Source organism: Sus scrofa, chromosome 10, assembly GCF_000003025.6.
Source record: "Sus scrofa isolate TJ Tabasco breed Duroc chromosome 10, Sscrofa11.1, whole genome shotgun sequence".
NCBI classification, from domain to species: domain Eukaryota; kingdom Metazoa; phylum Chordata; class Mammalia; order Artiodactyla; family Suidae; genus Sus; species Sus scrofa.
In genome coordinates, this window is record NC_010452.4 from 22,548,025 (window position 1) to 22,669,920 (window position 121,896).

At 43.4% G+C, this 121,896-nt stretch overlaps 1 long non-coding RNA gene across 9 annotated transcripts; it reads right to left on the bottom strand.

Annotated features, from left to right (window-relative positions):
- Positions 31,560-121,368, bottom strand: LOC110255655. 9 transcript variants are annotated; one of them, XR_002336262.1, is made up of 8 exons: positions 120,767-121,368; positions 101,351-101,453; positions 81,589-81,725; positions 80,930-81,399; positions 40,114-40,255; positions 39,702-39,975; positions 33,325-33,457; positions 31,560-33,154 (listed from the first exon to the last, which is right to left on the bottom strand). It is a non-coding gene; the product is annotated as an uncharacterized LOC110255655 (long non-coding RNA). The 9 variants fall into 9 exon arrangements; XR_002336263.1 differs by having other exon boundaries at positions 31,560-32,540; positions 33,055-33,154; positions 39,702-40,255; XR_002336264.1 differs by having other exon boundaries at positions 32,979-33,457; positions 80,930-81,222; positions 81,315-81,399.

Here is a 121,896-nt window from a genome sequence, read left to right on the forward strand (position 1 = left end):
TCACTTTGTCTCTCACTGAATTCCTTCAGGCGTAAAGCACCTGAACTTCAGTGAGTCCAGACCCTGGATGAGTGATCTAGTTTAAAACTGTGGGTTTAAGTCCCAATCTGGGTTTGGGCTGGGTTCAAGTCCTCGCTCGTAGGTTCAAGTCCCAGTCTGGGTTTAGGCTGGGTTCTGGCTAGGTTCAGGCCATTAATTCTGTCGATTTCAGAAGGTTGCAGCACGTGGTGTAGGTTGTGGGCAGAAGAGAGTCCCCAGCATCCTAGAATGTGCCTTCTTACCCCTCTTGCATTGGTTCACCTTAAAGAAAAAGGATTTTTCCCTCCAGTTTACAAAATCAGGTGTATTCACCTTACAAGGTGCTCCTACGTTTCAACACAGGTGTCTTTAAGAAGCTAAAGCACAGTCCTGGGCCTTTGAGGGTTTGCTGGAGCGCTTATTAGAGCCATTACATCACACACATTTGATCCAATATGGCACGGGGAGAGTCCACCATCCAAACGGTGTGTGGGATATACTGTGACTCCGATAGTACAGTGCAGCCTGGCCCAGTGCCCGCCGCCGGCTGCCTTTCAGCAGAGGTGCTTAGCTGCTGAAACCAGCTTTGAGAGATAGACAGGGCTCAAGATGGGGTAGCACCTGGGCACAGGTTCAGAAATGCCTCCCCAATTCTAGTATCATTTGCCATAAACATTCCCCTTTTAAAATCCCAATATTCCTTGAGAAGGAATTCCTTGGACCACCTCAATTTCTGGCTTGGTTTAGATGGGTCTCAAACTCAGGGAAGTTTTGCTAGGGGACCAGTGAGAGGGAATGGATCATTGGGCCCTGAGTCATTCTGAGCCCATGACACCTGAGGGCTATAATGCAATCGGGATGGTAGTAGCCAAGGTCTGGAGGAGAGGGGGACCAGGCTGGGGAAGGGGGCTCAAGCCCTGGGAGATGGACTTTAACAACCTGGCAGTACTTTCTAGCACAGCTGGCCAAGAGCCAGTGAGCACCCAGCCTTCAATGCTTGGGTCCCCAGGTGCGAGGATGCTGACTCCTGTAGAATGAGTCCTCTTTGTTCTGTCTGCCTCTTCTGAAGCCTCCAGGGAGGTAGGAGGATTTAAATATGCTTCCACCTCTCTGACTGGGGTGTTTTGAGAACTAATGATTGAATTGTTTTGTGAACCAAATTTGGTGCCTGGAGGAAGCCGGGAGGGTGGGATGGATGGGGAGTTTGGGGCTGGTAGATGCAAACTATTCCATTTAGAATGGATAAGCAATGAGGTCCTGCCATACAGCACAGGGACTATATACCCAATCTCCTGGGAAAGACCTTGATGGAAGACAATATCTTTTTTAAAAAATGTATATATACAAGAGTTCCCGTCGTGGCGCAGTGGTTACCGAATCCGACTAGGAACCATGAGGTTGCGGGTTCGATCCCTGGCCTCGCTCAGTGGGTTAAAGATCTGGCGTTGCAGTGAGCTGTGGTGTGGGTCACAGACACAGCTCAGATCCCGCGTTGCTGTGGCTCTGGCGTAGGCCGGTGGCTACAGCTCCGATTCGACCCCTAGCCTGGGAACCTCCGTATGCCGCGGGAGCAGCCCAAGAAATGGCAAAAAGACAAAAAAAAAAAAAAAAAAAAAAAAAAAGTAGATATACATATGACTGAGTCACTTTGCTGTGCAGCAGAAATTGGCACAACATTGTAAATCAACTATAATTTTCAAAAAAGGAAAAAACAAGGATGCCCAAATCTGAACAATGTTAGAAATTTAAAAGTGAAAACCCCACAGGTGAGTGAGGCTTTCGTTAACCTCTTCGGTCTAGTAAGAGTGAGCTACGGATGCGTTCTGTTGTAAGAAATGAGTCCAGTGACTAGAAATGTAATATTCTTGGACAAATGTAGTTGTCCTCTGCAGAATAAAAATGCAAATTGAGTTCAGTAGAGAGCTAGACCCTTTCTTGAAGGGAGAAGGGAGAAGTACAGGAGCACTGATGACCCGCAGCCAGGCAGACCCCTAGGATAACACGCATCATCTCATGTTATCTCCACAGCAGCCTGTGAGTTTGCTCTCAGTACATCTATTTTGTAGATTTGGAAGCTGAAGCATGAACAATAAATGCAGGAGGTACACAGCCAGTACCTGCCGAAGTCAGAATTCAAATCCAAGCAGTGGGAATTGAAAGCCCACCCTTTGAAGCAGAGGTTGGCAGACTTTTTCAATAAAGGGCTGGAGAGTAAATATTTTCCACACTGCACGGAGTGCAGGCTGACTCATAACTATTCAACTCTTCAATGGCAGTGGGAAGGCAGCCCCAGAAGATATAGGAACAAATAAGCAGGTCAGTAGCCATGTCAATAAAGCTTTATTGACAAAAACAGGCAGGCAGACGACTAGATTTGGTCCATGGGCTCTGGAAGGGCACCCCCTGCTCATTGCCATTATCATATCATACTACTTCTCAGTATATTTAATTTCATTCTGAAAAACGGAAATTATTTGTTGTTTCTGTACCTTGTTTGCTATTTGGCACTCACTGAAGAAGTTGTTATTCTGTTAAGTAGCGCAGGATACACTGAAAATGTATAGATCCCTTTTATAAAAACTGAGGTTGTGGAGTTCCTGTTGCAGCTTGGCAGGTTAAGAACCTGACTAGTATCCATGAGGATGCGGGTTCAATCCCTGGCCTCACTCAATGGGTTAAGGATCCAGCATTGCTGGAAGCTCTGGCGTAGGCCGGCAACTGCAGCTCCAAGTCAACCCCTAGCCCGGAAAATTCCATATGCCTCAGGTGTGGCCCTAAAAAGAAATGTTTAAAAAGAAAAAATTCAGGTTCTATGGAGTTCCCGCTGTGGCACAGTGGGTTAAGGATCAGGTAGCTGCTGAGGCACAAGTTCGATCCCTGGCCCAAGAACTTCCATATGCTGCAAGTGCAGCCAAAACCAACATTCAGATCTTAACAGTTACTTCCATTTGAAGTATGTGTTGGGATAGCCCATAACTTACCTTCCTGAAAGAGGCACACAGGGGCTCTAGTTTGAAGCTGTGCAGGCCTCCAGGATGCCTGATCAGCAAGAAAACACACTGTTGATTCGCAAGCCCACCCTGGGTAGAGCATCCAGCTTGGTCGTCAAGAGTGTTTGTTTCCAAAGATGAAGTGACAGGTTAATGCAGCCTGATGATCCAGGACAGATGTGGGGATAAAGTTGAAGCTGAACGTATTCCTGGGGAACTTAACTAAAATCAGAGGCATTTCCACCAGGCATGTGGCAAAGAGGCGTCTGGAACACATGCTCTGCTTTGGACCATTTCCACGTTCCGCTTTGACGCTCACAGCTGCCCGGGGAGGAGGTCAGATTTATAAGTGGTGCTGACCCTGTTGTCAAGGGAAGCCGAGTCGACTTGGTCACACTCTTTATCCCTTAACCAGACAGAAGGGCAAGGGCTTCTGCCAGAAACTGTGGAGCCGACCCCACTGTACCTCCTGCAATTCAGTGTTGTGTATTTATACCTCTCTGTTCTCTGCTACCTCTGCGGTGAAGATAGCTGCATTCACTTTGTTCCGGTCCTGGAGAAACCAGGTATTGACAATAAACTGTTCATACTGACAAACTAGCTAAGATGTTGGCCAATCTACCTCCCGCTTCATTAGTTCTTAAATCACAATGTTCGTATTGAAGCGCTGCATCTAGGGTTGAGGTTTTCTTCCCCTATTCATATTCTATTTCTCTCTCCCATCCTCTCTCCCGGTTTCTCTCTTATTCACCTGGTTACCTTGTTTCTATAGCTACTAATAGCAGAGCTACTCTTGGAACTATAATGGAGTTTGCCTCTCTCATTCCTATTTTAAAGAAAATAGAAAATTGAGTCCTTTAAAACTTAGTGAATTCCTGCTTTTTAATTGCTCTGCCTCTGATGGAAAATCCACTTTACCATACCTGATTTTATATCATTGGAAATGGGGTGGCCATCAGATGCACATTTAGATGATGGGACAGATAAAGTTATCGTTTCTTGAACTGAATTCTGGAGAATAAACAATTATCCTCATTTCCAGTAGGAAGTGGTAGATAATAAATCCCACCTGTATGGGCACAATCTTTTAGATATCGCTCTGAATTAAGAGAAAAACCTGTTATCTTCACTTGGGCAATTTCAAATTTCCATTAAATGTTCTTTTTTTTTTTTTTTAAAGAAAAGTGCTACTCTCTGTATTAACAAATAAAAATGGCCCTGGTTTTGCCTGGAAGGCAGAAAATAGTTCGGCAAATTTATGGGAAAGCAAATTTTTTTCTATCGATCAATCCCTAGAGGGGCACTAACCTCTCTCAAGGGAGCTTGTTGCAGAAGATGGCATAACTGATGTTCACAAAGGCAGAGGAAGAATGCTGAGAAGTGGAGGAGGAAATGGAACACTTGAACATTACACCCTGGTCGTGCCAAGGTCCATTGACCCTGTATTCATTCCAGGTAATTAATTTATAACACATTAAACCTCGATGTGAAGAAGGCTGTTATGCGTCAAAGGTGGAGGAATAAAAAGTGTTATTGATTTAGGATTTCTACAGCATCATGTGCTGACAGAAACAACCACCACCCCTGCATGACATCTCAGAGATGGAACAAACCTTTGCTGAAGGACAAACTGCCAAGTACGTGCGCTCCTGAAGACACAAAGCAGGAGCGACATGGCCTGAAAGGGATTCTGCAGGGTGCATCGGGAGGCATAATTAGGACCACCCAAGGCATCTAATAAATATTGATAAATAAGCACTCTGGAAATCAGATTTGGGGATGTGATAATGATTCTCTTTACAGGAAAGGGCTAAAATAGCCCCCTGCCCTCTGCCAAAGCCAACCATTAATATTTATTAAATAAAATATGAGTGTACCATTAATTTTAAACAACTTGACATAAATCGAAGGGCCCTTTCTTTTGAAGCATAGAAATGATAAGGGTGAGGCCATGCAAGCTTGAAGCCATGATGATCTGAAGAGACAGAAAGGACCAGTTCCAACTTTAAAAATTAAGTGGCTTCATTAACTAGGAGAATTAGCATATGAGGAAAAAATAGACGATGATTATTCAGGGCCTTTTGTTTTCCATATCAATTTACATTTTTGTTTTTGTTCTGTGAAAAATGCCATTGTAAATTGAAAGGGATTGATTGCATTGAGTCTGTCAATTGCCTTAGGTAGTATGGTCATTTTAACCATATTGATTCTTCCAATCCAAGAACACGGTATATCTCTCCATCTGTTTGTGTTGTCTTCAATTTCTTTTATCAGTGTCTTATAGTTTTTGGAGTAAGGCCTTTTGCCTTCTTGGGTAGGTTTACTCCTAGGTATTTTATTTTTTTGATGCAACAGTAAATGGTACTATTTACTTAATTTCTCTTTCTAATAATTTGTTGTTAGTCTATAAAAATGTAACAGATTTCTGTGTATTAATTTTGTATCCTGCAACTTTACTAAAGTCATTAGTGAACTCTAGTAGTTTTCTATGTGTAGTAAATCAAATATACTTGAATTCAAAAATGGACAATGAGTAAAACTGTTTGGCTTCAACCCTTCAGTGACCAAAGGCAAGTCACTGAGCATCTCTGAGGCCACAATATTTGCATCTTAATACAGCAAAAATAATACCTACTCCACTTGACTCATGGTGCTAATGACAGGAATAAACAAGATAATATGTATGAATGCCATTGAAAAATTTTTTTTTTGTCTTTTTGCTTTTTCTAGGGCTGTTCCTATGGCATTTGGAGGTTCCCAAGCTATGGATCGAATCAGAGCTGTAGTTGCCAGCCTACGCCAGAGCCACAACAACACGTCTGCAACCTACACCACAGCTCATGGCAATGCCAGATCCTTAACTCATTGAGCAAGGCCAGGGATCAAACCTGCAACCTCATGGTTCCTAGTCGGATTCGTTAACCACTGCGCCACGACAGGAACTCCCTGTGATTGAGAATATTATTCAATCCTATTTAAATATGTTATTGAAATTATTTTACTATTTTTTAAAGAAAATCCAATAAGGATTTTTTTTTAAGGTGAAACATTCTAAACAGGGCTGTCTAGTACGTCACAAATTCTCTCCATTTCTTTCCTAAGCACTTTATGGTAACTTTATTTAGTTTGAAAGGAACTTATTTTAGGTATAAAAAGGAGGCCAGGATGGAGGTATACATAACAGAAGCAAAGTAATAAAGCTGCAGAAAATGTGACTTAAAATTTTGGATGCCCATTACTCCCTGGGTCAAAGTTATATGACGTGAGTCATTTCATTAATTCAGGTATTATAGAAATTATTATATCTATAGGTATTAAAGAAATTCAGCACATGTAATTTCCAAAATATCTTTTCTTGTTTCACACACTGCTTTGCCAAATGCCCTTTCTGCATGCAGGGCCATCAGTAGGTAATTATATCAGCAGGTAATTACAAGTCTTCCTAGATTAAAGATAGGATTGCTATAGAAACGCATTCCAATATGATGGCCACTAACCACATGTGGATATTTACATTTATAGTCATTAAATTTATATGATGAAAAATTCAGTTCCTCAGTCACCCATATTTCAAGCGCTCAGCAGCCATATGTGGCTGGTTGGTGGCCACAGTAGTAATGGAGCAGATATGACATATCTGTCCTCACAGAACATTCTGGTGGACAGACAGCACTGCTGTAGAGGGTCTTTCATGTCATCGCCCCAGCTCAGCATCTCTGGGTACACAGCCTCACCCATTTCCATGGCAGTAAGCTCTTTTCTCTCTTCTCTAAGGAATCCTGTGATGCCCTCTCTTTCAGCTTCCAGGGTATGAAACAATTAAATTGTTGTGTATTGTGTTGTTTTGTTTTGTTTTCTTTTGGTTTGCTCCTAGTTATAGCACCTGGTTGGAGGTCCATGGTTATGAGGATAGGAGCATTTGTGCAATGAGAACAAAATTAGAAATAAAAAAAGGAAAATTGAGTAGATAAGAGGATTCACCTAGGTTTTCTGGGTTCCACCTTTTAAATGGAGTCCTAAAACTTAGAGGACTTTTTTCAGCACTAGAGAGACTTCTCTGAGTGGGTAAATAGCCATGTCCACAGAGAAACAGACTCAGGGGCATCACAGAAAAAGGGTAAAATTTACATAGAGTTAAGAGTCAGTATAAGATAAAAGTAGCTGAAAGGAGGTACTCATTAAAGTATATACCAGCCCAGAGTTCCCCTCGTGGCTCAGCAGAAACAAATTTGACTAGTATCCATGAGGATGCAGGTTCAATCCCTGGCCTCACTCAGTGGGTTAAGGATCTGGCATTGCTGTGAGCTGTGGTATAGGTTGCAGATGCAGCTTGGATCCTGAGTTGCTGTTGCTGTGGCTGTGTTGTAGGCCAGCAGCTACAGCTCTGATTCTACCACTAGCCTGGGAAATCACAGGTGCAGCCCTAAAAAGCCAGAAAAAAAAAGTACATACCAGCCGATGAAACCAATGAAAGCATGGCTACTGGCATAACCAGAGTCAGCAATTTCAGCAGGAGCAGAAGAGAACTAACATCTACTAAACATAGAGTATGTATTCACAGAAACTCCATGAACTGAGTGCAATAAATCCCATTAGCAGAATAGAGAAATGATATTTTCAGTAAAATTTTCTCAAAGTCAAATTTTCTCAAATGTATATATCATTTAAATCTATACTTATCCAGCTTCAGAGCTCTTTTTTTTTTCCACAGTGCTTTGAAGACTTCCAAAGAGAATAATGTTGTCAGTCAAATCTGGGATTCCTGCCTTCTCAGCATGGGTAAAATCAAGACCTAAGACTTTCTTCAGAGAGCAGTTGGTCAAGAACAAAATGTACCATAAGGTGAAAATTTAAGGGCAATCAAATCTAGTATGCAGATATGGTTTACAAAAATGTAGGGCTTTAAAAAGCAGGATACTTCAGGAGCAAAGAGCTTTCATAATAAAAGTTGCAAGTTTTGAGCAGTTATCCTCAGATCCCCAACAAAGGCAGAGGGGAAATTTTATTGAAGTAAAAAGTGAGGATCAATGAAGAATTCAAAAAAAAAAATCTAATAAGGAAAAAGGGGTAGGAGATAAGGAGTTGGGATGAGCTTCTGCTTCCAGATGCTTATGGACAGACCATGCAGTCCCTAGTAAATGGATACAGAAATAAATAAGAAAAAAGCAATCATTTATATGCCTAAAGTGTCTCTTTAAAATGCAGATTAACCAAAGCAGTTTGAGGATCTTCTCAAGGAATTTATATTTTCCAAATTGAAAACTCATTTCTGCTTCAAGTCGTAATGGAGTGATTGGAACAAGATTTGCCCTCCCACTGTAAAAGCTAGTAAGTTGGGCAAAATACAGGAAACAACCACTTTCAGGCATTGGACATGGGAAGAACAGGACTGTGTCTCTGAGAGAAGGGAAACAAACAAGGGAACCCTATGGCTATCCTAGCTGTTTCTCTAGAGGTTCTTTTTAGATTTCAGTGCAGGGAGGGGGAACTCAGTTATAGTGGTTGCTGAATTGAAAAGCTAGAAAAGGGAGCTAGAAAAGGGAGGGGGAGGTGCCCAGAGTCTGAGGGGCACAGAATGAGAAAGCAAAATGATCAAACTGAACTGCAACAACCTGTAGGACCAAATTCAACATTCTCCGAAGGAAGACACAAAATCAAATACTCAATAAACTAACATTTACAATAAATTGGATATACTTTGGGTAATGACAGTGATCCAATAAAAATTATTATATAGGCAATGATGCAGGAAAATGAAATCCATAACCAGAAGAAAAGTCAACCAATTAAAACAGAACTTAAGATGACAGAAATGATGGAATCAGTGGATAGAGGACATTATAAGAACTATTATATGGGAGTTCCCATTGTGGCTCAGTGGGTTACAAACCCAACCAGTATCCATGAGGATATGGATTCAATCCCTGGCTTTTCTCAGTGAGTTAAGGATCCAGCATTGCTATGAGCTGTGGTGTAGGTTGCAGATGCAGCTCAGATTCCCTGTTGCTGTGGCTGTGGTGTAAGGTGGCAGCTGCAGTTCCAATTTGACCCCAGCCTGAGAATTTCCATATGCCACAGGTGTGGCCATAAAAAGCAAAAAGAAAAAAAAATATGCTTAAAGATTTAAAAGAAAATATGAACATAATTAGGAGAGAAATAGAAAGTATAAAAGAAAACCAAATGGACCTCAAAGAGCTGAAAACTACAATATCTGAATTGAAATATTCAGTAGGTAAACCAAACAGCAAATTAGATATTGCAGAAGAAAAAATTAGTGAATTTGAAGACATAACTATAGATTCTATCCACCCAAACTGAACTACAGAAAGAAAAAAAAATCTGCAGGAAAAAAAAGCTTAACAAAACCTCAATAACTTGTAGAATAATATTAAGTGGTCCAACAAATATATAATTGGAGTTATAGAGAAAGGAAGAAGGATAAAAAAAAAATTTGATGTGTGGAAAATTTGTTTTCAAATTTGGTTAACACTGCAAATCCACAAACCAAAGAATTTCAAAGAATATGATAAACAGAAAGAAAGCATACCAAGTTAGAAGATAATCAATTTGCTAAAAACCAGTGATTAGAGAATATCTTAAAAGCAGACATAGAAAAAAAAGACATACACAGGAGACCAAAGAAAATAATAATCTCACTTTTCTCATCAGAAATAATGCAAGCTAGGGTACCACGAACAACACATTTAAAATACTGAATTTTTTAAAAGCAACCTTAGTACTCTATCTCAAGAAGAAAAATCACCTTCAAAAATGAAGGATATGGGAAAATTTTATGACATTAAGTTTGGCAATGATTTCATGAATATGACACCAAAAGCACAGGCAACAAAACAGAAAATAGATCAACTGAACTTCATCAAAATTAAAAACATTTACATTGATTTGATAGGAAATCCTATCAAGAAACAATCTGCTGAATGGGGGGAAAAAGACAATCTATCGAATGGGAGAAAATATTTGTAAGTCTGATAAGAGGTTAATATTTATATATAAAGAAATCCCAAAACTCAACAACAAAATGCAAAACAACTCAATTGAAAAACAGGGAAAGAACTTAACTATGTCCAGTCACTTGTGATGGGACATGATGGAGGATAATGTGAGAAAAAGCATGTATATAAATATGTGTGTTTGTGTGTGTGTGTGTGTGTGTGTGTGTGTGTGTGTGTGTGTGTGTGTGTGTGTGTGACTGGGTCACTTTGCTGTGCAGCAGAAATTAACAGAGTTAATCTTACAGCACAGTGGGAAATACGAACAGGCAATGGGTAAAACACCAGGAGGAAAATGCAGTACCTTAAATATGAAGTAACATAGCAACAATCCTTAACTCAACCTGGAGCGAGAGAGGAGGAGCCTAGGCAGAAGAATCCACGTAGGAGCTGGGTTTGAAACATCAGTAGGAGTTTGCTCATTGGATGAATGGGAAGAACAACCAGGAAGAGGAAATCAAATGTGCAGAGGCTGAGCGGTATCAGCTGCCCCTGGAAGTCATTCTGGGATGAAGGAATTTGCCTGGTCCCCTCGGTACCTGGCCTCAAAGCAGACCCACAGTCCAGAAAAGACTAGCATCCATGCAGCATCAGTAAGCACCCTTTTCATCTAGAATCGACTTCAACAGAGGCAAAATTCCCTGGCCTTAGAATTTGCTCATACTCTAAAACCAAGCAGGTGCTGACTCACAGACATTGAAAAACTTATGGTCTCCAGAGGAGACAGTTTGAGGGGTGGGAGGATATGCTTGGGCTGTGGGATGGAAATCCTGTGAAATCCGATTGTTATGATCATTATAAAACTACAGATGTGATAAAGTCATTTGAGTAATAAAAATAAAAATTAAAAAAATAATAATCATTAAAAAGTAAAACCAAGCAGGGGTTAAGGCACAAGAAGGACCAATTTCATTTCAAAACAGAGTCAGAGCAGAAAATAGAATGTATCATTTACGTTAAAACACAAAGCCTTTCCTTTCCTTCCACTTCACCCTCAGTCTGTACTGGAATTATCCAGGCAAACGTTTCAGCTCTTCCCCGCTCTCCTGTTGTGGGAAGACAGCTTCAGCCAGTTGTGCATCTTAGCAAAGCCTCGATGGAGGTGACAGACCACGCTTGGGGATGCATCCATTCAACACTCCTGAGAAATGTTTGCTTAGGGAGGAGCCAGAGTGCAGGCAACACAATGGCTTAGCCACCCAATTCTTCGTATGGACACTGGTCCTCTCGGGGTGTGGTCTGAGGTCATTTGGGGGCCATCAGAGAGGATGGATGCATGGCTGATTTTATGAGGGCTGCCGAGAGATAAGGAGCAGCTGCAGCTTAACTGTGACAAGGTCAAATTCTTGACCAAAAGTGAAAACAAAAAATGAAGTTAGCCAAACGTTGCAAACCACAGAAAAAGAAAGAGAGGAACTCTTGAAAGAATATAATGAAAAAAGATGTCCTGGAAAAAAAAAATCGTCTTAAGGTCACTTTATGAATCTTAGTGTGGTTCCTATTCCTCCTTTTTTATGATCATTTCAAGTAACTAAGTACATATGGCATGTTTGTAAGTAACGCAGTCGACGAAGTTGGTTACACCTCTGCATTTATGACCATGCCCCTGAGTATTATTAACTTTTACACTCCCCATAAAATATAATTTATCACTTAAATAATTTGCTTTGTGTCAGGGTTCAGTGTGCTCCAGTGCTTTCCCGCTCATTAAATGAGATATTTTTACTTAATGAGCCAAGGATGTCCTTTGTATGTAACATTTGAATTGATTTCTAACACTTCATTTTTATAATCGTTTGGGGTGTCAGTCCCAAAAAACGCGGGGTTCATTTCACCATGGCAAAGGACAGCCATTCCGAAAACTGTGAACGTGAACGTGTGGCGGTTCAAGTGATAAAACGGTGTTATCCTTAACGAACCATCAAGATTGAGCATACAAAAATCATGAGAGTATGCAATCATAAAATAATTATTTCTTTACATAAGCAAATGATGGGACTTGAGAACTGAAGTATGTATTGATTGTTCCAAGCTCTAAGGCCCTCTGGAAAAAAAAAAAAAAATCTGATGGGAAATAGAAAGTCTTTTAAGTCAGACCTGCTCTGGTTTACTGAGTACCTGGCATTGTTTTCTTTCTTTCTTTCTTTCTTTCTTTCTTTCTTTCTTTCTTTCTTTCTTTCTTTCTTTCTTTCTTTCTTTCTTTCCTTCCTTCCTTCCTTCCTTCTTTCTTTCTTTCTTTCTTTCTTTTTAAGGGCCATACACGTGGCTAGGGGTCCAATTGGAGCTATAGCCACTGGCCTACACCCCAGGCACAACAACAGGGGATCCAAGCCGCATCTGCGACTTACACCACAGCTCACGGCAACACTGGATCCTTAACCCACTGAGCGAGACCAGGGATCGAACCTGCAACCTCATGGTTCCTAGTTGGATTCGTTTCCGCTGCGCCACAACGGGAACTCCTGGGAGTGTTTTCAATGTGAACACAACTGCGTTCTGATTCAGGACTGCCCGCGTCACGAAGCAAAACGACTGGCTGCCGGGACCTGGCCATTTAACACACCAAAGATGGAGGGTTGACATCCCATGTTCCCTCAATCATTTTCCAAGCCCTTAGTGTTCTCAACCACTGAGGACACTCTTATGTCACCCTGTCAGGGGAGAGGGAAAAAGTTCTTGACTCTGAGCCCTGCAATCTCCAGCGCTCCATTCATCCAAATTACTTACAATTCACACTACCCATCTGTATATATCTCTCAAGGTAAAACTTCACTTTTGGATAATAGCACACAGGAGTTACTGTGTCTTTTTTTTAATTTTAATTTTTATTTATTTATTTATTTATTGTCTTTTTAGGACCACATCTGTGGCTTACGGAGGTTCCCAGGCTAGGAGTCGAACTGGAGCTGTAGCCGCTGGCCTACACCACAGCCACAGTAACACAGGATCTGAGCCTCATCTGTGATGTGCACCACGGCTCACGGCAACGCCAGATCCTTAACCCACTGAGTGAGACCAGGGATCGAACCGGCGTCCTCATGGATGCTAGTCAGATTCGTTTCCGCTGAGCCACGATGGGAACTCCTGGATTGATCCTTTATTAAGCATCTATTATTATCCTTTAAATTGATACAGGTGAGAATACCATTACTGCAGAGTGCAGAATCAATCAGGAAAGCAGGACTTAAAAGATGTGAGACTAAAACAGCCCCATGCCCGTTGTCATGTTATAGTTTAGAGGACTTGAGTGCTTCCCTGGTTCCTTGCTCGGAATTCTCCCCCTTTTGCATGCTGGCATATGTTTAAGAAGTAATACCTGTCTTCATCCTCATTTATAGACTCACAATGCAATTTAGCGTTCTCAAAATCTGTCAGAGATTCTACAAAGGAAATATGTGTTTCTCCCAGAGTTTCTCTGACTTACTAGATTACAGAAACTTTTGGTCCAAAAACACCTCTGAACCTCACTTTGAAGTAGCATCTCCTATAAAGACTTTGGGAAAGGTTAAAAGTTAAATTAGGAGTTGCTGCTGTGGCTCAGTGGGTTAAGAATCTGACTACAGAGGCTTGGGTTGCAGCAGAGGCTCAGGTTCAATCCCTGGCTCTGGTGCAGTACGTTAAAGAATCCGGTGTTGGAGTTCCCCTTGTGGCTCAGTAGAAATGATCCCGACTAGTATCCATGAGGATGTGGGTTTGATCTCTGGCCCCCCTCGGTGGGCTAAGGATCCAGCGTTGCCGTGAGCTGTGGTGTAGGTAGCAAACACGGCTTGAATCTGGCATGGCTGTGGCTGTGGCTGTGGCTTAGGCCAGGCAGCTGCTCTGATGCAACCCTTCACCTGGGACATACGATGCGCCTGCAGCCCTTAAAAAGAAAAGGAGGGGTTCCTGTTGTGGCGCAGCAGAAACGAATCCGGCTAGGAACCATGAGGTTGTGGGTTCGATCCCTGGCCTTGCTCAGTGGGTTAAGGATCTGGCGTTGCCATGAGCTGTGGTGTAGGTCGCAGACACAGCTTGGATCCCGTGTTGCTGTGGCTCTGGTGTAGGCCGGTGGCTACAGCTCCGATTAGACCCCTAGCCTGGGAACCTCCATATGCCACGGGAGCAGCCCTAGAAAAGGCAAAAAGACAAAAAAAAAAAAAATTGAAGCCCATCTAATACCCTTTACTGACTCTTGATTTTCTTGATGAGCACCCGGAAGCCTCCAATAACACCATCTATGGCTGCTTACATGAAAGCCAACATACTCATATTCTCGGAACTGAAATTATCCATGAACTTGTTTGGGGGAGTATAACCAAGTTAGCCTCTTGCAGAAGAAGGCCTATAAAGCAGAATACATCTCCCAGTCTTTCTCCATTATCGAGTTTCTTCCTTTCTAAAGATGCCCCGTTCCCAAAGCCTCAGCAGAAGCAGTACTGGGTGCAGAAGCCAGGTTTGCAAACTCGGCCATGGTATCTTTCCATAAGCCCTTATTTTAGTGAATGCAAAAGGGGGGATATTCTTAGCTATCATCAATCATCAAAGGCCTCCTATTAAAATTAGTGCTTTGATATTGCCAGATATTTCCTCTGGTGTTTCATAAAAAAGGAAATACTGAGTCCCTATGGGACCTCTCATTTATATATAGAAGATGTAATTTGCAGTTTGCCCAGCCCCACAGCTGGGACAGGATTAGGGCATTTTATTATATCAGAGCAAATGTTCAATGTAAAAAGCAGGTGGAATAAACTTCTACTTTCAACCACCAGCAAGTTCTCACCTTCTAGCTGCACCTGGCTTTCAGGTGAAAGTGCACTGATGGACGTGGATGAGGCTGGTCCTTCTAGCTTTCAGGCGAAGATGCACTGATGCAGGTGGATGAGGCTGGTCCTTCTAGCTTTCAGGCGAAGATGGACTGATGGACGTGGATGAGCCTAGTCCTTCTAGCTTTCAGGCGAAGATGCACTGATGGACGTGGATGAGGCTGGTCCTTCTAGCTTTCAGGTGAAGATGCACTGATGCAGGTGGGTGAGGCTGGTCCTTGTATTGCACTCTCCACACATCATAACTTGCATGCTGTTGCCTTTGGTGAAAAAGCTTGACGTAAAACCATAGTTCTTCCAGTATATGTGGCCATACCTTGGCAGAACTATTTACAAGAGAAGCGGTGACATATCACCAAGGAAAAGCTAGATAATATTGCACCAGCAAACTGCTCATTTATTCCCCAAAATGCAGGAGTTCTGTACTCTGCAGGAATAGTGGTTGTTAAATATGTGTTGGAGGGCAGTTAGAAAAGTATATACTCCAGATCTCACAGAACCTTCCAGTCCTTCACTCGAAACGTATTCAAAAGTCAAGTGTATGATGCCCCCAAATGAAATCTAGAAATCAAACAGAATTTTGCCAAACAAATCTGCATTTTTGCTCACAATAGTCCATCTTGTGATGTCATTAACAAAAGCGATATGCTAGTTCAAATCAGCTATTTTGTATCATTAAAACCTCCACAAGGAAATTTGTTTGACATAATAGTTGAGTAATCCTGCAGAGAGTGCCAGCCCAAGGGAACAGGACGTGAAAATATAGTCTTAGCAGCATGATTTAAATTAATTAAACAAGCATTAATACCTCCAAGCAGTTGCACACTATTGCTTCAGTCTTTGGTGGGGACAAAAACGCTATCATTTACATGTTCCATCATTTTAATATTTTCTCTGAATTGGATATCTACAGTAGCTGCGTTAGCTGATGTTTAAACAAAGGACACAGTTGAAAACACATGCTATAATAATTAAAATGTTATTATGCTGACACCATCTTTCTTCTAGGATCCTGTAACATCTGTATTGACCGTGATAAGCATTGATTATCTGGAGTGATGTAAATATTTGGGAAGTTAATAACAATGAGGAATTCAGTGCATGCTGAGACACCCAAGATAAATCACAGGAAATTCAGATCAAAGCAGGTTTGTGAATAAGCTTGTTTTTATAGTTAATGACTAACCATAAAGTGCACATACACATGTCTTTTCTCCGATGAAACGCACAAGGAAATGTCATAAAGAAACATCCCCGCTCTGCATGGCAGTTCTGTACATCTGTCGAATTTCCATATGTAGAGAGGAGGATGTTAACACAGAGGTACTTCAACTACAAAGACGGAATTGATCCAATCCATCAAGTACTTAACATGCACTTTTCAAATCATTAAAAAGTTCTTTGAATTATTAAGACCTTTTTTCAAAAGAAAAAAAAAAGCCCACAACTTATAAATCTTGCATTTCCTGAGAGGTTAATTTAAGGATGCTGGGGTCAGCAGTTATCCAGTTCCAGCAACGGTTCTGAAATTTCCCCTCCAAGTATGGTCCCAATAATGAAGTTGTTGGTTTTCTTTCTTTTTTTTTTTTTTTAAAGAGAATCTCATGCAGCCTCACCAATTGGACATTATACTCATAGAAGCCCCATTTGGAAGAGTGAACGCATGCTTAAGGCACCAAACTGGGACCCTTCACAGTTGGTAAAAATTAGCACAGAAATAACTGGTGGTTTATGACCCACTCCTCCTATGTACACGGGTTAAGTACATAGAAGCTTTGCAGCATATCAGTAACTAAAATTCATCTAAAAACCCACCATGGGTGTTCCCGTCGTGGTGCAGTAGTTAACGAATCCGACTAGGAACCATGGGGTTGCAGGTTCGATCCCTGGCCTTGCTCAGTGGGTTAAGGATCCAGCGTTGCCTTGAGCTGTGGTGTAGGTTGCAGACTCGGCTCGGATCCTGCGTTTTTGTGACTCTGGCATATCCCAGTGGCTATAGCTTCGATTCGACCCCTAGCGTGGGACCCTCCATATGCCGAGGGAGTGGCCCTAGAAAAGGCAAAAGGAATAAAAATAAATAAATAAATAAAAACCCACCACGATCTATCTCCTGCCTTCTCTCTAGCCTCACCTATGACCACTGAGCTTCTTTCAAAGCCAGTTACAATCTCCCACCAACACCTCACCAGGAGCCCCTCTGCCTGCAACACAACCCTCTAAAATGTTGCCCTTTACCAGCTCCTGGATTCGTCATGACGTAACTTCACCTTCACATCCTCAGGCTGGGCCAAGTGCATTTTCAAGGTACAAGGGCACAGCACCCTGACTGTATTTACCCCATGGCATTGAAACAGCCACTTGTCCTGTTCATCTGTCCATAAGCCTATGCGCTCTTTGAAGAAGGGACCAAGCTTTATTCATCTTCGTGTTTGCAGAGCAGAGCAGAGAGCATCCACTCAGTGATGCTCTGGGGGAAAATAGCCAATGACACATCCATCCTCAAGATGTAACTTGACCCTGAGAAAGACACTACCTGAGGTGTCCTGCATCCTGAATTGAATGCAGATTTCTTCCAAGCAAATTTCAGGGATCCGGCGTGTCCTGGCTGGCCCTGGCCCCGGCCCTTTAGAGAAGGTCTAGATCCTTGTGAATTCTCCATGCAAAGTGAGAAGGAGCCATGAGAAAAATTAATATCGGTCCAGATTTGCTCCCTAGAACAAAACTTGGTAGGTAATCCATATCAATACGATAACCAAAATGTTCCAAAATAACATGAGCCAGTAAAATGCTTCCCAAATCTGGTTGATGCCACTCTCGAGTGTTGACTCCGGAGCGGGGGTTGGAAGGGGTGGGGAGAGGCAGGAAATATATGCACAAGAAGACACATACGCGAATGTTTACAGCAACTTTATTAATAATAGCCAGGAACTGGAAACCTCCCAAGTGTACCTCAAGAGACCGCCTAAACCTTCTGCAGTATCTTCATAGCATGAAATGCCACTCAGCAATAAAAAGGAACAAAATACTGGCACATCCAAAAGCAGAAATATAGCGCAAAATACCATGCTGAGTGAAAGAAGCCTTACCCCAAAAAATGCATATGGTATGATTCTATTTTTTTTTTTGATGTTCTAGAAGAGACAAAACTAATTTATGTTTGACAAAGAAAACCAAAAGAGTAGTGACCTCTTTGGGATTCGTCATGAGGAGATTTTCTAAAGAGGTGATAATGTTTTCTGTCTTAGACGTCAGCGGTGTTACCTGCAGGTGACAAAGGTGTATACATTTGTCAAAATATACCAAGGGGTACACTTAAGAGTTGTGCATTTCATTCTATGTGATTTTAACCTAAAAAGTCATAAACAAATAAGTTCTACTTGATGCTGTACCTGCCGAAATGTTTAGGAGCGAAGGGCACTAATAGTTATTGACTTTGAAATGCATCAAAGATGGGTTGATGAGTGGATAGAGGGACAAAAGGATGAATTATACAGCAAAATGTTCATGGCAGACTCTTAGCCATAAGTGTGTGGGTAGGTACTCTAGGATTCTTTCAACTTGGCTGTATGCGAAATTTTTTATAATTCAGCATTAGGAGGTAAAGTACATATTCTGGGTCTTCCATCCCAGAGTTACTGGGGTGGAGATGGGGGACCGAGGTGTAAACCTTCCATTTATCTATCTCTTGCTTTGTTTGCCAGGTGACTTTCCTGCATTTCATAGCCATCAGCTACAAGTTCATAGGATTAATATTTAGGACCTACTTGCAATTTGGCCCCATAATATTTTTTCTTGTTTTATTTTCCCACTGTACAGCAAGGGGATCAAGTTATATACATTACATTTTTTTCCTCACCCTTTGTTCTGTTGCAACATGAGTATCTAGACATAGTTTCAATGCCACTCAGCAGGATCTCCTTGTAAATCTATTCTAAGTTGTGTCTGACATTTTTTTCCATAATATTATTAATATTTTGAGAACCCACATCCCCAGCCTCACATTTTTTTTCTCCCATCTCTCACAAACTGGTGCCTAAAACTTTACCAATATAGATTTACTCCATGCGGGAAAAGTAAATAAGCCAGTAAATCAATAATCTACCCACAGTGGCAAAATAATGTCATAAAGTCATGGTTATCAGAATATATATTTTTTCTTTTTCTTTCTTCCTTTCTTTCTCTCTTTCTTTCTTCTTTCTTTCTTTCTTTCTTTCTTTCTTTCTTTCTTTCTTTCTTTCTTTCTTTTCTTTTCTTTTCTTTTCTTTCGTTGCTTTTTAGGCCTGCACCTGTGGCATATGAAGGGTCTCAGGCTATGGGTCCAGTTGGAGCTGCAACTGCCAGCCTACACCACAGCCACAGCAACACAGGATCTGAGCCGCATTTGCAAACTACACCACAGCTCACAGCAACTCCGGATCCTTAACCCACTGAGCGAGGCCAGGGATGGAACCCACATCTTTATGGATACTAGTCGGGTTCATTATCACTGAGCCACAATGGGAACTCCCTTACTATACATATTTTCATGGCAAATATGGCAGACCTAAAATGGAAAAATCAGAGAAAATGCCCATGACAACTTTGTCTCCTCTGTTCTCACTCCTACAAGAGGACATCGGTAAAATAGCCAAGCCCAGCAATCACTGGAATATCAAAGAAAAGCTATTTTACCCCTCCGGGACCCCATTACTCTGGCTGTGAAAGAGACGATCTTTTGTAACTGTTATCCATCATGATTCCAAGATGGGGTCCCTGGATAAAATACAGGATGTTTGGTTAAATTTGAATTTGCACAAAGTGAATATTTTTAGTGTAATTATATCCCGACTATTTTTTTTTTTTTTTTTTTTGCCTTTTCTAGGGCATATGGAGGTTCCCAGGCTAGGGGTCGAATCAGAGCTGTAGCTGCCAGCCTTCGCCAGAGCCACAGCAACGCAGGATCCAAGCCGCATCTGCAACCTACATCACAGCTCATGGCAATGCTGGATCCTTAACCCACTGAGCAAGGCCAGGGATCGAACCCACAACCTCATGGTTCCTAGTTGGATTCCTTAGCCACTGAGCCATGACAGGAACTCCATATCCCAACTATTAATGGCATATACTTAACACACACACACACGCAAATATATATATCATGATTTACCAGGTTTTTGAATTTAACTGGGCATCCTGTTTTGAATTTAACTGCACATCCAGTTTTGTAACTACTATTTGTCCTTTAGGACATCTGGCAACTGAGTTTGGAGGGAGGCAAACGTTAGAGCCATAGCCCAGAATCACTGGCATCTTGGTGAAAAATGCCTTTTGACTAAGGAGCCAAAGACTCACTTTGAAAAACGGGATGATGATGTGTGCAGAGAAGTTCAGTGCGTGTTGCAGGTAGTATTTCAAGCCACCTGAGTAGGTCCCTCAGATGGTGCCTCCAGGTTCTCTGAAGACCAAGGCTGGGTCCTCAGAGGCTGTACTGTGCTCAACCAAAAAGCAACCAGGATGCTTCTCTGCAGCTGGGTGAGCAAAGATGTGCCCCAGGTGATGGGGTGAAACTTGGCATGTGACTGCTGGGCATGAGGGGCAGTTCTTAACTTGAACCAGTACATCTATTTCATGCACCTCAGGGAAGGATTTCCATAACTGAGCCCAGCTCCAACCGAGCGCCTTTACTCCAAGTGAACGTAGGAGCAAGAAGATACGTCTTGACTGTCGGAAGTCACCGTGAGTGCAAATGACAGCTGACTGTAAATACTCACCTGGCAGCTGGAAGAGGTCACTTGAGGTTGATGGGATCTTTCCACTGCTGGATTTGCAAATCCTATGTGAAATGGTAACTGCACGGAGTTGGTCCACACAGAGTGAAAAGGTGAGGTTTTTCTAACACACTGACAGAGTCTATTTGGGGTGGATGGGGTGGGAAGCAGAGACAGCTGAAATCTCTCCGCCTGGTCATTCAGCAGCAGAGTGGGGAAGCTGACCATTTCATATTTAAAAGTTGAGACGGGAGTTCCCATCGTGGCTCAGGGGTTAATGAGCCCAACTTGGATCCATGAGGATGCGGGTTTGATCCCCAGTCTCGCTCAGTGTGTCAAGGATGTGGCGTTGCTGTGAGCTGTGGTGTAGGTCGCAGATGCAGCTCTGATCTGGTGTTGCTGTGGTTGTGGCTAGGCAGACGGCTGTAGCTCTGATTCGACCCCTAGCCTGGGAGTCTCCATATGCTGCAGATGCAGCCCTAGAAAGCAAAAAATAATAATAAAAATAAAAAATAAATAAAAGTTGAGACCAAATTTCCCAAATCAGGTCCCCAATTTAGAGGCTTCTGGGGTAGGAGTAGACCACAAGCACCTTTTTATGATTTATTTTCATAAATACAAGTCATTGCGAAAGAAGTTGTAAAAGAGTTGACAGTGATAGAAGCTGCTACGAGGTAAAAGCTGATCATCAGAGGTTATGCCAGCAATTTCCTCCTGGGTCCTGGCCACTTCACTAGGTGGGCAGGAATTTGGAGTCAGGAGTGGGTGATGTGTTGCTGGGGCTTTTGAAATCCTGCCTACACACCAACTGAGGTCTCTCCTAAAGAAACAAAAGTGTTGGAGTTCCCTGGTGACTCAGTGGATTAAGGACCTAGCATTGCCACTGCTGTGGCTCAGGTTCGATCCTTGGCCCGGGAACTTCTGCATGCCGCAGGTGCAGACAAAAAAAAAAAAAAAAGAAATAGAAAGAGATAAAGTGTTTTCTTTTAGGAAGCTAAAACTTCCTAAATGTCATCTCCTCTTCACATATACATCAACACACATTTTATTTCATACATCCTACACACGTTTTAAATTCCTTTTCCCATCTTGATAATACAACGTGTTGTCTTGCGCTATTTAAATTTCTCAGGTATTCTTCATTCCACCGACACGCTCGACATCTAAGCTGTCTTTTTTTCTAAGACTATGCATTACCTTCTCTTTCTATAACCTCTGTGCAGCTTTTTCTTTGCGTGTGCTGTAACAGTTTGTACTATGCCGAGGCACCAGGATTAATTGTGTCTCCAGCCATTATCTTGTCCTTGTGTTTTTTCAGACTTGAGGCCTCTGAAATTTTTCAAAACAGCTCACGGCCTAAAAAGACATCATCTTCACAGTAGCATAAACGAATGCGCTGTAGACCCAACAATGGATGTTTATTGCACCTTGCAAAACTACTTTAATTACCTTCAGATTACCGGTTGTATTCAGATAGATTCATTCTCATCTGAGGACGCCTGTGGACGTTTACAACAAAGTCTTTCCAAAGCAGCGCTCTATGAAGAATGACTTTCATAGTCTCCCATGCTCCTGGTTTTACACAATGAAAGCTGGAAATGGATTGGTAATAAATTAAAAAAAAAAAAAAAGCTTTAGGTAATAATGTAACAGAGGCTTTATCACTGTATAGAATGTGAGTTGAAAGCCTGGTACCTTAAGACGTCATTTTGTCTCCCGTGGGTCCTGGCCTTGTTCCCAACAGCGACGACAGCATTATAATCAGGTTGGCACGTATCAGTGCATGGAGCTTAACCAAGATGCCCGTTTATGCTGACCCATGGATTTAGACATAATATAATGTATATGCATGTCTTTACCCTTGGTAATTAAGATAAGAGTTTGTGTCTCTCCACCCTCCCCCCATGACTTGTGCATGCACCCCACAGCAAAAAAAAAAGAAGCAATTTGTTTCAAGTTCTTATTTTATAAAGAAAAACAGTGTAGCTAATGTGCACTCAATGCCGAGTATGTCAGACACTTAACACTCAGTTTGTGCTACACGCTTCCTTTGCTATATGTCATTTAACCTTGACAGCGTCTCCAGGTAAGGAACCTGAGACCAAAGTCTAAAGTCCAAAGCAAGGGGCATAACTGGTATTCATACCCAGGACTCCAAAGTCTGTTGTGCCCTCAATCATCTTTTAATTTAATTTTGAACGCATATATTCAGTTGTATTAATGATCAAATAGTCAATTTGTAGGTTGGCGACTATCTGATGTTAATTTGACAACTGCATATTTCTTTCTACTGTATGTAAAGAAGAAATTTGTTTTGAAGATGTTAAATTTTATTTGTGATCATGTAAAATCCCTTTCCACAAACATGTCCAAAAGAGAAAGGTCATTAATATCGGTAAGGATAAAAACCAGCAGGAATAGCACAATGAGAAGTAATAGGATATTAATGTTTGATCTGATAATCCAATAACATAGATAAATATTTGATGATACATGATGACAGGCGTGTCTGAAATGGCATGAAGGAATCCAAAGCCACTCGCAGAAAATGTGAAAATACAAGCAGATATCACCTAAAATTCTAACTCTGCCTTGGCCTTGCCCACATTCCCAAAGGCAGACATAAAGAAATACTGATGATGCTAAAAGAGATCTAACTTTTCTTACAGCTCTAAATTCCTGTGATTTTAATCCTCTAGGTTAAAAGTGAATTTGTGTGTGACCCAGATCACGTAAAAGAATCTCTAGAGGGAGTTCCCGTCGTGGCGCAGTGGTTAACGAATCCGACTAGATTGCGAATTTGATCCCTTGTCTCGCTCAGTGGGTTAAGGTCACAGATGCAGCTCGGATCCTGAGTTGCTGTGACTGTGGTGTAGGCCATCGGCGACAGCTCCAATTAGACCCCTAGCCTGGGACCCTCCATATGCCTCGGGTATGGCCCTAGAAGAGACAAAAAGACAAAAAAAAAAAGACTAAATACCAACATAGGCTTAGCATTTGAGTACGAGCTTGTCTTCAAAGCAATACCTGTGTGTGCATATGCCATGTGACATGGCTTTTTCATAGAACCAATAAAAATAATTGGGACACATGACAATATGCCCCTCAGAGGAAAACCACTGCCAACCGTTGTCAACTTGCATGGATATTGCTACCTTTGAAAAGGTGGCAGGTCAGTGGAGATAGAAAACTCTTCAATTCAGTTTAAATGGTCAAACTGGTTTTGTCTCTAAACACAATCCACACAGTCCCCTTTCAGAGGTTCCGTTATAGGACGTGAGAAATTCAAGATGTCCTAAATCTATGAAAATATAGGAGTTCCCGTCATGGCGCAGTGGTTAACCTATCCAACTAGGAACCATGAGGTTGCAGGTTCGATCCCTGGCCTTGCTCAGTGGGTTAACGATCCGGCGTTGCCATGAGCTGTGGTGTAGGTTGCAGACGTGGCTCGGATCCCGCGTTGCTGTGGCTGTGGTGTAGGCTGGTGGCTACAGCTCCAATTCAACCCCTAGCCTGGGAACCTCCATATGCTGGGGGAGCGGCCCTAGAAAAGGCAAAAAGACAAAATAAATAAATAAATAAATAAATAAATCTGTGAAAATATAAAACTGTTCAAGTGTGTTGACCTAAGAGCTTCACTGAAATTAGTTTTCAGATATCTAGAGTCATGTCCAAAATTTCCTGCCTGCACTGCCCACCTTGATAGAAATTTGACTCTAACACTTAGGCTCTCTAATTTATAATGAAGAGTTTCACAGTTTGAGGCAAAATCCTGAAGTCAGATTGCTTTGTGTTTGGCCTCTGCAATGTTGTGAAGTTATAAGAAATACATATTTGGTCATCCTCTTTTGTCTTTGGTCTTTGCTCATAGTTCCTAGCTCAAAGCTTGGAATTTTGTAATGAGGAAAGCCATAAAGGTGTGGTGTCTTTATTATGTAAATAAGCTGGCTTTGGGGCCCAGGGTAGGGATGGGAGCTGGTTGTCATGGGAACCAAATTTTAGACCCTCTCCTCTTCCTGGAGGTCAGAGGGGAGGGACTAGAAGTTGAATCGGTGGCCAGTGGCCAATGGTTTAATCAGTTGTGCCTATGTAATGAAACCTCCGTAAAACCCCGAAGGACAGGGCTCAAAGAAGCTTCCAGGTTGGTGAAACACAGGGAAATTTGGGGAGTGTGGTGCCTTCAGAAAGGGCAGGGGAGCCCTATGACATTTCTTTATATCTGACCCCTACATCTCTTCCTTCTGGCTGTTCCTAAATGATATCCTTTCATAATAAACCAGTAAATCTGGGAAGTAAAATGTTTTTCTGGGTTCTGTGAGCCACTCTAGCCAATGGTCCAACTCAAGGAGGAGGTCATGGAAACCCAGATTTATAGTCAATCAAAGCACAGGTATTCCAGTGGCATCTGAGTTGGGGAGGGAGTGCTGGGGGCAGTCTAGTAGGACTGAACGCTGAGCTTGTGGAATGTGTTTTCTTTGGGTAGATAGTGTCAGAATTGAGTTTGGATGCTTGGACACACTGCTGGTGTCTGAAAGTTGCTTGGTACTGTGTAGGGAACACCCCTGGTAGGGAGCACATCCTGTAGGGAGCACACCCTGTAGGGAGCACACCCCAGTCAGGAGCACCCCCAGTCAGAAGCACCCTCATAGGGAGCATCCCTAGTAGGGAGCAAACCCCCATAGGGAGCACACCCTGGTAGGGAGCACACCCTGTGGGGAGCACCCTCATAGAGAGCACCCCCAGTAGGGAGCAACGCCCCATAGGGAGCACCCCCTGCAGGAAGCATCCCTCTGGGGAGCACCCCCATAGGGAGCACTCCCCCACACACAAACACACACCACATTGGAAACGGCCTCAGAAACCAGAAGAGTATCCCTCCATTCTTAAAGAGTTTTGGCTACATCTTCTTTAAACATCTATCTTCCCTCAGTTCTCCCTTCACAACCAGCTCTCTGGAGCTCCTCTACCCTATCACTCCATTGGTTGAGAAAAGCAACAGCAAGATTACTAATCTAAGGCAATGTAGCCTTTGGAGGAGACTTTTAGGCAGGAAGGCTCTGAATAGGGAGGCAATTGGGATTAAGAGAGTCTCAGATCAAGACGGTGGCTACCAACCTCTTGTGTTATGCCTGCCAGCACTGGTCTACTGATAAATGGCTTGAGTCGGTTTCTGCCTCCCTCCCTTAGAGTCGTGAAAGAGGAAAAAAAATCCTTTAATATTTCAAATAGAAATCAAAGTCAAGGGAATTTGCAAAAAGTAGAAGTAGTCCTTGGTTGGCCTTCGTGCTCATGTAAGAAATCCACCAAAACTAAAAGGAAAATTAACGAGTCCCATTGCAATGTTTGGCAGCTTTAAAGCAGCTGTCCAGAGAACCAAATGTCTCACTAGGTATAACTCTCCGTACCACCGTTGAACTTCGAAGCCATAGATCTTCAAACAGGAGGCCAGGTAATCCCCAATAGTAGGCACTTTAATTGCACAGTGATTAGTAAAAAGCTTTTAAGTGTAAAGGATAACATATGAATTCAAATGAGAAAATAAGTGATACATTTCAATGGTAAAAGAAGAGCTTTGCCATGTAGTTTTTAAAATGGATGATAATAAGTAGCAAATTGCTCTGCTATTTTTGTTTGTTTGTTTGCTTGTTTGTATGGTCACACCTGTGTCATGGAACTTCCCAGGCTAGAGGTGGAATCAGAGCCACAGCTGGGGCCTGCACCACAACCACAGCAACACTGGATCTGAGTTGCATCTGCAATCTCCGCCATAGCTTGGGGCAATGCTGGATCTCTCAATCCATTGAACGAGGTCAGGGATGGAATAGAGACAACATCAGGTCCTTAACCTGCTGAGCCACAAAGGCAACTTCTGCTCTGATATTTGGATTCCATGGGGTATATTTAGAAGAATGAGGTGCCAACTGTATTCTCCTAAATGACATTCTCAAGAGCAAGTCAAGGTCAGGGATCAGACCCACTCTCCTTTTCTGCCTTCCTTGAACAATTGCCCTTCTGAACTTTATTTTGGTGCATCGCCCCACAAGCCATGAATTCTCCTCCGAGGCAGCAAAGGGACAATAGGAAATGTGTGTGTCCTAAGCGTCTGTGGATCAAGACATGGGTCAGCTTCAAGCTGAATATTTTGCACTTTATTATTTTCAAATCATTTGATCTCTCTATTTTTCTCTGAGTATTACTGTGCAGCCCCTTAGTGATAACAAGCATTCTTATTTTTTATGTTTTTAAGTGCTCATTGTGATTTTAACTTTCTCCTTTGCCAAATAGCATTTAGAATATATGTAAAATATCCCATTGGGATACTTTATAATATATATATACTTTATAATATAATACCATGATTATATTTTTCATTTTTTTCCTTTTTCTCTTATTTTACTTTACTTATTTTTGCTTTTTAAGGCCGCACCCGAGGCATATGGAGGTTCCCAGGCTAGGGGTCTAATTGGAGCTACAGCTGCCGGCCTACACCACAGCCACAGCAACACGGGATGTGAGCCATGTCTATGGTCTACACCACAGCTTACGGCAATGCCAGATCCTTAACCCACTGAGGCCAGCGATGGAACCCAAAACCTCGTGGTTACTAGTTGGATTCATTTCTGCTGAGCTACAATAGGAACACTTTCTTATTTCACTTTATGTCTGCTTGATTTGTCCAAAGCTAAGAAAAAAAAATCTCCAAAGATTATTTGTTTTTTATGTTCAATTTTTCTTATAGTTTGAGCCTAAAAATATTTCATAATTTTATTTTACTACTAAATACTAATCTTTGTCCAATTCCATTCTATTTGTCTTGTATTTTAGGAAATCCAGAGTTGTCATTGCCACCTTCTTCTTTCTTTCTTTCTTTCAACCCCCTTTTGTTAATGAATGTTTCTCATCATTTCATTAAAACCTTTTGTAAGAATTATAAGTAATAGTACATATGCACGCATATTGGATTTTGGTTTGGAACTTTGAGAAATGCTGCCATTTAATTTCAAATTTTGACTCGTCTCTTTTTGATGACTGAAATGTTTGCCTTTACATTCATACTTACTCTTCCCGGACTTAAAATTTTTTTTAAATTTTTATTTTTTTACCAAAGTATAATGATTTACAATATTGTACATGGACCATATTGATTCAGTTTTATATAAGTAAAAGATAATCAGATATAATACATAATTATTTTATAGATAAGCATATATATCATTTCTACAAAAATAATATATACATTCTTTTATATATCATTTTTATATATAATTTATTGTTGCATTTTATTCTTTTTATATATAATTAATTTTTTTTTTTTTGGTCTTCTGTCTTTTCAGGGACACACCTGCAGCATATGGAGGTTCCCAGGCTAGGGGTCAAATCAGAGCTGCAGTTGCTGGCCTATGCTACAGCCACAGCAATGCGGGATCCAAGGCACATCTGCAACCTCCACCACAGCTCATGGCCATGTCAGAGCCCTAATCCACTAAGTGAGGCCAGGGATTGAACCCGAGTCCTCATAGATCCTAGTCGGGTTCGATAACCACTGAGCCACAACGGGAACTCCTATAATTAAATATAATATATCTATATTCTGTTTCAGGTTCTTTTCCATTACAGGCTCGTGCAACCTGATTTCTTCTTGCTCTTGCAGCATGACTTGAGCTTTGCTGGCCTCTGTCTATTGCATTCCTCCCACAAAAGTCTCCTATGTGCTTTTTTTACTCTCAGGCTCTTTTCCTCCCTGCTCATCTCGCCTTCTCCCCCAGTTCCCAGGTTATTATGTAAAATAATTGTTCTATTTTATAGCTTTCCTTTTAAAAGGTGTCTTTGTATTGGCTGTGAACTTTTTCTCAAACATCTACCAATATTTATTCTCAATTCTGTATCTAAATGTTTCTGCAACTCACTGCCACTGCTTCTATAGCATAAAATCTCCATCCTTGAACTCAGTTCTGCCTCTTCTACCTGGTGACAGATGTAAGCAATTTTTTTTCCCAAGATAGAAAAACGAATCATACCATTTGGAGCACTCATATATGAATTATGTGTCTGGGTATAAAATTTTGGAGTCAGTCTTTTTGCCTCAAAACTAGATGCTGTCTCACTGTCTTCTGATCTTTGATACGATAGGAAATACGAATGAAAGCACTTTAGTTTTTTTTCTTTTTCTCCTTGTATTCATATAAAGTATTTTTTATTTAACTTTTTCTTTTCTTTTCTTTTTAAGGCTGCTCCCTTGGCATGTGGAGGTTCCCAGGCTAGCGGTCGAATCCGAGCTATAGCTGCCAGCCTACACCACAACGCCAGCCACAGCCACACCAGATCCGAGCCATGTCTGCAACCTATACCACAGCTCACAACAATACCAGAACCTTAACCCACTAAGCGAGGCCAGGGATCTAACCCACCTCCTCCTGGATACTAGATAGGCTTGTTAACCACTGAGCCATGATTGGAATTCCCAAAAAGGCAACTTTTAAATGACTTGACAGAATAACTACACATAAAAGAAGAAGGGGAGTCATTCTTTACATGTCTAAACCCAGAAGGACAGGAACTGTCAGTAGTGGCAGAACACCTACCATTTAACAAGCCGCTTGCTCTACACCCAACACCCCGCTAAGAATCTCTAGAAACGCTCCTATTGCCCAGCAAGGTATGTGTCATCTCCAATCTACGGACAAAGAAATGATGTCTCAGAAAGTGTTGGACTCAGGATCACCCAGGCAGTAAGGTGTAGACGGGGCTTCCAATCCAGCTGTGCTCATCTCCAGAACCAACATCCTTCCTAAGGTCTGATCACCTCTTCTTGCCAATGAGGGACTTGGGACCACAAATGCAAGTGGGACTTTTTTTCCTAATCCCATTGTGGTATATATTTTTTAAATATTCATGGCTGTCCGACGTTGAGCATAACATCAGATGTGAAATGACAGGCATCATTATGTCGCTATGGACCAGTGTGACGGATGGAGGGCTCCGGGTCCTCCTCGTGCTTTATACTCCACAAAGACAACTGCAGACCAAACAAGGTCTCGGCACATCCAGCCGAAGGAATTCTTAAGGTCCTGGCTTGTGCTGATGCTTTCCGTCATTTGAAAATGGCTCGTCTAATTGCCCAAATGTCTGCATGCATTTGTTTCTAAATCACCGAAAGATTGTGAAGGAAGTTAAATAGAAAATGAAGACAAGAGGCCAAACACAAGAGCCTCTATACTGTCGACCTTGATTCAGAACAAATTATGTAGCAGTGAGCAAGCATCAGTTCCAGCGCGGTTTTTCTTTGTTTGGCGCCCTCTGCTCTGCTCTAACAAAGGGAAATTGGCAAGAAGATAATTAGATCTTTTTAAAAATGACCGAGCCATAGCCTCTTTAAAAACCACCTGCATCTTTTCAGCAAATGAAATTATACATAAATATAAATGTTTCATGCTGCTATCAAACATTGATAATAAAGCTTTTAATATTTATTGTTACCTTTGGCCAAAGCCTGACTTCCGTCTTTGGCGGGAGAGACAGAGAGGTGAGGTTTGCCTTTGGGTACCACTGATTGGGATGGTGCTGGTATTAGACTGTCCCAGTGGAAAAGGGGGCTTGGGCACGACCCTCTTAATCCTCTTAACATCCCCTTCTGTGCAGCCCTCTGTAATCAGCTTTCTCTCAAATTGTAATAGATTCTTCTTCTTCTTTTTTAATAGAAGGCTCTGTGCTGCTTCTCTATCGGAGATATTTAAATGATCCTAGACCCTTCTGTAGTCCACAGAAGGGGTTTTCCTGGCTGCACCCTGGAGATTTCATTGTCATGCCAAAGGACTCCAGGCAAAATGTTTTTCTAGGAACATCAAAGTATTTTGAGCAGTTACCCAGATACCTTATGAATGTGCGGCTGAGGTTTTGCCCTCTGCATCTCTCCTCCACCGTAGCTAATTGGAGCGAGGTCCGGGCAGAGAGTCCCGGCCAAAATTAGATGGAGCATAGATCTTGCAGTTCGATACAGAGGCGTATACCTTGGACCGGGCCGAGTGGCACCCTGGAAGATTTGCTTGGCAAGCCCAACAAGCTTCTGAGGTGGGCAGCCCTCATTATGCCCAATTTAGAGATGGCACAACTGAGGCATGGCGCCATTAGGAAACCTGCTCAAAGGTCACAAAACTCCTAAGCAAGGACTGGAACCCAAGCGGTCAGGTGGCAGGACCAGAGCCCTCAGGCCGGAGAGAGAGGAAGCCAGACTTTAGGGTAAAATCCACTCACATCTACTGACTGCAATATTTTTTTTAATTGTATGGTTTGTTTATTTATTTATTGTTTTTTTGCCTTTTCTAGGGCTGCTCCCATGGCATATGGAGGTTCCCAGGCTAGGGGTTGAATCGGAGCTGTAGCTGCCGGCCTACACCAGAGCCACAGCAACGCGGGATCAGAGCCGCTTCTGCAACCTACACCACAGCTCACAGCAACGCCGGATCCTTAACCCACTGAGTGAGGCCAGGGATCGAACCGGCAACTTCATGGTTCCTAGTTGGATTCGTTAACCACTGCGCCACGACGGGAAGTCCAAATTTTTGAATATATCGTTGATTTAGCTTCAGGTGTACAACAGAGTGAATCAGTGGTACATCCACAGGTATCCAGTCTTCTTTCCCATGTCAGTTATTACAGAACAGTGAGCAGACAGTTGCCGTACAGCACACCTGAGCTGCACCTGCTGCTGCAGACCCTCCGCCCCAAATCCAAGTCACCAAAGTGAACCCTTCTCTTCCTCCCCGCCAACCACCCCCCCCCCACCCCAGCAAGTCGTACTCACATCCTGTATTCTCTCTCCTCTCCCACTTCAGACCATCCCAGTTGTTCAGGCTCTTTTGTCAAGTCATTTATATTAACCTCTGTTTATAACCCACCACCCCCACCCACCCACCCACCAGGCGCCCTCCTCATTGGGGAAGCCCTCCCATCCCCTGCCAGCCCCAGGCTCCCCCCTCCCCCTCTGTGGTCCCTGCCAACTGCATCTTCAGTCTCCACCCTCCACTTCTTGTCTTCTATGAGAACGACTGTGGTCCACACCCTACTAGCTGGTAAGCAGGGAAGGAACGTGCTTTTCCTTCCTTGTCCTTCCCAGAGCACCTTCCTTTTGCCTTTTCCTTCGCTGCCAAGCTCAATAACCCCGGAAGAAAAAAAGGAAAGGACATTTCTTCCAGCCACAGACCGGGAACTACCTTTCCAGCCATATTTTGTGCTACAGAATTCACCTTTTTGAAATACTGCCTCAATTTATTTCCAAAAAACATTTTCCTCCAAAGTCATGCTTATTGTTCTTTGACACGGGTGGAATTGCAAAGGATGATGTGGTGTCGTCAGAGCTTCTGGTCTACCCTGATGGGCTTTGATTTACAGACACTATCACGGTAGGAAAAAGATCTGTCACCGTGACATCGATCCGCGCTTTGACTGGGGAGGTTAAACTGCGGAGAGGTGCGGAGAGGAGGGAGGAGGAAAGGCAGCTCCTGGAGGCTCCAACCAGAGGATGTACTTGATAGCGTCTAGCCTGGAGAGCCCTTCCAGGCAGATGCCTGTAAATAAAAACAAAAGCGTTCCGCGTTCATTGAAATCGCGCTCTTCGGCGCCCCATCAGACATCCTCCAGCGTCATATGACTCGGTTCCCTCCTAGCGGCGGTATTTCCCATCCTCTTTCCCCCACTGAACTAGCACGTTCTGGACTCATTGACAGATCAAGTTTTTCCAAAACAACTGAAGCCACTGTGTGCGTGACAATCACAGTTATTCAGGAGCCTCCAGTTTGGTGCGATGTTTTGTCTTCAAATGTCTTGTTTCACTAGCAAGGAGATACTAAAGTCTCTTTCTTTGCGCACTGATGGGGCCCACAGGGAAAAGGAAGAAAATTCAATTTAGTCAAAAGTCATCACCTCCAGAGACTGTCAAGACGTTGAAGAGATCTTAGAAACCATTTAGCACAGCACCTAATTTGGAAAATGGAGAAAATGAACTTCAGAGTAAGGAGCCGTTCCCAAAACACGTATCTCTTTTGGGATAAAACGGATTAATAATTCTGGAAACCAGTTTCCACAAACAGTATTTTCTTGTAGACACAAAACGATACTTATGAGAAGTTCTTCTTAATAATTACAGTAGAAGATTTTTAAAAATCCAAAGTGAGGATGGAAGGTCTTCCTTTTCTATGTGACTCTGAACTCACCATTTTTTTTTTAATTTTTTTTTACTTTTGTCCTTTTAGGGCTGCACCCGTGGCATATGGAGATTCCCAGGCTAGGGGTCAATTTGGACCTGTTGCTGCAAGCCTACACCACAGCCACAGCAAGTCGGGATCCAAACTGTGTCTTCGACCTACACCACAGCTCACGGCAATGCCGGATCCTTAACCCACTGAGCAAGGACAGGGATCAAACCCACAACCTCATGGTTCCTAGTCGGATTCGTTGACCACTGCGCCACGATGGGAACTCCTGAACTCACCATGTGACACAATCATGGCAAATATCAGTCAGATAGCTTTTCTGGAGTGGTGTCAACCAGTGTTTTCCTTTGTTCTCCTTTCTCTTTTTCTCTTCGGAGCCTAGAAATTACGTGTGTGAAATGAAATAGGCTGTAAATAGTATCTTTTTGATTTCTGAAATCTCCCCCTCAGCCCTGACCTATCAGGGAGAGGAATTTTAAAGGAATAAAATGAAGGTAAGGGGCTCAGAGCCCCTACACCTTGTAAATGCAGAATGTACAACTCCAAACCTTGTTATCGTCTCCTCTCCGGCCAGGAAATTCACCCTGGATACTCGGTCCATTCCCTGCCTTTGCACCATCAGGACCACCCATCGTAACTCAGCATCCTTCTTCCCTTGGGCTTCTCCAGCCTGTGGACCACCTGCGGACAGACAGCACTTTGAGGTCTGCAGGCACAGACAAAACAATCAGCTGCAGGACTGATTTGGTCACTTTTAAAACTACGGGTGGCATTTTCTAGGTGCACAGCAAGAACTGTCATGCCTGATCCTCATCTCCCTGTCGGCAGCAAGGAGAGCGTCATAGGCTGTGGAAAGGAAAAGTGCGGAAGAACGAAGGCGATGTGTCATAATAAATGACGGCTTCGGGTATCTCCGTGAACACACAGATAACTCTGTTAGTCACATCTAAAATTACTCAGAGATTTTCCCACAAATATATTGGGTTACGCACCTCCCTGGTGGGCCAGTCAACACCACAGAGGCTGCGTGAGAGACCCTCCCTCCCCCTCTGCCCTTGGGATTTCATCAAAGCGGCCCCCATCTGCGATGTGAGACTCCTCCGTCACTGACCACCATCAGCTTCTCTTACCCAGCCTCGCAAGATCCCCGCCCTCCCCTGCTGCTGCCCTCTTACAGATGCTGGCGTTTCTTGATGCACAAAAAACACAAATAGCATAAAATACATTAGTTAATCCTGCACTCTTGCTGCCTTTGATCCACAGTTTAAAAGAATATACGAACAAAACCATGGCAGTGTCCTACAGAGAGGGGTTTTTTGTTTGTCTGTGTTGGACAGGATATAAGAGCTATTTACTTTTATCTTTTTTTTTTTTTTTTTCATTTCTTGAAGGGAACCATTCTGTTTTACTGTAAACCTGCTAAAGATTCAAGTGTGTTTAAAGTTCTTGCGTTTTCCAAAGTAATATTAAGGGAGCAAACTTAAAACTGTCATTGAATTTCCACCGTTCTGATTATCTTAGACGCTCCTTCTTTGTAAAAATGCATTTTAAATATATATTAAGAAATTGTATTTTTTAAGATGACTAAAAGTGTTTCGATATATAAAGACATCCTCTAACTCAAAGCTGGATTTATTTTTTCCTTGAGTTTCTGAGAAATAATCTCCTTATGGATTTGTATTGTCTGTTTTTTATTCATTTAGAAATGTAGATATTAGTGAAAGAAGAAAACGCCACTAAAACATTCTAGGTAAATTTTCAGAATGTGACATTTTGAGATTTTTTCTCAATATTTTTATATTTTTAACTTGCAACATAAAAACTTTTCTCCCAGAGTCAGATACAGATATGGCTTCAGAACATAGTTTCTTTAGAATTAATTCCTAGAGGGTTAAGAAATTTCTCTCTCACCCCACTCAAGAATAGTGCTATTCAAAACTTTTACAAATATGTCCTGTGTATCAATATAACTTTAAGGTAATATGAGCAATAAAAAGATAAAAGTTATGTGAAGTCTCCAGTTTGTTCAATCAATATATTGAAGCAATAGGATGTTTACAGACTGCTATTCACTTCAGGGAGACCCAGAAGAGAATTCATATCTATTGTCCAGGGAAACAGACAAAACAACAGGAGTTTCAGCTACTGGGCACCAATTAGAGAATAATGGGAAATTTTTTTGCAGCTAAAAACCTTCTGGGACTACTTGCTTTTAATGGACAGTAACAGTTTTGAAACACAATCTTTACAGGTTCTGTATGAAGGTCATTTATCTTTTGAGAGTGTGCTTGAGGAGTTCCCATCGTGGCTCAGCAGAAATGAATCTGACTAGCATCCATGAGGACGCAGGTTCAATCCCTGGCCTCGCTCAGTGGGTTAAGGATCCAGCATTGTCATGAGCTGTGGTGTAGGTTGTAAATGTGGCCCGGATCCTGGGTTGCTGTGGCTGTGGCTATAGCATAGGCCAGTGGCTACAGCTCTGATTCGACCCCTATCCTGGGAACTTTCATATGCCTCAGATGCGGCCCTAAAAAGACAAAAAAAAAAAAAAAAAAAAAAAGTTCTTGACTTTTTAATCCCATGTCCAATAATCCTCACTAGTTCATTCATTCAATCAGCAAATATTATTATCATCTACTATGTGCCAGGTGCAGGATATATAGAAAGAAAGATTACAGCCCCTGGCCTCACGGAGCTTATAATTAAGAGATGACACAGGAGTTTCCTTGTGGTTCAGGGGGTAAAGGATCCAGCATTGTCCCTGCTGTTTGCCCCCTAGCCTGGGACCTTCACACATCACAGGGAAGACCAAAAAAAAAAAAAAAAAAGAGAGAGAGAGAGAGAGAGAGAGAAGACACAGACATGGAAACCAATGATTTATGCATGCCAGACAAGGGTCATAACATGGGCACGTTCAATGTGCAATAGATTCATGGGAAGGGATGTCCACAGTTGCTCTAATAGCCACTCAGTGCCTAAGAAAGGAACCCCTGGGTGTCAGATGCTCTGCTTAGCATCAGGATTACAAGGATGAAGAAGAAAACAAAAGCCTATCGCAACGTGACAATTGCTGTAGCAGAGAAGTGCAGAGGACACCATAGAAACCCAGAGAGGGTCGCCTGGCTCGAAGGAGGGGACATATGAAGATGTTGCCGAGACAGTCAAATATGCTTTAGGTCCTTGCATTTACAGATTTAACATTAGGGAAACAAAAGACACAAGTTAAATTTCCACTGCTTTCGCTCTCTTATCATCTGCCTTGTTTGTGAGCAGAGGCTTTCTTTAGAGCAGGATGCCTAGAAAACAGACGGTCTAATGGCTTGGGAGTGTGGGAGCCACGTCTGGGAAATGGTGGTTCTGCGGGGCTGGAATACATTGAGTCCCCCAGGGGAAAGACCAGACCTGGGGAGGAGGTTGAGGCCAAGTCATGGCGGGCCATGGACGCGGATCCACCCCATAGACCGTGGGGCCAGGGAAGGCTTTAATAAGGAGGAGAGATGGGATCAGGTGGGCATCTTTGGAAAGACCACCGGAGTGGTGGTGAGGGGCTTGTCCTGATTGGTTCAAAGCCACACCTTAGTCTGACATCCCGCCCCAGTGTTAGGACACATGGTCACCACGAGCGGGAGTGACAGTGAGGTGACAGCATGCAGTCTCACCTGGAAACCCCCACTCCCTTCTGCCTTTGCTCACCACCATGTGGGGACGTGGTCCCTGTCCCAATCCTGCAGCATTTCTGCCTTCACGGTTTGGCCTCTTAGGGTCAGTTCCCACTTTCTTTCTCTGAAAGACCCTATCTCTCAGATCTCTGGGTCAGGCCCCACACACTGTCCCACATCTGTGACCTAAGAGCATCCACTGCAGCTCTGGGTGGTTTTATTCTCCTCTCTGGGCTCTTGTCCATGGGCCTGAGCTCACAACTCCTGTCGTTTTGGCTCTGCCTGCCACCTGTCACTGCAGCCCCATCCATGTGCTAGAGGAAAGACCCTCCCCACAGCAGTCACAGAATGAAATGACCCACTAGCCCCAGCCCTCATGTCCTGATGTGGCCCTCCTTTGCAAGTCCACACCTGTCTGACTTTGGAACACTCTTCTTTAAACGTGATCACGTTATATCCCCTGGGCTGGCTTCCCAGACCCAAAACCCCACAAGGCTCTACTTGAACTTGAACTGGAACTAGAAAGGACCCAGCTCCTCAGACTCTCTTCTCTCACGGGGTCTCTGACATTGAGAACCTTCTCAGCATCACCGAGCCCCCATCCTCCAGAGCAGCCAGCTCAGTCATGCCCAGTGGTAACAAGAACTCTGGGAACCGGGAGATGCCCTTGACAGCCCCTGAGCCTTTTATCCTTATGGCAAGTCTGTGTCAGAGGCATCACCAGTGACATTTTACAGAGGAGCTACCAAGGCTCAGAGAGAGTACATTTGCCACCGTCCCTTGAATCCACAGCCTTTACCAACAAGTTAGGTAGCAAAGCCTATGTCTCTGAGGCTCCAGGACCCCAGCCAGCACTTGCCATGGGTGGCCTTGGGGTTCTGACCAGCCTGCACCCTCCTGAGGACGCCCAGAGCGGCTGTGGCAAGGATGGGATTGCGGCACGCTGGGTGAGGGTTTCCACGGAGACCCAGCCTCGTCAATCCATAAAGGGGCCAGAACCCAAAAGACACAGCTTTTTCCAGAGGTTTTATTTTCACCAGTAGCAGCTAAAAGCCTCTGATGTGAATGATATGGTCCCAGCACTCCCCTCTGCAGCTCCCCCCCATCACATCGTTACCTTACAACCAGGCCTTTCACTTTCAGGAATGAAACACTCCTGGATTGAAGACAGACTCTTTTCACACAAAGCCCACCGAAGAAAAACCACCTGGAGCAACATCCAAATGGGGTCGGCGCTTCATTTTTTTAGCAAATTTAAGGTGAGAAAGGTTCCGTTTGCAACCTGCTAAGTGCTCCTCGCTGACTCCACTCTCCGCCCGTGTCAGCCTGTTCCACTTTCTCTTGCTGCAAAGGGCCCAGAGGATTTAGGATGCGTCACACCACGCTGGACAGAGGCCCTGGTTTGATCGGTGAAATATCTTTCTGACTGGATGATATACCCATGCACTTGTATTTATAAAATGCAAGTGACCTTTCGAATGTGAAAGGTGCTGAAGCCTTTTAATAGATTATCCCTCCACTTCCAGCAGTTGTAAAACAAAGGCACATTTATTCAAGCTCAGGGGATAAATGACAATAAAGGCACGAACATCAATTTGCTGTCAGACAGCAGACTGCTTTGGGAAAGTTTCCCCTAAGCTGTTACAAAGACTATGAAGTTGTAGCCACACCTAAAATCACGTCCAGACTGATGTTCCATGCCTGACCCTCTTTAAGGTCAGGCAGAGCCTCTTTATACATAAGGACATTTTCACCCATGTCTACTGGACTATAAAGCAAAAGCAAATTTTTGGAGTTCCCATCATGGCTCAGTGGTGACAAACCCAACTAGTATCCATGAGGACTCGGGTTATGATCCCTGGCCTCGCTCAGTGGGTTAAGGATCCAGCATTGCCATGAGCTCTGGTGTGGTCAAAGAAGCAGCTCAGATCCCACATTGCTCTGACTGTGGTATAGGCTGGCAGGTGTAGCTGATTCAACCCCTAGCCTGGGAACTTCCATATGCCTTGGGTGTGAACCTAAAAAGGCAAAAATCAATCAATAATAAAATAAATAAAAACAAAAGCAAATTTTCTAAAGCTGTTACTTTTTTTTTTTTTTTTTTTTGGCCATTGCCACAGCATGTGGAAGATGCCAGGCCAGGAATCAAACTCGAGCCACAGCAGTGACCCGAACAGCTAAAGTGACAACAATGGATCCTTAACTGCTGAGCCTCAAGGGAACTCCACCAATTTTTTTTAAAGGAAAAAATACGTTACAGAAAAAGATCTATTCGAACATATAAATTTCTTAGTAAATTAAGCTGCATTTGTATCTCTCTACTAGATATTTGGCATGACACTAGGCGCTTTACATATATTATATTAATACTACCAATAATTCTGTAGTAGGTAGTCTTCTCTTTATAGATCAGAAAACTGAGACATTCTATGACTTCCTCAAGGTCACAGAGCTAGTAAGAAATAGGTCAAGAATTCGAATCCAAGTCCATTTGCTTCTAAAAGCTGTGCCCACTCTAGGGAGTTCTGGCATGAACCCAGGAACTTCATTGGCTAGTCATCCTAGCTTTGATAATTATGTGACGTTGGGGCGGTTACTCAACCTCTCTGTTCTCCAGTTTCCTCATCTGTTAAAACAGGAATCACAAGGAGTGCCCGCTGTGGCACAGTGGATGAAGGATTGGACCATGCTGCAGCTGTGGCTAGGTCACAGCTGGGGCTTAGAATCCATGCCTGGCCTGGGAACTTCCATATGCCTTTGGTGCATCCAAAAAACAAAACAAAACAAAAAAAATAGGAATAACAAGAGCGCCTACCAACTAAGAGTACTGTAGAGATTTAATCAGTTGAGATAGGACAAGTGCCAGGAATCATGGCTGGTACATAACAAGTGGTAACAACAAAGGCTCAGAAGTGGATGGCGGTCAGTACTGCCATCCTCCATCATTACTGCTGTAACGGCCACACAGTGCTTCCTCCATTCCTCACCAGCTTCCATCCTCACGTGCCCCCTCAAGGTCACACTTATTGAAAGAGAAGCCCACGCCTGCCATCTCCATCCGCACAGCCACAGTCATACGCAGCCTCTCTTTTGCAAAGACTGTTCTTTGTGCTGGTGGGCGTGGCGGGGGGAGGTGGGCGTGGCGGGGAGGTGGGCGTGGCGGGGAGGTGGGCGTGGCGGGGAGGTGGGCGTGGCGGGGAGGTGGGCGTGGCGGGGAGGTGGGCTTAGGGAGACTATCTAGGGTTCACCAAATCCATCAGCTTTACCTTCTAGGGATGATTCAGACTACAAGTCACAGCCTCCCTTGCTGTTGGGCGTCGCAATGGGATTAAGCTCCAGCCAGTTGAATGTTGGTGAAGGACACTGGTCCATGAAGAAGCTGTCACCGGTGATCCTTCCTCTTCCACCATCTGCAGGCCTGATGCTGGCGATTCAGCTTCGAGTTCAAAGTGCAGAGGTATTACAGAGCCACAGCGTAAAAGGGCTATGTCTCCACGGACTATATGGAGCAGGACACACCACCCCTGCTCCTCAAGCCAACTGCAAATTGCACAAATGAGAAATAAGCTATCACAGCATTAACTAAGCCGATGAAATGTGGGAGTTGTTGGTTATGGGAGCTGAGTGGCTCACCTTAAGCAGTATGCCCATCCAGGCCACATCATTCTTTCTCCTCACCTTACTCCCAGAGAACTTTCTTGAACACTTTCCTCCTGTAGTTTCCAGGACATCATGCCCCTGTGATTCCCCTCTGACATTTCTGCATGTTCCTTCCCAGTTTCCTCTGCTGGCTTCAGAGCTTCTGCTTCAAACTTTCTCTCTAAAAGGTCAGATCATAAATATTTTAAACTTTGTGGGCTGCATACAATCTTGCATATTCTTCTTTGATTTCTTTACAAGCCTTTAAAAATGTAAAAAAAAAAAAAAAAAAGTCTTTGCTGGTAGCCATGCGGACACAGGTCCACAGGCTGTGGTTTGCTGGCCTCTGCTCTATCAACCTGACAACACAGAAATGCCCTCTTTCCAGCTCAGCCCCAGCCTCTCCTGTCTTGGCCCTGTCCACCATTTTTGGAGAATCTTATCAAACCCCATGGAATGACAGTTGCTTAGAAAATATCTCTGGAGCTGCCTTTTCCTGGGTGGCACAGACCTAAGTGGACAATTGCACACTTGACTTTTCCCCCTGAACACCAACTGGGTCTCTCAAACATAAAAAGCGGAAAGAGGACAGCTGGTCCCCCTTCAAACACATTCCCAGCTCCATAAAGACAGCATCAGCCTCATGCCAACACTACAAGACCTGGTCCTGATTTCTCCTTTCCCTCAGCCCCAAGCCCAACCCACCTCTGGGACCCGATAGTTCTGCTCACCATCAATCTGGACCCTATAACCTCCTCGCTCTCCTCACAACCATCACCCCACATTCAAGTCCCCGCTCTCCCTCATCTGAACACCTGCAGTAGCTTCCCAGCTGTCTCCCGGCCTCCACCTCACCTTCTCATCATAGGTCTCCAAAGAGCAACTAGAGAGAATTTTTGAGGGTTGAAATCAGCTCATGATGTTATTCCCACCTGAGTGGCTTTTGCTGGCTTTTAAAATAAAACCAAGAGGAGTTTCTGCTGAGGCACAGGGGGTTAAGGATCTGACTGCAGTGGCTCAGGTCCCACCAGGCTTGGAGGCTCAGGTTCAATTACTAGACTGGTGCAGTGCATTAAAGATCTGCCATATAGATTGTAATCATGGCTCAGATCTAGTCCCTGGCCTAGGAACTTCCACATGCCCCAGGTATGGCCAAAAAAATAATAATAATAAAAATAATAAAACCGGGAGTTCCTGTCATGGTGCAGCGGAAATGTGTCCAGCTAGGTACCATGAGGCTTCGGGTTCGATCCCTGGCCTTGCTCAGTGGGTTAAGGATCCAGCATTGCTGTGAGCTGTGGTGTAGGTCTCAGATGTGGCTCAGATGTGGCTTTGCTGTGGCTGTGGTGTAGGTTGGCAACTGTAGCTCTGATTAGATCCCTGGCCTGGGAACTTCCATATGCTATGGGTGTGGCCCTAAAAAAAAGAAATAATAATAATAATAAAACCAAGAATGTGAAAAAGAATATATATACACACACATATATATATAAAACTGAAATCATTTTGCTGTACAAACTAACTGGACAGTGTAAATCAACTATACTTCAATTTTTATAAACTCAGAAAAAAGAAAGTAAAAATAAAGAAGTCATTGCTAATTTTTTTTTCATCTTTTGTCTTTTTAGGGCCACACCAGCTGCCTATAGAGGGGGTCGAATCAGAACTGTAGCTACCAGCCTACACCACAGCCACAGCAATGCCGGATCCGAGCCGCGTCTGCGACCTACTCCACAGCTCATGGCAACGCTGGATCCTTAACCCACTGAGCAAGGCCAGGGATCGAACCCTCGTCCTCATGGATCCTAGTCGGGTTCGTTAACCACTGAACCATGACAGGAACGCCACTGCTAAAATGTTTAATTCAATTTAATTTAATAAAACAAACTCAAACCCTTCACCCTCTAGGAGAGTCTCTGTCATTTTCCTCTCCCTACCTCACTCCCCTTCAGTCACACGGACCTGAAACATCTCTACAAATCCCTCCCTTAGCTTCTCAGTGATGTTCACCATGTGTAAGTCGCTTGTATTTTCATTTGTTTACCAATTTTTTTTGTCTCTCCACCAACAAGCACATCCCCTCTCACACAGTAGTAGCACGAACCCTCCAGGAGAGCAGAAACTCACCTGTCGTGTTTATCCCCTAACACCTGGAGGACGACTCAGCCCATGTAACAGTCAAAGAATATTTTCAGGACAAGGACGGAACACACAGATGAAGGAAGAAAACAGACTAATGAATTTTAGCGACAATTCACTTTGACTTTGATCGGGTGATACCAGCCTTAACTTCAGATCGACAGTTACAGTGGTATTTTTCAGCTCAAACTATTGCACAGTTGTGGTCGCCTGTGCCTTACTTTCCATAAATCCCCATGTGAGGTCAAGCTCAGTCAAATATTGTGAACCTAATTTCAGAGAGAAGGACGCTGCCGGGCAAACAGGCACCAAACCACAATGAAGAGGAATTGACCACAAGTCTCCGCGGCTCTAGGTTTGCTCAGTAGACGCTGGACTCTGTGAGTCTTAGAGAAAATCATTACTTACTCTTACTCCTCGGCTTCTCAAGGACCCTGCTTCTGGCCTTGGAAAAGCTGGCCTTGAAAGGCAGTTTGCTGTTTAAAACATCCCGTGACAAAGCTTGGTTCTGTGCTCCGAACCAAGAAATTAGGAGAAAGTACAGACCCAAAGATAGTGTTAGGGCAGGGATTCCAATGCTTAATCTCTGGTCTCTATAAACAAGAACTGATGAGAAGTCCCAATCCCTGAAGACAGAGTTAACCTGAGGCGCCTTCATTAGTGCATCCTGCCGGTTTTGAGTCCTGGAAGTTGTGGAATTCTCCAAGAGGAGTCTCAGGAGAACAGAGCGGTAATTAAAAGTCTGGCTGGCAGATTAAAGGCTAAAGGAATTGTTATTAAATTCCTCTGAAGAAGAGACGTTGGGAGGGGAGCCACTCGAGCCAGCTGCCTTCGGCTGCTGTTAACAAGAATAATGGAATTAAATTATAAACTAGAGTGAGTTCAGCCAGATGGGAGAGGAATGGCAGAATTAGGGAATCTTTACCTTGGCTGTTCATTCCCTGAGGCTATTTCGTCACCAGAGAATGCACCCAAGCTTGGGCCACAGTGTGACAATGGGGACATTTTCCTGAGCACCCCTGGCCTCCAAATCTCTCATCAATAACCGGGCTCTTTCTTCTCCATGTTGTAAAATAAATACTTAGATAGTTCATTCATCATGGACTGGAGAGCAGCCTAGTACCTTTAAGCACTACCTTTCTCAAATATATTTGCATCTGAATTTATGATAAAGAAATGAGGTTCCTAGAGTTCCCGTCGTGGCTCAGTAGTTAATGAATCTGACTAGGAACCATGAGGTCATGGGTTTGATCCCTAGCCCCGCTCAGTGGGTTAAGGATCCGGCATTGCTGTGAGCTGTGGTGTAGGTTGCAGACGAGGCTCGGATGTGGTGTTGCTGTGGCTGTGGCGTAGGCTGGTGGCTATAGCTCCGATTCGACTCCTAGCCTGGAAACCTCCATATGCCTCAAGTGTGGCCCTAGAAAAGACAAAAAAAAAAAAAAGAGCGAGAGAGCGAGAGAAATGAGGTTCCAAGGGGGAGGGAGAGGGAGTGGGATGGACTGGAAGTTTGGGGTTAGTAGAACCAAACTATTAACATTTAGAATGGATAGGCAATAAGGTCTTGCTGTACAGCACAGGGAACTATATCCAATCTCTTGTGATGGAACATGATGGAAGATAATATGAGAGAAAGAATGTGTGTGTGTATACATATGTGTGTGTGTGTGTGTGTGTGTGTGTGTGTGTGTGTGTGTGTGTGTGTGTGTGTGGCTGTGGCTGGGTCACTTTGCTTTATAGCAGAAATCGACAGAACATTGTAAATCAACCATACCTTAATAAAAAAATTTTTTAAAGAGATGAGGTTCTGGTGATAGAATCTCAGAAATCAGCTGGGTGGCTGTGAGCATGCTTGAATGGACCTTTAGAAGTTTTGCTTTAAGTGGACCATGCAGGCAGGGACATAGAGTCAGGAGCCCAGACGATGGAGGGGGCTGGGCCAGGGGGGAATTTTGCAATCCTGTGGTAGACTGGATGATTAGTGTCCTTGCAAAAGCAAATTCAGCTCTTGAGCAGGAGTGTGAACCAATATTTGCTAAACAAACTGTGTGCCAAGGATTGTGCCAAGGCATCCAAGAAATAAAACGATAAAAAAAGGGCTGGCGTCTGTTTCCCAAAAGCAAACAACTGAACCAGAAGAAAAGTCACATGTTCAGATAGCTCTGATCCACAGCAGAGTTTGAAGAGCGTCGTTAAAATGAGGGTAAAACTGCAGAGATGGGGAGATGAATTCCCACTGGAGATGTTCTAGTTCATCAAAAAATCTGCTAAATATAGCGTTGTGTGTACAGGCAACGATCCTAAGTATTCAAAGAATGAAAGCACGATAAAATATACACTAAAATAAATAAATAACACTAATCCTTTTTCCCTGATGGTTCAGAAATAACTTGAGTTGTATAGAGATTTGGGACACCCCCTCCCTTATAGCTGTCAAACGTCATTGAACTTTAGATGGGAGACGGGTTGTTTCATAAAATATTCTGGTTAATTGACTTCTCATCATTCATCTGTTATTTCTGGGACACAAGTAGGATGCAGGTGGCTCACTTTTTCTCATGGTTTACAGATTTATGGACTTCCTCAGATGCAGACACTAGAACTTGACATGAAATTCAGAATTTCCTGACTTTGGAACAGATGGAAATGGTATAAGAAAAAGCAAGGATTGGGTATGCTTTGAAAAATGGAAAGTTGGGAGAATAGACCATTGTACAAAAAGCAAGGATTGGGGAGTTCCCGTCATGGCGCAGCGGAAACAAATCCAACTAGGTACCATGAGGTTGCGGGTTCAATCCCTGGCCTCTCTCAGTGGGTTAAGGGTCCAGCATTGCTGTGAGCTATGGTGTAGGTCACAGACATGGCTCTGATCCCACGTTGCTGTGGCTGTGGTGTAGACCAGCAGTTGCAGCTCCGATTGGACCCCTAGCCTGGGAACTTCCATATGCCACAGGTACAGCCCTAAAAAGCAAAAAATAAATAAATAAAAAACATTCAGCACAAAAATCCTTACTAAAATCCTAACTAAAAATAGTTACTTAGGGAGTTCCCGTCGTGGCGCAGTGGTTAACGAATCCGACTAGGAACCATGAGGTTGCAGGTTCGGTCCCTGCCCTTGCTCAGTGGGTTAACGATCCGGCGTTGCCGTGAGCTGTGGTGTAGGTTGCAGACGCGGCTCGGATCCCGCGTTGCTGTGGCTCTGGCGTAGGCCGGTGGCTACAGCTCCGATTCAACCCCTAGCCTGGGAACCTCCATATGCCGCGGGAGTGGCCCAAGAAATAGCAACAACAACAACAACAACAACAACAACAACAACAACAACAAGACAAAAAAAGACAAAAAAAAAAAAGTTACTTAGGGGTTCTCTTTATCACTGCCACACACTCCATGAGCATCCACGGAATGGTGAGTGTCTGACTTGGCGCAGCAGGAGGGACGCCAGCTCTGAGCTAAGTGGAAAGTAACACAGGGAAAGTGTTGATTTGGACCTGTCATCGACCTGCTTAGAATCCTTGAAGCGTTCCCCTGGTTCTGAAGGTAAAATCAAAGCCACCCTCTGGAGATGTTGTACCGAGGTGTTTAATCCTCCTCTCCATTTTCCTTCCTTATCTTAAATACTCAGAGTCCCAGCCAGTCTGAAAACTGGCTCCCCACCCATTCTTACCTTTCTTTTTATAGCTGCTTAGAACGATAACTCTCAGAAAACTACAGGGCAAGGAGGCAAATGGGAGGGAGTGGCAACCTCAGATCCTGGGAAGTAGCTCACCCTAGATAAGAGCGCCTTCTGGAAGGCTGGGAGTAGCGCGCTGCTGAGCAATGCACGCCACAGACTGGGAAGTTTCTCGAAGCCGAGAGGTTCAGAACGTGGGAGAACTAAGCCAACAGAACAAAATCCGCATCAGAAAAGACAGAAAAGCTGAGGAAATCATTGCAACACGGGATGTAGAAGGGTAAAAGACCAACCATTTCAGTAACCTGAAATGTACAATTCTTGCGTTAGGAATGTCATTTTCGGGTTAGGTTTAAAAAGGTAATACTCGGACTACATTTGGCTTAATTAAAATAAGGGGCCCCATACAAGGTCCCAAAGGTACAGCACAGGGAACTTTCTCCAATAGACTGAGATAACCCGTAATGGAAAAGAATACACAAAAAAAGAATATATGGTATAGTTTTGAATCACTTTGCTGTACAGTAGAAGCTAACGTGACGTGGAAATCAACTATAACTTCCATAAAATAAAAAATAAACAAATAAAGAGCCAGAGGGACCCATGTAAGGTGAAGACTCAATCTGGTTTGAGGCTCAAAGCCTGGGTCTGGGGTGAACTTCTCATCTCACCTCATATTAGGAACTGGCACAGGGACTGGATCCAGACCTTCGCCACGATCACCAGCTGGTGCTGGCAGGATGGAGGGATGGAGGCAGCCACAACATCCCTTATACATCGGGATGTATAAGATCCCAATTGCCAGCAGGCATCTGGGGCCGGAAACCCGACACAGGCACCACTGGGCAAGTTAAAGAAGGTTTTCTAATCAGGAAGATTTAGAAAGATGCCCCTGCGGTTGGGAGACTGAACAGGTTGGACAGAAGCATCGTTTTCTAAATGGCCCCGAACACCCCATCAGGTTACAAATGGTAAGTCTAAGGGATTGGGGGGAGGGTCCCATGCGACATCAGTCCCCCTCGCCCGCTCAGCCTTATATGTGCAGTCACAGTACATAAGAAGCTAACGTGGCATGGAAATCAACTATACTTCCATAAAATAAAACAATCTGTAAATAGCAAAAACCACAAAGAGGAAAATATAATTCATTTGTTATGCTACAGCAACTGAGCATCTCACATGTGACGTTTTTAATTACACTATCTTGCAACTTAACGTATACGGTGAGAACAGATTGTCACACAGGCAAATCTAGATGGGAGGAGAGACCACAGCACCTGAGTCAGAGGGCCCATCCAATCAGAACTCTCCAATGTAGAGCATCCCTAGAGAGAGATATACTACAGTACCACGAGGCATGGATGTGAACCGCCTTCATTACACTGTCCTTTTCAGCCAGGAGAGTCTGACCCAGATGTTTTCCTGCACGATTAGGACAGATGCACGGTGGTCTCTGAATGCATTCAATAACATCAAATGTTATGTTATTATGTATCTATTATTCCAACTTAGTATAAGAAATATAGAGAATGTGCATAGAAAAAAAGAACTAAAAGAAATGCACTCAGTTGTAGTAGCATAACAAATGAATTATATTTTCCTCTTTGTGGTTTTTGCTATTTACAGATTGTTAAAAATGATTGCATATTGATTCTATAATCAGAAAGAAGCAACATTGGAGTTTCTGTCATGGCATAGCAGAAATGAATCTGACTAGGAACCATGAGGTTTCGGGTTCGATCCCTGGCCTCACTCAGTGGGTTAAGGATCTGGCGTTGTGGTGAACTGTGGTGTAGGTCGCAGACGCGGCTTGGATCCCGTGTTGCTGTGGCTCTGGTGTAGGCCAGCAGCAACAGCTCAGATTTGACCGCTAGCCTAGGAACCTCCATACGCTGCAGGTTCAGCCCGAAAAAGACAAAAGACAAAAAAAGAAAGAAAGAAGCAATACCTTAAAAAATGATTGTCCTAGTAACGTGGAAAGGGATTTGGAGGGTCAAGACGACCACTTAGGAGAACTTTCATTTGTCAAGATAAGAAAGTGATAAGGGCTTAAAAAGAATAGAAGGATGTAGGAGTTACTAAAAGGGTGCAATGCCAGATCCTTTAACCCATTGTGCCGGGTGAGGGATGGAACCCGCACCTCTGCAGTGACCCAAGCTCAGATTCTTGACCCATTGTGCCACAGTAGGAACTCCCAAATAGAAATTTTTTTTCATTGGGGTAGCTGGGTAGATGGCATTGCATTAACTGGGGGAATATATGTAGTTAAGAAGCAAGTTCCCAAGAAAATGATAAATTTTATTTTTGACATGTGTTTTGAGATGAGCAGATGAAGATGCTGAGTAAACACGGTAAGAAAGAGAAGGGAGGAAAGGAGAGAGGGAGAAAGCAGAAAGACAGGTCGGGAGCTAAGATGTGGATCTGGACTGGAGACACTGCTTGGCAGTAAGTCAGTCTAATAAACAGTCCTTGACGCTGCTTAGCGTGATGTGGTCCCATGGAGAGAATGAATGCACAGCCTCCATCTTTTCTTCTAAAACAGACGTGAGGTTTGGGGCAAGGATGATTCTTTGTGGGAGGCTGTCCTGTACATGATAAGGTGTTTAGCAACATCCCCAGCCTCTGCCCACTGGACACCAGTAGCATCTCCCTCCTCTGCAGGGGTGACCACTGAAAACATCTGGAGCCGCAGCATCCCCTGGGGGCAGAACACTTGGCAGTGAGAACCACTGATCAGTGTCTCCCGGCAATGAGGCGCCGTGTCATTCAATTTACCAGGCAACTGCATCCAGCGAAAGATGTGCTCAGGTAAAGGTTTGTACTAGATAAATCAGGGTCTGGTACTGTGCTGAGGACTCGCGGGGGAAAGGCAGGGGCTCCTTGAAGAGTCAGAGGGATGGAGATGCAGACAGAAGCAGGGAGGATGCCCGGGAAACGTGGTCAGCCGCAGCAAACACGAGATGCTCTGGTACCAAAACAGAAAGCTCTCCGCCCCGAGACAAAGGAGTCAGAAGGCAGTGTTTGAGTTGGAGCTTGAAAGACAGGTAAGGGTAAGGATGGGGAAGGGCCATCCAAAGGTTCCGCGGAGAAGTGTGTTGGGGGCGGAGGTGGGGATGAGGGCGGCCACGCGGCTCCATCTCAAGCACTGGAGCCCTGATCTCGTTTCATTTTCCCCTTGGTCGCGGGTTGGCACCGTCTCTGAAGAACGGGCCGACAGTCCAGATCTATTATGTTGGGACATTTTTTGTGTTGCTTGTTGAGGTTTCCTCTCTCTCTCTGGGCAACAACATCCCGCTTACTGGAAACCAGGGCCCATGTCAAGAGCAAACATCACCCAGTGTAAATAAGGTGGTACCAACTGGACCCGGCCAGGGAACGGAGGCTGTCTTTACAGCTAGTTCCCACGAGTTGCCTAAGCAGTAAATTGACCTCGCAGGGGCCGTTAGGAAGGGCTTTCCTCCCAGTCAATACCTGACGAGCAGTGGGGCTCTTACGCTGCCTTACCAGGTAACCCCTCAGTGAGACTAATTAGCTTTTTTTTTTTTTCCAAAAAAATCCAGGCTATTGATTTGAGAATTGAAACTAGTATTGATGTGTAGTAGTCAGTTACACTGGAAGAATTAACTACAGAATGTTTTAAATGAAGCAAGATATGAAATGTCTACCCTTTTTACTGCGATAAGCTTTCAGTTTTAAAAAACTGAAGAGGGAACAATTTAAGAAGGAACCGTCTTGCGGTGCTGCAGGTTAAGGATCTGGTATTGTCACTGCTGTGGCTCAGGTCACTGCTGTGGCATGGTTCCATCTCATGCCCAAAGGCATGGCCAAAAAAAAAAAAAAAAAATATATATATATATAACTTGTAAACCCTCTTCTGAAATCAAAAAAAATTGCATAGTAATTTTAAGGTCGACAGCCTTAAAATTTAACCTGAATGTCTTGTTATATTGCAGTATTTTTTGTTTATGCCTGAGACTGCAGTGTTCTTTACATAATATTATTTGATGATGATCTATCATTAAAATCTCTGAATGGCATTGAGATTTGCTCTGCTTTTACTATGTATATACGTATTTGTTCAACAAATATGTGCTAAATGATGCCCAAGGCCATTTACAAATGTATAAATGCTTCTCAAGGATATTGAAATAAAAACTAGGCTGACTGAGCCCTGCCCACGTGACAGATGCTAATGCTTTACCTGCCTCATCTTATTGAAGTCCCACAACCCCAGGGGAAAGTTCTTATAATTATCCATCTTACCAGCAACTAGAGCGGGTAAGCGACTCGCCCAAGAACCCACAGCGAAAATGGGTGACTCAGAAATAGCCCTGCCTGATCTCTTTCCGTCTTTCTAGACCTTAAAGAGTACAGGCACCCACTCAGCACTTTGCTCCATTTTCTTTCTACATCTGCAGCCCCAAACAGGTCTCTCTGGTCCTCAGGGCTACAGCCCTACAGCCACATTCTCAACCTTCCTCTCTTTCTTCTTCCCACCCAAGGAACCGGCTGCCCTGTAGCATTTTGGGGGCTCAGAGGGCGAGGTTCACACTCCCTCCCACCTGACGGTGATGTCTGTGTTTGCCTCTTAAGGATTTATCCTTTTATAATACGTGGCCATAAATGTCAGTGACCACGCATTTCTAAACCGTGTCTACCTGAGAATCGCTCCCTGGCTCAGACCTTTCAACACTGTCATATGTGTTTTCCAAAGTGAGGTCTCCACTGCAGACCCCTCCCTGAGCACCAGCCTCTCTGGTCCCTGTCTGCTCAAAGTGTAAGTGGACTTAGTGCCTTCTTGCTCTTCAAAGCCCATTTTCTCCTTTTCATGCCGTGAGTGTAAACACCAGACCGTGTTTCCTGGGCGGGTGTGGCTGCGTGGCTGTGTTTTATGCAGGGAGGCAAGCAGAAGCGAGGTACATGCCATTTCCAGCCTCCCAGGCCCTCTGATACATGCTTTTCTCTCTTCTTCCTGGTGGAACGGAGACATCCCAGGGTGACAGTTAGAGCCACATGTTGAAGGTGACAGAGGATCTCAGAACAACTCATAGAGGAGGGGGCTGTCTTGCTAATAATCCATGTACCTGTCTGTGACAGAAGCTTAAAAATCTGTCTGTAATCATGGAGTTCCCGTCATGGCTCAGCTGTTAATGAATCCAACTAGGAACCATGAGGTTGCCGGTTCGATCCCTGGCCTCGCTCAGTGGGTTGGGGATCCAGTGCTGCCATGAGCTGTGGTGTAGGTCACAGGGGTGGCTTGGATCTCGTGTTGCTGTGCCTGTGGTGCAGGCTGAGAGCTGCAGCTCCAATTCCGTCCTGAGCCTGAGAACTTCCATAGGCTGCACCTGCAGCCCAAATAAATAAATAGACAGAGAATGGCACAGCCTTCCATTCTGTCTCAAGGATCAGAAATATAGGAGTCACTTTTGATTTCTCTTTTTTCTTCATTCTATTTTTTTCCTTTTTTCTTTTCTTATTGAATGAAAGATTCTTTAAATTCTGTAGTGCTTCACGATTTTCAAGTTTCATACATGTAATTTCATATAATTCCATGATAACCATTTTTCCCCACCCCTAACTTATCCCCCCTTCCGCTCTCCTCCCTAGCAACCAGTACGTTGATCTCTGCATCTGTGAATCTGCTTCCTTTTTGTTTTGCTAGTTTGTTGTATTTTTTAGATGCCACATATGTGAGGCCATGCAATATTTGTCTTTCTCTGTCTGATTTATTTCACTTAGCATAATACACTCCAGGCCCATACATGTGGCTGCAAATGGCAACATTTCATTCTTTTTTCTGGATGAGTAGTATTCCATCTTCTTTATTCATTCATCTATTGATGGATAGCTGGGTTGCTTCCCTATCTTGGCAATTGTAAATAATGCTGCTATGAATACTAAGGTGCATGTTCCTTTTCAAATTATGTTTTTTTGGGGGGTTGTGTATATATTGGGAGTGATATTGCTGAGTCAAATGAGAGCTTTTAGTTTTTTAAGAAACCTCTTTTTCTTCATTCTTCATGGGCAATCCCTGGGCAACCCATGCAAATTCCGTCTCTAAGACCCATCACTCTATACTGTACAATGTGGGGAAGAAAGCCGATATTTTGCAATACCTATAAGTGGAAAATAAGCTTTAGAAATTGTGAGTCATGGGAGTTCCCTGGTGGTCTCATGGTTAGGATTTAGCACCTTCACCACCGCAGCCTGGGTTCAATTCCTGGCCTGGGAACTGAGATCCCACATCAAGCTGCTGTATGCAGTGGCCAACAGAAAAAAGAGAAAAAAAATTGTGAATCACCATATTGTATACTTGTAACCTGTAATAGAGTATAGCAACTGTAATTCAATTTAAAAAATGAATAAAATATTAAATAAATTAAATGCATCACACATCTACCCATCTTTCTATCTCTATTGCTGACACCCTGATCCAAGCTATCATATGTTTTACTGGATCATGATAGGAGCTCTCTGATTTCTTTCCTCTCTTCTTCCATTCAGGACTGTAAGAAAACCATTTTAGGAATTGAAAAGAGAGTGCACATGTTACAGCCAGTTGCAAGGGTCCAAGAAGACCTCCTGAAGGAGATCTGAGTGATGGATAGGACAGGAATACAACCGGCATGAAGGGAAAGAGGAGCGGGGTATGGCAACCGACATGCCAAGAACAGCCGGGAACAGAATGAACAGGCACCTGTTGGGTGGCCCTGAGGACCAGGCAATGTCCCTCCTCCCTGTGGAAAGAGTTTGACTGGTGGACTTGGCTCTTATTAAAAACGATGCCCTGAGTTAACATGTTCCTATTCAAGTTATTCTATCTTTTTCTTTGTGGCCACACCCACAGCATATGGAAGTTCCCTGGCCAAATTCGAGCCACAGCTGTGACCTACACCACAGCTGCAGCGACACTGGACCCTTTTAACCCACTGCCCTGGGGCCGGGGGATGGAACCAGCACCTCTGCAGCAAGCCACGGAAGTCAGATTCTTGACCCACTGTGCCACAGCGGGAACTCTGAGTTAGTCAATCTTAAAATGATCACTGTTCAACTCTCAACCAAGCAATCTGTGAGTAATTTCATGTGTCTCTTTTACTGCGTAGACAAGATCTTGTTCACAGCTCTTGGTAACTGCTACTCCTGCTTTCAGTGATATACTTGCTGATGAGGAAGAAGTAATCGAAGCAGTTTCAGGCTTGATTTGAAACAACCGTGGATTTATCCATGAAGTCTCTTTTAGCCAAAACAGAGTAGGCTTTCTTCGTAACATGGTTTCTCCAGTAAGTTATTTTGCATGTGACAAATTTACCAGTGGCTCTTCCAAGGGGGGTTTTTTAACTGAAAAATAAATGATGCAAAATCAAGTAGGTTTGCTTATGGTTCAAAAATTTAAAATGAATCCTTATAAATCAGGTAGAAATACTGTTCTTTGCTCCTCCTCATCACCAAAGACAGTTGCCCATTATCCTGGTTTTCTGAAAGGAAAACCAAACTGTCCAAGGGAAAAAAAAAACCATGTTAATCATTTGAAGCGCTACGTTCCTATGAAACCTATGGATGAAAACCCAGAGAGGGACAATTCCTTTATCCTCAGGCTCAAGCAAAATCTTGATGTTTCTCTTCTGAGTGCTCAATGCCTTGTTCTCGGAGCTGCCTGGCGGGGCTGGGGTCGGGGGGAGCTTGCAAAGAGACACACAACCCTCTGCCAGCATGGAAGGGTGATAGTGGGGGAATTTGCAGAGCTACAGAGTGAGTAGGCATGCTATGCATGCACACCCCTCCACACACACATCCTTTACAAATATGGAGGAGTTCCTGTCATGGCGCTTCGGAAACGAATCCGACCAGGAACCATGAGGTCACGGGTTTGATTCCTGGCCTCGCTCAGTGGGTTAAGGATCCGGCGTTGCCGTGAGCTGTGGTGCAGGTCGCAGACGTGGCTCAGATCCCTCGTTGCTGTGGCTGTGGTGTAGGCTGGCGGCTACAGCTTCAATTAGACCTCTAGTCTGGGGAGTGCAGCCCCCCAAAAAAGCAAAAAAAAACAAAAAACACAGAGGTACCTAGAAAACCATTAGGTCTTAGGATACATATAACCACAGAAAGCCAGCTAGCAAGTACACAGAGATAAATAGCAAGTGAGCAGCAGAGAAGATGGTTTCTATGCAAAAAGCAGCTAAGGAATGACTCCCCTGAGTTTTGCTTGTAAAGAAATCCATAAGCCAGGTAATAGTGCACGACCCCTGGACTCCAAATAGTGTTGTAGAGATTAGAAAAATAGAGAAATGGATGCATTTTAAGCTCCTGGAAAAAAAAAAAAGCTATGTAGATATATTGTCATAGAACTGATTGTATTGACCAAGCAAAGTGTTTTCAAGTATTTTCAGCCAACATATATTTGCCCTGAGTTATATGGGTGTTACTTCAATTCTCTACTTCAATGGCTTTTGAGGGTTCTATCGGACTGATAACAGTAAGTGTCCCACGTCCTCGTTCACTAAATGGAAACCCGAGCAATGCATGGTGAGTCTGTGAAAGCGGCTTTCTTGTGGGTGGATGTGGACGGAGCCGCATTCCGTTACCCTGGAGACAGCACAGCTGGTGGGAAGGTCGATGCACCTGGCTTTGGAAGCTAACACCTTCTGAGGCTGGGAAAGGTGAACCTCACCTCAGCCCCACCGCCAGTGCTATTATTACTGAACATAAATGTATCACGAAAATCTACCTTCAGGGTTCAGCACACGAACAGCCGCTAAACATTCAGTCACAAATAAATGTGCCAAGGTACCTAGACTAGGAAAATGACTTGGTAATTTTCACAGATTTCCAGACCCGTAAACACACACTTTATTTCAGAAACTAAGTTTAGTGCTGTCTTGAGGCATTGCATGCAAAACCAAGAGAAATAGAGTTTACTGTCTGCACATTTCGACCCCTTCTTTTATGTCCGAGTATTCTGCCTTCCATTTCCCGATTATACTGGGTAACGATGGGCACTTTTTCTGAGGACTTAGAATAGTCCGCCTTGAAAAGAGACTGAAACAAAAATAACCAATTTTTTAATCATTAACTAGTTTCATCACTTCCATCTAGGGTTCCTAGTTACTTTGATTTTCTATCATGCTTCCCAAAAGGTTTTCCCATTAATATTAACAGCTTTATGCATCTCATTACTCTGATTTATGCTTTTTCAATTTATTTAAGGTTGTGTCAATATTAAATTATCTGTCCCTTGTGAGTGACTTCAATAATGTTTAGCTGCAAAATAGTCTTAAACATTACCTAGCAGACAAAAATCCATGTTATAACTCATAATGCCATCCTCCCCGACAGAATTAACTCATAATTAATAAGCACTATATTGAACAATTAGAGCCAATGTAAACACGACACTAAAAAGACCACAAGCTGTACTGCAACTTCTGCCTTCAGTGAACCTCGAATATACATGTTCTTTAAAAAAAAAAAAAAGCATGTGGGAGGAAGTGGTGGGGGTCAAAAGATGAATTGCCATGTTTGAAACCACTGCCTAGACATCTAGAGGAAGCACTAAACAAAATTAAGTGAATATTTGTCCTAAAACTTCTATTTTAGGAGACTTCCACTTCCAGGAAGATGGAGTAGACATATTTTTTTTCCTATTCCTCCCACCAAGTTCAACTACAAGTCCTGGCCATTATCTATAAAACAAACATCAAACTGAAAGCTGGAGAGAAGAGTCAGGCAAACTCTATCGGGAACTCAGGGCTGAAGGAATGACATGGTGGGGGGAGTTCCCTGGATTGTCCTTTTCCCGACTTGTCAAAGAAGCCAGCAACCTGCAAAACACCAATGCAGGCTGCAGCACCCCCCACAAAAAAGAAACAAGAAAGAAAATTCTGTTCCCTCTAAGTAGAAGATCGGGACAGAGTAAGACAAACCAGGTCAAAACCAACAACCAACCAACAAACAAAAACTTAGACAACAACCACTCTGTTCCAGACAAATACCATTAGAAAAAAAGGTGGTCCCACCCCTACCTGTGCCAGCAAAGGCCAAGTGGGGAGCCCAGAGTCCGGCTTCACAAGACTCAACCGAGGCACCCCAACGTGTCCTTAAGAGTGGTGTCAGAAGAGACCAAGTAGGGAACTTGGACAATTAATCCCCTCTGCCAAAAATGAGCCCCCCTCCCATGGAGTCAGTGGAGACCACATGGGAGCCTGGACTTCTGCTCCATGTGGCCGTAATGAAGCATCCTTCTCGACTCCTCCAAGGTGGTATTAGAGGAGGCTAGTGGAGAGTCACGACCATTGTCATCTCCTGGAGGTAAGGAGGTTAACCCCTCCCACGCTGGCAGTGGATGCAGAGAGGGGAGTGGAGCAGTAAGGAGATGCCCCTACTCCTCCCAGGCAGAGGCATCAGTGAGCTGGAACTCCCATCCCACTAGTAATAATGAGGACACCTCCACCTCTGTCATCAACACAGGCCAAGGGGAAGCTGAACAGTGCCCCCTTTCCCCCAGCCTCAGCATTACCAGAGAAATCCAATTAAAACAGAAGGTTTAAATAAGATCTATAATCCCAGAGTTCCCACTGTGGCTCAGTGGGTTAAGAACCTGACATAGTGTCTGTGAGGATGCAGGTTCAATCCCATGGCCTCGCTCAATGGGTTAAGAACCCGGCATTGCCTCAAGCTGCCATGTAGTTTGCAAACGTGGCTTAGATCCAACATTGCTGTGGCAGTGGGATAGGCCTGCAGCTGCAGCTCCAATTCAACCCCTAACCTGAGAACCTCCATTATTGCAGGTACAGCCATAAAAAGAAAAAAAAAAAAAAAAGATCTGGAATCTCAACTTAATATCCAAAATGCCCAGGTTCTAATAATAATTTTAAAAAGAACCAGGAAGCCTAAAAGTGAATGGAAAAAGGCAGTACAAAAATACATTATAAAGGAGAAAAAGGCTCAAATCAATAATCTAAGCTTCCATCTCATGATCTTAGAAAAAGAAGCACAAAATAAACCCAAAGCAAATAAAAGGGGGAGGGGAGGACAAAGAAGAGCAGAAACTAATGAAGTTGAAAAATAATTGATAGAAGAAATGAAAAAAAAGCTTGTTCTTCAAAAAGATTATAAAATGGACAAAACTCTAGCAAAACTGACCAAAAAAATGAGAGAACAGTATTAAGAATGGAATCAAGGCAGAGATGTCACTAAAGACCCTGCAAACATTGAAAGGATGTGAGAACACTATAAACTCTAAGCATATGAATTGAACAACTAAAACAAAATAGATCCATTCTTCAAAAAAAACTATCAAAATTTGTCCAACATGAAATAAATCATTTTAATGGTTCCATAGCTATTAGGAAAATTGAGTTTGTAATTTTAAAACTCCCAAAAAGGACATTTCTAGTCCCAGAGGGTTTCACTGGAAATCCTAGAAAATGTTTAAAGAAGAATCAACACAAATCTTACACAATCTCTTTGGGTGACAGAAAAGGCAAGATCACTTCTCAAATCATTTTATAAAGCCAGTATTACACTGATACTGAAACTCAACAAAGACATGCAGTATTAATGTAAATTTCCTTAAGAGAAACTAACTCACAGAATTCAATGATAAATAGGAAAAAAATTTGTATCACAACCAAGTGGGATTTATTCCAGGGATTCAAGGCTGGGTTCAATGTCCAAAATTCAATTAATACAATCCACCATATAAACAAGCTAAAGAATAAAATTCACATGGTCATATCAATCAATGAACAGAAAGCACCTGACAATTCCACATTCACTTACGGAAAAAAAAAATTCTCAGAAAAATAAGGCAGTGGAACTTTCTCAACTTAATAGAGAGTATGTACAAAAAATAAAAATAAAAACACTATAGTCAATGTTATAATTAATGATAAAGACTAAATGCTTTTTCCTTAAGATTAGGGACAAGACAAGAATGTTCACACTTGCTATTCTTATTCAATTTAGTGCTAGGATCAATATGGCAACTTAGTGCCACTGCAATATGACAAGAAAGAGAAATAAAAGGCATACAGATCAGAAAGGAAGAAATGAAACCATCCTCAGTTGAAGGTTAAATGATTATCTATGTATCTATTCTCAGGGAATCTCAATAAAACTGCTAAAACTAATGAATGAGTTCAGCAAGATTTCAGGATACAAGGAAAGCATACAAAATCAACGACATTTCTATACTCTAGCTATGAGCACAAGGACCTCAACATTAAAAATACAGTACCATTTCTATGACTCAAAAAAATGAAAAACTTGGATATGAACCTGACAAAACATGTGTAGGACTTTATTCTTTTTTAACTTGATTGAAGAATAACTGACAAATATAATTATATATATTCAAAGTGTACACAGTGATAATTTGATATATATATACATTGTAGAGTGGTTACCAAGATCAAGGACTGTATCCTGGAAGCTACAAAACACTGATGAAAGGAATCAAAAAAGATCTAAATAAATGGAGAGACTCACCATGTTAATGGACTGAGACGCTAAATATAGTAAAGATGTCAATTCTGTCAAAACTGATATACAGATCTAACCCAATTCCTATCAAAGCCCTTGAAAATTTTCTGTTGATATAGGTAATTTATTCTAAAATTAATATAAAAATTAAAAGAACTAGAATAGTCAAAACAATTTTGAAAAAGAAGAATAAAGGGGAAAAGTCAATCTACCTGATTTCAAGACTTATTATATAGCACAATAATCAAGGCTGTTATGGCATTGGTGGAGGAATCAAAACAGATTAATAGAACAGAAGAGGATGTACAGATAATACATAAGCACATCACATAATTAGACTAAGGGGAAATGCAAATCAAAACCAAAATAAGATATCACCATACTTCTACAAGATTGCCTACAATTAAGATGAAAAAAAAAAAGCAACATCACCAAATGCTGATGCTGGTGGGACCATAATATGGCAGGCCACTCTAGAAAGCACTTTGGCTGTTTCTTTAAAAACTAAACATAAAACTACAGTATGACACAGGAATTTCACTCTTGGGCATTTACCACAGAGAAATAAGAACTTATGTTCACATAGAAACGCTACTGTTTATAGCCCTTTTTTTTTTCATGATAGCAAAAAACATAGAAAAAAAAATCCAGATGTCCTCCACTGGGTGAATGGTTTAACAACTATGGTACAGTCAATGAACACTACTCAGGAATGAAAAGGGATGAACTGTTGACACACTCAATAGCCTGGGTGGATTGCTAGAAAATTAAGCTGAGTAGAAAAAGCCTATCCCAAAGGATACCTGTGGTAAACATTCCATCCATATAACATTCTTGGAATTACAAAATGGTAGGCGTAGAGAACAGCTCAGGGGTTGAAAGGAGGAGAAAGGGAAGGGAGACGGGTGTGGCGGTAGGACCCTTGTGGTGATGAAAACAAGAATCTGGTCTCTATCCTGGTTATCCCAGAGTCCTGCACGATGTTGCTACTTGGGAAACCAGGTAAAGCATATGCAGGCTCCCTCTGTATTCTTTCCTACAACAGCATGTGAATCCACAGTTATCTCAAAATAAAAATTAATAGTTTAGGGAGTTCCTGTCCTGGCTCAGTGGTTAACAAATATGACTAGGAACCATGAGGTCGAGGGTTCGATCCCTGGCCTTGCTCAGTGGGTTAAGGATCCGGCGTTGCCATGAGCTGTGGTGTAGGTCGCAGATGTGGCTCGGATCCCACGTTGCTGTGGCTCTGGTGTAGGCCAGCAGCTATAGCTCCTGTTCGACCCCTAGCCTGGGAACCTCCATATGCCATGGCAGCGGCCCAAGAAATAGCAAAAAAAAAAAAAAAAAAAAAAAAAAAATTAATAGTTTAATTTCAAAAAGTCCATTTTAGATACACACGATGAGTCAATGCCTGGATCACACTAATTGCTCAGGAGATCTTTAAACAGAACGGAACAGTAGTTCATGATGGAACTCTATTTTCTTGGGAGAATTATACCCAATTTCTAGACTGCTAATTTCTAGAAGGTTAATAGAGAGAATGTCTATTTTTTTATTAAGAAATTGAAAACTATGAAACAAAACCCAACTTGAAATATCAGAAGTGTCAGGAAGGAAAAACTCTTCTGGAAAGTCTTCTTCTCCCTCTTCTCCGGCTGTCCCCTCCTTTCACCAACCAGTCCATAAAGAGAGTCATTTGCTTTTCATTTGAACTAAGACAAATCCATGGTCGCACGTTCAAATTGAGAAAGATGATATCCAAGGATAATGGATATGAGATTTACAAGTTGGGAAGAGTGAAGAAAGGAAATAAGAAAAAAAGTGAAGAGAGAAGAGAGGAAGGAAGAAAAAAAAATCTTTACTTAGAAACTGCTCTATATTTCAGGCTCTGTCACACAATTATCTCCTTCTACGTTCATCGTGACCTTGGGAGGGAGATATTATGGTATCTGCCACAGAGATTAGCAAATCGATGGCCACAGAGAATGAGTCGACTCCCTTGTAGGAGAAGTTCAAGACAGCAAATATGAAATACAAGAAAGCACAGGGAAATTCCACATATGGATATTTTGGAATATTATAAACATTTTTAAATTAAATATTAAATACGACCCTTTAGCAAACTCAGAAAAGAAGAACAGATGTCAAGAAATATTATTATTTGGGGTTTCTAACATGCAAACAGGGACTAAATGCCTCAATGAGCTGGCATGTCCTGTGGAACTAGCTGTATTGATCATCATCTTTAAATTCTTTACAATATTAGCATCATTATTAGTAATAATTATTGACTGATCACAACTTTTGTTTTTAAACATTCTTCCTTTCTCAGACTTTTTTCCACTTTGTAGTTTCTTGCACTCTGGATGTTTGGGGCAAAAAGAATGTTCCAAGAATAGTCTTCTGTTCTTTTCCTTCTCAGCAACCAAGTACGTCCAGGAATTGTGCCATACATAAGAGGAGGAAATCAATCTTAACTAGCTCTGACCCGCCGTCTAACCCCTCTGTGTATGCTGTCTCAGCAAACATATGTTCTGCTCTTTTATTTTACGTAGTAATAAACACCAGAAGTGCACATCAGTCAACAAAGCACTTGAGGTGAGAAGAAAGTGTGTCTGAAATCCTTTTATCCACATGGAAATTGTAAAATAATCTGCATTAATCACCTGGTGTGCTCCAAATGAAGCATGTGTCCAAAGAGACTATTCGAAGCGTTTATTGTCATTGAACATATGGCTTGTTTTCAATAGCTCCCTGATTATTTTCCACACAAACATAAACGGGAGAGCAAGGGGAAGTTTATTCTACCAGATGTTAAAACAGATGTCAATTATATTGAAGTGTTCCGTAAGGGGCCCTAAGTTTGTTATTGACTTTGTAATGGAGACAGCCAACTACTGTAATGAGCCATCGATCTCTGTGGTTTGTGGTTCTGTAGTCAAATGAAGAGAACTTGAATTCTTGTCATAAGATACCTCACGTCGGTGTTGATCTGCACCTGCTCAAAATGTCGTGGGTGGTAAAAACTTAAATGTGAACCTTAATCATAAATGATAATCCTGATGAATTGCCGAAGCTCCCACTGAAAACGGGGAGAGGGCTATGTTGGATGGTCAAGTGAAAGATGATTTATAGAAGGTTTGCTATAAAAGAAATTCTTACTTTTAAGAAAAACTGATATCCTGCATCAAGCCACTGCAAGATAGATAGATAGATACATAGATATAGATAAATAGACAGACAGACAGACAGACAGATAAGCCATCAGGAATCCTTGGTAGAGAGGAGGATGAAGAGGAAACCCTTTCCCAGCATCCAGCTGTTGGGGAGCAGCAAGTACCCGTGGCTTCTCCTTCATTCTGCCTAAAGCTGCTCCAACCAACCAGGAGTGAAGTGAGAGTTCATTGCAGAGAAAGGAGACTGCTCAGAAGAACTGCAATTGGGGAACGGGCCTTCTAGATATTAATTAATTAGTACTATTAGTGTTATTAATTAAGTCACACACACAGTCAGTTAAAGTCTCTAGAATAAACAAACTCCACTACAGCCCATAAAGCAGCTGTACCATCTAGTTAGGCTCAGAAAGGAAACCCCCTGTGATCATTTGAAACCTTTGCAGAATGATTGGACGGAATATGGAGAAAATCAGTGGCTGAGCCCTGGATGGAACATGAGAGCCTTGGTGGGAATAAACCCAAAATCTTCACCTCACTAGCCCCAGAAATTCATCCCCTGAGCCAAGTAGTAGAGTCTACTTCTTTGGGTTAAAAATGTCAGCTTCCAGAGCTCCCTGGTGGCTCATCGAGTTAAGGATCCAGCTTTGTCACTGCAGTGGCTTGCATCGCTGCTGTGGCAAAGGTTCAATCCCTTGTTTGGGAACTTTTGCATGCCACACGTACAGCCAAAAAACCACAAATGAACAAAGAAACAAACAAAAAACAAACAAAAAAAATCCTGTCAGTTTGGAGTTCCTTCTGTGTGGCAGTGGGTTAAGAATCCAACTGCAGTGGCTTGGGTCATTGCAGAGTTACAGGTTCAATCCCTGGCCAGGCATAGTGAGTTAAAGAAGCCAGTATTGTAGCAGCTCTGGCATGGGTAGGTTGCAGCTGAAGCTCAGACTCAATCCCTGGCCAGGGAAATTCTGCATGCCACGGATGCAGCTTTTTTAAAATGTCACCTTTGGTGGCATCTCAAATTGTCCTTTCTCATAACCTCCCAGAACTGTTGGCTCTGCTGATGTTTCCATGGCGGTTCCATCTTCCCCCCTTTGCTGTGAGAAATATGCTCACTGCACAGGCTGCCAAGTGTCAACAGGACAGCCAGCGGGGAGCCTGACTCTTGGGTCCTGGGTTCCAGAAACACAAGAAAGCAATTTTCCTTACAAAAAGAAAGCAATGAACTGCCTCACTCCATCCCAATTTGCTTTCTTTGGGTTGGTCCCGTTCACAGAGCTTTTGAACTAAGTTGTCCCCTGCCACCGCTAACTCTTTCTAGTATGCAGGAAGCTCTGAGCACACCTGCTACTTCTTCCTATGACTCTTCTTACTCAACTAGAACAGAGATCCTCTATCTTTCAGCATCACAGGGCCTTTTTGCATCCTGACGCAGCAGCATTATAAATTTTCCCCAAGGACTTATATGCCAAGAACTATAAAACTTTAATCAAAGAAATTAAAGAAGATGTAAAGAAATGGAAAGATATTCCATGTTCCTGGATTGGAAAAATCAATATTGTGAAAATGGCCATACTACCCAAAGCAATCTACAGATTCAATGCAATCCCTATCAAATTACCCATGACATTTTTCACAGAACTAGAACAAACAATCCAAGCATTTATATGAAACAACAAAAGACCCAGAATTGCCCAAGCAACCCTGAGAAACAAAAACCAAGCAGGGGGCATAACTCTCCCAGACTTCAGGCAATATTACAAAGCCACAGTCATCAAAACAGTGTGGTACTGGTATCAAAACAGACAGACAGACCAATGGAACAGAATAGAGAACCCAGAAATAAACCCTGACACCTATGGTCAATTAATCTTTGACAAGGGAGGCAAGAACATAAAATGGGAAAAAGAAAGACTATTCAGCAAGCATTGCTGGGAAACCTGGACAGCTGCATGCAAAGCAATGAAATTAGAACACACCCTCACACCATGCACAAAAATAAACTCAAAATGGCTGAAAGACTTAAATATAAGACAAGACACCATCAAACTCCTAGAAGAGAACAGGCAAAACACTCTCTGACATCAACCTCATGAATATTTTCTCAGGTCAGTCTCCCAAAGCAACAGAAATAAGAGCAAAAATAAACCAATGGGACCTAATAAAACTGAAATGCTTTTGCACAGCAAAGGAAACGGAAAAGAAAACAAAAAGACAACTTACAGAATGGGAGAAAATAGTTTCAAATGATGCAATGGACAAGGGCTTAATCTCTAGGATATACAAGCAACTTATACAACACAACAGCAAAAAAGCCAATCACCCAATGGAAAAATGGGCAAAAGACCTGAATAGACTGTTCTCCAAGGAAGATATACAGATAGCCAACAAACACATGAAAAAATGCTCAACATCACTGGTTATAAAAGATATGCAAATCAAAACTACCATGAGGTATCACCTCACACCAATCAGAATGGCCATCATTAATAAGTCCACAAATAACAAGTGCTGGAGGGGTTGTGGAGAAAAGGGAGCTCTCCTGCACTGCTGGTGGGAATGTAAGCAGGTACAGCCACTATGGAGAACAGTTTGGAGATACCTTAGAAATCTATACATAGAACTTCCATATGACCCCACAATCCCACTCTTGGGCATATATCCAGACAAAACTTTCCTTGAAAAAGACACATGCACCTGCATGTTCATTGCAGCACTATTCACAACAGCCAAGACATGGAAACAACCCAAATGTCCATCAACAGATGACTGGATTCGGAAGATGTGGTATATATACACATTGGAATACTACTCAGCCATAAAAAAGAACAAAATAATGCCATTTGCAGCAACATAGATGGAACTAGAGACTCTCATACTGAGTGAAATAAGTCAGAAAGAGAAAGACAAATACCATATGATATCACTTATAACTGGAATCTAATATCCAGCACACATGAACATCTCCACAGAAAAGAAAATCACGGACCTGGAGAATAGACTTGTGGCCGCTGGGGGGGGGCGGTGGGGAGGGAGGGAGTGGGAGGGATCGGGAGCTTGGGGTTATCAGATACAACTTGGAATGGATTTACAATGAGATCCTGCTGAGTAGCATTGAGAACTATGTCTAGATACTTATATCGTAAAAGAACAAAGGGTGGGAAAAAAATGTATACATGTAAGTGTATCTTGGCCCCCATGCTGTACAGTGGAAAAATAAATTTATAAAAATGAATAAATAAATAAAATAAAAATAAATTTTCCCCAAGCGTGTCCTGAGTGCCCTAAATTTCGTACAGAATTTTTTTTTAATGACCCTCAAAAAAAAACCAACACCAACCAAAGTCCTCTGTAGGAGGATTACAAATCCCTCAGGGAACGTCCTTCCTTTAACAAACTTTCCAGAAGAAGTGCACTGTGGGCTTTTGATTTGATTTCCTGCCCCAGTTAAAAGCACCGTGATGGAAGGAAGGTTTTATCCCCGCGTTTCATCTTTAAATGCTGTTTCCCTAAAATGAATGGCTGTACTGGCTCAAAAACAAAGCAAGCAGTGCTATTGGTCAGACTGTCTCATTCACACCTGTGTCCACACAAAGAAAGACGTTTTCCTCTGGTGCAAACTGAGTGTGAATCACAGAAGCGCTGTCTTGACTCTGTTGCTCACAGGCCCTGTTGATGCAGGGGTAACTGGGGAGAATCCTAACAATATAGATGCTGTCCTTTCTTCCCAGAGAGGGGGTGTTGACTGCAGCTTCTCTTTCTGCTCCCCCAAACCAGTGGGAAGTCACTGGTACTTTCCATGTGGACAGACACACAGGTTTTCGAGGATAAAAACTGGCCACAATGGGGAGTTCCTGTTGTGGCTCAGTGGCAATGAATCTGACTAGCATCCATGAGGACACAGGTTCGATCCCTGTATTCGCTCATTGGGTTAAGGATCCTGCGTTGCTGTAAGCTGTGGTGTAGGTTGCAGATGTGGCCAGATCTGGCGTTGCTGCGGCTGTGGTGTAGACCAGCAGCTACAGCTCTGATTAGACCCTTAGCCTGGGAATCTCCATATGCCATGGGTGCGGCCCTAAAAAGACAAAAAAAAAAAAAAAAAAAAAATGGCCATGACTAATAAATCCGTGTTGCCTCAAGGTTGGTACAAGATTTTGGTATTTTTGTTTGGTTTCTAAAGAAAACAATGACAGCCACTGGGGGTTGAATGGTGTCCCTCAGACAGATATAGTCAAGTCCTAAACCCCAGCGCCTCCAAATGTGACCTTATTTAGAAATAGGGTCTTTGCAGGTACAGTCCAGTTAAGGTGAGGTCAGGCTAGATTGGGGTGGGGGTGGGCCCTAATCCAGCAACTGGTATCTTTGTAAGAGGAAAAACAGAGAGAGAGATGAAAAGGTCACCAGGGCCAACCAGAGGGAGCCTTACCAGCTCCCTCTTTCAAACTTCCTTTTTTTTTTTTTTTTTTGCTTTTTAGGGCCACATCCATGGCGTATGGAGGCTCCTAGACTAGGGGTGGAAGCAGAGCTACAGCTGGCAGCTTACACCACAGCCACAGACAGCAACGTGGGATCCAAGCCGAGTCTGCCACCTACACCACAGCCCACAGCAAAGCCAGATCCTTAACCCACTGGGCGAGGCCAGGGAGAGAACCCACATCCTCATGGATCCTAGTCAGGTTTGTTAACCGCTGAGCGACGAAGGGAACTCCCAGAAATTGTGGTGTTTTAAACCACCTGATTGGTGGTAATTGGCTGCCGCAGCGCTGAGAAACTCATATGCACATTAAAACCTTCTCTTTTGTATCCAGATGGGTACCACTTTGCAAAGATGTGCATCTCTTGCTGGCTCTCTTAACACCCCAAGAAACGGATGGACAAACCGACTCCCCTGCATTCCGCCCATCAGCTCTAAATCTGAGCAATGCTCTTCCAATTTCCCTGGTTTTATACACACTCATTTACGTGGGAGTGTAGTTCCGTGCAGTTTTATCCCACAAGCAAGTTCGTGTAATCAGACCATAATCAAAACCCAGAATAGCAAAGCCTCCCTTATCCCACCCCTTTTTTCCTTAACAATCACCTCCTCCCTCAACCTCTGGCAACCACTTGTTCCCCATCTTTCCAATTTTGTTGTCTAAATACTGTCCCCTAAATCAGACAGAATGTCATCTTTATTCGGAAAAATTCCCTTGCAGTCCACCCAAACATCAGTAGTTTGGGGGGGTTTTTTGGTTTTGTTTTGTTATTTCTTTTTTAGGGCTGCACCTGCAGCGTATGGAAGTTCCCAGGCCAGGGGTCCAATCGGAGCCACAGTGCCAGCCTACACCACAGCCACAGCAACATCAGATCTGAGCCGTGTCTGTGACCTACAGCACAGCGCATGGCAATGCCAGATCCTTAACCCACTGAGCAAGGCCAGGGATCAAACCCACATCCTCATGGATCCTGGTGGAGTTCATTAACTGCTGAGCCACAAAGGGAACTCCCCAAATATCAGCAGGTCATTCCTTTTTTGGGGCCCAGGACTATTCCATGATCTGCATGTGCTATCATGGTTGATCTAACCATTCAGCTGTGGAAGAACCTTTGAGCTGTTTTCAAAAACGTGGTTTGTGGAACATCATTCATTCACTTGATAACATTTGTTGTCCACCTACTATGGGCAGTGATTGTGATAAGTCTCTGGAATGCAAAGCAAAATAGAACAGGGTCCCCACACTTGAGGCGCTCACGGGCTAGTGGGAGTCGGGGGGAGGGTGCTTCAATGACAGCCTGACACCTGCCTGTGATCATTAAATACTCAGGAACATGGAACAAGAACCTTGTGAAAGCACTGACAGAAAAGCCTTAGGGTGCACAGGGTTGGGCTGGGGCATCAGTGAGTTGGATCTTGAAGGATGGGTAAGAGTTTGTCGGGAGAAGACCAAGAATCCTTCAGCAGGGGAGCAGGACTGGCCAAGACGTGTGCCGTGAGGGTTTGTTCTTATCTCCCTCCCTCAACAGAGAGGATTACTCACCTTCCTACAGGCGGAAATGTGCCTCTGACAACCAGCATTATCTGTTTTACTGGATATGATTCAACAGAAAAGAATGCCGTGCTCATTAAAAATTCTGACGACATTATGACTCCGGGGCCCATTATCTCAAAATTTACTCCATGTACCCAAAAGGTTTTAACCCTCGATATAAGCCTAACAGTTCTGCTTTCTATCACCCCCATCTCCCTTTTATCAGGCAAATTGGCCTTACATTTCCCTCCACTAGCCTCCCCCCATGTGACTTCCGCCCTGGGTGTAATAAGCAATTTCCCCTCATGGCTGAGACTGGACACAGCCCAGGATCTCAAGTTTGAGTGTCCTGTCGAGCACTCCCATGAAGTGAGCTTTTATCATCATTATCATCATCATTTGCAACACGTCACCAATTGTATTAAGGGAGTTCCCTTCGTGGCTCAGTGGTTCATGAAGCCGACTAGGATCCATGAGGATGCAGGTTCGATCCCTGTCCTTGCTCAGTGGGTTTAAGGAATGGGCATTGCCGTGAACTGTGCTGTAGGTCACAGATGTGGCTCAGATCTCACGTTTCTGTGGCTGTGGTGTAGGCCAGCAGCTGAAGCTCCGATTAGACCCCTAGCCTGGGAACTTCCATATGACGCGGGTGCGGCAATAAAAAGAAAAAAAGAAAGAAAAAAAAAAAAGAATTGTATTAAGCATTGAGCAACAACAAGAAATTTCCCTTTGACCTCTATTAAAGGAACCAACAGTAATACTGGGAAGACAGGTGCCAAAATGATGAAATATTTGGGAAACAATGATGGCCCCCAAGCAGAACTGGCCACAAATGTTGACAGAACATACATCTCTTCCCAAGGATGCCACACATGTGCAGAAGATGCACTGAAATTCTACAAGAGATTTGCTTCTCTACATTTTCCTTTTTTTTTTTTTTTTTTTTTTTTTGTCTTTTTTTAGGGCCGCACCCTCAGCATATGGAGGTTCCCATGCTAGGGGTCAAATCAGAGCTATAGCTGCCGGCCTACACCACAGCCACAGCAACGCAGGATCCAAGCCGTGTCTGCGACCTACATCACAGCTCATGGCAACACCAGATCCTTAACCCACTGAGCAAGGCCAGGGATTGAACCTGCGTCCTCATGGATGCTAGTCAGACTTATTTCCGCTGAGCCATGACAGGAACTCCTGCTTCTCTACATTTTCGGTATCCTCTTGGAAATGCAAATATCTAGGAAAGAGTAGAATCTCTGGGGAATGTCCTAAAATAGAAGCGTCAGCTGAGTTCAGGAGAAAGGTTTGATTTTCAAACACCAGATTGTTCTAGAAGAGGTGAGCCTGAACAGACTACCTCTGTGAGGGTATCCTACATGTCATGGGCCAGAACAAGAGGAGGTATCAGAGGAAGCGGTGGGTAAAAACCACATGTCAAATGTACCTTTGTCCCAATTTTTAATTGTTTCATAATAAAATCTGTAGCTATTTTAAAAAGTAGACTGAATGTACCCTTTGGACAAGGAACCAAAGTTATTTGTATATGAGAGACAAATGCAGCCATTATCAAATAGAATTTTAAATATTTAAGTACATGGAAAACTATTCATCAGTAGGAAAAACAGCTAGAAAACCATATGCAGAACAATCATAATCCGAAGGAAGGAAGATGCGAGGGAAAAGAAAACCCATCACAGTGTCACTGGTCCATCCACAAGGTGTGTGTCTCGCCCTGTCGTTTTTCAAAATCTCTACCACAAATGTGCTCCAGTATTAAGAGAACTAGCAAAATACATTTACATGGGGCCGGGCGGGGTGGGAGGGAGACTTTCTCTGATGTTAATCCTTATGCCATCTGCATGAACCTCGGAGATAAGCCATCACAGCCCCTGCTATGGTGACCCCTTCACATAGTTCAGGTGGGTTTTGCCCCTCATTGCTGAGTTCCTGCTCCTGGCTCCACCCCTCACGTGCCCTAGGTCTCAGCTGCGAGATGGGGTCGCACAGCAAATCCACAGTCTTTGCAGGTATACGCATGGCAGTCAAGACGAGAAGGGATTTTAAGACCCACGGTGTCAAATGACTTGATGAAATACTCCAAGGGGGATGAGGAAGGTGAACCGAACGTTCCCAGAGCCCTCAGAACACAAGTTCCAAATATGAGTTTCTTTTTACTTGAATCTGTTATTTTTCTCAGCAGGAGATGAATCAGAGAAAAGGGGACTCTCTCAATCAGATGAAAAAAAAAATTTGGAGATCTGATGAAATACATAGCATTGCAACTTTTTTTTAACAATTTTTTAAAATCTAATAGAAAGTGTTAGGGTACCTACTATTTTTTTAATTGAAGTACAGTTAACTTGCTATGTTGTGTTAGTTTCAAGGGTACAACAAACTGATTCAGCTGTACATATACATGTATCTTTCTAGATTCTTTTCCATCATAAGTTATTGCAAGATACTGACTTCCCCGTACTCTACAGTAAATCCTTGTTGCTCTGTTTTAGGTAGAGTAGTGTGTACCTATTAATCTCATGTTCCTAATTCAGCCCTCCCATCCCTTCCCTGTTGGTAACCATGAGTTTGTTTTTTATGTCTTGAGAATCTATTTCTGTTTTGTAAATAAGTTCATTTGTATCTTTTTTTATTTTTTAGATTCTACATGTAAGTGATACTCTATATTTGTCCACAGATAAAAATGACATGTAAGGTAGTAGCTGATGCACACATTGAGGGAAGGAGCTAAAATTGTTTTCAGCGGTTTTAATTATTTTTAATTACTTCTCTCTATATATGGATATATATACACACAGGACACCTATATACACACATATATAGGGGCACATATACACACTACTCACAAATATATAGAGAGACACACATATATACACATCTATATATGCATATACATAGTACAGATATACATAAATACATATATTTACATATATGTGCCTACATATGTATACATATATACATGCATATGAACTTGCCATATCCACATTACCAATCTTCCGTCTACTTTTTCTTTCTTTATGACCAGACCAAGAACACCAGCGTCTGTCTGTCTAGCAGGCGCCTTCAGACCCGGAAACACAGCCCTCCCTGCTCCATCTATGCTAAAGGCACAGAGCTCCCGCCCACTGCTCTCCAGGGGGGCCAACCCAGCACTGCCATCACCTACATTCCCCCTTCACTTTGTCCTCTCTCACGCGTAACGGAGCCAGATTGATCCAGGGACGTGTGGTGTGGTGGCAACACCGATGAAGTCCCGTGAGCAACCAGAGACCCCAGTAACCTCAAAGCAGAAGTGCTGCATCATCAGCATGACGCAGCTTCTCTGAGGTCAGGATCCCGACAAGAATTCACAGTGTTCCAAGTATCAAGATAACGAGTGTGGTGGGGGCCCTAGACGCAGTGATTATCTGTTCTGATATGTGTCGCTAGAACCCTCTTCAGGCAAGAGGCCAACACAAAGGCTGCAGAGTCAGCCATGAAAATCAATGCGCATGGAAGCAAAGCGCATCCATCTCCGCCGGTGGGGGAGGAAATCCATGACTCCACGGAGGGCACCTACCTAAGACCCCAGAAGGGTTCCAGGGGAGAGCACCGAGCCCACCTTTAAGGAGAACATTGTGCACAATTTCGCCCACATTTAAGATGACTGACACTTTCGCTTCAATTTACAGCAATTGTCCTGCATCAAAATTCTGTGTGATTTACGCCTCGTTTCAAAGCAGGCGATGTGGTAGCATCTTCATTTTTCAAATTAAGAAAAATAACCCTAATGGGAATCACATGCGTTCCTTGAATTTTCAAATACGTGCAGTGACACTAGCCTCTCCTTCAGAAATTGGAAACTGCAATCACCAAAGAGCCGGGAAACGAAGACCATGTCCTTCCCAACCTCGAGGTCGCCCCGTCCCCCACCCCACATCCACTGATTTCTTAGTTGAGCCAACTGTAGTCTAATTACTTGAGATTTGTGACTGCTAGGGACAAGAAAAATGGTGGGAGCTAAGGGGCCATGAAATGAGTTTTGAAAGAATCCATAAGTGAGTCTAATTTCCTCAAGCTTCAACAAGAGCTGAAGGAAACTCCAATGTGACTGACGGTCTTTAAAAAGATTTGTTATTTCTGGGTTGTTTTGGTTTTTTTTGGGGGGTGTTGTTTTTTTGTGGGGTTTTTTTTGTTTGTTTTTTTTTTTTTTTTTTTGAGGGAATTTTCTCTTTAAATTCCCAGCTCCTCATCTTCAAAACACAGAAGAACATCGTGTCCTCGGCTTGCCTCTTCTTTTGTAAGAATTGTCCAGTTTATTCTCCACTTTCTTAAGCCCAGAAGCGAGAAAAGAGCTGCTTTGATGTTTGGTGGATTTTCATGTTTTATTTTTGCACTTTCTAGTATCTGTTGGGAAACAACGCCACGATAAAAAAAAAAAAGGCAAACAGGAACCCCGCACCTGACCGCAATAAAAAAAAAAAAAAAAAATCTTGGTTTCCAACATCACACAATTGGCCGACCCATTTTTTCCCCCCCTATGGGCCAGCAGCTGCATGACTTACTGCCTTGTGTTTTGCCTGCCTTAGCAATGAGTGGGTTGATGTGAATAGGAAGTGATGAGGAAAATCAATTTGGGGCAAACACATTTTTTCAAGGCTGTAACAGGAAGAGATAGGAAGCCCAGGAAGATACTTGATGGATATTCAACTCTGTAGAAAGGAGGAAGTAGCATGTTGAAGCACTCGCCTAGTTATTTTGAGTTGTTGAACGGAAACGGGATACAACAGAGAGAGAACACAGATAGGATGCGTTTTGTAGCATAGCAACGCCGAGGAGGCAAAGCCCCTACACAGAGTGGAGACCATCTGTCTGCCTGGAAGATGCCGGAAAATGCTTGTTTAGAACAAAAAAAAAAAAAAAAAAGAATGAGGTGAATAAAATGAGTTACGAAGACTATGCGAGCTTCCGTATTTCCTTTCGTAGTAATATAAAAATAATTCTATGACCCTTTCAATATGACTTCAAAGAGTTGATTTTAATACCCGAAGTGAGATGCTGCCGGCTGCCACCCTGACTTCGTGCTCCTCTTCTTGCTTTGGACCAAGCCCTTGCCTCAGAATTTTCAACTTGAGGGTGGTGACGTGCATGGTAGTGATGATTCTTGGGAGACACAATTTGGCTCTAAAAGTTAGCATCCAAGAAAAATGAGTGGTCCATGAAACCTCTCTCCCAGGTTACAACCCCATGGAGCAAGACTTACTTAGAAATGATGAGGAGCGGGGCTTTGCTGCATGGCAGATGGGGAAGGGGGTGTCTGATCAGAAGGGACAAGAGCACAGCATCCAGGAGGCAGAAAAAGGAAGAGCTGGTCCCCAAAGAACACGCATGCGCAGTACCTGCCCGGACGTTCCCCCAGCCCCAGTAATGTAGGGTCTCAGGCTCTGGCAATCCCTCTGCCCATATAATATTCTTCAAGGCTTTCTCTGGTGGAGGGGTAACCTGGGGCTGGATGGACTGTCTGGGACTGGCCAGAGCCTGCTGGTACAGGACCCCAGCCCACACTGGGACCTTCTGAATGCTATGGGTCTAAAACTTAGAGAATTTCAGCAAGTAACGGTCCCCCCCCCCGCCAAAGGCAATCAATTAGCTTATAATAGATGGGGTGGGTAACACTTGGGGGGAGGATTGAGAACCTCCAGCCACCTCTCTCCCGCACGTGAGTTCCACAGAGGGCTTCCTGGGCAGCTGCTGCCATCACAGCCCCCAGCTAAGGAGGACCTGGAGCCACACACGACACTATTTCCTCCTTAGGAAGCCCCTCGTGCACGTGGGGAAATGTGCAAAGAGGATAAGCCCTTCCTTTCGGGACAGGAAGTGCTCTCCAGAAATAATGTCCAATTTCCTGCTGCCAAAGACTATCAGCCCGTGGCGGATTCTGCTTCTACAGAAATGGAAGAGCCTGCTTCCTCCCCTCTACTTCGGCTCTGCCCCAAACATGCCTGCCCCTCTCTGCACCCCACATTCTTGTCCAGGAGCCGAGCCTCTGTGCCTCCTCTTACACCAATTATCAGCGGCATCCTTGCTTCTCTTCCACAAAGAGCACTACCAAAGGGACAAAAGATCCATGTTCACCTGCCAGTGGCCCCACAGGCATTATTTCAGGGGAAGCTGTGGTCCCTTCCAAAGAAGAGAGGACCCACGTCATAGAAACCTCCACTTTGGCAGTGCCCAAAGCAGAGCTGCATCCTCAGCACTATTCTATTTGGGAGGAGGTGACAGTCCCAGGGCGGGGACGGAGGGGATGGGGGGTTTAAGAAATCCTCAAGAACACCAAAGAATTAAAAGGGGGATGCGCCAGCACCCATCTAGGAGAGGCTGAGAAGCACACGTGAATGTTAGTCAATTCCCCACTTGCATCTTTATCTTTTCTTTTACTTTTTTGTTGTGTGAATGTTTTTTAGCATTAACTTTTTCGCAGTGATGTTATAAATGAGCAGTATGGTTGAGTGCCAAGACTTGAGAGTTTCAGAGTATTGGGTTCCATCCCCTCTTGACCAGGCTGATGAGTTGTCGCATCTGTAAAATGGGGATATTCACACCAAGAACCTCATGGGGTGGGGAGGATTCAGAAAAGCGACTTACACAACCCACGTACACACTATGCATATACACACTTAGGACGCACTTATGAAATACTGCCAATAAAGATTTTGCAAACCAATTTTGGCAGGGAAAGTGAAGAACCTAAAAAGATTTTAATCTATATAATCTAAGGGAATGCATAATATATGTAGAAAAAATAGGGAAAATAATTTTCCACAACAAAACATCAGAAAATCGAGACTACACGACTTGTGATTTTTGTTTGATTGAAGTATAGTTGATTGACAATACTGCCTTAGCATCAAATGTACAGCACAATGATTCAGTTATATGCTTGTGATTTTTAATTGTATACATTTATTTTGATTAGTAGCGTGTATTCACATTGAAAATTAAACTTCAAATTTTGCATACTTAATCAAAGGTTGATTTATTATGACACAAGCATTTCTCTTGATGTGGATGCTTAGCTGGAAGAACTTGAATCAAGCATCCTAAGTGTATTAAATTTTTAAGCAATGGAATAATTTTCAAGTCTTAGTCCTGTTTCCTAAATTAAAAATATGTCAGCAATTTCTCAAACTCATGTATATAGCCTCTTATTTTTGCCCTATTTTGTTCACATTTGTATACTATAAAGCTCTCATGAAGTGGGAAGTGCAGCTGAGACACAGTCACACATAGAGTTAGATACAGCAATCACTGAAGAGTGCCCAGACCCCAGTGCCTAAACTGTGCTATGAACTGGGCAGTCATATGTTTAAACATCAAAAGCACTTTCATATCCTCCAGGGTAGGATGGTATAAAGAGCCTGGCTCTGAAAGCACAAAGATCAGGTTCAAGCACCAGCTCCACCACCTACAATTGAGAAACACTCAACTGACCTTTTTCTCAATGTCTTAGAGCCTTGGTTCCCCAATTTTTTAAATGCTAAAAAAAAATACAAATTCATGAATTCGTTTATTCTTGTTTTGTGACCTAACATGTGATCTGTCATGGAGAATGTTCCATGTGTGCTTGAGAAGAATGTACATTCTGGTGCTAGTGGATGGCATGTTCTATAAATGTCTGTTGAGTCCATCTAGTCTAACGTGTAGTTTAAGTTCAGTGTTTCCTTATTGATTTCCTGTATAGATGATCTATCCATTGTTTAAAGTGGGATATTGAAGTCCCCTTCTATTATTGTATTGCTGTCTATTTCTCCCTTCAGATTTGTTAATATTTACTTTATGTATTTAGGTACTTCCAAGTTGGATGCACAAATATTTATAAATGGAATATCCTCTTGTTAGATTGATTGTTTTGTCATTATAAAATAACCTTCTTTGTCTCTTGCTACAGGCTTTGGCTTTTTAAATTATTCTTAATCTTTGTATGTATGTATGTATTTTTGTTTTTAGGGCTGCACCCGTGGCATATGGAGATTGCCAGGCTAGTGGGGTCCAATCGGAGCTACAGCTACTGGTCACGCCACAGCCACAGCAATGCAGGATCCAAACCACATCTGTGAGCTACACCACAGCTCATGGCAATGCCCGATCCTTAACCTACTGAGTGAGGCCAGGGATCAAACCCGCAACCTCCTGGTTCCTAGTCGGATTCATTTCCACTGTGCCATGATGGGAACTCCTACAAGCTTTGGCTTAAAGTCTATTTTGTTTGATATAAGTACTGCTATTTTCTTTTTGATTTCCATTTGCATGGAATGTCATTTTCCATCATATCAGGTATCTTTTCCAACCACAATTATACAAAAATAGAAATTATTCTTTAAAAGACAACTGAAAAATTCACAAATATGTAAAGATTAAACATGACCCTGAAGAAGCAATGGGTCAAAAAAGAAATCTAAAACACTTGACAAATAAAAAATGAAAATGCACATATCAAAACTTATGGGATACAGAAAAAGCAGTTCTAAGTGAATTTATGTCAATAAATAGCTACGTTAAAAAAAAAAAAAGTCTCAAACAAACAAACCTAACTTTGTACCTCTAGGAACTAGAAAAGGAAGAACAAACTAAACCCCAAGTTGCAGAAGGGAGACAATAACAAAGATCAGAGTGGAAATAAATAGAGATTTATAAGACAATAGAAAATATCAGTGAAACTAAGCTGGTTTTTTGAAAAGATTAAAAAAATACACAAACCTTTAGCTAGGGTAATCAAGGAAAAAGGACTCAAATAAATAAAATTATAAACTTAAGAGGAGACATTATAATGGTTACTACACAAATACAAATTATCATACGAGACTCGTATGAACAACAAATTGAACAACCTAAAGTAATTACTTCTTAGACACGTACAACCTACCAACATGGAATCATGAGAAACTGAAATTCTGAATAGATTCATTAGTAGTAGGAAATCAAATCAGCAAATCTAAAACCTCCCAACAAAGAAAAGTCCAGAACCAAAGTGTTTCAGTGGCAATGTCTACCAACTGTTTTAAAAAATACCAATTCTTCTCAAACTCTTCCAAAAAAATACAAAAGGGAACACTTCCAAATGCACTATATGAAGCTAGCAGTATCTTGATACCAAAACTAAGAAAAAAAAATTACAGGCCAATATCCCTATGACTACAGATGCAAAAATGCTCAACCAAATATTAGCAAACTGAACTCAATAGTACCTTTAAAAGATGATACACTGTGATCAAGTGGAATTTATTCCAGGGAAGCAAAGACAATCAAACATCTACAAATCAATCAATGTGATACACAACATTAACAAAATGAAGAATAAAAATTATACCATCATCTCAAGACATGCAGAAAAAGCATTTGACAGAGTTCAACGTGCTTTCATGATGCAAACTTTGAATAACCTGGGTATCGAGGGAACATACTCCAACATAATAAAGGCCAAATACAACAAGCTCACAGCTAACATTATACTCAACGGTAAGATGCTGAAAGCTTTCCCTCTAAGATCAGGAGCACATCAAGGCTGCCCACTCTTGCCTCTTTTATTCCTCACTGTATGGGAAGTCCTAGCCAGAGCAATTTGGCAAGAAAAAAAAGCATCCAAATCAGAAAGGAAAAAGAAAACTATCTCTCTTTGCAGATGACATGAAATGTAGAAAACTCCAAAGACTCCCCTCCCCCAAAATTACTAGAACAGATAAATTCAGTAAAATTGCAGCATACAAAATCAGTATGCAGAAATCTGTTGCATTTTTACACACTAATCATGAACTGCCTGAAAGCCATCAATTTGCAATTGTGTCAAAAAGATTAAAGTATCTAGGAGCAAATTTAACCAAGGAGGTGAAAGACCTGTACCCTGAAAACTCTGAAGAGACGGAGGCACGGGCACCTTTAAAAAGACAGTGCTCCTCACCCACAAATATTTCTTAAATGCTTACATCATAGAAGCCCACGCTCACGTGGAACTTGATGAAACACTTTCCTGGACATTATGTGACTTGAGCCCCCACCCTGGGAGACTGAGTCCCCACTGCCCCCTGCAGAGGAAGCAGGATGCGGGTGACTGTCCCCCTTTTAATACCTAGAAAATGAGACCAAGAAGACCCCGAGATTGGCCTCAGCTCTCATGGTGGCCAGTGGTCTGTCTTTAGCCCCTGAAGCCTTACTCCTCCCTGCTTAGCCCCGCTTCTTCCGGGAGGCTGCCTGGGACCCAATTCAATCTCCCGTATTTCCAAGGAGAGTGAGCACATGGGTACCAATTATTGCCGTGTAATGGAGCATTGAAACAAGAAGATACCTCTTACTCTAATGATCACCTTTCTGCCTGTGGTCAGATTAAAATCCCCGGGGAAGAAAGAGAAGAGTATTTCAGAAGATAAAGCACAAATACTGTCCCCCTGTTCTAAGTGTTTGATTTCATTTTATTTCCTTTCCCTAACGCTGTTTGAAATGAGCACTTGGCGAAGCAGTCATTTGCAGGCACCCGGGATGTAATTGTTGGGGAAATAGCTGTTGACGCTGTCTCAGCTAATTTAATGTCATGTACTGTGCGGGGCTGAATTGCCACCAAGAGTGACATTGCTGGGGTCCTGCAGCACTGGGCTGCCCACTTCCGGTCCCCACGACACCCCCATGTCTGGGGCATACGTTGGGTTTTTACGGGGGGTTGTTTCAGTGGGAGATTCCGTGGTTTTAGACAAGCTGGGGAACAAGGACCTACTGTATAGCACAGGGAACTATATGCAGTATCTTGTAATAACTTGGAAAAGAATCTGAAAAAGAATAGGTAGATATAGATACACATGTGTAACTGAATAGCTGTACACCTGTAAGTAACACAACATTGTAAATTAACTATACTTCAATAAAAACAAATGGTTACGGCATTCCCATGTGGCTCTGCAGGTTAAGGACCCCATGTTGTCACCCCAGAGGCTTGGGTCACTGCCGTGACATGGGTTCGATCCCTGGTCCAGGAACTTCCGCACACTGAAGGCTCGGCCAAAAAAAAATGGTTAAAAAAGGTAGGAAGGTGAAAACGCTCGTTCTAGGTGCTGAAGGGTTTGACAAAATGAGGAACTTAAAGGCAAGAGACACAGGGTCAGGGTAAAAGAGAAGGGTGCCCTGGATGATAAAAATGAAACTCTGCATTTCTAAATTCCCTCCTGTCTAGAGCAGCTCATTGAAACTTTCAGACGCCAGTGTATTCTTACAGCTTCTTTTAGACAACACGGAGGTTTTATTTCTGTATTAGAGCTGTGGGAGCTGTGGGCAGTGAATGGCCATCAGCCTGCAGGAGTGTTGGGGACAGCTCTGTGGCTCCTGCCTGCCAGACAAAGCCTGGAAGGAGCAGTAAGGGACAGCAGAGCCAGCCGGCTGTGGGTGGTGGCCTGGGGCCAGAGAGAGCAGGCAGAGACAAGGCCCCATCACTCCCAGGGCAGAGGCATAGACAAAGCCTGAGGCAGTGGGAGCCTGGGTAAATATCACCAGCCCCCTCCCCCGACACCTGTCTCTCCAGGTGAGGGCTAGGGTGGAGGGAAGCCAAAGCTGGTTTCCTCCCCTCCACCTCACATTCACCTCCTGCGTCTTCCTGAGGTGCCCCGCTTTTTCCTTTCCTGCCAATTATTTTCCATTTTATTTTAAGGCTGCCATAGAAGACAGGTGCATTGAATATTGGGAGTTCCCATTGGGGCTCAGCAGGTTAAGAACCTGACTAGCATCCATGAGGATACAGGTTCCATCCCTGGCCTCGCTCAGCGGGTTAAAATTGCAACCTTGCTGCAAGCTGCCACGAAGGTCTACAGATGCGCCTCGGATGCCACATGGCTGTGGTGTAGGCAAGCAGCTGCAGCTCTGATTCCACTCCTGGCCTAGGAACTTCCCTATCCCGCAGGTGTGGCCATAAGAAGAAAAAAAGTGAATAAAATATAAATTAAAATTATATGCATGTTAAATTTATCTCCTCACTCAGCAAATACCCCAGGCCTCCCTGGCGTGTGCATGGGACATAGCGACGAGCAAAGTGGAGGTAGCCCTGAGCCACAGAGGAACCATGAAGTAACAGGCAGCAAGTACTTAACCTTGCTTTGATTTGAAAGGAATACCTATTTTTTAAGCAAATCGATGCATATCCATTTGACACCGAGTCAGTGGGAGAAATGTAAGGGTTTGAAAGATACGGCCCAAGAGTTTAAATTTTCTCTCTGCCCTCTAAGCCATTCAAAGGAGACAGATTCCCTGAGCCTCCTGCTTCTTCCTAGAAGAAACCATCAGAAGCTGGGTACCACTTTGGGGTCCTAACCATCTTCATCACCTGACTTTAAGCAGGTTGATGCTACAGGTCAGGAGTATTCATAGTCCCAGACCTGCTTCATCAGCATTACTTGGGAACCCGTTATATCAAATCTAGACTCCAGCCTAGACCTAGCCCATCAGAAACTCCAGGCGTGGGGGCCAGCAGTCCATGTTTCAATACTCCTTCTGGGGACTCTGGTGCACAGGAGCAGGAAAACCACTTCCTTAAGATAATGTCCATCAAAGCCACCCCCGTGGCACGCTCTTTGCCTCCATATGCTCCCGCTTCCTTATTTCGCACACCTGAAACCCCTTAGACATCATTTGTGGGCTGATCCTTAGGCGAGAAAAACACAGGGATCAAAGTTTGATGGCTCAGCATAAAATGAGGTTTACCAGGTTCCCCTCTGGGCTTTGAATGCTGCTTCAAATGGCTGTGCTTTTGCTGGGCTTTCTGGCTGCTTCTGTGCTCTCTTGTCCAAGCATCGCCCTGGGACGCAGCTCCAGGAAGACCTCGCCATCTTGCTCTTTCTTGAGACTCTGCCATGGGTCCCCTCCCATTCTCTTGACACTTTCATGCCCTAAACATGCCAGGGGACAGGACTCCCCACTCTGAAAAATTCTACCCCTGCCTGCCAGACTCTCATCTGATTGGCCCTTGCTGCCAGAGGCTTTGCCTCCAACCCGCTGTCTCTGATTGGTGGGCATCACCTGTTACATCTTCCACCTGCCGGCCACTGGTCCTGCTGCGAGACTCTCCTGACTGTGGATGCTTATTGTGGGGCTGGGGGCGGAGGAATCCACGTGACCCTGACAAGAGACCTACAGTACCTTCTGTTTCCAGGTCTCAGGGACCCATGGACAAACACCTTCCTGTTTCAGCAGACAAATGAGGCTATATGCTAGGTGGTGAAGAGAGAGAGAGTTGTGTTGTGCAGGAAATCCTGTATCACATACCTAACAGCCTGCAATATGTGGAAATCTTATGGGTAAAAGGTGTGTTGACAATTCAATAACCTATATGGAACAAGAATTACCTCCCGGGGCCACTTTGATTCACTCACCGGGACTCAGCTTCCCAGTCACTGGTGAGTTTCACATCCTCGTCCTCTGCTGTGTCCTCGGGCCTAGCGAAGTACAGACTCGGGTAGCACTCAGTAGACAGGTGTAGAATAAACAAAGGCACCTGTCTGTTGCCCTTTCTTCTTTTGCTTTCCAGCTAATGGATAAGGCAGCTTAATCATCGCAATCCCATGCTCATTGGCTGTCATCGGGCGAAGCATCCGGACTCAGAACCACTGCTGAGGCCCAAAGAGAACAGAGAGGATGCAGGTTCTGCACAACACGGCACACGGTCCTGGGAACCAGACAACAGGCCCGATCCCGCTGCTCAGCCTCTGTTTAATGGAATGACGCGTAACGTACACCCAGATGTCTCAGTTTCCTCACCTGCAAGAGGGTGAAGCTGGATTGAAGAGTTTCAAGATGCCTCCCTGTCTCTACCATGCTTGGATCTCATAGTGGATCAGAGGCCCTGGAATGCATAGATAAAGGTAATTAGTATACACCAGACTGCCCTGTGCCACATCCAGGTGAGAAAACCATCCACGAAGTGTTTTTTTGTTTTTTTTTTTTAATGTGGAACATCCAGATGCATATAAGCCAAGTGGACAATGCTTTTTATCCTAGCTGCATTCCATTTGCTCTAAAATGAAAAACTGACCTGATGGGCTTAAACCAAGCAAAGCTGCAGGGCAGAGCTCCCTGGCGGTGCAGCAAGTTCAGGATCCAGCATGGTCCCTGCTGAGGCTTGGGTGGTGGCCACGGCACAGGTTCTATCCATGGTCCAGGAACTTCTGCCTGCAGTTGGCATAGCCAAAAAAAAAAAAAAAAAAAAGTAAAGCTGCAGGGACAATAAGTAAACCGGGGCAGGGGGAAGATGTTGAGGATAAGAGTGAATATTACTATTTGGCTTGGAGTGGTGATTTCAAAATCAGATTAGGCCCACCGACTTCCTTAATACAGGAGTCAGTCCCTACTTCTGTAGCCTTATGGTCTACCCAGTCCCTCAGGCACGTGCACCTTCCATTATTCCCCTGGGAATTTGCATGAGCTTGTCCCACTGCCTCAAATGTCCTTTCCCCAGCTCTCTGCTGGACTGGCTCCTTCATGGCATCCTGGTCTTGGTGAAATATCACCTCCTGTGGACACCATTCAGTACCACCTGCCGATGCCCTGTTCAGTCACTGTCCCCTTTCCCCAATTTATTTTCCTCATAGCACTTACCTGAAATTATACTCATTATTTTTAGCTTGTTTAATGATTTGTCTCTCAAACCCCCATGTGGCTTCTTTAGTAAGAAGGAATCTATCCACAGTGCCCAGAACAGCATCTGGCACAGAGAATGTGCTTAATAACTATTTGTAAAATGAATGAATAAATATGCAGGAGTTTTTTGTTGTTGTTTTTGGCTGTACTTGCAGTGTGCAGAAGTTCCTGGGCCAAGGACTGACCTGCACCGCAGTTGTGACCTGTGCCACAGCGGCAGCAAAGCTAGATCCTTAAGCCACTGTGCCACACAGGAACTTCCTATGCGGTTTTTCATATATAATTTAGGGGGGAGTGGATCAAAGGGGTTTAAACAAAAGGAACCAAAGCAACTTAAATGATGTTAAATAGTCTATCAAGATAGAGGAGAATCCTGGAAATTATTTATGCTGAGAAAAGGTGAAGACAGAATCTTAAAAGCACACGTTTCAAGCTACCACCATGGTTTGAACTTCCTAGATTCAAAACCTCAGTTCTATTAATTCATTAGACCATTATTGAGCATTTACTATGCCTCAGACACTGTTTTAGACTCTGTTGACACAGGGGTGCATAAACAGGTTCATTCTCTGCCATCAAAGAGTTTACATTCTAGTAAAGGACATAGGTCATGAACAATTTTAAAATACAGTAAACAAATAAATAATCAGATAAGTACTGTGGAGAAAAATGGCACAGAGCATATATGCCAATTCAATATAGAGTTCTCCGATGGTTGGATGGATGACTGGATGTGCGGGTGGTTGGATGGGTAGATGGATGGTTGGATGGATGGGTGGGTGGGTGGATGGATGGTTGGTTGGATGGATGGGTGGATGGATAGATCTACACCGATGAGCTTGGAAAACATCTGTAAATCGTCACCATGAAGTAAGAATCACCTTCAAACTCTGGCCAAACTTGTTGCTATCATAATGCCCACGATAGACCAGGAAGCTCATCTCTGTCCAGTATCTTTCCTTCAATCTCTCCTCTGACTCTAGTGCAGCCAAGCAAGGGGGGTGAGGGACTGATGGATGAGAAGCCACTGAGCAAGCCCCCCTTCTTCATGCTTATAGAAGCCTGAAGTCTGCTCAAACTGAGCAAAGAGGAATTTCAGCATTTCACTGAAGTTTAGGATTCTCTATTTATACAGCAGATTCAATATATTGCTGACATGCAACATCATCTACTTATTATATATTTTTATTACCTGCCTTCCTCTACCAGAATATAGGTTCTCTGAGGGCCAAGAATGGGTCTACTTTTTTTCACTAACTTAGAGCAGGTAAAGCTAGAAGAGCTCCTATTTCATATTAAAGCACTTAATAAACATTTGCCAAAATAGACAAAAAAGGCATGTCCATTAATAAGATGCAAGAAAGTTAAAAGCAAAACCACACGTGGGAAAAATATATTTACAACACATATCACAAACGATTAGCATACAAAATATGTGGCAATACCTGCAAATTAATTCGACAACAAATCCAATAAAAATGCAGCAAAAATACTTCAATACTTGACAAGAGAGGCAAGACAAACATATTAATTAGATGCTTCTGTTCATTAGTAATGAGAGAAATACAAAAATAAACCACAACGAGATTCCGTAACACACCCACCAGAGTGGCATACATTTAAATTCCTATCATCATCCAGGGTTGGCTGGAAAGGGCAGCAGTGGGGGCTTCTACACACTGCCGTGGAGGTGGATTTAGTGTAACCACTCTGGAAAACATGTGATGTTGCTTGGAAAAGTTAAAAATGTCTATGCGCCTGGACCTTGCCATTTCAGTTGTAGGCGTACACCCTAGAGCCATCCTTAAGCTCTGCTCCATCTGTACGTACAAGAATACTTATGGGAGCATCGGAGTCATAGCCCAAAATGAAAAAAATCCAACATTCATAAACTTTACTAAATAAATCATAGATTATTTATACAATGAAAGGCAACAACAAACACAAAGAAACTGCAGGGCACATACCCACAGAGACCAACCTCAGAAACACAATGTTAAAAGTGTAAGGTAGGAGTTCCCGTGGTGGCACAGTGGTTAATGAATCTGACTAGGAACCATGAGGTTGCAGGTTCGATCCCTGGCCTTGCTCAGTAGGTTAAGGATCTGGCGTTGCCGTGAGCTGTGGTGTAGGTCGCAGACGCGGCTCAGATCCCACATTGCTGTGGCTCTGGTGTAGACCGCAGCTACAGCTCTGATTTGACCCCTAGCCTGGGAACCTCCATATGCCGAGCGAGCGGCACTAGAAAAGGCAAAAAGACAAAAAAAAAAAAAAAAAAGTGTAAGCTAATTAGAATACATGGAGTATGACTGAACTTACATGATGACAAAATGTTGGAGTTCCCGTTGTGGCTCAGAGGTAATGAGCCCGACTAGTATTCCCGAAGATGAGGGTTCCATCCCTGGCCTCACTCAGCAGGTTAAGGATGTGACATTGCCATGAATGGTATGTAGGTCGCAGATGAAGCTTAGATCCCTCGTTGCTGTGGCTGTGGTGTGAGCTGGCAGCGGCACCTCCAATTCGACCCCTAGCCTGGGAACTTCCGTGGGCCATAGGAGCAGCCCTGAAAAGCAAAAAAAAAAAGAAAGAAAAAAAAAAGACACAATGTTAACTACTGTATATTGTCTGTTTACCCCACAAAAAAAGAATAAAGTACTACATAAAAAACAAAGACTTTTTATGGAGGTACGGCTAATTTACAATGTTGTGTTAGTTTCAAGTGTATAGCCAGGTAATTCAGTTACACACACACACACACCCCCCACATACTCTTTTTCAGACTCTTTTCCATTATAGGTTGCTATAAGATACTGCATAGAGTTCCTTGGGCTATAAAGAAGGTCTTTGTTGTTTATCTATTTTATATACAATAGTGTGTATCCGTTAATCCCAAACTCCTAATTTATCTCCCCCTGGCCCTGCTACCCCCTTTGGTAACCTTGAGTTTGTTTTTTATGACTGCTGGGCTGTTCAGCGATTGTTTAGAGATCACTGAAGGGGGATGTGATGGAAGGACGTGCAAAAGACATCTAAGATGTTGGCACTGCTCTTCCTCTGGGTAGAGGTTAAGAGATGTTCCTTAATTGCTTTTTAGCAAGTGTGCATGTTTTACACACATCTTCATCGGGCCCTGCTGCACCAGTGCTGTGTATACTCCCAGGTTTTGGTGCCGCATAAGAACAAGGGGTGGGGAGTTCCCATCGTGGCTCAGTGGTTCACGAATCTGAATAGGAACCATGAGGTGGCAGGTTCGATCTCTGGCCTCGCTCAGTGGGTTAAGGATCCACCGTTGCTGTGAGCTGTGGTGTAGGTCGCAGACGCGGCTCAGATCCTGTGTTGCGTGGCTGTGGTGTAGGCCGGCAGGTACAGCTCCAATTTGACCCCTAGCCTGGGAACCTCCATATGCCGCGGGTGTGGCCCTAAAAAAAAAAAAAAAAAAAAAAAAAAAAAAAAAAAAAAAGAACGAGCGGTAGGAGGGCCATTGGCTGCTTTCAGTAGCAGACTTTGGATGGGGCTTAGGTCTGCTCATCTGTCTCCTCCTTCTCCCTGGCTCCGCAGCTCCCCGGGGCATGTTCTCCTGAGAGTCAGTGGAAGCAATGAGAAGCCAAGTCCAATCCCCAGGAAGACCTAAAACCTCTGCTCCCAGCACAGACATTCAGATTGAACGGGCTAGCACACGGAATGATGTTCGACCTGATTAACAAACGGGGGAAGGAAATCAAAACCACGCTAAGGTGCCACGTCACACCCACTGGGATGGCTATAATCAAAATGACAGACAGTAGGAAGTGCTGACAAGGATATGGAGGAATTGAAACCTTCATATGTTGCTGCTGGAGATATCAGATGAGGCATCTATCCCGGAAAACAGATTGGCAGCTTCTCCAATGTATAGAGAGGCACCGTGTGGTTCATTTCTATCCTTAGGTATATACTCAAAAGAAAAAAAAAACCATATTTACCGAAAAATCTGTCTATGCACATGCATAGCAGCATTATTCACAATAGCCAAATAGGGGAGACACATCAAATGTCCATGAAGTAATGAATGGATTGAGAATATGGCCTATTATTTGGCCATAAAAAGCAATGAAATGCTGGTAGATGGTACAACATGGACAAGATTTGAATACATTGCACTGAGTGAAAGGTGCCAGATCGAAAGACACATGGTGTTAGATCCCATGTGGAGGAAAGGTCCCTAAAGAAAGAAAGTAGATTAGAGGTTGCGTGAAGTTCAGGGAAAATGGGGAGGGACTTCTGGTGGGTAGGGGGTTCCTTTCTGGGGTGATGAAAATGCTCTGGAATTAGATGATGGCACTGGTTGCCCAACTCTGCGCATACCCCCAAAACCACGGAGTTGTACACTTTAAAATGGTGAATTTTATGGTAGGTGAATTATGTCTCGGTAAAAATAAGATGCGATTGGCCAGAGGAAATCAATGAAATAAGAAAATACAGGGAAATGACTCACCACTAACCAGTGTGGACACCTCATGACATGGCTTTTGTATCCTAATAACCCTTCCAACTCCAAGCTATACATTTGCCATCATCTTCCTTCTCCATACTTTTGTTCATTGATAATCCGTTGGTCATAAAGTATTATAATATATTCAAATATAAAATTAAAATATAAAAAAGAGAGAAAGAAGAAAATACATATGTTCTGGAGTTCCTGCCATGGCTCAGTGGAAACAGATCTGACTAGGATCCATGAGGATGCAGGTTCGATCCCTGCCCTTGGTCAGTGGGTTAAGGGGCCTGCGTTGCCGAGAGCTGTGGTGTAGGTTGCAGACGTGGTTCAGATCTGGCCTTGCTGTGGCAGTGGTATAGGCCAGTAGCTACAGCTCCAACTGGACCCCTAGCCTGGGAACCTCCATATGATGCAGGTGCGGCCCTGAAAAGCAAAAAAGAAAAAGAAAGAAATAAAATGCATATGTTCTGCTTGTTCTGGAAGGAGGGACAGCAAGGCTGCACAGCAAAAGCATTCATGCACATTCCACAGCTGGAGGAAGCACAAAAGTGGAAAAACAATCCAACCTCCTAAAAAGAATTTCCAATATTTTTATAAATTTTAAACATGTTTTCAAAGATTAAAAAGCAGGGAGGGATTCTTATCAGAGAGTAACATGGAAAATTTAAACACACACACACACACACACACACACACACACACACACCACCTCCTATAGAAATCCTTTTAGGATTTCTTGAACCAAGATGGAAATAAACCACAAAACACCCCTAATTAAGGATGAGAAACAACTGGAACTTCTGAAGCATCTGAATTATAAACATTCTTGAAGTACAGATTCATTCCTCTCAAGTACAAACAACATAATGAATGCAGAGGGAGAAAAAAAAAAATCACCTGCTAGAGATCTTTGGAAGATTTCAAATTGCAATTAGCACATCAATGATCCACATACATCTTCTGTTTGTGAAGTACTTCGTGGAATTTTTCCGCAGCGCCTCCAAACAGGTATTCTGTCAAACAACTTAAAAATCTCCTCCCACCCTCTGGTCTTGTTTCCAGATTTGCCATGTGGTTCTGTAAGTTGTTTGCTTAGCAAAAGAAACCTCAGGACTGCTCCTGCCCCAGCCGTCCCCCGCTGGGAATCACCCACGTTCCAGGTCCATTTGGTTTTACTCAGAGCAGATCATGATACATCAATGAATGGGCAGAAAAGAGGTCTCTAAATTCAGGTCTCAGAATTAAGGCGCATGGGTGTTCTGCTTCTGCACACCTGCCCCGTGCCCTGTTCTACACACCAGGCTTATACCAGCCCATGTCAATGCAACACGCCCGAAACCAACACGCCCTCCCATGTGGCAACTCCTCTTGAAAGCTTGGCTTTATCCAAAACGGATCTGACCGTGTTCGGCTCAGATTCGCAACGCTCTGTCTCGCCATCACCAGAATACCCCAGCTAATCAGAAGCAAAAGTTGGCAAGCCAGCAGCACGTTTCAAAGGAATCTTCTCTGCATCAAGATCCAAAGGAGAAGTTCCTGTCGTGGCGTAGGGGAAACGAATCTGACTAGGAACCTTGAGGTTTCGGATTCGATCCCTGGCCTTGCTCAGTGGGTTAAGGATCTAGCATTGCCGTGAGCTGTGGTAAAGGTCACAGATGCGGCTTGGATTCTGTGTTGCTGTGGCTGTGGTATAGGCCGGGAGCTGTAGCTCCAACTGGACCCCTAGCCTGGGAACCTCCATGTGCCACGGGTGTGGCCTTAAAAAGACAAAAGACAAATCAATCAATCAATCAATCAATGGTTAGATGTCTATGGTAATTGTCTTTTTTTTTTCTTCCATTTTTTTTATTACTCAAATGAATTTATCACATCTGTAGTTGTATAGTGATCATAACAGCCTGATTTCACAGGATTTCCATCCCACAGCCCAAGCACATCCCCCCACCCCCCAAACTGTCTCCTCTGGAGACCAAAAGTTTTTCAATGTCTGTGAGTCAGCATCTGTTCTGCAAAGAAGTTCAGCCTGTCCTTTTTTCAGATTCCACATGTCAGTGAAAGCATTTGATGTTGGTGTCTCATTGTATGGCTGACTTCACTGAGCATGATAGTTTCTAGGTCCATCCATGTTGCTAAAAATGCTGGTATTTCGTTCTTTTTAATGGCTGAGTAATATTCCATTGTGTATATGTACCACAGCTTCTGGATCCACTCCTCTGTCGATGGACATTTAGGTTGTTTCCATGTCTTGGCTATTGAAAAGAGTGCTGCAATGAACACTGGAGTACATGTGTCTTTGCGAGTCATGGTTTTCTCTAGATAGATGCCCAGGAGTGGGATAGCTGGATCAAATGGGAGTTCTATGTTTAGTTTTCTGAGGAATCTCCATACTGCTTTCCACAGTGGTTGCACCAATGTACAATCCCACCAACAGTGTACTAGGGTTCCTTTTTCTCCACACCCTCTCCTGCACTTATTGTTTGTAGACTTTGGGATGATGGCCATTCTGGCTGGTGTAAGGTGGTACCTCAGAGTGGTTTTGATTTGCATTTCTCTAATAATGAGTGATGCTGAACATCCTTTCATGTGTTTCTCAGCCATCTGTATGTCTTCTTTGGAGAACTGTCTGTTTAGATCTTCTGCCCATTTTTTGATAGGCTTGTTTGTTTTTTTTTTGTGTGTGTGTGGTATGGAGCTGCAGAAGTTGTTTATAAATTTTGAAGATTAATCCCTTGTCAGTCGATTCACTTGCAAAGATTTTCTCCCATTCCATGGGTTGTCTTTTTGTGTTGTTTAGGGTTTCCTTTGCTGTGCAGAAACTTTGAAGTTTGATTAGGTTCCATTTGTTTATTTTTGTTTTTGTTGTCAATACTCTGAGAGGTGGATCTGAGAAGATGTATGAGGATTTTAAATAAGCTGAATTTTGCTTGTTCATCAGGACGTTCACATTGGCAATCTGTGAACCCAGCCTGAGCATTCACATAGACAGCAACCCAACAAGGTAAAGAGGGGACAGATGAGTCCAAATTGAGACAAATGAGTCCAAAGTGACATGCTGAGCCTGAAACTGAGGTTGATGAGAACATCCCTCAACCTAAATTTGCCCCAATACCAGCTAGAAAATTTCTCCATGGGGGGAAAAATAGTTTTATTTTAAAATATTCAATTCCAAAATATATGGGAAAATGCCTATACCAACACATGTAAAAAATAAAAGCCAAATAAACTTTTAAAAGTGTAAGAGAAAATAGAGAAGGAATATGTGTTCAGTCTTAGAGTAGAAAGTACTTTTTGAAGCAATATAGGACACACCAAACTTGTAAAGGAAATGCAGAGACTGCCAAAATTTTGTTGCACAGAATACACGGATATTTTTAAAAGTAAAATAAAATTGGCATGTGCATACTATTGTATACGGAATGGATGGTCATTGGGGACCTGCTATATAGCGCAGGGAACTCTACCCAATATTCTTTGATCATCTATATGGGAAAAGAATCTGAAAGAGAATAGATGTGTGTACATGTATAAATGAATCGCTTTGCTGTACAGCAGAAATTATTACAACCTTGTAAATCCACTATACTTCAATAAAACTTTAAAAAATAAAAAAATAAAATAAAATGAACTGAAATAGACAAATGGCAATAGTCACAGAATGGAATATTATAGACCCATCACAAAGAATGAGATAGCCATTAAAAGGAAGGTTAGGCTATCTCAGTACTCAAAAATGAACAGTACTCCAAAATATATTAGCATTTTTTAAAGTTTCAGAAAAAATATGTACAGTATAATTCTAAGAAAAAATGGACAGAGGTATGCATGTATGAATGGGTCTATGTATAATAAGAATACTATGTTGAAAATAGTAAAGATGAATTTTATTTCCTCTATAAATCATATTCCCCTCTAGCCCTATCAGCCTATGGCCCCAGGGAAAGGAGCTCAGATGCTACCTCCATATGGAGGAATATAAAACCTGATCACCCAGAAAGAAGAAAAAGAACAAGCTCTTCATCTTCCAGAGGCAGAGCAGAGAGGTCAGAGCTCAGAGGATGCGTAGGAAACCCAGATAAACACGACTACAGCTGAGAACACTGGGGCTAATGGTAAAGATGTAGACATGGCATTGGCAGAGAAGCATACCTGCAGGTAGACGTAGTCAACACAGCATGGAGTGTGGAAGACCCAGAAGCTCCCACCTACTGGGGAGGCAAGGGCAGGCTGAGAGCCTGAGGGAGGGGCAGGGACATGGGGTCAGCGTGTGGAGCCACAAACAGCTGGTCCCTCCGAACGAGGGGACCCGGGGAGGGGGCAGGGTTGGCAGTGGTGGATGATGACACTACCAAAGACCAGGGGAGACCAAGACATCACCCCTGATGGCTTAGGGAAGCTGGGGGCTACTCCCCAGGGAGTAGCAAAAGGATGTCTCAGCTGGAGACCAGGTGACAGCATGTGGATCTCGCCAGCTTGAGTCTCCCCATCCCCCACCCACACACTCCTTCCCTTGTGCAAGGTCACCAGCTTCCCTCCACACAGATGCCCTCTTGAGAAGAAGCCAGGGGAGGAGAGAAACTCGAAAGATGGAGTTAACCCCAAACAGGCTTAACTAGAAGAAACTGAGCCATCACAGACGGTCTGACAGGCATCCCAACGCCATCGTCTGTTGCTCCCATAAGCTTGCATGTTTGTGTACAGAAGCATACAGAAGCCATAACCTTGGGGTACGGATGGGAGGTGTAAAATGCCACATTTTCAAAGGACCACAAAAGGAATTTGAAACTTAGTTGGAAGACAGTGAACACCTGTTATTGACAGGTTGGGTATGAAGGTGGGAGGGAAGCGACAGGTCAGATTCAATCCCCCCCGCCCTGCGCTATCTGCCCTGCCTACTGGGTGGAAGATGGTACCTTTTACCAAGACCTTTAACCCAAGAAGGTGAGCACTTGGGGTGGGCTTAGAGAAGAAAGAGTGAATCTCATCCTGAATCTGCAGCATTTGAATGGCCTCAAGGACATCTTCGCAAAGATGTCCAGGAGGCCATTGGAAGTGCTGATTCCGAAAAAAAAAAAGTTCTGGAAGTCTTCAAAGGACTCAGCAAAGTTGGTACCGAAGGGAATGGCTGAGATGATCCAAGGAAAAGAAGAGGGACTTCCTGTGTTCTTACAGCCAAGTCTGTGTGATCAATCCCCATCCTGACTGGGAACTTCGAAGGGCCAAGACCATGTCTTAGAGACGTCCAACTGCCCTTGAACTGCGCTGAGCAGAGGACAAGGCTCAGTAGATACCCCAAGAGTGACCTGCTAAGTCCTTCCTTTCTTGGTGGCTGGAAAACAGCACGTACCCATGGTCCCTCTTTCCAGAGGAAAAAAAGGATCTCGGTTTGGCAGAGATGTTGCTGCCTTTGTGAGCCTTCCCCTAAGAGGATGAGGGGCCTGGGACCTGGAAAACAATTGTCTGGAGGCCTTGGATGCTGGGTGGCTATGCACCAAGGTGGGCCCTGGATGTCAGGGTCCTGAGTTCTGTTCTGACCCCTCTGGAATGAGTCACTCACTGCTCTTTCTGCTTCAGCCTCCTCCCCGCTCCCACTGCAAACAAAGAGAAGCAGGATGCTTCCTGCTTTGTCTCAGTCGATATACCACCGTGAGTGCTTTAACGGTATGATTTATAAACATCCTACAGATCCAACAGAACCCAACCCAATGGCGTGGGAGGCTACTAGGCTCGGTGTCTGTCTTGGATCACTGCTGATTGGGCTCTTCAGAAAGCAACAGACAGGAGACACCACAGTGTAGCCTCAGGAAAAAATAATTATAAGTGGGAGTCAAGCTGAAACAGTCACACACACTCCTTTAAATTAGTTATTCCTACCAATTTGCCTTTCTTCCAAACTTTTTTTTTTTTTTTTTGTCTTTTAGCCATTTCTTGGGCCACTCCCACAGCATATGGAGGTTCCCAGGCTAGGGGTCAAATCAGAGCTGCAGCCGCCGGCCTACACCACAGCCACTGCAACTCGGGATCCGAGCCGCATCTGCAACCTACACCACAGCTCATGGCAACGCCGGATCCTTAACCCACCGAGCGAGGCCAGGGATCGAACCCACAACCTCATGGTTCCTAATCGGATTCGTTAACCACTGATCCACGACGGGAACTCCCTTCCAAACTTCTTACTCCCCAAAGTGCTGTTACCCCTGGATGAAAGATGCTTAGGTTTCTCATCCAGGCAAACTCCAGCTCACTCTTCAAAGCCCAGCTCAAAGTTTCTCCCTCTGGGAAGCCTCCTCCCCGGGGAAGAGGTGGTGAGCTGTCACAGTGTTTGAATGTGTTTTTTTGACATCATATTATCACCTACTCATACTGACGTCCCCCACCTGCCCTTTGAACTCTTCAAGACTGAGACCATGTTATTCATTTGTTTAAAGCCAGAACCTGAACCTAAAAATCAACACACATTTTTCCCAAAGTTCACAAGTGTTGGAATTCTACCACTGGTCCTTTGCACCTGTGCTGCAGTCTGATGCCTTGGACTTTTCTCCCACGGAGAGAAAGCGTGACCCCAGGCATGAGCCTTACCTCTCACGGGCTGCAACCTCTCTCTCCTTTCGTGGGAGGAATTAAGAGATTCGACACTAACAGGCCACAGTGTACATTTTTGGCAGGTTCAAGCCCAACACTGCATTTCCAGAGAAGCAGCTCTGATGTGTTTTCACGCATTGACGCTTCTGAGTATTTGAAGACAATAGAAGGATGTTTCTGGCTTTATCTGATAATAAAGTTGTCATAATGCATTCTGACATTTTTTACATGTAGTCAAAGCTGATGAAATGGAGATTTTAGATTTTGGCACTGAAAAAGGGCCTTGAATTTCAGCCAGAGGACTCCCAAGAGAAATAAGAGTGCTTTATATTGAAAACCAGGTAGGAAAATGTATTGGACATTCAAGAATGATTTCAAGGTCCAAATTCATCGACCCCACTGTCAGAGAGCTAAAACATCTTCCTAGTGGCCCGACGGGTTGCAGTTCATTATGATGTCACCTTAGAGTGACCTTCTCCACCACGGACTACATCAGAACCCATGGAACCGGGAAGAACTTATTACAAACAACAAAGTGCCAACATTTGTGAAGGTTTTTACATCTTACATTACTACTTGGATTCAAGATATTTCCTATCGATATGTTACCATTCTTATTCCCGGGCACTTTTCTCAGTTACAGATAAAAAGTTACAGTTTCAGGGATTCCTAGGGAATAAATGCACACCCTTCCACATGACCCCACAATCCCACTCTTGGGCATAAGAGTTTCCTTGAAAAAGATACATGTACCCATATGCTCATTGCAGCAATATTCACAATAGTCCAGAGATGGAAACAACCTGAATGTCCAATGACAGATGAATGGATTAAGAAGACGTGGTGTGTGTGTGTGTGCGTGTGTGTGTGTGTATATATATATATATATATATATATATATATATATATACATATATATATATATGGAATACTACTCAGCCATGAATAAGAATGAAATAATGCCATTTGCAGCAACATGGATGGAACTAGAGACTCTCATGCTAAGTGAAGTAAGTCAGAAAGAGAAAGACAAATACCATATGATATCACTTATATCTGGAGTCTAATATACAGCACAAATAAACCTTTCAACAGAAACTCATAGACTTGGAGAACAGAGTTGTGGCTGCCAAGGCGGGGGGCAAGTGGGATGGACTGGGAATCTAGGGTTAATAGATACAAACTATTGCCTTTGGAATGGATAAGCAATGAGATCCTGCTGTGTAGCACTGGGAATTATATCTAGTCACTTATAATGAGCATGATGGAGGCTAATGTGAGAAAAAGAATGTGTGTGTGTGTGTGTGAGACTGGGTTATTTTGCTGTACAGTAGAAAATTGACAGAACACTCACTAAACCAACTATAACGGAAAAAATAACAATCATTATATAAAAAAAGCAGTGCATCCCCACAGCCCCGTCCATTCCAGTGTGCAGCATGACCATAGCTTTTCTGTGTGAGCCGTGTAACAATAATGGCTGAGAAGCACCTGGTTTACACTGACACCAAGTGAATGTAAGATGTGCAGAAAACAGACAATCAAGGAGCACTTGATAGAATGTGGTGTCTCCATCAGAATGTTCCAGAAAAAGACACGCGGACACACACTCCTCTCGGAGCTACTGGGAAATGAAAGAGAATTCCTGAGAGTTATAGAACCGTGATTCTTCCATTCTTTCTCCTCCTAATTCCTCAATAGTGCCTTCTCACCAAATTCTCTATGGCCTGTCCGATACTGCCAGGAAACCAAGTTAAGGTCGTATCTGCTCATCTGACATGTCAACAAACAAGAATGAGACAGAAACTGCACTACAGACACGAGGGTGACGATGTCCCAGAGGGGAGTGGGAACCGTCCAAAATGGGAAAGGTGCAGAGAAAGAGGCTGGACCACGCTGGAAGCAGCCTTAAGGGAAGAAAGAGGACAAGCCAGGCCAGAGCACACAGAGAAGCCTCAGATCTTGCTCTAAGTAATCGTCTGTGACTCCAAGATCAAATACATAAATAACAGGCGATAACGGCTCCATTTGGGGCCATTTAAGCCAATCGCCTGGGGGCGCTGCCCGGTATATGCACATACGCAGCTAAAACCTGATCGAAGGTGCCTGAGAGCCAGGCTGTGCGGAGCAGTTGCCTGAAATCCCCACCATTTCTCCACCGACGCCTCTTTGAAAACGCCTGTGAACTGCTATTAGTTCTGTGAGCTATTCTGGGCTGGCAGAGTTACCTAGTGAGGCTGTGCGGTCAGGCAGCGTGAATTTGGGTAACCTCGGCTGCGCATGCGCCTTGAAGCTGAGGATGCTGTCACAGGTCCAAATCGACAGCAGTGTGGTCACTCTGTCCCAGCCACAGTGGTGACAGGCGGAGGGCTCCTCTTCCACCAGTTCCTCAAAAATAAGAGAGGGTTCGTTTACTGTCCTTGGCTGTACAGCTCCGAAAGCTGATGTGATGTGCTATAATGAACTACAACCTCAGGCTACAAGCTGATGCCTTGAGGGGCTGGGGGAACAGTGTCTCCACTGAGTCCCCAGGATTTCATGCGTCCTGCAGTGCGTTAGGAAGTTGAGAAATGTTTGGTAACTTAGAGCAAGTTGCTAACTTCAAACAAGCTATGCTGGATCCTCTATTCAGAACTCCCAGGAACTTTCAGCATTTGGAGGGTGAAATACGACTCAATTATGATTGGATCCCAGCTGATTTATAAGGCTCTACCAAATATATGCATCTAGGGCACCTCCATTCAAGCTGATTTTTCCTATTTTCAGAAAAAAAAGATGGTGATGGGTAATAACTAGACTTATGGTAGTGATCATTTGACATCTATACAATTATTGAATTATGTTTTACACCTGAAACTTACATGTTATATACCAATTGTACATCAATATTCTTTAAAAAAAAAAAAGGAAAAAAAAGAAAAAAGCACCTCTGCTCTCTATGTAAAGACACTGATATCCTAGATATTTTTTAATAAAGTATAGTTGATTTACATTGTGCCAGTTTCTGCTGCACAGCAAAGTGACTCAATCATATACATGTAGGTGAAGGAAAGGAAGCAAGAAATAGAGAAATCAAAGATGAAATTTAGGAGTTCCCATGGTGGCTCCGCAGTTAGCGAACCCCACTAGCATCCATGACGATGCAGGTTCGATCCCTGGCCTCGCTCAGTGGGTTAAGGATCCGGCATTGCCCTGAATCGTGGTGTAGGTCGCAGACGCAGCTCTATCCAGCATTCCTGTGACTGTGACATAGACCGGCAACTACAGTTCCTATTGGATCCCTAGCCTGGGAATCTCCATATGCCATGCAGATGCAGCAACTAAAGATTAAAAAAAAAAAAAAGATGAAATCTATCAGTCTTATTAACAACAACAACAAAAAAAACCTCTTAAGGAATCAAATAAACTTCAAACAACCATCCCCACCTCCCAACAATAACAAAAACCTCAGTGTGTTCAAATTCTTTGCCAGTCGTCTTGCTGTGACCCATGCAACAAAGGTGCAATTGGTTAAACAATTACTAGAATTTGCCTGATGAAGGGAAATACTCCAAACCACTAAGCAAAGTCTAACCAAACCCCTCATTTCAGATGAGAAGTAAAAAAATTAATACTTTCAAATCTCTAGACAAGTAACATCGCCTTTGCCAACTTTCTAAATAATTGATAGGGTTTTTTTTCCCACTTTTTAATTTTCCACCCAGATATAGGGTACTGTCTCTTAGGCTATTTGTTTCATATGACATGTAACTGAAATTAAAGAAAGCAATACAAAGCAAGCTCCATTCCTATAAACTAACTAATGAGCCCTGTGCTACACAGTAAGTCTTTGTTGTTTATCTCTTTTACATGTAGTAGTGTGTATCTGTTCATTTCAAAATCCTAATTTATCCCTCTCCACCCTTCCCCCTTTGGTAACCACAAGTTTGTTTCTATGTCCATGGGTCTATTTTTGTTTTGTATATAAGTTCATTTGTATCATTTTTTTTCAGATTCCACATGTAAGTGATATTATATGATATTCGTCTTTGCCTGGCTTACTTCACTTAGCATGAGAGTCTCTAGTTCCATCCATGTTGCTGCAAATGGCATTATTTCATTCTTATTCATGGCTGAGTAGTATTCCATTGTGTGTATGGACCACATCTTCTTTATCCATTCCTCTGTCAATGGGCTATTGTGAATAGTGCTGCTATGAAAATTGGAGGTACAGGTATCATTTCATACTACAATTTTCTCTGAATACATGCCCAGGAGTTTTGTTGGATCATACAGTAGCTCTATTTTTAGCTTTTTAAGGAACCTCTGTTCTGTTCCCCATAGTGGCTGCACCAATGCACATTCTCACCAACAGTGTAGGAGGTGAATTCAGTCACTTTTACTGCAGTACGTAGGTCCTCTCCAGCTCTCCCTTTTTTCTATGTATTGCCCTCAAATCAGATCCAACACAACTCACTTCATGTATACGTTCCTCTAAAAGAGTTTGCACAAGAGTCACTGGAAGTTGGGAAAATTGAAACAATAGCGAAGAAAGAGAAAAAATCCTGCCTCCTTCACACCTTATTATCATGCAGTGTTAGACACCTGAGGTTAGATTTTTGAATCGTTCTGTGTTGCTGATGCCTGTAAACAAAAATTTTGTGCCCATATTTTCAGTTCACAAAGAACATTTGCATATGTCCTCTAACGGGGGTCACTTTTGATGCCGAAAAAGAGAAATGTTGCTTACAAGTTGAAATTTTGTAATAAGACATTTCATAAATATCTTTAGATTTTCTTCTACTCTAGTAAGTCACCAGATTTAGCAAATAAAAAACCAAGATATCCACTTAAATTTGAATTTCAGACAAATAATCAAAACTTAATATGTTCATGGACTATTTGGGACACACCGTACAAAAAATTATCTGCAGTTTACCTGAAATTCAGACATAACCAGGCATTCTGGATTTTACCTGGCAACCCTCTTGGTAAAGAGAAACTTAAAAACTCTCTTCTAGGAAGTTCCCGTTGTGGCTCAGCAGGTTAAGAATCCAACTAATATCCATGAGGATGTGGGTTCGATCCCTGGCCTTGCTCAGTGGATTAAGGATCCAGCGTTGCCATGAACTGTGGTATAGGTCACAGATGTAGCTTGGATCTGGTGTTGCTGTCGCTGTGGCATAGGCCAGCCGCTGTAGCTCTGATTCCACCCCTACCATGGGTACTTCCAAATGCCATGAGTGCCGCACTAAAAAAATAAATAAATAAACAGTTCTCTTCTAGCAGGCGTTCTGACAAGTCATTTTCTGAGTAGAGAACAGTAGGAGGCCTCCCTTTTAAAGCAAGTCTGGGGAGTTCCCTGGTGGCTCAGTGGGTTAGGGATGTGGTGTTGTCACTGCTGTGGCTTGGGTCACTGTGGTGGCACAGGAACTTCCATGTGCCATGGGCACGGCCAAAATAATAATAATAAAATGAATAATTGATTAAATGAATGAAGTCTGGGAAAGTAATTTAGTGAAGCAAAGACTCCTTCTGTATAAAAATCAGGGCCCCAAATGTCATTTTTGCACATTTGCATTTACGTTTCTCAAAGGATCCCTCGCCTTTGAAAGCATAATTTTAATATAGGAAGAAAGATCTCAGCTATAGAGTATAACCCTAAAAAATACTTAGGTCACTATATTGTACACCTGCAACTTATGTAACACTGTATGTCAACTACATTTCCATTTCATTCATTTCTTTTTCTTTTCCGGCTGCACCCACAGCATATGGAAGTCCCTGAGCCAGGGACTGAAGCTGACTAACCTCACAGCTGTCGCCATGCTGGATCCTTAACTCACGGCACTGGGCTGGGGATCGAACCAGTGCCTCCCCAGAGACAAGCCAGATCATTAACCCACTGCACCATAGCGGGAACTCCAATTTTTAAAACTTTTTTAAAAAACTTCGACTCAGTGGTACCCTATTGCATAAAAACCTCTATCACCTGACCAGGCCCCTCACATTGCTCTCTTGTTACTATGGACCTTGCACTCTTTCTAAAATAGTAGATAACCCTGCTATTGTATTGTAATAATTTGTTGATCACTCTTGGGTTTGTTTTTTTGTTTTTTTTGTTTTTTTTTTTTTGTCTTTTTGCCTTTTCTAGGGCCACTCCCAAGGCATATGGAGGTTCCCAGGCTAGGGGTCTAATCAGAGCCGTAGCCGCCAGCCTACACCACAGCCACAGCAATGCAGGATCTGAGCCACGTCTGCAACCGACACCACAGCTCATGGCAACGCCAGATCCTTAACCCACTGAACAAGGCCAGGGATCAAACCCACAACCTCATGATTCCTAGTCGGATTCGTTAACCACTGAGCCACGACGGGAACTCCTGTTGATCACTCTTATTTCTGCCTAGAATATAAGGAGTCTCTTAACTGACATAGTGTTAAATTTCTAGGGCTACTGTCTATAGTATCTGACATGTAGTATGCACTCAAATATATTTTGAATAAATGAGTGAATATTCTGTGTCCAAAAAAAAAAAAAATGAAATGAACTAGGAAGAAAGACTTTTCCTGTCTAAGTCTGCTTCAGACCCAAACAACACAGAAATGCATATTCATAAAAGGATTTAGGCAGCAAAGAAAATGACGAACTTCGGGTTTTGTGAAGACAAAGACATTAAAACAAATGAGGAAGAAAAACTGCCTTTGCCAGACATCGTTTTAATCAACCAGAATACGACGGACTCCATGGTATGCTGCTCTTCAAATATGAGGTAGTAATGTTTTACTCTGTTCTTGGCAGAAAGTATAATGTGTATATGAGATAAGCTTAAAGATCGCAGAAGCCAGGTGATTCTGAAATTACAACAGCCTATTTCAGGGCAGATGAATGAGACAGAGTAGGTCGTATGATGAAATCCAGAGCAATGCGGAGGTTGAAATACTCAGTGAAGAGTTAAGGGACCACAGGCAGAAACCAGATTATTCATCCCGCAAATATTCCCAACATCTGTCTCCATCAATTCCTTCCTTCCCGCTCTTGTCAGAAACACAGCTTTCTGGGAGTTCCCATTGTGGCTCAGTGGTAACAGGCCCGACTAGTATCCATGAGGATGCAGGTTCAATCCCTGGCCTCGCTCAGGAGGTTAAAGATCCAGCATTGCCGTGAGCTGGAGGTCTCAGATGCAGGCTGGGATCCTGCATTGCTGTGGCTGTGGATCCAGCAGTTGCAGCTCCGACAGGACCCCTAGCCCAGGGAAACTCCAATGCTGCAGGTGCCGCCCTTAAAAAAAAAAGAGAAAAGGACAGGAAAAAGAAAAAGAAACACAGTTTTCTGTGTGACGTTGTACTGACTATGCCCCGTTGGCGACGGCAGTGTTTATCAGGGTCTTGCATCCAGATTAAAAGTTCCTTTCGCTGGAATTTTTATCCTAGAATTCTATACGCAGAGCTGACATGGAAAAGGAAGAACTGAGGTCACATTCACCTCGGACCTACACAGTGTTTAGAAAAGATAAGGGCAGTGGGGTTCGCCAGCGCATCCTTGGGAAAGCGCAGCCACCTCCAGGGTATAAACAGGGCCGTGCCCCTCCCCACAGGACTTAGGGAGTTCGTGTCCTCATCAATCACACAGGCAAGAGGAGCGATTGCTTTGTTTTGCAGCTGGAGGTCATCAGTATGCTTTTACCCAACTATCACAGTTGTGATTTTATTTTCCTAGAACTTGGTTGTTGAGAGAGGGTATTCCATAACTGTTGGCATCTGTTTAGGACATGAAGCTCAGGTCGGACCAACACAAACAACCAGAGGGCAGGTCATTTACACGAGATAAAAGCAGAGCAGGGGAAAAACTCACAATATTTAGAGTTGAGATATCTTCTCCGTGCAACAGTAGAGACAGAAGGAGCTCCTGGTCTACCAGAGGCGCTCTTGGGGAATCCAAAATCGGTGGCTCCTTCTGAGTGACTGAATTCTTTCAACAACTGTAAAAAGTAAAAGCTCATCTTCCTCCTCTCACTGCCTCTCTTTTTTTTGATGCTTTCAAGTTCCAATACGCCAGTGTATGGCTCCCTAGGCATAGACACGGATCTTCAGACCAACCAAAAAAGCACTTAGCACTTACCAGGAACTTGGCCACAGGTTGGAGCCGACGAGGGATAAAACATCAACAAGGGACAGTCCTTGGCCTTGCAGAGCTTAAGCTTACATTCTCGTAAAGAGCTGGCCTACAAAACAGACAACATTACGGAATGCATTAGAATGTGGTCAATTGGAGTTCCCATTGTGGCGCAGTGGTTAATGAATCCGACTAAGAACCACGAGGTTGCGGGTTCGATCCCTGGCCTCGCTCAGTGGGTTAAGGATCGGGCAATGCCATGAGCTGTGGTGTAGGTTGCAGACGCGGCTCGGATCCTGCGTTGCTGTGGTTGTGGTGTAGGCCGGCGGCTATGGCTCCAATTAAACCCCTAGCCTTGGAGCCTCCATAGGCCACGGGAGTGGCCCTAGAAAAGGCAAAAAGACAAAAAGACAAAAAAAAAAAAAAAAAAAAGAATGTGGTCAATGCCCAAGGAGAGACAGAAAGTGTTCTGAGAACACACAGAAGGAAAAGTTTAATTTAGGTTGTCCTGAGAGATAGCTTCAGAGTCTTAGGAAGTGGGTAAGATTTCATTTGGCAGGTTTAGAGGGGAAAACAAAATTCCTGACCGTGCATTGGTTCCAAGGCAGGGTGGTGATAAATGATGGAGTTTGGACACACAAGCACTGGATGTAGGACGGCTGAGAAAGAACGGGAAGGGTTAAGTTTGAGGGTAGACTGTAAAGAACAGATAGAGGACCCACTGGGATAGATTTTAGTTTGTATTTTGTTTTGTTGTTTATTTATTTCACTCACCCAGTATCTGTTTCCGGTATTCATCCTCCTTATTCTAGCAACAGCACCTGACTTTTCTTTTCTTTTTTTTTTTTATTTGTCTTTTTGTCTTTTCTAGGGCCGCTCCCAAGGCATATGGAGGTTCCCAGGTGAGGGGTGGAATCGGAGCTGTAGCTGCCAGCCTACACCACAGCCACAGCAACGTGGGATCCGAGCCTCGTCTGCAACCTACACCACAGCTCACGGCATCACCGGATCCTTAACCCGCTGAGCGAGACCAGGGATCGAACTCACAACCTCATGGTTCCTAGTCGGATTAGTTAACCACTGAGCCACGACGGGAAGTCCAGCATCTGACTTTTCCTTTAAGGAACATCTCCTCCACAGTGATCAGACACTGGCCTACTTGGGCTAAGAGAGTGTAGAGAAAGAGGAGGGATCCAGGAGGGAGCCTTCGTGTCCTCCATCATCTGATAACTATATGGACGAAGCAACCCATAAATAAGACGAAGAGAAAAAAAAAAAAAAAAAAAGGAGTTCCTGTCATGGCGCAGCGGAAACGAATCTGACTAGGAACCATGAAGTTGCGGGTTCGATCCCTGGCCTCACTCAGTGGGTTAAGGATCTGGCATTGCCGTGAGCTATGGTATAGGTTGCAGACATGGCTTGGATCTGGCATTGCTGTGGCTGTGGTGTAGGTGGGCAGCTACAGCTCTAATTAGACCCCTAGCCTGGGAACCTCCATGTGCCACGGGTGCGGCCCTAGAAAAGACAAATAAATAAATAAATAAATAAGATGGGGGGATGTGGCAGAAGGTGGGAGCAAGATCAGGAGTCTTAGTACCTTGGAGGCCAAAGGAGGAAGTGTCTCTAGGAGTGTCCAGTCAACAGTCACCGTGGGTGAGAGGCCAAGGATGCGGTGACTGAAAATATTCATTGGGTTTGCCGACCGGACAGTCGTTGACAATGTAAGAGAAGAGAGAGAGAAAGGTGTTCCTACCAGGTGCTAAGACTGGAAGCAGGGGTGAGGTGGGTTGGCAAGTACACAGAAGGGTGAGGTAATGTAGACACCCAGAGAGTTGATTCTTTCCAATTCTTAAGGTAATTTAGCTGTGAAAGAACAATGCCTGATCAGGCAGGGACCCAAAGGGAAGTGGGGGTTGGTTTGTTTTTAATTAGATGTCCTTAGGTGTGATTCAAAACAGATAGGAGAGGGAGTTCCCTTTGTGGCTCAGCGGTAATGAATCCAACTAGTATCCACGAGGATGCAGATTCGATCCCTGGCCTCACTCAGTGGGTTAAGGATGCGGTGTTACTATGAGCTGTGGTGTTGGATGCAGACATGGCTCTGAGCGGGTGTGGCTGTGGCTGTGGTGTCGGCCGGCAGCTGTAGCTCTGATTCAACCCCTAGCCTGGGAACTTCCATGTGCCAAGGATATGGCCCTAAAAAGTGAAAAAGAAAAAAAAAAAAAAAAAGAACAAAAACAAATCACAAAAAACAGATGGAAGAATCTGATTGAGAGGAAGGGTGAGGATGCCTGAGAAAGAAGAAATTTTTGAAATAATAAATGGTGTGAGTATCCTGAAGGTGGGAGGGGGTGTGAGTCTGAACAGAGGTTAGCAAGTCCTTCCATGGAATGGGGACAAGAAACAGGCGCAGACAAAGAGAGAGTAATGGGTTTGGTACCAAGAGGAAGAGGGCATCCTCTAGCAAGGGCAGCTAGTTGCTCTCCACTGCAGGAGGTGCGAGAGTCATGTGGGATCAGGGGCCACGGGGGACAAGAGAGCAAACGGGGAAATAGAGCTGGAGGAGAGAAATAAGCTTCAACAAGTGCCTCCATGGGTTGATTTTTTTAAATACAAGTTTTTCAAACTTATGGTGACCAAAGGGGACAGGCGGCGGGAGAGATGGACTGGGGTTGGGGATTGGCATACGCACACTGTGGTATATGGAATGACTGGCCAATGGGGACCTGCTGAACAGCGCAGGGAACTCTATCCAACATTCTATAATAACCTAGAACAGATGCGAAAAACAATGGATGTGTGTGTAGGTACAACTGAATCACTTTGTTGTATAGCAGAAATAATCACAACCTTGTAAACGAGCTATGCTTCGATAAAACTTCAAAAACTGGAAAAAAAATTTAAAAGGTACACATTTGTATTTGCACAGTGACGTGGCATACCCATCGAAGCAGCGATACGCAAGAAACAGATCTGGGGACACTTAAAAATTCCTCTCGCTCTTGAAAATACCATCGGTTCCGCCCAAGCCAGCACAACCCGCTCCTGAACAAAGGTGAAGAAAATGGCATGTAAAAGAATGCTCTTAACCCTCCAGCTTTAGACAATGTGCGGAGATCTGGGTACATGCAAGTTTGCCATGACAAACCGAACATGAGTTTGGAAGCCAACAACCAGGGTCAGGACGGCGGAGCGCTTACCCATCACGCGAGAGAGGCATTATGCAAACTGCAGCTTCCGACCACCACACCAAACATTCAAATTTAATCAGCAGAAGGATACACGGATTGTGTACATAAATAAATAAATTAATTAAATAATTGCCTTTGGTGCTTGGCTCTCAAAGCCTTATCCCATCACAGGTATTTTAAAGGTATCATAAACAACCGCACACTAACATAAAGCTGAGCCTATACCTTGCAAAGCAATATCACCGATGTCTATTATCTGGCTTTGATTGATTATCTGCGTACCCCAAACCCAGCTAAGTGCCAATCCAGGCTGCACACGGAAAGCAGGGTTGGTTCTAAAAATGGGGCGGGGAGGGGGGGACTTTTTTTTAAAGCCAACGCATTAGTGGTTTAGATTTTTTGATTACGCTACATACTTGCCGTCTGGAAAAAAGGTGATTTTTAGGTTAAGGCTCACAGTAGCCGGAGTCGCCTGGACATGGCTGAGGTGTTTGTATGATTCTCCGGAAGTTCCTGGGATACAACCATAAAGGCACTTTTGTTAAACTGACACTCAGCAAAGGCTAAGAAACGGCTCTGCTGAGAGTGCTGAATTCAGGCGTATCTTGCTGCGTATCAATTTTTCACCACATCATTTTACGTCTATTTTTCATACCTATCAGTGATTCTGTGCTATTTTCAAACATTCTGACGTTTACCCTTCGCTCTTGTTTTGTTTATTTGTCTGTTTTTTAGGGCCACACCTGCAGCATGTGGAAGTTCCCAGGCTAGGAGTCCAATTGGAGCTGCAGCTGCCAGCCACACCACAGCCACAGCACTGAAGAATCTGAGCTACATCTATGACTCACACCACAGCTCACGACCACACCGGATCCTTAACCCACTGAGCGAGGCCAGGGATCGAACCCAAAACCTCATGGTTACTTGTCAGATTCCTTTCTGCTGCGCCACAACAGGAACTCCGATATCTCATTTCAGCTTGCATTTCTCTGATTTTCAAGGAGAGAGTTTATATATGTGTGTATAATAGACATTTATATCCTTGCTATTTTGATAGCTCTTGAAGGCCTTCTAACAGATTTTTCATAGTTCGTCAAGTGTTTCTAATGTGCTCAGCAGATTTTCTTTTTCTACAAGAATGTCTACTATTACCACAAGCACAAATTAGGTGTCATGTACCTTTTACTGTTCATAGCACTAATGTTCATATTTGAGTTAATAAAGAATAAATTAATCAGCAGTTCTATTCTCTTTCTGAACAAGGCAAAGACCTAAAAACACGTTAATTTCTTCTATTTTTACCAGTAGGGTTTGTCTAGAATTTTAGTACTAATTTTTGTATTTCCCATATTAGTCATTGTGTATGTGTGTGTGTATATATATAAACACATGTACATGTATAAATAATATATGTATCCATACTATATATACACATGATTATATATAATTGTACATATATCATTTCTCTAATTTAAGAAACTATATATGTAATTTTATAATTATATATAATATATAAATATTTTATAAATTTTATAAAATATATAAATATTTTATATATTTTATAATTATGTGTCTATATTTTGTACATTATAATTTTATTATATATTACATGTTATACATTTATTATACATTATATATATATAATATGTAATATTTCTCTGAACTATTTTCTGGGTTATTGTTGCAAAAGTATCTTCCAGTTCACCCATCTTCTCTTCAGCTGAAATCTGTCATTTAATCCATTCCCTGAGTTTTCTATTCTGCTGATTCTATTTTTTATTTCCAGAAGTTACTTTTTCTTTATCAATTTATCTGCTCTTTTCTCAGAGTGTCTTATTCTTTTTTGCGTTTTCATAATTTATCTGGTGGATTTAGTCATTTCAACAATTCTTATTTATGGCTTCTACCAGATCATTTCATTATATAAAGTTCTAGAGAGTATAATCCTTGCTTTTTATGTCCATTGATTTTTCCTTTAGGTTGTTCCTTTTTTGGAATTCCTATGACATTTTTGAGGTGATGTAAAAGTTCTGTACCTTGGGTTTTTTTTTTTTTTTTGGTTTTGCTTTTAGGGCCACATCCACGGCATACGAAGGTTCCCAGGGTAGGGGTCCAGTTGGAGCTACAGCTGCCAGCCTACACCACAGTCCCAACAACTCGGGTTTCAAGCCACATCTGCAACCCACACCACAGCACATGGCAATGCCGGATCCTTAACCCACTGAGCGAGGCCAGGGATCAAACCCACAACCTCATGGTTCCTTGTCAGATTTGTTTCTGCTGCTCCATGACGGAACTCCTGTACCTTGATTATTGTGGTAATTAGAAGGCTATATACATTTGTCAAAACTCATCAAAATATTCACTTTAAAAGACTGAAATTGCACTATTCACCATAGCCAAGACATGGAAACAACCTAAAAGTCCATCGACAAATAAATGGATTAAGAAGATGTGGAACATAGACACAATGGAATACTACTCAGCCATTAAAAATAAACAAAACAATACCATTTGCAGCAACAGGGACGGAACTAGAGACTCTCATACTGAGTGAAGTAAGTCAGAAAGAGAAAGACAAATACCATATGATATCGCTTATAGATGGAATGATATAAGTAACATGATATCACTTATAGCATGGAATATATGGCACAAATAAACCTTTCCACAGAAAAGAAACTCATGGACTTGGAGAACAGACTGTGGTTGCCAAGGGGGAGGGGGAGAGAGTGGGGTGCACTGGGAATCTGGGCTAATAGATGCAAACTATTGCCTTTGGAATGGATAAGCAATGAGATCCTGCTGTATAGCCCTGGGAACTCTATCTCGTCCCTTGTGATGGAGCATGATGGAGGATAATGTGAGAAAAAGAATGTATATATGTATGTGTGACTAGGTCACTTGGCTGTACAGTAGAAAACTGACAGAACACTAAACCAACTATAATGGAAAAAATGAAAATCATTAAAAAATAAAATAAAAAAAACACAAAAAAGACTGAAATTTATAGTCTGAAAAAATTACCTCAAAAGTGACTTTAAAATGTTTTAAGGAGTGTCCTTGTGGTGTAGCAGGTTACAGATCCAGCATTGTCACTGCAGTGGCTTAGGTCACTGCTGTGGCACAGGCTGATCTCTGGCTCAGGAATTTTCATATGCTGCAGTCACAGCCAAAAAAAAAAAAAATTTAACCCCAAATCCATATTGATACAAAATTTTATTTTAAAATTCCCACATGAGATTTTTTTTTTAAATCTCAAAACCAAAATAAAACCAATAAAACTGTCTTCTTTCTATGCCAGAGGGCATTTTTTCCTACTCCACCATTTCAAGTACAAAAAAATACACTGGCGTATAGAATGATTGGCCAAAGGGGACCTGCTGTATAGCACAGAGAACTGTACCCAGTATTCTGTGATCATCTATAGGGGAAAAGAATCTGAAAGAGAATGGATATGTTATAGGTATAACCGAATCACTTTGCTGTACAGCAGAAATTATTTCAACCTTGTAAATCAATTATACTTCAATAAAACTTAAAAAAAATAGAGAACCTAAAGACAGAGAAAAAAATAAAAAATAAAGTGCATAAATCTATTTAGGGCTCCCCAGTGGGTTTGAATTTCTTTTTTTTTTTTTTTGTCTTTTTTTAGGGCCACACCCACAGCATGTGGAGTTTCCCAGGCTAGGGTTCTAATCCGAGCTACAACTGCCAGCCTACACCGCAGCCACAGCAACTCAGGATCTGAGCCGAGTCTGTGACCTACACCACAGCTCATGTCCATGCCAGATCCTTAACCCACCGAGTGAGGCCAGGGATCGAACCCACAACCTCATGGTTCCTAGTCAGATTAGTTTCCTCTGCACCAGGACAGGAGCTCCATGCATTTTAATGCTCTACTTCCAAGGGGACAAACGCTCCATCCCCTGTCCCCATGTGCATGTTACGGTCCCACCTCTAGGCTACTGAAAACTACAAAAACCTGGCTTCACCCCTGCAGGCAGGCACCAGCGCCGCTCACTCACTGACCACTCTGATCATCTTGAAGGAGGTGATTTAAAGGGAGTGGGGATAGTTTTCCACTCCCTCTTCCTATTTGGCGCCCGGAAAGACCCATCACTTTCTGAACAGGAGTTGTACTTTTTTTTTTTTTTTTTTTTTTTTTTTGGTCTTTTTGCCATTTCTTGGGCCGCTCCTGCGGCATATGGAGGTTCCCAGGCTAGGGGTCGAATTGGAGCTGTACCATCCCGCCTATGCCAGAGCCACAGCAACACAGAATCCAAGCCGCATCTGCGACCTACACCACAGCTCACGGCAATGCTGGATCCTTAACCCACCGAGTGAGGCCGGGGATCGAACTGGCAACCTCATGGTTCCTAGTCGGATTCGTTAACCACTGAGCCACGAAGGGAACTCCCAGTTCTGCTTTAATACACGTCTCTGCATTGTATCTTACTTGTTTCAGAGTTTGCAGGGAGGAGTTCTCAAACTTTCTGGTCTGTTCTGCCATCTTTCAGAACCAGAAGTGCCTCCGTCTTCCAGTGCTCAGTGGGTGGCATTTATTCCACGGCCTCAGCTGCCAGTCTACAGGCTGATTAACTCTCCCAAATCTCTGTCTCATTTCAGCCCCAGAAATAAACTCTAATTGACCAGGAGACATTCCTACCTGAATATTCCAGAAAAAATCTCAAACTCCTTCAAAACTGGGTTTATTTTTTTAACTAAGGGCATCACCATTCCAGCAGTTTTCCACACCAGACACCTCTCAGTTTTCCTGAATTTTCCACTCCTCTATCCTCTGTCAATACCGCAGTTCTATCCCTTAATGTTCTCTAGAAAAGCCCCTTCTCTCCATTCCCAGGGCTTTAATTGACACCTCCTTTCATAGTCCCCCAATGCTATTCTTTAGGATAACAATCCACCTTCCTCACTTTTATCTGAAAAAGACAAGTCTGAATGTCACACTTCTTAAAATCCCAAATAGGACTTCCCCTGCGGCTCAGGGCACAATTCCTCAGTGTTGTCTCTGCAGTGGCTCTAGTTCAATCCCTGGCCCAGGAATTTCCATATGCGGCAGGTGCGGCCACGTGTGAAAAAAATCTATATGAAATTCAGAGTTCCCGTTGTGGCTCAGCAAGAATCCAACTAATATCCATGAAGTTGCTGGTTCAATCCCTGGCCTTGCTCAGTGGGTTAAGGATCTGGCATTGCCCTGAGCTGTGGTGTAGGTCGCAGATTCGGCTCAGTTCTGGTGTTGCTGTGGCTGTGGTGTAGGCCTGCAGCTGCAGCTCCAATTTGACCCCCACCCCAGGAAATTCCATATGCCACAGGTGCAGCTGTAAAAAGAAAAAAAAAAAAAGGAAATATGTTTGAACAATAATAATAATCCTCCCCCAGGCAGCACAAAGTTCCTCAGAAACTCCCAGGATGCACAATGCCAAATGCCACTTATCACGTTGTTTTGAAAACCTATTTAAATTTCTGTCTCCTCGGAGTTCCCGTCGTGGCTCAGTGGTTAACAACTCCAACTAGGAACCATGAGGTTGCGGGTTCGATCCCTGGCCTTGCTCAGTGGGTTAAGGATCCAGTGTGGCCGTGAGCTTTGGTGTAGGTCGCAGACACGGCTTGGATCTGGCCTTGCTGTGGCTGTGGTGTAGGCCAGCGGCTACAGCTCCGATTCAACCCCTAGCCTGAGAACCTCCTTATGCCACGGGTGCAGCCCTAGAAAAGGCAAAAAGTCCAAAAAATAAATAAATAAATAAAAATAAACAAATAATAATAAATTTCTGTCTCCTCTGTTATATACCATGAACTTCTCAAAGGAAGGGGTACTCTGTAGTATTTATCTTATCACTCCGCATGCCTAGCACGGTCCCTGGCCCATCATAAACATTCTGCTGACTCATGGATAAAAATGGTCAGCCTTGCAATTTAAGAGGGACTCCGTGATCTATGATCTCACGCCATCCATCAAGGGTCAAAATAATTTCCCCTAGAACGACCCAGGCAAAATACGCATGTCCTTTTCCTCTTTGCAAGCCCTGGCTGGTGGGCATCCTGGAACATAAGACGCCCAGGGCTCCTAGGCGGCCGTCTGCAGCCTCGGTCTGTTTTTTAAAATTCCTAGGGATCCGTGCCCATTAACCTCTCTCAGCGCAAAGAGCACTTCAGCTTGACCAAGTTTAATGTCCATATAAAAATCAGAAATGCTACAAATTGCGGCATGCAGGAACATTTTCCCATCTCTCCTTCAGGCTCTGTCTGCCACCTGCATCGCGCATTCCCACCGCTAACCTGTGTCTGACCACTCTCTGCCCTGAAACCTCATTCCCCCGGGAATACTTGAATCAGAACTAATTACGGCAATAACTAAAATGGCCCTGCGAATGCACACGCCACACAACAAGGATACTTTTACCGGGTCACTTAGCCGTGGCATCCGAGTCTGTTAATGTGCCCTGCCTGACTTCCCGGGAGATGGACTTCAGAAAAGGCTGCCGTGGAGGTAAAAGCGGCCCAAAGAAACCTGGAGAAACAAGGAGGCAGCTCCACCTTCTCGGGAAGATGTTTTAAAACGACTCACTAATGGGAAGCAGAGATTTAAGAGGTTCGTTTTTTTTCAGAGCAGATGTCAAACCAAGGACTAGCTCGGTTTGGAGGTTCGTGTTCACCAGTTGGTTCTCTGTGGCTTCAAAACTGCTTCTGTTTAGAAAAGCAGCCAGAGGTGGTGCTCAGAGTGGAAAGCTGAGCTGGGCCTCCAGATAAGCAAGCTCCCCTGCTGGGTAGCACCCCCCTGAGAAGGAGGGGATTGGCCAGGGTCTTCCACTGCTCCCTCTCACTCAGTTATAAACCTGCTGAAAGAGACAATGGAATAAAATTCCTAATGCAGGATGAGTGTTTGGTTGGTTGGTTTTTGGCTGTGCCTGTGACATGCGGAACTTCCTGGGTCAGGATTGAACCTGGGCCACAGCAGGGATAACACTGAATCTTTAACCCCTGGCGCTACCAGGGAACTCCCTCAGGATGGTGCCACCAAAGCATAAAAGGAACCCTCTTGGTCTTCAACTAATATCATCAAGACGGAAGGCAATAGGAGAAAAAACAGGTAAAAAGTGGGGTTTCCTGGTGGCTCAGCGGGTTAAGGATCTGGCATTGTCACTGCTGTGACTCAGGCTACTTCTGTGCCAAGGGTTCAATCCCTGACTCTGGAACTTCCACATGCCTTGAGTAAGGATAAAAAAAAAATTTTAATAAATAAATGAATAAATAAATAGGCAGGAGTTCCCTTCATGGCTCAGTGGTTAACAAATCCGACTAGGAATGATGAGGTGGCGGGTTCGATCCCTGGCCTTGCTCAGTGGGTTAATGATCTGGTGTTGCCGTGAGCTGTGGTGTAGGTCACAGATGCGGCTCCGAGCCCACATTGCTGTGGCTCTGGCTTAGGCCTGAGGCTGTTGCTCCAATTCAACCCCTAGCCTGGGAACCTCCATTTGCTGTGGGTGCTGCCCTAAAATAATAATAATAATAAAATAAACAGGCAGAAGGCCTACAGCATGGTATTTCATATGCTGGACCATGATCCCAAACAGCCCTGGGCTTAATCACAGCCCTGCCGTTTAGAGCTCTGAGACTCTCGCCGACAAGAGAAGAATAGAGCTTTTCACTAAGCTCCAAAGAAACATAATCATTAATGAATTTAAACTGTCTTAGCATCTGCTCCTCTGTAGTACAAGGCAGCAAGTAGTATCTGAACCAAGATGGATCTATTATTTCCTTCTTTGGTGAATCCTGCAGAAAAAACTTTTTATAGCTGTTGGCCACTTGGTTCAATGACCAATACAAATGCAGTAAGCACCTTAAGAGGTTGGCCAGGCACCATTCACCTCTTCCTCTGACTCATGATTCCACCTTCAGTGAACCCTCAGTGAATCGAGTCTATGATGAGATTTTTCAGGTTCTATGATAGAGATAATGTAGTTGACTGTTTTTTGATTGGGTTGTTTGTTTTGCAGTAGCTTGTGAGACATAACAGATGGCCAAAAATACATGAAAAGATGCTCAGCATCAGTAATTATTAGAGAAATGCCAATCAAAACAAATCAAAATGCAAATAAGCTACCACCTTACACAAGTCAGAATGGCTATCATCAAAAAGGTCTACAAACAATAAATCCTGGAGAGAGTGTGGAGAAAAGGGAACCCTCCTACGTGGCTGTTGGAAATATTACCTTGGTGCAACCATTAGTAGAACAATATGGAATTTCCTTTAAAAAATAAATATAGAAGTATCATATGATCCAGCAATCCCACACCTAGGCATATATCCAGGAAAAAAAAAAAAACACAATTCAAAAAGACACATGCACCCCAATGTTCATTGCAACACAATTTACAAAAGCCAAGACATGGAAGCAACCCAAATGTCCATCCATAAAAGGAAGGATAAAGAAGAAGTGGTACATATACACAATGGAATATTACTCAGTCAGAAAAAAGAATGAAATAATGCCATTTGCAGCAACATGGGTGGACCTAGAGATGATCACATGAAGTGAAGTCAGAAGAAGACAAATGTCATAAGATATCACTTGTATGTGGAATCTAATAAAAATGATACAAAAGAACTTATTCAGGAGTTCCCGTCGTGGCGAAGTGGTTAAGGAATCCGACTAGGAACCATGAGGTTGCGGGTTCGGTCCCTGCCCTTGCTCAGTGGGTTAAGGATCCGGCGTTGCCATGAGCTGTGGTGTAGGTTGCAGACGCGGCTCGGATCCCGCGTTGCTGTGGCTCTGGCGTAGGCCAACGGCTATGGCTCCGATTCGACCCCCACCTAGCCTGGGAATCTCCATATGCCGCGGAAGCGGCCCAAGAAATAGCAAAAAGACAAAGAAAAAAAAAAGAACTTATTCACAAAACAGGACAGATGTAAAGATTTCAAAACCAAATTTATAGTTGCCAAAGGGAAAGCATTAGAGAGGAGGAATAATTGGGAGGTTAGGATTGGGATATACACATTGCTATACACAAAACCATAAGTAATAAGGACCTACCATATAGCACAGGAAAATCTACTCAATACTCTGTCATAGCCTACATGGGAAAAGAATCTGAAAAAGAATGGAGATATATATATATATATATATGGAGATATATATATATATGATTCACTTTGGTGTACACCTGAAGCTAATAAAACATTATAAGTCAACCACACTCCAATAAATTTTTTTAAAGTCCTCACAAAAGTCATAGAAAATTTTTTTTAAAAAAAGATAATTTCCTTTTTTTTTTTTCCTCTGGCCACACCTGCAGCATGTGGAAGTTCCTGGACCTGTGCTACAACAGCGACCCAAGCCATTGCAGTGACAATGCTGGACACTTAACCCACTGTGCCACAACAGAACTACATGAAATGCTATTTCTTTCTCTTTTTTTTTTTTTTTTTCCGTCTTTTTGCCTTTTCCAGGGCCACTCCCGCGGCATATGGAGGTTCCCAGGCTAGGGGTCGAATCCGAGCTGTAGCCGCTGGCCTACACCACAGCCACAGCAACTTGGGATCCCAGCCGCATCTGCCACCTACACTACAGCTCACAGCAACGCCAGATCCCCAACCCACTGAGCAAGGCCAGGGATCGAACCCACAACCTTGTGGTTCCTAGTCAGATTCGTTAACCATTGCGCCACGACGGGAACTCCGAAATGCTATTTCTAAACTTTGGTAACATTCCCATGATCTTCAAATACTAGATTCTACCAAATTATCATCAATGCTAAGCATGTAGAATGTTAAAAAAAAAAAAAAAAAGCATTTCAACTATCAAAGTTCAAATCAGGAGCTCAAATCAAATTTCATTTCGGTCCAGTCTGAAAACATTTTGGTGTTACGGTGCTGTGGTTTTAGAAAAAAGTGCTCATGACCAGTTCTGGTTTACACAGGTCGAGTAGGTTAAAACTGAAATATTTCTCCATTCGTTTGTGGTTAACTGATTCATTCATTGTTTCAGAAATTGAAGGTGGTCAGCCAGCCTCTGGTTTGGGTTCCTGGTTCAATTCAGTTCAAGATCCTGGCAAGTGCATACTCAGAAAAAAAAAAAAAAATGTACAATTCCTAAATTACCATGTGCTACATATCCTGGCTTCCTCAAAAACTACAAACCAGAGTTCCGTCGTGGCGCAGTGGTTACCGAATTCGACTAGGAACCATGAGGTTGCAGGTTCAATCCCTGGCCTTGCTCAGTGGGCTAGGGATCCGGCGTTGCCGTGAGCTGTGGTGTAGGTTGCAGACGCGGCTCAGATCCTGCATTGCTGTGGCTCTGGCGTAGGCTGGTGGCTACGGCTCTGATTAGACCCCTAGCCTGGGAACCTCCATATGCTGTGGGAGCGGCCCAAGAAATAGCAAAAAAAGACCAAAAAAAAAAAAAAAACACAAACCTCTCTTACTCTAGTAGGATAACAGAGAAACGTCCCAGCCAGAGGTGGACCTGTATGACGCAAAGCAGAGCAGAGGGCAGGCAACACCTAGATAGCAGAACAGAGAGAACCCTGTGGCTCTGCTTCCAGCAGAGGACAACCGAACGAACACGTGTCCTTTCTTGGGCATCAGAAACCTCTGTATTGGCAGCTCTCAACCGTGATGTCTAGATACAAAGGTGAACCTCTCTGAGGCCACATGTATCAAGCAGTCATCCACAAAGAACTGATTTTGTTCATGTGAGTATGTCAAGAAATACACACGCTCATTATAGACACACATATAAGGATTGTATACATATGGCCGCATCGATGAGTTATACTGTCACCTGCATTCTGATGGGGGTTCTTGTCTAGGCGCAACATGCATGGGGCTACAGGGCCATACATGTGGGCACGTGACAGCAGAGAGTTTGTTTGACCTTCCCTTATGCATGGTCATACCATAACACGAACTTGGAAATGAAGACGTGAAATTTGGACAAGGCGAAGGGCTGAGGCGGGTCCCCTGGCCCCCTAGGTTTGTATACCTGAGGCGTGGGCACGGCCCTGACAACAGCTGAGTCCCTAACCAATTTTTTCTTTTTTTTCTTTTCTAACTCATTAGAGTCGAGTTACTTACTTGTATTAGTTTCAGGTGAATCAGCAAAGTGACTCGGTCGTGCATATAAATAGATCCATTCTTTTGTCCCATAGAGGTTATTACAAACTATTGAGTAGCGTTCCCTGTGTTCTGCAGTAGGGTCTTGTATTTTATACAATTGTGTGTCTATTTTATCCCCACCGACCCAATTCCTCCCTTCCTCCAACGTTTTCTGCTATGGTCACCATAAGATTGGTCTTGAAATCTATGTGTCTGGTTTTTTTTTATTTTTATTTTATTTTTTTGTCTTTTTGCCTTTTCTAGGGCTGCACCCCCGGCATATGGAGGTTCCCAGGCCGGGGGTCGAATCGGAGCTATAGCTCCTGGTCTACACCACAGCTCACGGCAACGCCGGATCCCTAACCCACTGAGCAAGGCCAGGGATCGAACCTGCAACCTCATGGTTCCTAGTCGAATTCGGTAACCACAGAGCCATGGCAGGAACTCCCTGTTTCTGTTTTATAAGTAAGTTCTTTGGTATCATTTTTTATTAGATTGCACACAGAAGTAATATTTGCATGGAGAACAACCACTTCTAACAAGATGGTGTCCCCTTGACGGGACACCTCGAAATTCAGTAGATTCTTATTTTCATTCTGACTTAAGAGAAAAGGGGGATTTTGCTCAGTTCCCTCGGTCAGCGCTTTATTCGTGTTTGAAATCAGACTTCAAGTTCTCCTACCTCGAGCGGAGGCACAGTACCAGGGGACCTTGCTGAATACAAGTCTGCCGGAGCTTGAGCAATAACCACTGAGAAAGAAACCTCCATATTCCAAATGTGAACTCTGGATGGTGCAGCTGAAAGGGAATTTAGAAATCTCCTACTCCAGTGGTTTCTAAACTTATCTGGCCTCCAGAATCAGCTGCAGAGCTTTATAGAAATAAAAGGTCTATTGATTAAGCATCACCAGTGCCAGAACCTAGAAATCTAGGCTTTTAGGAAGCTCCTTGGCAATTCTGATCATCTGTCGGATGCGGACACCACTGATCCAGCCCACTCCCCCTTCTTCCATCCAGAATAATGCAATTGCAGGCATCCCAGCTACTATGGGGTTATTGCTGCTGTGGACAGGAAACTGTCCTCCGGCTAGTGGCACGGCAGCACATAGCAATCGAGGAGATTAATGAACTCAAAGACAATCAATGTGCTCATGATTCACAAGCCAGTATGAATAACCTCGTGCAAACCCTTGTGCTCGACCACCAAGCAGGGGCAGAGGCCAGGGCTCCTGGAAATCAACCTCCCCTTCCCTCCCTCAGCCTTTTCCACATGGGGCCAACTTAGGATCTAAATGGATGAGCTCACCAAAAGCATTAAGATGCTTGGTTCTATCACTGGTTTTCATACACAAAATGGTTTCGCTCTTACTAAAAACCATGATGGAAAACCATATGGAGTTCCTTAGAAAACTGAATATAGAACTATACCATATGATCCAGCAATCCCACTCCTGGGCATATATCCAGACATAATGACAACCCAAAAAGACACTGCACCCGCCTGTTCATTGCAGCACTATTCACAATAGCCAAGACATGGAAACAACCCAAATGTCCATTGACAGATGACTGGATTAGGAAGATGTGGCACATATACATAATGGAATACTACGAGCCACAAAAAGAGCAAATTAATGGAGTTCCCGTGGTGGCTCAGTGGTTAACGAATCCGACTAGGAACCATGAGGTTTCGGGTTCGATCCCTGGCCTTGCTCAGTGGGTTAAGGATCCGACGTTGCCTTGCAAGTTGTGGATGTGGCTCAGATCCTGCGTTGCTGTGGCTCTGGTGTAAGCCGGTGGCTGTGGCTCCGATTTGACCCCTAGCCTGGGAACTTCCATATGCCAAGCAGGAGTGGCCCTAGAAAAGGCAAAAAGACAAAAAAAAAAAAAAAAAAAGAACAAATTAATGCCATTTGCAGCAAATGGATGGAACTAGAGATTCTCATACTAAGTGAAGTCAGAAAGACAAAGACAAATACCATATGATATCACTTAGATGTAGAATCTAAAATGTGGCACAAATGAACCTACCTACAGAACAGAAACAGACTCACAGACCTAGAGAACAGACTTGTCATTACCAAGGGGGAGGCAGGGAGTGGGATGGACGGGGAGTTTGGGCTTGGTAGATGCAAACGATTCCATTTAGAATGGATCAGCAGTGGGGTCCCACTGTACAGCACAGGGAACTATGTCCGATCTGTTGGGATAGAACATGATGGAAGATAATATGAGAAAAAGAATGTATGTATATATGACAGGTTCACCATGCTGTATAGCAGAAATTGTCAGAACATTGTAAATCAACTGTACTTCGATTTTTAAAAATGCACAAAAATCACGTTTAGCCTCAAGCAATTTTGTTGCTGCTCGTTCTACGGCTGCTTGCTTCCAGAATTTCCAGCAACAAATGCTTTCACTTTAATCAACATCCACACACACATCACACTTTTCAAATGACTGTGCGGCACCCTCCAGAGAATTTACTTATTGATACGTATTGCACCTAGTTCCCCAAAATGATAAAATGAAGTAAGTCAGCATCTGAAACCATCCCTGGCACCACGGCCACCAGGGCAGGCTGCTTGTCCTCAGTTCCTTTACCTCATTTCTGAACCCCAATCAAAGCCTCCACAGGGAAAAGTTTGGCAGCTTGAAGACAGAGCTAATCCCCTTATAAATAGCTGTTCTTCTAAATTGCCAGAAAATTGAATGGATTATAACACAATAGAGCTATAAAAGTTAGTGCCACCCTAATAAATGTCAACCACACGTCTCTTGTGATTATTTAATCTCCTTCAGTCAATTATATAAATCGTGTAACCTAACTAATGAATACAACAGGAAGGAGATGTAAAAAGATTCTTCTACAAATTACAAAGTTTATGAGCACCACAGGCTTTCCTTGGAGATACTGTGGGTTCGATTCCAGATCCCCACAATAAAGCAAGTCACGTGAATCTCTTGGTTTCCCAGTGCATATAAAAGTTATGTTTATACTGTACTGTAGTCTATTATGAGTGCAATAACACTGAGTCTAAAAAAGCAAGGTACGTACTTTAATTAAAAAATACTATACTGCTGGAGTTCCTTTCGTGGCACAGTGGAAACAAATCCGCCTAGTATCCACGAGGATGCAGGTTAGATCCCTGGCCTTGCTCAGTGGGCTAAGGATCCGGCCTTGCTGTGAGCTGCTCTGTGGGTCGCAGACGCAGCTCAGATCCCGAATTGCTCTGGCTGTGGTGTAGGTCACAGACGAGGCTTGCATCTTGTGTTGCTGCGGCTCTGGTGTAGGCCAGTGGCTACAGCTCCGATTGGACCCCTAGCCTGGGAACCTCCATGTGCCTCAGGTATGGCCCTAAAAATACAAAAAAAAAAAAAAAATTAACAAAATAAAGTAAAAAATACTATATTGTTTGGAGCTCCCATTGTGGCGCAGTGGTTACCGAATCCAACTAGGAACCATGAGGTTGCAGGTTCGATCCCTGGCCTTGCTCAGTGGGTTAAGGATCTGGCATTGCCGTGAGCTGTGGTATAGGTTGCAGATGCGGCTCAAATCCCTCACTGCTATGGCTCTGGCGTAGGCTGGTGGCTACAGCTCGGATTTGACCCCTAGCCTGGGAACCTCCATATGCCATGGAAGTGGCCCTAGAAAAGGCAAAAAGACCAAAAATAATAATGATAATAATAGTACTAATTGTTAAAAAATGCTAACCATCACCTGAGACTTCAGTGAAGCATAATCTTTTTGCAGTAGTAACATCAAAGAGCCCAGATCACCACTGCAAATACAATAATGATGAAATTTTTTCCATTTCTGTGAGAATTACCACAATGCAACACAAAGACAAAATGAGCAAAGGCTGTTGGAAAAATGGTGCCCACGGTCTTGCTCAACGTACAGTTGTCAGAAACCTTCAATTTGCAAAAGGTACAATAAAGCAAAACAAGCTAGGCCTGTATTTACAGAAACATGGATATTTAGGGGACTTAAAAATCCTTGGGTCTGGAGTTCCCTCTGTGGCTCAACAGGATCAGCAGCGTCTCTGCAGAGATGGGATGCAGGTCTGATCCCCAGCCCAGCACAATGGGTTAAAGGATTCAGCCAGTGTATGGAGTTCCCCTCCTGGCACAGTGTTTAACGAATCTGACTAGGAACCATGAGGTTTCGGGTTCGATCCCTGGCTTTGCTCAGTGGGTTAAGGATCCGCGTTGCCGTGAGCTGTGGTGTAGGTCGCAGATGCGGCTCAGATCCTGAGTTGCTGCGCCTGTGAGGTAGGCCAGCGGCTACAGCTCGGATTCGACCTAGCCTGGGAACCTCCATATGCCGTGGGAAGTGGCCCTAGAAAAGGAAAAAAAAGACAAAAAAAAAAAAAAGATCCAGCCAGTGTAGCCACACTGTGGCTCTGGCTTGGATTTGATCCCTGGCCCAGGAACCCCATATACTGCGGGGCGGCCAAAAATATGTATGTCTGTCTGTGAGTGCCTGTGCGTGCGCATGCGCGCACGTATTGTTGAATCTTGGCTCGTTTTAATTCTCCAGGCCCAATTATGGACATTACCATGCTTGAGCCTCACAGCAATTATCAAAAGCAGCAGCCCTGGACCTATGGAAGACCTAGCCTCTGAAGCAGGAAGCTTAAGTTTGAGCCCAAGGTCTCACCTTACTTGCTGCCTGAAAAATAGTTCCAGTCGGAACCCAATATCCACGGGGTTCCACACCCACATATTCAACTGATCTCGAATAGAAAATATTCAGAAAAATAAATGCCAGAAAGCTGGAGTTCCCATCCTGGCTCAGCTGTAGCTAACGCAACTTAGTATCCATGAGTACGCGGCTTCCATCCCCAGCCTCGCTCAGTGGGTTAAGGATCCGGCGTGGAGATGAGCTGTAGTGTAGGTCACAGACGTGGCTCAGATCTGGTGTTGCTATGGCTGTGATGTTGGCCGCTCGGATTCAACCCTTAGCCCGGGAACCTCCATTTGCCCGGTGCAGCCCTAAAAAGCAAAATAAATAAATACATAAATAAATAGGAATATGTTTGCAGAAAGAGCCAGTAAAACGTTTCAAAGAAGAGTAATAATAAGAAACTCTAGAGGTGATACATTACTCACCTTAATGGTGCCAATTTATCCATCCCTCCCGGTCTGCACGTTTTTTGCAAGGTGCCTCCGCCGTTCCTTCCATCAAGAGATAAGCTATACTTCCGGCAATGCAGGGCTGAGTTCAGTCATGTGACTTACTTTGACCAATGAGATGCTAGCAAACGTGCACAGACAGGTTTCACCAAGTGCTCTGCTGTGTGCTTCTTGTCCTGCCCTTAGCACTTGGCCTGTGAAGATATGAACCCCTGGGCTAGCGCACGGAGGAGAAAAGGGGTGCAGCCTGGGTACGGCACCTCCGCAGCCCACAGCCAGCCAGCCCCCAGACTAAGAATGAGCCCCCCTGGGAGTTCCCTTTGTGGCACAGTGGAAAGGAATCCGACTAGGATCCCTGAAGATATAAAGTCTAGTAATGGAGCCAGAATATAAGGAAGGAAGTGCAGGGGAGCAGTCCTGTAAGAAGAAACCACAGTGCAAAGGTCCTGGGGTAGGAGGGACTTTGGTGTGTATGAGAGACTGAAATAAGGCCACAGTGGCAGGAGCATAGGAAACAGATGAGAGGCTGGCTCAAAATGAACTAAAGAGGGAGCTCCCTGGTGGCCTGAGGGTTAAGGATCCGGTGTTGTGTTGTGGCTTAGGTTCCATCCGTAGCCCAGAAACTTCCGCATGCCTTGGGCATGCCCCGACCCCCAAAAAAATATTTTAAAAAATATACTTTAATGATTAAAAGAAAAAAAAAAAAAAAAAAAAAGCACTCACACCAGAGCTTGATGCTGGGCGGGATTAGGAAGTGAAAAAGAGTTATCCTTGTGTCAGAATGAGGGGTGGCAACTCCTGTGTAGGGAAACCCCGGGGAAGGGAGAGATGGATTGTGAGTTTTGTCTTAAACACATTAAGGCTGAATTCTCTGGGAAGCATTTACTTGTAGAAGTGCAGTAAGCAGTTCCATACGGAGTAGAGAGATGAGCTACAGAAACAAACCAGGGTCTGTTATCAAAGGCTGTGCACCCGACAAACAAACCAAAAAGTCCAGTTTGGAGCAGAGAAAGGTTTGTTGCAGGGCCAAGCAAAGAGAACAGGACAACAAGTGGCTCATGCTAGGGAAAAAAAAAAAGTTTTTAGGCAAAGTTTGGAATAAGGGC